Here is a 144,179-nt window from a genome sequence, read left to right as displayed (position 1 = left end):
GTCACTGCCACCACCAAGTCAACTAACACTGTCACTGCCACCACCAAGTCAGCTAACACTGTCACTGCCACCACCAAGTCAACTAACACTGTCACTGCCACCACCAAGTCAGCTAACACTGTCACTGCCACCACCAAGTCCTAGCTAACACTGTCACTGCCAACACTGTCAACTAACACTGTCCTGCCACCAAGTCAACTAACACTGTCACTGCCACCACCAAGTCAACTAACACTGTCACTGCCACCACCAAGTCAACTAACACTGTCACTGCCACCACCAAGTCCACTAACACTGTCACTGCCACCACCAAGTCCACTAACACTGTCACTGCCACCACCAAGTCAACTAACACTGTCACTGCCACCACCAAGTCAACTAACACTGTCACTGCCACCACCAAGTCAACTAACACTGTCACTGCCACCACCAAGTCAACTAACACTGTCACTGCCACCACCAAGTCAACTAACACTGTCACTGCCACCACCAAGTCAACTAACACTGTCACTGCCACCACCAAGTCAACTAACACTGTCACTGCCACCACCAAGTCAACTAACACTGTCACTGCCACCACCAAGTCAACTAACACTGTCACTGCTGCCACCACCAAGTCAACTAACACTGTCACTGCCACCACCAAGTCAACTAACACTGTCACTGCCACCACCAAGTCAACTAACACTGTCACTGCCACCACCAAGTCAACTAACACTGTCACTGCCACCACCAAGTCCACTAACACTGTCAGTCAACTAACACTGTCACTGCCACCACCAAGTCAACTAACACTGTCACTGCCACCACCAAGTCAACTAACACTGTCACTGCCACCACCAAGTCCACCACCAAGTCAACTAACACTGTCACTGCCACCACCAAGTCAACTAACACTGTCACTGCCACCACCAAGTCAACTAACACTGTCACTGCCACCACCAAGTCAACTAACACTGTCACTGCCACCACCAAGTCAACTAACACTGTCACTGCCACCACCAAGTCAACTAACACTGTCACTGCCACCACCAAGTCAACTAACACTGTCACTGCCACCACTAAGTCAACTAACACTGTCACTGCCACCCACCAAGTCAACTAACACTGCTCGCACTCAATTAACACCACCACCAAGTCAACTAACACTGTCACTGCCACCACCAAGTCAACTAACACTGTCACTGCCACCACCAAGTCAACTAACACTGTCACTGCCACCACCAAGTCAACTAACACTGTCACTGCCACCACCAAGTCAACTAACACTGTCACTGCCACCACCAAGTCAACTAACACTGTCACTGCCACCACCAAGTCAACTAACACTGTCACTGCCCGCCACCTAAGTCAACTACCTTACCACCACCACCAGTCCACTAACACTAACACTGTCACTGCCACCACCAAGTCAACTAACACTGTCACTGCCACCACCAAGTCAACTAACACTGTCACTGCCACCACCAAGTCAACTAACACTGTCACTGCCACCACCAAGTCAACTAACACTGTCACTGCCACCACCAAGTCAACTAACACTGTCGCTGCTGCCACCACCAAGTCAACTAACACTGTCACTGCCACCACCAAGTCAACTAACACTGTCACTGCCACCACCAAGTCAACTAACCACCAAGTCAACTAACACTGTCACTGCCAACCACCCAAGTCAACTAACACTGTCCCGCCACCACTAAAGTCAACTAACACTGTCACTGCCACCACCAAGTCAACTAACACTGTCACTGCCACCACCAAGCCACCACTGCCAAGTCAACTAACACTGTCACTGCTGTCCGCTAACACTCCACCACTAAGTCAACTAACACTGTCCACTAAGTCAACTAACACACCACCAAGTCAACTAACACTGTCGCTGCCACCACCAAGTCAACTAACACTGTCACTGCCACCACCAAGTCAACTAACACTGTCACTGCCACCACCAAGTCAACTAACAATGTCACTGTCACCACCAAGTCAACTAACACTGTCACTGCCACCACCAAGTCAGCTAACACCGCCACTATCTAACTGTCACATACATTGTACCCCCACATCACCTTTGACACTGTCACTGTCAGTAGAATGCAATCCACTATTCTCTAACAAGCATTAATTTAAACTGATAAAAATATGCTGATGTAGCAACGACAAAAAACATTACTTTGTGATGCCTACAGTCACGCAGTCTCGTCAATGCGTCAACAAAGAAACCCATAGTGATTGGTTTCAATACATATTTCTTTATTACTCTCCAATCCAAGAAGAAGTGTCTCAATCAGCAAATTGTGTAAGATGGATCACCATTGTGTAGGCAGTATAATGAAACGTCTCGGTCCGTGTGTAGTTATCGCCATGCAACAAGAACGCGAATTAAATACCCAGACGCATCGCCCAGAAAACACGGACGTCTCCATCCGATAGATAACGATCGAGATCTAATGATCTCAGCTGTCGAGGCAACGAAGCTCTCTTTATACTTGGCACTACATCTTAAAGTCATAAAGATTCGAAATACGACGAATATTCATGTGAAGAATTTACTTTGTCATGTTTTAGAATTTTCATTTTATTTTACAAATACACTAGTTACGTCTATTGGATTACGGTGGGAGGAGAGGAGAATATGTAACACATGCAGCTGAGTCAGCGATTATATATGTTATCGAGTAAGAGGTATTGACTCTATGTACGTACGATTAACAGATAGTGATTTGAGGAATCGGAAAAATGGTCGATAGCATGAACATCGGGAATGAAGAATGGAGATGGGGATGGGCGTTTGGGATTAGGATGAGGCCGGGGATGGGATAAGGATGAGAGTGGGTCTGGGGTATGTGTAGGGTTGAGGGTGGTGATGGGGATGAGATAAGGATGAAGGTTGTAATCGGGAGGGGATGAGTCTGAGGATGAGAATGGGATCATCCTGGGAATGGGATGATCCTTTCACATTCCATCCCCACCCTCATCCTTATCCAACCCCCACTCGCATCCTTATCCCATATCCATCCCCAACCTCATTATTATGCCATCCTCACCCCACTATCATTCTTATCCCATCCCCACCCTCATCCTTATCCAACCCCCACTCGCATCCTTATCCCATATCCATCCCCATCCTCATTATTATGCCATCCTCACCCCACTATCATTCTTATCCCATCCTCACCCTCATCCTTATCCAATCCCAACCCCACTATCATCCTTATCCCAATCCCGTGTCCACCCTCATCCTAATCCCATCCCCGTGCTCACCCTCATCCTTATCCCATCCCCGTGCCCATCTCATCCTTATCCCATCTCCGTGCCCACCCTCATCCTTATCCCACCCCCGTGTCCACCCTCATCCTTATCCCATCCCCGTGCCCCCACCCTCATCCTTATCCAATCCTCGTGCCCACTCTCATCCTAATCCCACCCCTGTGCCAACCCTCATCCTTATCCCATCCCCGTGCCCACCCTCATCCTTATCCCATCCCCCGTACCCACCCCATCCTTATCCCATCCCCATCCTCGTCCTACCCTCATCAGAAACCCAAGACCGATCTTCCAACTTCGACCACCTTATCTCATGGTTCAACCGAATCATTGTCCACGATCGTTTCGGAACCAACGGTCTTGGGCTGGGACGATTCACCGATGCATCGATGCATCGCGATACATTTAAGGTTGATACAGCTATCGTATCGTGGACTGGTGTATCGATACAGAACGATACACAACTTCTTTTTAAAACAATATTATCTTAAACATGTTACAGTACTTATTTAAAGAAAAATACGCAAGCATGATAGAGTTACTTGTTTGTTTATTACAATAGTGTTATTGTTAAACACAAATACCTTGAAATAAATCATTTTAAATCTTGATACCGTGTCATTCTTTAAAGATGTATGTATCGTGATACATATCGTATCGCAGGTAAAATATCGTGATATGTATCGTACCGTGACATAGTGTATCGTCCCAGCCCTACAACGGTCCAGATCCATGCTATGAAGAACTTTTCAACTCTATTACAGAAACATGTCTGAAGACTGTCCAAGATATATCACGATAATACGTTCCAGTCTGGCATCGTTTGATCACATTTCTGATAAGCTGTCTTTCAGTCGTCGCCTCAATATGAAGTGGAATCATTCCTTTACATGTACGGTCCATAACGTCATTGAATTTTACACCAAATAAGGACTGCTGATGTCGGGAGGGGGGTGTTCGCGGGGGGTGGTATGGTGTGGTGTGGTGTGGTGTGGTGTGGTGTGGTGTGGTGTGGTGTGGTGGTTGTGAAATGTGTATTCAGGAAATAACAGAATCGTATGTCTACTTTAGACACATTCAGTCTGACCGTTCCGTGTTAGAATTGGTCTTCAATAGCCCATGCTTCCTGAAACAGGACCCGTGAAGATCCGGGTTAGAACTGATCAGTTATCCATGCTTGTCGTAAGAGGTAACTAAAGGGATCGGGTGGTCAGGCTCGCTGACTGGGTTGACACATGCTCATATACGTATACAATCGTACAATTTACTCAATGTTCTTTTGGTCCGGTGCTCGTGAAGGTCCATGTTAGAATATTGATCTTCAGTAACCCATGCTTGTCGTAAGAGGCAACTAACGGGATCGGGTGGTCAGGCTCGCTGACTTGGCTGGCACATTTCATCGGTTCCCAATTGCGCAGATCGATGCTCATGCTGTTGATCACTGGATTGTCTGGTCTAGACTCGATATTTACAGACCGCCTCCATATAGCTGGAATATTGCTGAGTGCGGCGTAAAACTTAACTCACTCACCCATGTAAGAGACGACAATTGGGATATTGTAATCGGGCTTGCCGACACAGTTGATACACGGCATCGTATCCCAATAGATGCTCATGATGTCAGTCACTTGTTTGTCTTGTGTAGACGCCATTACATGCAGACTGCCGTGGTTTAGCTGGTTTAGTTTTCTTACTGAGTGCGGCCTTAAACGACACACAAAAATGCCTCTTTAAGGCAATGTTCTCATCGTCAATCTTCGCAGACACAAGGAAACGGTGAATATGGTCGTGGGTCAGTTTAAGTATGAAAGTATTTACGGTCGTGAATAAACCTAAATAGTAATGATTCTTGCGTCCATCGAAATTCGCTCACTTTTTGAATCGTCAACTTGTCATTTATAGTGAGTTCTCCCTAATCTTTGTCCATTACGTTGCAATTTCATTATGAACTAAGCATAAAGGCATAAAATGAATAAATATCGTTTGCACAATTGCGGACCTCCAAATATTAGCAAATTGTTGTAAGATTTAAAAGGTACATATTCTTACAGAAGCTATTACCAAATTCCTTCGAATTAGTAATTTCAATGGTCAGTGAGCTTGCTTCAAAATGGTGATTACAAGCTGTCTCCTCTCCCATTACCTGGATATGATTGCTATCACTTACCTGTTATTTCCAGTTTCTTATAGTCTATTTTCCTTGAAACGCCAATCACCAATATCTGGTTTACTCTGATTACTCAAACAAAAATATCTCGTAACTCTCAAGCAAATAAACGTCGCTATTGAATAACAGTATTATTGCAGCAAACTAGATCAACGTAGATGAAATTAAACTGCAACTCTGTTTACATTGTATAGAGAGGAAATTCTATTATAGAAACTCGACACCTTTCACTGAACAACTGGTTCGCAGAGTAATCGAATTATTATTCTGATTCCGGGTTACCCTGTGTCTCCTTCCTGGCCCTAGATGAGGATAAGTATAATTAGAAAGTCGTTGTCCTCAATATAACCCCGTTTCTTCCTATAATTCCACAAATGATTTCTTATTAAGAGTAATTTGATCTGATATTCGTGGTCGCCTGACAGGGAGGTTGTCTATAACAAAAACGCTGGTTGTAATCCAATAAACTCACAGTCCTAAATCTAATAACACCGAGGCTTGGTTTGTAAGCCATTTTGTTTGATTGGCGTATATTCACCCTTGAAGATGATTGATGATATAATTTTGCATTGACCCCCTTCATCGCAACGGTGCTAGACGGGGTAAGAAATAAAAAAGAATGATTACAGAAAATATGTAATTCAATTTAGCGCTATATACACAGTTACTAGTAGCATGTAATTAAAGCGCGTTCGTCACAAAAGTCAATGCGGTTTTATAGCAGCAAAATGGAATTTCACAACTTCAATTTTATTTTGACTTCTTTGATTGGCATTCTAGAAGTTGGGTAGATGAAGAGGGGCTGCTCCGTCGCCTATACATGTATATCCATAAAAATAGTCCTCATTTTTCAATTATATTCCTATCATTTAGGAATTTATTGAATATTTATAACCGTTTTCATATTGACCGTGCGAAATTGTTGCACCTTTGCATTCGATGGTATGAACGTTTTCTCGGCATGTCGAAGGATCGGATTTGAATCCCTCTAGATGTCAGAGGGTGCAGTCAATGTTTAGTTTCCCAGAGTTAGATTGCTGGACCAATTGGAAAAGTGTGTCTGATGCAGGAAGAAACAGAATGGTAAATATAGTTGGATATTTTATTCCGTTCTTTCTAATATTCATAAACGCACACAGGCAGAAATAACTGATTGTAGCGGCGATTTGAAAGTGCTCAATTTACACTGTTCGTGATCAAACAAGGAAGAGAGTTCAGGTTCGACCTTTCCCTGCTCTGGGAACTTGGATCTGGAGCTGGTCGGCTGATCGAAAGCTTCAGTGTGTCACGTAGATAATATTCCGCTGCTGAAGACAGATTGGCGACATCTGACATACAGCTAAATATTAATGGTTATTAACACATGCATGAATTACGCTCTCCAAGAAACTCTATGTTTGCGATCTTGTTGAGAAAGAATGCCGTGTGATTCCATTTGTTGATTCCATTGTTTCCCGGGTTTAATGTTTCAGTGTAGTTACTGACTGTGAATATTTCACTCTAACTCCCAGCTGCGTGTATATGCCAAGCGTATATCTGACAAAGAGCTGACTTCGTCATTCGCGACCTCCTTGTGTCTAGGATTAAAGATGCAGTCTTGTGTAGAACTGATCTTCAGCAACCCATGCTTGTCGTAAGAGGCGACTAACGGGATCGGGTGGTCAGGCTCGCTGACTTGATTGACACAAGTCATTGTATCCCAGTAGCGTAGATAGATGCTGGTGGTATCAATAACTGAATTGGCTGCTCCAGACTCGATTATTTACAGGTCTTCATTACGGAATATTGCTGAGTGCGGCGTTAAACAACATAACAGAAACTTGCGTTTTGATTGACTGAATAGAAGAAATGCCTCTACAGAGTTGAAATTTGCCCAGAGGTGAAGTGACATGGGGTTTAACGTCGTACTTAAGATGATCTCGCTCATATGACGACGTGCATACGTGTGTATCTGTCGCTGCTTGTAATAGTAAGTAGTACAAGCTGGTTTTATAGTGCTGACTCATGAATACCCAACTCACACACATTATACTGACTCTGAGCCGACCAGTCATTGTTGTGCCCATTAATGAAATTGTTGCACCTTTGCATTTAGTGATATCAACGTTTTCCCAGCATGTCGAAGAACCGGGTTTGAATCCCTCTATGTTTCAGAGGGTGCAGCCATTTATGCCGAGCGCCAGGCAGGAACCTATACCGTTGTCAAGTGTAGAATCTACACCGAAACGTCATAATAATAATAATAATAATAATAAGTCATCTTCTATAGCGCACAGTCTCCAAACACCAAGTGATTGCTCGCGGCGCTTAATCAGAATCTGATTCTTATTACCCCGGATAACCCAAGCTGCCTGTTAGGCGCTAGAAGGTCATAGTCACATGACTTTATCCCACCGGGTACCCATTTTCTGCTAGGTGAACAGAGGCAATTTGAACTAACTCACTTGCCTAAGGTGAGACCACATGTATCACATGGTCATCAAAATATAATTAAGGCGCTGCTATCCATACAGTATCAGAACTTTCGAAACATAATGACAGCAATATTCCAGCAATATTGCAGCAATATCAGGATCATCACGCCGTGTGAATAATCAATCTGAGATCACGATGTTACATTTGCCCTGAAAACCAAATCGGCGGATTAAAAGTTAATGTAATTCAGTCTCAATGACATTGTGTTTATTTCCTCAATTCCCTGCAGCGAGGCATCATATTTATCTGAATTAGCATCCTTGAGTAGAAAAGAATTACCTGAGCCTTGTCTTTCAGTGGCATTTAGAAGTTGTACATTGATGTCCAAGATATTTTTATGGATTAAACTTCTTTTTAATTTCTCTCACGACGTTTCGAGACCATTCCAGGTCCCTTCATTAGGCGAACTGGCAGTTAGGACTATGACGTCTGAGCCTTGTTTAAAAATAAATAGCATAAACATGATATATTTTCCATGCCCAGTAGCAGTTTTTCTTGTCGCACATTAATGAAAGACATCTACATCATATATCACACAGCACTAATATTTTTACTGTTTTAATATTCGTTCGCGTTTCATGTCATAAAAAAGACATATTACAAAATGTGCTGAGGTTGCAAATTTGCATTAAAGCTATGTAGCATACAAAATATGAACATGTAACCTAGGTATTTGTACACATGCACCTGGAGCTATTGGGTCCGATCGCTTGAACATCGTGTTCACTGGAACAGATGGAGTGAGCGAGTTTAGTTTTACGCCGCACTCAGCAATATTCCAGCTATATGGCGGCAGTCTGTAACTAATCGAGTTTGGACCAGACAATCCAGTGATCAACAGCATGAGCATCGATCTGCACAATTGGTAACCGATGACATGTGTCAACCAAGCCAGGGAGCCTGACCACCCGATCCCGTTAGTCGCCTCTTACGACAAGCATGGGTTACTGAAGATCAATATTCTAACCCGGATCTTCACGGGTAGGAACACGAAGATACACGAATTAAAGTGTGGTGTGTCGTTACCGGTTTAATCACATTTTCAGACCGCTCATATCATTCTCATTCATCATCATGCTTAAATATGACATAATGAAATACAGATGCACACCGAACCTTCTTGAAAGATATGATCGATGACATATAGTCGCCCTTAGCAACCTGTTACTTTTATACATCAGTGTGTCAGTCAGACAGTATATCTAAGCACCAGTATATCAAGGCAGATGAGTGAGTGAGCTTAGTTTTACGCCGCACTCACCAATATTCCAGCTATATGGCGGCGGTTTGTAAAAAATCGAGTCTGGACCAGACAATCCAGTGATCAACAGCATGAGCCTCGATCTTCACAATTGGGATACGATGACATGTGTCAACCAAGCCATCGATCCTGACCATCCCGACAAGCATGGGTTACTGAAGATCAATTCTAACGTGATCTTCACGGATGTGCCGCTTAATGAACTAAGAACATCGACGCACTACATTCACATTCCAGTCTGTTGGGAATCTGCTTTAGTGATAACTCAAAATACCTTTCTTCATTTAAGCACATAAGCTAAAAACGAACTTATCTTCGGTTTTAATAGTTAAAACTAAATGGTTTCTTTAATATAGCACATAAGCCAAACACTGACTTTATCTTCGGTGTTCATACGGTAATATGTAATTGTTTGCATACATTTATTTCCCGGTAGATGTTTCAAAAGTCTTATTTGATGAAAAGTCAAAATGAGTTTCTTTAATGAGACACATTAGCTAAAACGAAATTCTCGTTGGATATAATACATTTAAACTAAAAGTTTAAGTGTTTAATTTCTAATACATGTTTCGGAAGTCTGCTATGGTAAACAAGTCAAAATAAGTTTGTCTTCCTTAAAAACATAAGTTAAAACCGAAATATCTTCGAAAGTAATACACAATTGTATGACTAGTGTTTCATTTCCAGTAGATGGATTTGCACACAACTGAAACAGTGTGCTAACGTCTTTCAACAGTAACCAATCTGACTGGCTGCACTGAGGTTGTAGATGTCCACATGATAAGTCTTATAAATATTGAAGGCATCGAGTATGGTGTCCAAGAGCGTATATCACATTAACGACTGTAACTGAGGCCGCGAGAACTGTCGCATTGTCTTTCAGTGTCCCACTTTATCGCTATATTGCGGCTGGTTCTTCACGAGAAGATTAAAGTGACGCCCGCCTTCATACCATTGTTATGCCTGAAACTCGGTCCTTTGGCTTGAATAATTTAGACCGGTTGTTTTATGATGTGTCGAACAGACGGATCTCTGATCCAATCATCATTTTTCTGTGAATATTGATAAATAATGGTAAGTACATTTATATTTCTTCACATACAGGCGGTGCTACTGCAGAATATTACACTGACCTTCAGATCAAATATCAACTTCAAGGGGAGTATACGCCCAAGCAACTAACTCCAACCACCAACATTAACGATATCTGTATGAGACAAAACCTCCCCCAACCATCAAAATCAAATATATCTGTATGAGACCAGGCTTCCCTTAACCATCAACTATATCTGTTTCAAAAGGAAAACTCTGTATCAAGCCAACAACGTGAACTATCCATACATCTTGCTGATTAATGTAGATTAATTTTCAGCAAGCACTATGAACTATATCTGTTTAATAGTGAAGACTAACTCCAACCATCAACATTAACTATATTTGTATGAGACTAGACTTCGCACATCATCAGCATCAGCAATATCTGTTTAATAATGTAAAATACACCCAACCAATAACCTCAAGAGGTCGGTACAACAGTGTAGACTACCACCATCCAGCAACACCACCGTGACCTTCTACCAACTGAAATGATACACTAATGTTTAATGGAGCCTAAAACAAGGAAGACATTGTTGTGTGCTGTCTATGTATTCAACACCGGCATCGTCGTTCTGTTTGGTCCTTGAATTTAAGTCGACTGTTTCCAGCATAGTGATTCCAACTTTCTCATAACGTTTGTGATGTTTGGGCCAAGTCTAATTTTGTAGTGTTTACTGCTAACGATGTCCACCCTTTCTCCAACCATCAACATCAACTGTATCTGTATATCTCATGCCGTATTCAGTTACGCATCATTACCATAAACCATGTCGTTGTTAATAAGTCCTGCCCAGCTACTAGAAACCATCATCTTTCAATTACCCAAATCATCAGAGGCAGTAATGGGTCAGATGCTCTCACAGCAACCAATGGCTTCTAATCATCCCCGAATTGAAAGATAGCGTCCTTTAAGTACATTGATTTACTTGGGTTCTTGTTCTGTTTCCACAGAAATGCTTAGCAGGGCAAGTGAAGGAATTTCCATTGATCGTTTAATCCTTTGGTGCAATTCTGTACCGTGTCTACCGTCAAAGAAGGAGATCTTCATAGTCTTATTTCGAACAAAGACCACCTGTCTAACGCCACTGAAACATGATTGTGACAGTAATTTATTACTTATATTTTAATGTAGAATTCATGTCAGTTAGATGTTTCCTCGTGAAGACTGGGTCTTCATCAACAAATACTTTTCGTCAGAGGCGACTAACGGGATCAGATGGTCAGGCTCACTGACATGGTTGTCATCGTATCCAGACTGCATAGATCAGTTTATTGTCTGGTGCAGACTAGCTTATTGTTTTTCAAACTACCTTCATACATGTTAAACAACAAACAAACAGTAAGATGTTACGTGTACAGTTTATTTTTGCTTCGAGTCTTACTGACGTTCGTTTGACGTCCATTTTAACGTAACATATACCTCCGCATTTCATTCTTCCTCTCTTCCGTTCTTCCTCTCCCTTGACACACTTTACTTCTAATAATGATGTGTACTTCTTAATCCCATACATCAAGAGCATACTCAAAGCCCATACAAATAAAAATAGAGTTCCACGGTTTATTATTACCACAGATAACTCTTATCCACCGGGTACCCATTTTCTACTGGTGAACAGAGGCGCACTTTTGAACAAACCTAAGATGACACCACATGGATCACATGTGCTTCATTGTGGGGCAGGACTGTAATCCCAGAAACTCGCAGTCAAGCCGCCAAACACGGTCACCCATCCAAGGACTCTCCCCACCCAACGTTGCATATACTTCCGCATTTCATTTCGTAGTCTAGCTTCGAGTATAAGCTACCACTCGTTCACTACACATGCTTTTCCCTTTGTTTAAACGCCCAACCTCGTATTAATATTTCCTTCTAAGGAAACGTACATTTTCTCCTATTTATATAAACGTCTAATGTCAAATTAATACTACCATTTCAAGTATTTGACCATTTTATATCAATGGCTCACGTCTGATTAATACTAGTATTTGACGCAACGTAAATTTTCTCCATGTTACATAAACGTCTAACGTCTATTTAATACTACCACTTAAAGTAACGTACATTTGACCATTTTATATAAATGGCTTAGCGTCTGATCAAAACTATTATTTGACGTAACGTAAATATTCTCCATTTTATATAAACGTCTAACGTCTAATTAATACTACCACTTAAAGTAACGTACATTTGACCATTTTATATAAATGGCTTAGCGTCCTATTGATACTACTATTTGACGTACCGTAAATTTGATCATTTTATGTAAATGGCTCAGCGTCTGATCAAAACTATTATTTGACGTAACGTAAATTGTCTCCATTTTATATAAACGTCTAACGTCTAATTAATACTACCACTTTTAGTAACGTACAGTTGACCATTTTATATAAATTGCTTAACGTCCTATTAATACTACTATTTGACGTAACGTAAATTTGATCATTTTATGTAAATGGCTCAGCGTCTGATCAAAACTATTATTTGACGTAACGTAAGTTTTCTCCATTTTATATAAACGTCTAATGTCTACTAATTAATACTACTAGTTGACGTAACGTGTATTTGCCCATTTCATTTAAATGTCTAACATCTGGTTAATAACGTACACTCGTCTTTTATATATAAACGTCTGATTCATGCTACTATTTGGCGTAACAGGAAGATCGTCTTTTTCGTATGAAGGTCACTTGTCCATAGCAAACGTTGATAATGACACTACAGCCATGATGTCAATTGTACTTTTCATACCGTACAACCCGTGAAGATCCGGGATAGAACTGATCTTCAGTTGACACATGCCATCGTATCCCAATTGCGTAGGTCGATGCTCATGCTGTTGATCACTGGATTGTCTGGTCAAGAAGATAAAGTCAGTGTTTGGCTTATGTGCTATATTAAAGAAACCATTTAGTTTTAACTATTAAAACCGAAGATAAGTTCGTTTTTAGCTTATGTGCTTAAATGAAGAAAAGTATTTTGAGTTATCACTAAAGCAGATTCCCAACAGACTGGAATGTGAATGTAGTGCGTCGATGTTCTTAGTTCATTAAGCGGCACATCCGTGAAGATCACGTTAGAATTGATCTTCAGTAACCCATGCTTGTCGGGATGGTCAGGATCGATGGCTTGGTTGACACATGTCATCGTATCCCAATTGTGAAGATCGATGCTCATGCTGTTGATCACTGGATTGTCTGGTCCAAACTCGATTATTTACAGACCGCCGCCATATAGCTGGAATATTGGTGAGTGCGGCGTTAAACTAAACTCACTCGTGCCGTTCAACCAGATGTACGCACAGACCCTCACTATTCAATACCAGATCAAAATGGTTCCCATTTGTTTTAACAGCATAGACAGATTTTTATTTGTAGGACAGATTTTTATTTGTATAAGTGGCCCATAGGACATGTGTAAAATTGTAACAGTGAATTTATGCGCGACCTCGAATTATAGGGACATCAATAAAAATAAATACCCATTAAAACAATTTCATTTTTTTTCTAAACCTAAGTGTGTGGTACAACACAAGGGCTGCCTTAAACAATAATTCAACATTTTCTTTGCCAAGTTGCATTCGGAATGTATGTCATACGGTTGGTCGGAGAAAAAATTAAGCAAGGATTTAGCACCGACATACATGTGCTCTTTCATTTAACCACAGTTAAAAACGTTCGGGGATGTACGATGAACCGGTATATCACAAAAACTGGTGAAGTGGTATTATGGCCTTGTGGTTGAAGTGTTCGCTCTTCACGCCGAAGATCCAGGTTCGATTCTAAACTTGATGCCTGAAGCTCTTTTCTGATGCCCCTACTTGATATTGGTAAAAGCGGCGTAAAACCATCACCCATCAAACTGGCAAACTTGCTCTATTCAAATTAATGTAAACCGCAAAGTTGAGCTCTGATCAATTACTTAAACCTCATGCGGGTATCCGAGACACGTTTCTTACATTAGAAGAGTCAAACAGACGGGCTTTTCGAAATTATCGCACTAACTCAAACACGGCCGGAAATTAAGTAAAATTCTCAAAACTCTGACTTCCGGTGGAAGTGTGCCTCCGTTACCATGCAAGGTCCTTACCGTGACAGATACTCCACATACAGCTAGACAGACACTTCTAAATTTCCGGAACCTAGTTACCGAGTTACCGAGTTTCCGGGATACAGTTGCAAGCCAAGTGTAAGATATCACGTCTCCCAGTCTGACGCTCCCAGTCTCATGGGATATCTTTCTTGCGTAATGAAATATCGGGAAGAAACGTCATTCCGACATTGCTTCTTTACGTGAAACATAATCTCACGACTTTATTGTCGACATTAATTCAGGGATGGAACAGATACTTGTTTCTATTGTATTAAATGATTGTCTTGAATAGGAAATACGAATGATCTAACATAAATTCGTGTGTAAGGAGATACATTTGTGTGTAAGAGTCAATCGAGCTAAACAATACTTTTTTATCACTCATTATCTTCATCTTGTTTTCTCTCTTGATCATTAAAGGGCGGTGGGGTAGCCTAGTGGTTAAAGCGTTCGCTCGTCATGTCCAACACAAGGGTTCAATTCCCAGCATGGGTACAACGTGTAAGGCCCATTTCTGATATCCCCGCCTTGACATTGCTGGGATTTTGCTAAAAGCGGCGTAAACCTAAAACCACTCACTCCTGTTCATTTGTCTCTTTTCCCTCTCCCCCTTTTCCCTGTTACGTCCTCTCTCAGTAGTAGTCTTCATGCGACTTTGAACAGTATTTAATATTAACTGCCGAGCAGTAGAAAGAATACACACTTGATAGAAGCAAATATGAAATGTTTATTCGATGGTGTTTCATTCGATACGTACGTCATAATAAATAAATCAAATATAATTAAAGTGCAATAATCTTCAACGAGACGCGAATCAGACGCGAACGAGACGCGAACGAGACGCAAACCATATTTCATCACTGCTATCAGCCACTATTTTGAAGTTCTTGAGCTACTACAGCGACGGTTCTACGTATATATTTTTGTTCAGTGACATCATCAAGATGTAGCGGTGTTAATAAACATAATAAAATATAACATTAACACAGTCACTGTTTTGGGGGTCCCAAAGTGACGCTTAATAGTCTGGTTAAGGCAACACAATAGGTTCTTTGATTGATATTCTAGAACTTGGGTAGATGAAGAATGCGGACTATGTTTATGGATAGATAAATAAGTAGCATATCCATAAAAATAGTCCTCATTCAACGCAATAGTTTTCAGCTACATGTTTCTATTTCTACTCTAAGACATCATCCCGATGAAACTGCGGACAGATTAAACAATAGCAAAAAATATTTTTGTAATTCCTGAAGTGTGATAACGGGCACTTATTGCATTAATTTAGCAAATGAGCTAAAGATGTTATTTTGCACGCAGTCAAACATTGCTGAAACATTGCTGTAGTTGTCTTTGATGCTGTACCAGAAACTCCTAACACGTAACCTGGATGCTGATGAGGTTAGGCTTCGTTGCGGAAAGGTGTTCATCTAGCGAACGAAATGACAAAGTGTACGTGACACCAGTTCATAATATCCTCTGTTTATGTTAATAGCACGAGATTGTGATTTTTTAGATTTATGCTGTCGCGGGCTGTAACGGCAACAATATGCAAACGAATCGACATAGATTGGTGCCGGGAGCACGTTTTGCCCATCACAGATGCAGTTCGATGTTCGTTTTACGTTCACGGAGCACGCCAGAAACATATACTGGACAAAAATAGTTAGGGATATTATGTAAATTTTGAAATTATGAATAAAGATGTATTTATTCATTGACACATTGATAAAATATCAATCATAAAAATACCAATATCCCTAACTTATTTTGTCCAGTATATGATGGTATCTTTGATTGTCTGGTCCATTATTTACAGACCGTCGCCATGTAGCTTGAAGACTGCTGAGTGCGGCGTTAAACAGCAAAAGCAAAAATACACTAAGGTGCAACTTATGTGTGATGTAGAAACTCAGGGGACAACGTATTAATGTTATCCGTATCTATTGACGGATAGAATGCTTGGGATTGTCGCAAATAACCTACATTGACTGGAGTTTCATTTCGTGTCACAAGTCTCAAGTAATGCGGCAGGCGACTGTTATCGACAAGGCCATTGCTGACCCGTGGCTAATGAACTTTTTGATCTGTATTGGAGTTTCATGTTGGTCATCATTATCTTCTGGGAAGACCAATGGCGGACGTTGCTAATCTAATTAGTGCTGTTGTCGGCAAGGTGGAACATAATTTACGCATGTGAACACGGATTATGTTTCGTGGCATTGGGAACTGTGGTGTGGTGATGTGTGTTGTGTTATGTTGTGTTTTACTGTTGTGTGGTGATGTGTGGTGATGTGATGTGATATGTGATGTGGCTATGCGTAGTGTAGTGTGGTGTTCTGATATGATGTGATGTGATGTGGTATGATGTGTTGTGATGTGGTGGTGTGTGGTGTTCTGATGTGTTGGATGTGTGGTGTGGTGTGGTGTGGTGTGGTGTGGTGTGGTGTGGTGTGGTGTAGTGTTCTGATATGATGTGACGTGATGCGATGCGCGGTGTGGTGTGTCCTGATGTCATGGAGGTAACGCATGGTGTTCTGATGTGTTGGATGTGATATGTAGTGTGGTGTGACGTAATGCGTTGTCTGGTTTGGTGTGTGAGTGAATATATGTGCTGGTGGCGTGTGTATCTGTGAGCCTGTGACATCATGATGTGTGTTACCGTGTAATAACAGCAAAAACATAGAAACATCTGTCACAAGCTGGCAAACTAACCACACTCCTTGCATTTCTCACATCCAGAACAGTGCTAATACATACGCTATAGTCTTTCCCTTCCTAACACCTTCATCACACACGGAAACTGAGTGTGATGCCCATCCCTACAAGGCAATACAGTAACACATTTTTATAACAAAAAAGCCGATAAATTCATTGTTCTGTAAACGATCAGTCAGGGGAAGAACAAAGGAGAAAAATCGTTTTCAGGAATAAAAGCATTCTGAAAGCACTTTCGCTCTCTATAACAGACAAACTGTCACTCAAGCCTGAATAAAGCAAAGAAAAAGCCTTGATCAAATAAACATCCTTGTCGTCTCCCATTTCAAATCTGACAAGAAAACGGAACAAGTGGCATTAACGCAATGCAATGCTTGGAACATAACAGACAGTAGAACGGACTCTAAGTGGAATCTAATACTTTCTTCTGAAACAAAGCAGATATGAACACAAGCCTTGCGCGGTCGATCTTTACGACAATATGCTGTAAAATACAAACAATACTCGGAAAAGGATGATGTTTGCTCTGCAATTACAGATTTGTGGGGAAATCTTCCACTTACAATAGTTCCATGTTGCATAAGAGTTGGCTCCCGTTTTCCCAGTATGAAATTGTGATAGGTCTGTATCAATACTACGAGCTGTGCCTTTCAGCGTTAACATAGTCTGTGTGGATCTATTTATGCTTGCAGTATGGATTCATTTTCGCTCCGAATCAACGGTTCTAACGACTTCAAACGGGCGACTAACTTTGTTCCTCATAACCGTAGTTTGATTTTCTCGTTTAGATTAACATATGCAGCAAGACTTCGAGACAACAATCAAATCGTTATAAGCGTGTTCGTCTTAAACGTAGTTTACTGTGCCAAAGAAGCAAGGAACATACAGCTTCTGGTTATAATTTGCAAAAGATTGGATTGTCTGGAGCAGTGGATCTCCGGGAGAAATATTCAATGTTTGGCAGGTGTAGTCCTTCTTATTGCTTGAAGGCGGTATCAGTCAAGACGCTGTATGTTGAATGAAACCAGCTTTGTGCGAGATGTTGTTGGGTACATCAACAGTAATATACATGTACAGTCAAAAGCTGTTATGGCGAACGTTGATGTGTCGAACGTGGAAGTCCCGAAGTAAAAGCTTGATCATTGCGTTATACATATTTAGTCATCATTATGCGGTTGTGTCGAACGTGGAAGTCCCGAAGTAAAAGCTTGATCATTGCGTTATACATATTTAGTCATTATTTTGCGGTTGTGTCGACCCTCAGATAACTCGAACTATTTACGTAGCCACCACCGTGGACACAACGCTGTTAGACTGTAAGTTTGCATATTATGCACTGTTCATTCTCATCATAATCTCATTACATTAATTCCTCAGCGAATAGCTGCTAAATTGATGAAGCGGCGTCAACCCAAACTTACTCACTCACTTATATTAATTCACCTGACTTGTGCTGGGTATGCTGATAGTATTGATCCAAGTCAAAGAGAGATTTTATCTTTCGTTTATAACACCAAGCGGATTGGATTGTCGTGCTCTTGTAATCTTTACATCACGATCTTCATCAGGCTTCTTGCAGTTATGGTAATTAGGTTATTAATAACAGCATTCCGGAAAGGTATATGGTTAAGATATCAACTGGTAGATGTATACAAGAGTCGCCTTACTATGTTTCTGGTAGGTAAAGGAAATATACCGGAACATTTTACAAATGAGTGTGGCTGGGTTTGTAGCTGCATTGACCAGTATTCGTGTGATATCAACTTAAAATATTTGGATTTTAATGAATTTGTAGCTAAATTTCAGTGCATTGACAACTTTTTATCTTATCAAAGCCTGATCAGCTGTGTGAAACAACTAAAAAAATGTAATTTTGCTACCCTAATCTCAGATCACTTATCATTAGAATTGCCTATAGTGCCTTATTACATTAATAAACTGTTAGGTTCAGATATGGGTAGCAGGTTCTTTTATATCACTCTTCTCCCGTCAATATTTAAGAAATCAAACTCAAATTTAAAAAGGGGAAACCATACTTGAATCGAACATTAATAATCAGATTGGAGAACGTATAAAATTATACCATTTAGATGTACACAGAGTACGGAATTAAGATGGGTCCAAATGGAAATTATTAACAATATTTTGGGCACAAATTATTATTTACATAAAATAAAAGTCAGTGACTCATCACTGTGCAGCTATTGTAATACTTCTAATGAAACCATTTTTCACCTTTTTTAGGATTGTAATTTGATAACAGATTTTGGAAGAAAATTGAAGAGTGGCTCATGTCTGATGCTGGAATAAGGATTAAACTCATTCCACAAATCATACTATTTGGATTAAAGGAAAATCGAAATGATCCTTTGAATATAATTTTGCTTCTTATTAAACAGACAATCTTTCACAGCTCAAAGTATGGAATAGTACCAGATCAAAAGAACATTTTTAGAATCTGCTGCCAATACTATCATGCCTAAAAATATATTGCTTTTACAACCTGTTCATGTGATAGATTCACAACATTTTGGTCATCGCTACACGCTTTATTTGCCTCGTAGTATATTACTTGCATGGAATGTTAACAAAGACTGTAGACCAATATACATTTATTTACATAGCTGTATAGACTCTGATATTAGCATCTTTATATATCTACATATTCCCTTGAAAGTGTTAAAAGCATGCAGTTGTCCATCTATCCTGTTGGTTACATGTGACATGTGACCTGTAAATTGAAAAAAATGTGCAAATAAAACAAACAAAACAACCCCAAAAACCCTTAAAATATAGAAGTGATGCAAAACTTAGATGTTTATTCCGTAAAATTAACGAGCATGCGCATTAGGACTATAACGATGTATCGAACTATCGATGGATTGCAATTGTTGAGTCTCCGATAACAATTAATCGATGGCAGAAACGAAAAACTATCGATGCATCGATAGTATGCGTGACTATCGATAGTTTAGTAACTGACTTCCGTTGATAAATGCGCAGCGCAAAATACAGGAAGCACCAGATTCGTTGACGTTGGTTTAGAGTTATCCGCCCCTGCAGACTTGCAGCTTCATTGAGTTTATGCTTTAGCCGTTTACTTGATCCGGGTTTCAAGTTTCTTGCCAGTTATTACAAGAGACTGAAGCTACTTCATAAAATTAAACATTCATTTGGGAAATGTCTTCAATTGAGACAATTCAAGAAGAAAAACCTATTGCAATAGTGTATAGTATATAGTTGGTGGCAATAGACTATCACTATCGCAATGGTATGTTGCAATAAACTATCGCTATTATCGCAATGGTATGTTGCAATAAACTATCGCTATTATCGTAATGGTATGTTGCAATAAACTATCGCTATTATCACAATGGTATGTTGCAATAAACTATCGCTATTATCACAATGGTATGTTGCAATAAACTATCGCTATTATCGTAATGGTATGTTGCAATAAACTATCGCTATTATCGCAATGGTATGTTGCAATAAACTATCGCTATTATCGCAATGGTATGTTGCAATAAACTATCGCTATTATCGTAATGGTATGTTGCATTCTAAGATGCCTAGCGGTTAGAACAATCGAAAAAAAACCAACATTATCAGACAATAAAGGTATAGTTTTTTGATGACGTAACAATTGAATGACGTTATCCCATCACTGCGCCATTCTAGTGTGCCCCCTCGTAATCGAACCATTTTACATTACGTCACAATGTAAGCGACGTCACGATGCATGTCAGTTGTCATCGCCTCGTACGGCCTCCTACAGTAAACTACGCCGTTGCATCCCGTTTCTTGGTTTGCAGTTGCTTCACGCAGCTAACATCACTGGTGGAAACATTACGTTTATGTTTTACGACGGTTAAAATGTGTCATTTCGACTCACAAGTTTTCAGCGACACGGTAACGTTCGTAATGTTTACATTCCCACAATGCAATTGTGGAATGTCGCTTGACTACTCAACTTCCTCTGGATGTACTGATCTAAACTTACGCTGGTAGTAGAAATGCAACGTTCATATTGCCCCATATGGTTAACGTTAATGACAGATGTAATTAAAATAATTCAGAGAAGATATTTAATCCGAACGTAAACCGTCATCAAACTGTTATCATTTGTTTTTTTCTGGTAACGTTCGTCTTAACGTAGGGGAAGACACATCAATAGAACAGCGCGCCAGTTAGCCCTGTGCGAGGATTCTTAATTTAGATCACCGACACCGTCGTTTGTTTTCTGCCTTAAATTAATCGTAATTATCTTTAGAAAGTATTAAATTTGGCATCTTAGAAAAGAAATACACTTCGCCCTACCACCATGTATAGTGTAATAAAACACACTTTCGCCCTGAACTATTATAACGTTAAAGCACTCGGACGCAAGCGTCCTCGTGCTTTAACTATAATAGTTCAGGGCGAAAGTGTGTGCTATTACACTATACATGGTAGTAGAGCGAAGTGTATTTCTTAAATAAACTATCGCTATTATCGTAATGGTATGTTGCAGTAAACTATCGCTAACTCGGACAAACGTTGATTTGAACCCACAATCTCAGGTCGCGGGGTGTTGAACGGATATAATTCTGAAGCTGAAATATGTTGAGGATTTAACAGAATGTGTCGAGTGTATCATTCCAGTAAGACAGCATTTACCTATGAATCGCCATCATCTGTTGTAGTAACCAACAGAGTAAATGTTGTAAGATGCCGTAATAATCAGTGCTTGAGCTACGTCACGTACTAGACAAACTAGCCTCATGTATGTGGTGAGTTTATGAGGTAGTTGCCGTAGGGCAACCACTGCAAACCACAAGGCCCCGATTTCTCGAAACGCTTAAGTCTGAGTTTGGACTTCAGTTCGAATTTTTACTTAAATTTGAGAAAACGCATTTCCCAGAATGAACTGAAATCGATATTAAACTCAAACATAGTAGACAATTTGAGTTTGGTGAATAGAATACTTAAGTTGTTTGGGCTTTCTTTTCTTTTTTGAATGCAGCTGAGTTTCAAAATTCAGCTGTTTCAAATTGTCAAACTCAGTTTGAATTTTGAGTAAAAGCTTGAGTTTGTTTTGAGAAATCGGGGCCTTATGTATCTGGCGAGTTTTTGAGATACTTGCCGTCACCAGTAATGATCATGAAACACTACATGCCAATCTGTTTTGTTTCGTTGTTGTTGTTGTTGTTGTTATTATTATTAAGGTTGGCTATCGATATATATCATAGAGATTGATAATCGTTCACTAAATATCGATCAATTACCTTTAAACATCCGGGCGTGGTGGGCGAACTAGCTAAAGCGCCAGGCTAGTGATCCAGCGAGCTTTAGGGGAGGGCTTCGAGCCCACCTGTGACCAGGTGTAAAAACCTTGGAGTCAACTTTGTGTGCCGACTCTTTCAGTATTGTCACAACCCCTAGTGTACAGTACACAACCCTGTGCACTTAAAATAACCCACAAATCCGTTGTTGTATGACCAGATGGGGGGCATATGAATACGCGCAAACACCTAGTTGCGGGTACAGCAACCTGCTGTAAACTTGGACAAAATACTGTGACTATGTGTCCCAGTCCACCAAGCTGTGAATGGGCACCTCGTAAGGATGGGAATGCCACAATAACTCGGTGCGCCTAGTGGATGCAACAGTTGTATGATCCCCAGGGAGTTGAGATTGAGTTCTTTAATGTGTTATTAACAAAACAACATCCTGAATATAATTTAAAAGCAGACCATGAATAAAGTCCAAAATTTGTATATTGGGCGAGAAATTTAAAACTTGTTCCTATCAGAAAAGTGTATGTCCGATATTATCGATAATACAACTAGCATAGCGATAATCATTAATACTGTTTCCTATCGACGATTACCGATCATTTTATCCAGCCTTAGATATGATGCATATTTCAAATCGACCACTTGCAAGTGGCTTCATCTGTTCTCCAGTAGTTTGGGTGGTCCTGTGCAAAATGCCCAGGTCACAAATCAGTTGGAGCTAAGTATCGTTCAATCTGACGTTGAGCCATTTATATCGAATGGTCAAATTTACGTTACTTCAAGTGGTGGTATTAATCAGACGTTAGACGTTTATATAAAACGGAGAAGATTACCGTTTCCTTAGAAGGAAATATTAATACGAGGTTGGGCGTTTAAACAAAGGGACAAGCATGTGTAGTGAACGAGTGGTAGCCTACACTCGAAGCTAGACTACGAAATGAAATGCGGAACTATATGCAACGTTGGGTGAGGAGAGTCCTTGGATGGGTGACCGTGTTTGGCGGCTTGACTGCGAGTTTCTGGGACTTCAGTCCTGCCCCACAATGAAGCACATGTGATACATGTGGTCTCATCTTAGGCAAGTGAGTTTGTTCAAAAGTGCCTCTGTTCACCAGTAGAAAATGGGTACCCGGTGGGATATGTCATCTTTATTTGTATGGGCTTTGAGTATGCTCTTGGTGTATGGAATTAAGCGCTACAGAAGTATACATCATTATTAGATGTGGAGTCTGTCAAGGGAGAGGAAGAACGGAAGAGAGGAAGAACTGAGGGCCCATCCCCGTCCACTTCATCCATACAACACAAAAATGTTTCTACTTAAAAAATGTTTCTACTTATTACCCTGCCTGGCAACGGCAGTAGGGAGTGAGTGAGTTGAGTTTTACGCCGCACTCACCAATATTCCAGCTATATGGTCTGTAAATAATCGAGTCTGGGCCAGACAATCCTGTGATCAACAGCATGAGCATCGACCTGCGCAATTGGGGAACCGTTGACATGTGTCAACCAAGTCAAGCGAGCCTGACCACCCGATCCCGTTAGTCGCCTCTTACGACAAGCATGGGTTACTGAAGATCAATTCTAACCCGGATCTTCACGGGTCACTGAGTCTCAGAGTATCTATGGACACTATGTACGAATTTTGTCCGAACATCCTTACATCGCAGTTTGTCTTTGGGTCAGAGTGACATCAATATGTTTAAGAATACGTACAAGGGTGCAGGTAACAAGAGCTGGCGGCATTAACACGAACCCACCTGTGTCCAACTGTTGGCGTGAGTGAAAGGAGAAATGCTACGGTATCGATTTTCATTTTTACACAGAGTCTGTTTCATTTTGAGTGACAGAATACATGTGCGGCCGTTTCCAATAAAAGAAAAGACATTTCACGGATATTAATTAAAGACAAAAACACTATAATTACGTTATGGCGCTGAGTGCTACCGGACGGGCAGAACATGCTTACTCAATTCGCGAACACCTGGCGTCATGGTCGTATCCCATATTCTGTCACTGATTCATGTTATGCTCATTGGAATAGGTTTCGGTATATAATTAGGAGATAAACATACTGTTTGGGAAAATCAGAGGTACATAACGAAATTATGAAAGCTCTAAATTTGATTCAAAACCGAGCGCGTAGAATCCGTTCTACCATACCCGCATTATTGATATTTGTTAAGAAATGCATCTGTGTTTGAAAATCAGAAGTATGTAGCGTGATTATATACCTCTGAATGACTTTAATTAACCAATCACAATCCAGTATTTACTGAAGTCATGGAAAAATTCAGGTTATATCCTGGCTGCTGTGCTCTCACACGTGGCAGTACGATCACGCAAATGTAGTACCCGGATGTACCGATCTTGGGCTGCAGTAGTGACTCGAGGTTTGCCTGTACGGGGACGGTCATTTGTTATACTTGTTTGGTTGTAACGAGCTGCAAGCAGTGATATCGTGCTCAGACTAACATTCAGACGCCTGGCCACAGAAAATTGGCAATCTCCAGCGCGCATACTTTCAATGGCGATGTTCCCTGTCGCAGCGTCAAGACTTGTCGTAGTGATTTGACCTTGAAACTCCTTCAAAACGAATGCCGATTTCCGAAAGTAATCTGGATTTTTATAGCCAGACAATGCATGCTCTTTGATGCACAATTTCAACTGGAAGGTGATTTCTGTTGCGTTGTGGCGATACCTTTTTAATTCTTGTAAGAAATCTCATCAAAATCAAAATTTTCAGGTAAAGTCGACTTTTCACTTGTGCAATTGTGTAAATTCATATTATCAACACTTTTGTCATATATTTTGACGATTGTTTGAACACAAAAGGTAATTTATAGATTTAAAAAATACAAAACACCTATGCATTTCTTTTTTCGGAAAGTATACATACATACATACATACATACATGCATACATACATACATACATACATACATACATACATACATACATACATACATACATACATACATACATACATACATACATACACACGTGTATGCACGTTGCCAAACAGTCAACAATCGTTTGACGTGGCCCAACATTCATTAGCTTGCACACAAAGACACTCACAGACGCATTCTCACGCACGCACGCACGAACACACACAAATACACAGACGTGCATGCATGTTGCCACGTGAGTGCAACAATGTTGACGTCAAACCAGCCCAACTCATCAAACATTCATATGCTTTTCCTGACACTCTGTGAAAAAAAGAAGTGCAATCATAAGTTTGAATAGAACCTTATTAAGGTGCATAATGCATTGCTTTATTCTCATATGGCGTCATCAGTTAATGCCTTATGGATTTTTGGCATTAGTTACACATGTCAAGCCATATTAACCCTATAATTCCTAATTTCACTTAGATACCAATGCGGATGCCTGGATCGGGCCAAGTGTTACAGTTAATAAATTCAGGCAAACATAGCCGTTGCCAAAGTCACAACATATCAAATGTGCACATAATTATAGCGACGTAATCTCAAACTAGAATGAATTTCAAGGCCCCCTTTGATTTATTAATTGATATTCCTCATGCGCCTAACAAACGCATCAATCACAGTGTGGCAAAATAAAATTTAAAAAATCTAGAGAGAAAATTAATAATCCAACGTCCATAGCACTCGTTTGAATCTTTCAGATGCTGATAATCATGTCGGATCCTATCTTTCATAGGATACGACCAATCCGTGGCAGCGGACGGAGCTCAGGAGCAATTCCATCTTAGTAGAACTTCAGAGCTTAACAACAAGCATTTGGTTTCATCTGCATCCTGGAAGTAAAGAGACGCGTAAGCAGATGGTTACTTGGTCTGCAGAAGGTCTAGACTCTTGAACAACATGAAACAATGGTTTTCTATTTCTTTGTGTTATCTGAGGTGCACTTCAGCATGTAAATAACGTGCCAAAAATCAACGAGACATCTTGGGGCTTTTTTGCCAGTTATCTGCTATGCTATAGCTATCAAACGAAATTTTCTTGTCAGATCGAATTTTACGAGTTTCAGCTCTTGACAACCGAGTTGGTTTGCAAGTCTTTGGAACGATCGTGCGTTGTCCTCTGAAGTCTACTGAGGATTCAGTCATTTAAGATTAAGGAAGTTATAGGTAAATAACGAACGTACTTTAAAATTCCTGGAAAGGTATATTAGAAACTGGACGTGATAACGTTACATACGCAACATAACATATACAGTCAGTCAATAGAAAGTATACAAATGGAAATTGATTGCCAGCGTTATCAAAAGTTTAACCGCTGCAACTTAGGGTATATTTGAGATGACACAATTTTATTATCAATTAATTCACTGTGGAGAGTTGCCTCCCCTAGTTGTTCCAGGAACCTCTGATCATGGCAACACAAATGCAACTGATTTATCATCATTGTTCTGTCAGATAAACGTCAAGGATCAACGGTCAACGTCTTGTAAAAACGCGTTCAATTCATTCATTCACTATCTAAGAGCAACGTTTTGTGTGCTTAATGGGGACTTTAAACATGCTGAAACATGCAGTGAAGCAACTGATGCAATATTCGTTGAGTTTGAGGGAAATGAAACATTGTCAAAAACTGTGAAAAACAAGGGTCTGAAACACACCAGAACCATGTTTGATTCAAACGCCCAAACACAACAGCCCCTTGCTTATGGAAGACAGACTTTCCATGCAACTTGTGGCAACGGTTGCAGCTTGTGGCAACGTTTTAATCAAACGTGGTGCTGTTGTTATTCAGTAACCTTGTTTTTCACTGTCTTGACAGTGTTTCATTTCACTGACTAAGGCGCCAGGCTAGTGATCCAGCGGGCATGAGGTGCCGGGATCGAGCCCACCTGTGACCGGGTGTTAAAACCTTGGAGTCAAATTTGTGTGCCGACTCTTTCAGTATTGTCACAACCCCTAGTGTTCAGTACACAAGCCCTGTGCATTTGAAAGAACCCACGAATCCGTTGGTATATGACCAGATGGTGGCCACATGAATACGTGCAAACACCTAGTTGCGGGTACAGCAACGTGCAGTGAACTTGGACAAAGTACTGTGACTATGTGACCCAGTCCACCCAGCTGTGAATGGGCACCTCGTTAGGATGAGAAAGCCACAATAACTCGGTGCGTCTAGTGGCTGCAAGAGTTGTATACTCCCCAGGAAGTTGAGATTGATAATACGATGTGCCGTTGAGATTGACATCCAATGATCGAGGGAAAAAATACCAGCGCCTTGAGCATGCACTAGTTGCCTGGATATGTGCACTATATAAATATCATATATCATATAATAATAGTTTAATGGTTAAAGCGACCACTTTTCACGCGTTTCTTCACATTGACACAACGAGTGAAGCCCATTTCTGGTGTCCCTAGGTCCCGATGCCTCGTCGTGATATTGCTGGAATATTGATAAAAGCCGCGTAAAACCAAATACACTCACTCGTACTCGTCCAATGAACTCTGCTTTAACCAGAAATACATGATGAAAATAGATTTCGTTGAGTATTAAAATTTCTAATTGATGGAGAGAAGTGTCATTTTCATTTTTAATGACAATTGTAGACACAGCAGGACATGATTAACGCTCAGAGGAGTTTTACAATGCTGCTAAATGATCCCTTCAGCATACTATGTCACCACAGCCCAGGGTATGGAACATCATGAAATTGTATTGAAACAGTTATTGCTCGTGCGAAGAGGACACCTGTTGAGATAAACACAATCCATTCCCATTTGGATCTCCAGAAGAATGATTTCAGGCATGCATTATGTGTATTAGCTTCGGACTGATCACTAGTAGTGCATGTCAGAAACCTATTACCGTCGTCGGAATACCTGTTAGTGATCATCCTTGTTTCCAGGTTTGTCAGAACCTGATCTACCTCCTCTACACCGTCATCATCACCACGATCATTATCACCACCATCATCATCACCACCATTATTATCACCACCATCATCATCACCACCATCATTATCACCACCATCATCATCACCACCACGACGTTAAACCCAATTTCACCTCACCTCACCTCACCTCACCACCATCATTATCACCCGGAAAGATCCTGGTTATATTATTGATCTTCAGTAACCCATGCTTGTCGTAAGAGACGACTAACGGGATCGGGTGACTTGGTTGACACATGTCATTGTATCCCAATTGTGTAGATCAATGCTCATGCTGCTGATCACTGGATTTTCATGCTGTTGATCAGACTAGATTATTTACAGACCACCGCCATATAGCTGGAATATTGCTCAGTGCGGCGTAAAACTCACTTACTCACTCCGAATTCCTTTTCGTCACCATCTTTGTTTCCACGTTTGTCAGCACCTGACTTCCTCCTCTATATCATCATCATCATCATCATTATCATCATTATCATCATCACCATCATCATCATCATCATTATGAGTTTATATTGCTCCTAACTACCTATCAGTCGGTGCTCAGCAGCGTTGTACATATACAATAATCAATGAATGTCAGAGTAGGAATACATCGTGGAATATATCGGTTTCAGCAATGTCTTACACGACAGTTTACTTGTTGAGTCGTTGGATGGTCGTTAGAAGTGATACACATAAAAGCCAGAATTACTTCTTTATTTTGATGAACACAACATTTCAGAGTATATTCTTACTCCTTTATCAGGTTAATGAAAGACTAGGAAACAGACAGCTATATATGTACATGTGAAACAACAACAGTGATGAGATAGCAAGGGAAGCAAGTGGCAGGGCTTGTGCAGAGCTCCTCAGAAATTGTTGATTTACTAAGGAAATAGTGAACCTGCAGTGAAATTGTTTGGCATGAACAACTGTGATGGCATTCTGAGTGCTTTTTGAGTGAAAATATGGAATGGTTCTATTTTGGGGTATTTGTGTTCTAACTTTGAAATATTCATTGACATTCAGTCAGTGTGAACTATTGCTCACCACCTGCACCCAAGCTACCCTCCATTGTGTTGATGTGAGTATTTCAAGCTCAGCTTCAAACAGAGACAGTAGGCTGTCTTACTCAAGAGAAGAACTGATTGCATTATGCAAGCAGATTGATTGCACTCATCACAGTCACAGCCCTCCTGGCCTTGATGTCCCCTCTCTCCAATTGGTCACTGACATCTGTCAATCATCGATCAGACCAAAACAGTTGGCCACTCAGAGGTGGTGTAGATCTGGGAGAAGGAAGCAGAGACGGATCAGAATACTGACAGGTCAACGCTAACAAAAACACAGATGTCGGCAACAAGTAAATTATGACAACCTCATTCAGATTTCATTAAGGCATATTGCACCTTCACTCTCAGTTGCTGCATGGAATGTTCAATCAACCAGAAACAAGTGTGATGATATACTAGAAACTGTTCTTGACCATGACCTTGATATACTGCTCCTCATTGAAACATGGCTTTGTCAGACTGGGGACGAAGCCAAGATATCAAGCATGACACCAGCTGGATATTCGTTGGAGCACCGTCCTCGACCCTCTCGTGGTGGTGGGGTCGCTGTCATCTACAAGGATTTCTTGAGGGTGAAACTAGTGTCAAGCAAGTTGTCAGTATGTAATTCGTTTGAACATCTAGAACTGTTAGTCTCACACTCAAAACCTACAACTCGGATTATCCTTCTGTACAGACCTCCTCCATCAAAGAAAAACAGTCTTACCCATGCAATGTTTCAAGAAGATTTTGCCAAACGTCTGGATTATGCATCCATCTGCAAAGGAAGACTTATCATAGTCGGCGACCTTAACATTCATTACGACAAACAATCAAACCCTGACACAAGGATGATGAAACAACTTTGTGTTCATAACCTCCTCCAACATGTTCAGACTCCTACTCACAAGAACGGACATATCCTTGATTGGGTTATCAGTCGGGAATGTGAAACTTGTGACGAAAACGTAAGAGTCACTGATATGCAACTATCTGACCATTTTTGGATCACTCTGACGCTGGATACAACTAAGCCCTTGCCACCAAAGAAAACAATCAAGTGTCGTAACATAAAACAATTGGATACAGAAGCCTTTAATTGTGACCTTCTTTCCTCGAACCTCTATGGAGTAACACACAAATTATCATTTGAGCATGTACATACATATATTAAGCTCGCTTGTAAATTCCGTCCACAAATCCCTGTTGTCAATGTTTTTTATATGGTAAATATGACATATGTAACTTCTGGGAAAGGGCGTTCCTACGTTGGATAACTTGTGCCCAATCCATTTCATTTTCGAATAAAATATGTTTAAAGTAGTAACACACGAGTGTTGTGAAAGTTATGTCGACACCTACAATACAGTGCTTCAGGAAACCCTCGACAAACATGCACCGGAAGTGGAGAAGACTATCCCACACAGGACTACACTCCATGGGTCTACACCGAGGAAGTGCGTGATGCTAAGAGGGAAAGGAGACAAGCTGAACGCAAATGGAGAAAGACAAGGCTGGAAATTCATCGCCAGTTGTATGCATCAACCAGAAATCTTGTGACAGCAGCTGTCAGAACTGCTAAACAAAACTATTTCAATTCTAAGATAACTGATAACCGATCAGATTTCAAGAAATTATACCAGCTCCTATTCTCTCTGATGGGAATGCAGAAGAAAAACACGCTTCCAGATATTGGGGATCTGAAGTCAGTTGCTGAAGAGTTTGCAAAGTACTTTCAAGATAAAATTACATCAATTCGAGATCAGCTAGAAGATGCACCATTCCCAGAAAGTGGCGGTATCTTCGATGGGGAGCCCTTGCGACAGTTCAAGCCTCTCTCTCACGATGAGATTTGTACCATCATAAAGACTGCCAAACCAAAAACTTGTATGCTTGACCCTATTCCAACCAAGGTACTTCTTGGACATGCCAACGTCCTGGTTCCTGCCATAACCAGCATTGTAAATCTCAGCCTGATTTCTGGAGTTATGTCTTACTCACTCAAGACTGCAGTACTAAAACCACTGCTGAAGAAATCCTCTCTTGCCCCAGATATGCTCAAAAACTATAGACCAGTGTCAAACTTATCATTCCTCTCAAAGATAATAGAACGTGCAGTGTGTCTTCACGTTGCCTGAACACATTGACAAATACGATCTACGAGAGCCCTTTCAATGAGCTTATCGTCCACGACACAGCACGGAAACAGCCCTGCTCCATGTACTTAGTGAAATCCGAACGGTGTCGATAAAGGAAATGTTGCTCTGTTAGTTCTTTTGGATTTCAGTGCAGCATTTGACACTATTGACCACAGTAACCTCCTTAAGTGTCTTGAGAGTCAGATCGGGATCAAAGATTCTGCTTTGCAGTGGTTTGATTCCTACCTCAGTGATAGAAGCCAGGTAGTGTCCATCGATGGATACACCTCAACATCAAGCAAGTTAGTGTGTGGAGTTCCACAAGGCTCAGTGTTGGGCCCTGTCCTGTTCACACTTTATACTAAGACCCTTGGCAACATCATTGACAACCACGGACTCCATCGGCACTTTTATACAGACGATTCTCAGCTTTTAGATATGTTCAAGTCACAACATCTTCAGGAATTGCTGCAAGCTCCAGGATGGCACTCTGCTATGAGGATATGAAGAAATGGACGACAGCCAATATGGTCAAACTCAACGACGAGAAAACTGAGGCACTTCTGATTGGCCCCCCGTCCAGACGGGAACAGACCGGACTGAAAACACTTACATTTGGTTCCTCATCTATCGCAGTTTCTCCTTCTGCAAACAACCTGGGCGTAGTATTGGACTCTGTGTTGACGATCGAAAACCATGCTAACCAGCTCTCAAGACAGTGCTATCTTCACATCAGAAATATCAGCTTTATCCCGAAATATATCACTACTCAGTCTGCCGCAACATTAGCAGTGTCACTAATACTTTCCGGACTCGATTACTGAAACAGCCTCATGACTGGAGCACCAAAAACTGTCACATCTTAACTTCAGGGAATCCAAAACACAATAGCTCGACTTGTCTCACTCACACGCAGATACGATCACATAACTCCCGTCTTGAAGAATCTACATTGGTTACCAGTGGAATTCAGACTTAAGTTCAAACTCCTCTGTCTGACTTATCAATGCGTCTCTGGCACAGCTCCAGGGTACCTACGTGATTCAGGTTTACCATCCCTCCAGGACACTCAGATCCTCAAACCAAAGCCTCCTCACAGTTCCTAAGGCCAAGACTGCTCGCTATGGACAGATAATCTTTTCCTACAGCGCAGCTGTAGAGTGGAACAACCTCCCAGTACATGTGAAAGACTCACCATCTCTTCAGTCATTCCGTAGAACCTTTCTGTAAGACCTTTCTGTTTCAACAAGCTTTCTGTGCCTGAACTCTGAACTATGTACATCCAGACTTTGTATTTAAATGTATTCCTGTGCGCTTAGAGCATGCTGATGCATGGAATACAGCGCCATATAAATACACTTATTATTATTATTAATTAGCACTGAACTGGTAAGGTGGATTAGATGGACACGTGGAATTTGTTGGTTGCGGCTAATTGCTTCAGGGATTTGTGTTGCCTTTGACAAGGCCCAATCCCCTATTGCATTCCTTGTTGTTTTTCTAGTTGTTTTGGGAACGGTGGGTAGCCTAGTGGCTAAAGGGTTCGCTCGTCACGCCGAAGACCCGGGTTCGATTCCCCACATGGGTACAATCTGGTGTCCCCCGCCGTGATATTGCTGGAATAATACCAAATTCGGCGTAAAACTCACTGAATCACTCCTACTTGTTTTCTGTGCTGATCAACAGAACGGAGACAACGACCGGTTCTATACTGGCATGCATATTTCAGGCTACGGCAGTAATGCACAAGAACCAGAATATAAAACTGATTCTGCTACTATTTAGCAACCATGCAGTGTTTATGTAGTTACGAATTTTGAATATTATCCCTGTCCAATAGAAAATGACTTCGTTTGCTCCCCTGAGCAGGTTTTGAATGGCTGTAGACAATGTGAACTGACGACATGCCATGAAATATAATAAATATGTCGGGAGGCTTTACATAATCGACATCCTGGCCACCCAGTGATTGAACTAGAAGTGACAAGACCAATATCAGAATTAAAAACAGAGTCATTGTACGACTCCGACTATATCCGGACTACAGGTTATATAAATCGCTTTGAAATGATACTATGTGTTAAAGAAAGGTTAGTTTATCCTGTCTTTCAACGTCACAAAGAAATGCCTTTTTAACCTGAAGAAAAACACAATATGTTTCAGAAAATTTACCCAGGCCCTAAATGACGTATCCCTGATCAAACGGCGTTTCTGCAAGAGTCCTATGACTCTCTTTGAAATCGTCTTTGAAAGGGCACGCCTAGTGGTAAAGGCGTTTGCTCGTCACGCCGAAGACCTGGGTTCGATTCTCCACATGGGTACAATGTGTGAAGCCCATTTCCGGTGTCCCCCGCCGTGATATTGCTGGAATATTGCTAAAAGCGGCGTAAAATCATACTCAGTCACTCACTCACTACATAGTGACGACTCAATTGTGATCATCGTCAACCAATGATCCTCACTTGATGCTGAATTGACCAAGGGCCTCAACGGTTAAGTTTTTTTCAGATATACCAAGGTTATCAAGCTCGACAAATAATTCTATATCTACTATAATGTTCAGCTCGTATTTTCAGTAAAGTTTGAAACTTCATTAACTTGATACATCAATTGATAAATTAGTAATGCCTTTTTCCAGTGAGAAACCGTTATGGATTAGATAACCGAGCAAGATTAAGTCACGATATATGAAACAGCCTTTGAGAGCCATAAGGTTTCACTATTCCCGTAACATACACTAAACGGCAAAGAAACGTTATCCTCCACGTTTTACTTGTTTTCACTAATGCAAATCAGCAGAAAATGTTTTAAAAGACTAAAATCATAGGAATGATTATTTAACAATTTTACACACTCTACAATAGTTGATTCTTGTTTTAATAGTTAAAAAATGGTGACTTTAAATGGTTTATCATTTTCCCAAAGCAATATTATATTTCAACCTTTCTTTTGAACATCAAAATCACTATTATTGGGTTTTTTGGCATGGACGAATATAGGACAATTTAACTCTTCGGAAAAGATGCATTTCACCTAAATATGAATGCATTTAAGAATTCTTTTTCGTGATTTGTATACAGCTGTGTTGTTAAGCTTTCTTGTAAACTAATACCTTCCAACAAATCTTTGATAGTAATTCATAACGGTAGGAGGCTAACGTTTCTTTTGGCGTTTAGTGTACATGAAAATTGTTAAAGTAACTAAGTCTGTTGTCATTTTGTCGGTCAGTTTTACGACCAAAACCTATCCTTGAATTTAAGTATTCCCAGACAAAAATACTTTCTTTCCAAGATTTGATTATATCCTAATACAGACAACACACACATCGTTTTAGACTACAGAGTGATTGGCAATGTTCGTTGAATGGACACCATTCCATTTGTCGGTTGATTGAAACGTTATCTCATTCCCTGTCCATTTAAAGTATGGAAAAATAGAATAGTTACCTAAAAGACGAGGTCAGATGGTCAGCCGGTCATGATCATTTCGACCACGTTCGTCTATTGTCAGATCCTCATGTAATACGAGGATGACTATTTCACAAATGGCCAGATTAAATCAGGATATTTTCAGTTTGATGAGGGAACACACTTAGCTGTCTGTCGGGTCTTATCTCAGTAATATATTAGTTGGGCAGGGATGACGGTTGGACTTTGCGCAATTAGCTTTGCCATGACTGTTTGCGATGTCTGGGCAAAGAATTATAGCTCTTCTCCGAATCTGTTATCACATCTAAGCGATACCGGCACATATAGAGGAAACGAATTTTCAGGATTATTCTTTTCGCCTGCTTGTATATATATCTGCTGAAAAAAAACAATATGAGAAATACGAATCGTAAACTGAACAGCTACATTAAACATGTTCGTATCCCTTCAAATATATCGTAGTGTGGTGATTTAACATATTCTTCAGAATTTTCGATTTTTTGTAAAATTTAAGAAAATCCTCACACAGCCTTGAGAAATTCAGATGTTTTGGGTATTTAGGTCTTTAATGGTGACCTTTGAACTACAATTAATAACATGAATTTGTTAAAATTAATGTATGCAATGCACAATAACAGTAGTGCAATTCGGGTAGGATGCGTTCACCTTTCCACAAACACCTAGTGTATCAGCATTGTCACTAGAAATTCAGAAATACATGTACCTAATTTATTCGTATTGGAACAATCGACTCTATTTTTTCTCTGCAGTTTAGAGGCGGTGGGGCTCACTCACTCACTCACGCACTCACTCACTCACTACAGACATTCATAGTGACCACGTATCCTCTGTTCATGAAAATAGAGAAACCGACCCTCTTTGTTCATGTATTATTTCAGTTCCAAAAAGTATTTAAGAAGGGGCAGTAGTTGCCTGCTAGTTAGCGCTAGTTGCTCGGCATGCCGGAGACCCGGGCTCGATCTCTCTCATGGGTACAATGTATCCATTTTTGGTATCCTCCTCTCTGATGTTCCTGAAAAATTGCTATAAGCGGTTTATTAAAAGCGGAATTATTTTTATCTTTCCGCACAAAAACACACTCACTCACTCTGCAAATGATGGATGTGGAAAGGTTTTACACCGTTTTTTAGTTTTGTTGTTCGTTTTTTTTTCGTATATAATTACAGGCAATACAATACACACAATTTGAATTATAATTTTACACGATCCATTGTGCCGTAAAAAAGGTCACTTGTTTGCTGTTTGGAAAACATTTGTTAGATATCAGGTGAGAAACAAGATCTAGAGACGATAGCACTACGTTTGTTTGTTGGTAAGAAGGAGAAGTACCTTCACAAAACATGGACGTTTTTTTACTCGTTTCCAATGATATTATTTCCTTTGAGGAACATAAAACCTTCGTTACTAGTATTTACTTTATTCCCATGTCAATGATATATTTAAAACAGAGACACTGACCTGGGTAAGAAGAGTAAGTAACAATCCACTCCGGAATCGTTATGTTGTAAACGATCACTTTGAAAACAAACAGATACTGATTACCCTACAAATACAGCAGCCAGGTCACAAGCAAGATTAAGTGAAGCTGGTCGTGGCGAGTAGCTGCAGCTTTACTCCTGAGGGTTACTCAGGTATCTAGCCTGACCTACACTCAAGCCTGTACATGAACCACCCTTGTCTCCATAGGCAATTGTGTTCGCAATATGCATCTAAGCACTCAGCAAGATGAGATAGTATGTGGTAGCTAACTGCCCACCAGCTCATAGGCGGCTTGGATTGAATACTTCCCATGGGCTTCAGAGTGCAGAGAGGCAAGAGCGAAATTCGAGTCGACAAAGATCATTGGATGAAACTTCGCAAAGAACAACAGACCATCCACTTAAGTCGTGCCAAGTGTTTTTCGGTTTTAGGTTATGTTGACGTTTGTCTCAAGATTAGTTGGTTGGTTGTTTTGTTGTTTTACGCCGCACTGGGCAACATTCCAGCTATATGGCGGCGGTCTGTTAATAATCAAGCCTGGACCAGACAATCCAGTGATGAGCATCATGAACATCGGTCTACGCAATTGGGATACGATGGCACGTGTCAGGCAAGTCAGCGAGCTTGACCACCCTATCCCGTTAGTCGCCCCTTACGACAAGCATGGGTTGCTGAAGACCAATTCTGAACGTGATCTTCAATGGTCATCAAGGTTAAAGTTTCTGTAATGCTTTCTGGAACGAAATGACTAAAACACACGAGCAGAATACGTTTCTTGACATAAAACAGGAAAAACTCGTTCGTGTAGTATGCGTTTAGGCCTTGCTTAAAAAATGGCTTTGACCTGTCATGAATATACACATTATAATGTTTACATTATACCATACATGTACTTTTCCTTTTTCTGGAATCTATACCCTTTTTAACACAAATCATACAAAATCAATTAACCCCAGGATCTGAAATTCAAAAGTAATAGAAAATAACGGACACAAGATGGTGAAAAGTACCAGGTGAATATTTTTAGTTTTGGACTGGCATGATCCTATAAACAGATATAGGCATGATCGAGCCTTTACATCACACATTAGACAGATGATTAGAATCGTAATATTCAATATGACATAGGTAGTATAGTTACCAAGAGAAGCATCAGTCGTGTCTGTCATTATAACAACTTTCTAAACTGTCGTTCGATCCACGTGATTATGGCTCCAGCAGCTCACCATACCTTTCCAGACTACTGTTCCAGCCTGGGGTTATACTTGAGATAACTGACGATAATTGACATGTGATTGGGGACATTCAGTCCTACGGAAACGCTTACGGGCAATGTTGTCTGGGAACGTGCACGGTCGAAGATAATGACTGTTTTGAAAGGATAAAGCGTCTCTTTTATATAACCTGACATACGAGAATAATGCCCGAAAATGATATACATTAAATGGGCGTGTTGAAGGGACGAGCCATTAGCCTGCATTCTGAGGATCCCTTTGTGCCCCAGAGTACCTTGTTAACTAGCCAACAGCCATATTCGATCAGAACAAGCGTTGTATGGTGCTGAAACGTTGCCCTATTTATTTATTGAATATAAACACAGCAGATACGCCTTGTGTTACCTTCTTGTGTTGTAACAAAACATAGCCATTATAAAATTCGTTGTTTCAAACGAAAATGTGTTTTCAAAAACATGCTGGATGTACATATAACAAAAGGTGCATTTTTTAAAGAAAACGTCTCGGGCTGTGGTGTAGCCTAGTGGTTAAAGCGTTCGCTCCTCACGCCGAAGACTCAGGTTCGATTCCCCACATAGGTACAATGTGTGAAGCCCATTTCAGGTGTCCCCCGCCGTGATCTGGATGGAATATTACTAAAAGCGGCGTAAAACCCAACTCACTTTCTCACCCTTTTGGTGTACACGCTGGTTATACGTGACTAGGGTCTTTTTGACCACTGGTATTGTCATGCGTTCTCAATGTTACATCTCGTGGTTATTCAGAAGAGAGTAGTATGTGAGCGCGTCCATGTTTCTTGTTCGTATTTTTTAATTAGAACAGAATTTAATAAACTGCCGACCAAAAGTGAGTGAGTATAGTTTTAGCTATATGGCGGCAGTCTGTAAATAATCGAGTCTGGACCAGACAATCCAGTGATCAACAGCATGAGCATCGATCTGCGCAATTGGGAACCGATGGCATGTGTCAACCAAGTCAGCGAGCCTGACCACCCGATCCCGTTAGTCGCTTCTTACGACAAGCATGGGTTAGTGAAGATCAATATTCTAACTCGTACCTTCGCGAGTAACGGACAAAAATAACAATTGTACATTGTATATCATGAGCATGTATTTGTTTGGTTGTATGGTTAAAGTCACAGTCAGCAGTATGACGGCGGTCTGCAAATATTCGATGCTGGTACAGACGAGCCAGTGATTCGCGTCATGAGATATAACGACAGATGTCATCCCCGGGTCTATAAAACTGTTTGAAAGCTTTACTGAGGCCTTGAATGCTGTACCCTTGATCTAACAACGTCTAAACAAGTCATATGACGCTCTCTGCATCACCAGAGGCTGGAGCTGTTAGATTATTGATCGAAATGAAGACACAGTTGACTATTGGGAAATTGAAATCTTGTGTAGAGATATTTGTCACTCTGTATCTTTATTTATAGATCTAAATATGAAACACATGAGGCAATCTCACTCGTTGAGATGGGTAAAACATGGATGGTTATGAACAATATTAGATCTTAATATATTATAATCAAACTTCTTGGACAAATCACCTTGTTTTGATCTTACCAACCTGGGCCCCGTTTCTCAAAGCGATCGTAGCGCTAAGATGATCGTAGCTCCCATACTTTAACATAGACTTACGACTGTCGTAGCGCTGAGGTGATCGTAACTCCCATACTTTAACATAGACTTACGACAGTCGTAGTGCTAAGATGATCGTAACTCCCATACTTTAACATAGACTTACGACAGTCGTAGTGCTAAGATGATCGTAACTCCCATACTTTAACATAGACTTACGACAGTCGTAGCGCTAAGATGATCGTAGCTCCCATAATTTAACATAGACTTACGACAGTCGTAGCGCTAAGATGATCGTAACTCCCATACTTTAACATAGACTTACGACAGTCGTAGCGCTAAGGTGATCGTAACTCCCATACTTTAACATAGACTTACGACAGTCGTAGCGCTACGATAGCTTGGAGGAACGGGACCCAGAGTAGACATTCTGTAAACCAGGACTGGGTGGTCAGGTTGATTTGGTTGATCCATGTCATCGTATCCCAGTTGCATAGATCGATGTTCATGGTATTGATCACTGGATCACTCCAATATTTACATACAGCTGGAATGGTTTGAGTGCGGCTTGAAACAACCAACCAACCAACCATCCAGCCCTAGCAGTCATTCTGCTTCATATGCATTACGAAACAGATCCGCAAGGAGGGCAGCAGATTCCTTCAGGTGTAAAAGGATAAATAGGTGTTAAAAGGCGCCATGCGCCCTTTGGTATCAGAAAGTATGTTGGACACAGACTTGCATGTACACAGTCAGGTCCTTAGGACTACAGTTGTGGATTCCCTGCCCTTGTTTTCTTGGGGGGCGGTGGAATAACTTAGTGGTTAAAGCGTTCACTCGTCACGCCGAGGACTCGGGTTCGATTCCCCATATGGGTACTATGTGTGAAGCTGATTTCCGGGGTCCCCCGCCGCGATATTGCTCTAATATTGCTAAAATCGCTTTAAAACTAAACGCACACACTCACTCACATTTGTTTTCAGTCTATTAACTTTTGTGTCTTTTTGGTCAAATCCAGTCGTCGGTAGTATACTTTCTTTTGCTATACTGTATATTTCACCGCTGAGCACAAAGAGTATGCCGTAGATATACGTCGGTATGCAAAGGTAATGATGCCCATGTGTCTTCTTTCAGACACTAACAAAGACGGCGTCATCGAGAAATCAGATTTTGAAGAGGCCATAAACGTGAGTATTGTCTCTCAATAAAGACCGCCTGCATGGTGTAGTGGCTGGAACGTCCGCCTGGAGTGCGGCAGGTCGCGGGTTCGAACCCCGATTGCGTCATACAAAATACGTTAAAATATGGTACTTGTTGGTCCCTGCCTGGCGCTCGGCATTAATTGGTACAACAAGGCATGGTCGGCTCAGAATCAGTATAATGTGTCTGAGTGGGGTATTCATGCTTCACTGTGGCATGGTATCTCAGTCAGCAAGCACTATAAAACCAGCTTCAGTCTGGGCTGGTACAAGAAGCCACACATACACACGCATGCACGTCGTCATATGAGCGAAATATTCTTAAGAATGACATTAAACCCCATTTCACCTGACCTCATAGAATATCATTTACTTACACAATTATTTTCTTTTTTCTATCTATATTTAGATCTTCCACAACGTAACACACTTTGTCTCGCAATCCCTGAACCATATTATTCCCTTTTCCGCTAAGACATATCATGTAATACAAAGCCCAAAGCAAGATTAGCATGAGATTCTGAATCACTAGAGCTAAATTCCAATATAAATACATATTTGCTTCTACGACGATTCTATATTTTCAGAGATTAAATCAAATAATTCCTTATTCCACCAACCTGCTTCCCACGTGAGATATTAAATCAAACATTTAAACAAATCACAGTTGAAAAGGTTTACTGAATTAGAAACATACAAAGCATCAAAGACAGATAATAACCAATCTCTATTACACTCTTCAAAAAAACAATCGTTGGACGTGAAAAGCAGATTAGTAAAGAGGGTAAACAAAGTTTGAGTAATCAAATCAGCACTCATTTAATAAGGCCACTTAATAACCTGTCTGACAATCCTCTATAACTCACGTCAAATCATCAATTACAAATAGTCCCAACCCTGTGTGTTGAAGTGAATTCACAAGAATAGAAACATGAAAAGGCACTCATACAAGGTTCATAACAGTAATTCTGAGTAAATATTGTTTTATGTCGCACACACATTCTTAAAGATATAAATGTGTGGAATAATACCTCATTGCATTATATACATGATTTTTCATCACCACTGTCATCATCATCATCATCAGCAGCAGCAGCAGCAGCAGCAGCATTTACAATCGTCGGCGTCGTTAAATCTATATATATGTTTAGCAGTACCAAAGCCACACCGCAAGCACGAAATGCCTCTTCCTCTTCATCAGCGTTGTCACCGTGGTCATTATTAGGGGCTGTAAAAAGCCTTGACATAAACACTAAGTGCCTCTATATATCCCCCCGGGGCGGTGGGGTAGCCTAGTGGTTAAAGCGTTGGCTCGTCACGCCGAAGATCCGGGTTCGATTTCCCACATGGGCACAATGTGTTAAGCCCATTTCTGGTGTCCCCCTCCGTGATATTGCTGGAATATTGCTAAAATCGGCGTAAAGCTAAACTCAGTCAGTCAGTCTATATATCCCCGATGCGATATGAACCTAAATTCGGCCTACGGTCTCGGGTTGGACAGGCTGCAAGTGATGTGAATACCACTCGTCATGACTTCCTGTCAGTATGTCGTTATTACCTGAACCCCAGACAACTGAATCATATTACCCAAGACAACTGAATCATATTACCCCAGAGCCATAGCAACAGGACTGACAATGTGATGAAGCGATGAAGTCCACTCCTCAAACTGCCCATCGCAAACCAAATGGGAAACGGAACAGGAATGTTTGCAGGGCCAGAACGACTTTATTCCTCACAAAAGATGCCACAGGAAACCAATTATCATGTCCTGTTGTTCAGAGCCCTCAACCAAACACTCTTCATGTCTATGACAATTTATTAGTAATTCAGTCTCGAGCGAATATTAAACTAAGTAGAAGATGGAAGCGTGAATTTGCTAATTCTAGTTCCTGACGTTGCTTGGAGCACAGCTTAGCAGTTCGTTGGTCCTGTGAAGGGAAATGGGGTTCGTTTTAATAAATGTACTTACCATAACTTTCCGTCGACCGGTATTTGCTGAAGCTAGTCATCAGACACGGGCAAGGGCAAAGTCCGAGAGCTGCTGGCCACATTACAGACGAACACTCTAGACCTGTTTCTCAAATCGTGTGTGGTTGCACTATGGGGAAGTACTATATAGTAAAACCTAGATGTTCTTTCATTCAGGGGATGCGTTTCTGGCCATATTACAGATGGAAATTAATATAATACTCTAGACCTGTTGTGCTGATATCCTCATACATGGTGATCATTATTTACATTAAATAATATTAATTAATTTTGATATTGAAAGGGACAACCTTCAAGTAGCACGTGCTAGTTGCAGCAAACCTCACAGCGACAAACAAGCCAAAACACAAAAGAGAAAAGGATTTTGTTCTGAAATTGAAAACAAAACATGACAAAACGTGAAAAGAAATACCCATTTTAGCAATTCAGCAAGTACAATAACATGTGACTGCAGATAGAATGCATAAATTTGAGCAAACGTGTTTTTCATAATTCTTTCCTATATTTGAGTGAGTTTAGTTTTAGTTTTAACTATTTATCATACCATATTTTCGGCATCCGTTGTCGTCATATACGGATATCGATGCAAAATTAGAGAGGTCATCTGCAAATTTTAGGGATTACCTTCACAGCGTAAACCAACATGGCGTCACGCCCATCTATCAGCGATCGTATCCGGTTTGACAGTCGAGGTTACGGTACTATCAGTGCTTTGATCAAAGAGAATTCATGTCTGGGTATGATAGATGCATGGAGTGGATTATGAAGACAGAAATTCATAGACTTACGCAGATACCAACACCAGTTCCCTGACCGTCAGTGTTAGCGAGCAAACGGCACAGGAAGCCAGGTGCATAATGCCGTCACGCGAACATTAAAGTGCATTTGTTGTTCAAAAGGTTAATAGAAGGTATCTGATGTTCCACACAAGTGCGTTGTTATTTTTCAAACGTAAGGTTTGTTGACAACAATACGTGCTTTAACATATATAGTCTTTATTCGTGTAAATGTAGGCCATCGGCCCATGGTACAACCTTATACATTGGCAGCCATCAAGCTGTAGCGACGACGATTGTTAGCATAAAAGATAAACATGGCAAGATTTCTGAAGAGGAGTAGCATTACTCATCTGTCGATTAAATTTACACAAGGTTGGATGGGTGAAAACATTGACAGGGATAAAACGTTTACGTAGATCATCATAGACAGTACAAATCAGTAAAAAGTGGTACTCATTTTCTACATAATTACAGGAACACATTTCACACAATCTTGAGTTTTTTGGTTTCTTTATATATCTACCAGTTTCTATATTCAGTTGATGTGAACTACACCTGAACCTCGCTTAGGCAATACGAAATTTCTTGATAGTTATGCAATGGAGATATGGCTCAACACCAAAAATAAATTTAAATTGAGAATATAGGTAAGTTTTTGAGCCACTAGACAACGAGGAATGCCATTCCTGTAAATATGTGTTTTGGGCTCTGGATATGAATTCAGAAATAAAAAGATTTATATTAGGAATAAATTGATTTTCCCATACGTATCCAAAACCCATTGTATACAATAGATTTTTTAACTTTGATGTCCAGTTAATTTTACCATTTGAAGCATCTAACAGTAATAAATTGTAACATTTCTTAGGGAAACGTATAGAAGGCATATTTAACAGTTTGTACCAATACATAATACAGCGTTTGTACGCAAAAATATACATAGGGTATCTCCCGAATTCGCCACGTACAACGTGGTTAGGGGTACATAGTTTAACACAGAGTAAGTATTTACAAGCTAGGGTATGCACTGTTTCAATGGATGAATTACAATCACAGTCTAGACCCCATACTTCGCTACCATAAAGCAAAATAGGCATTACTTTAGTGTCAAAAATTCTGAAGAAGACATCACATTTCATGTGCTCGAATTTTGATAAACTTTTCAAAATACCGAACAAAGCCTTTTTAGATTGCAAAATAGAGCTCTCAAAAGGTTTATGCCATGACAATGTTTGTGAAAATACTATTCCCAAATATCTATATGAAGAAACGCACTCAATTAATTTACCTCCTAGATACCATTTTTCGTGCTTAGTAAGGATGCTACCATTTCTAAACACAACAATTTTAGATTTATCTAAGTTGACATATAGCTTGTATTCCTTGCAATGCTGTTCAAGGACATTAATACGTTTTTGTAGCCCATAGATGGTGTCAGAGAATAGAGTGACATCATCAGCAAATAGAAGGAAAAAACAACTGAGTTAATTCTGGATGTAACTGTATGCCCGGATAACACAACGATTCAATACTATCAGCTAAATCGTTTATAAAAATGGAGAACAAGAAGGGACTCAAGACACATCCTTGACGAACTCCAATATTACAGTCGAACAACTGTGAAAAAGAATAATTGACTTTAACGCAAGATTTAACACAACTATAGATGGATTTGATGCAACCTAACATAAACACGTACTGGGAACTAGATGATCTAACGCAGTCATTTGAGTGATCAGTAGGGAATTTTGTAACGTGACCTAACGTATTACTACGCACATATTTGTGACGTCATAGATATCTGGGCAAATTCGACAAAGTTTAGTTTCATGGTTTGTGGCAGTTCAAATGGCATATTGTTTAAATCAAAAAGTAAGAAAGACATTGTATGGTACATAGGTTATCACACTCGTGTGCTTTGGGATGGTGAATATCCTGCTTAAGGAATAAACGCTATGTATTTAGCTCGCCAAGGCGTGATAACCAATATTTTCCAGCAATATCACGGCTGGGTACACCAGTAGTGGGCTTCACACAATGTACCCATATTGGGGAATCTTATCAGGGTGTTATTCCACTAGGTTACCCCACCACCCCTCCAATATTTGAAGGGGCAGTGGTGTAGCCTAGTGGTTAAAGTGTTCGCTCGTCATGCCGAAGACCCGGGTTCAATTCCCCACATAGGTACAATTGGTGAGGCACAGTTTTGGTGTCCCCGCCGTGATATTAATGGAATCTTGCTCGAAGCGGCGTAAAACCAAACTTACTCACACTCACTCCTATATTTGAACACATATGATTCACAAAATAAACACCATGCTCGATGACGTGTATTTGCTAGCATCAGGATCGTTCATGTGTAGTTACCTGCCTCAGACTCGTCCACTTGGACTATACAAGCATCATGCTAAATGGTGTGCATTCACAGCATCAGGCTCGTCCACTTGGATTATAGAAGCATCATGCTCAATGGTGTGCATTCACAGCATGAGGCTCGTCCAACTGTGTTTGCAAGCATAATGCTCGCTGGTGCAAGTTTACCAGGATTCTGCTCGTCAACGATTGCTAAATAGTGCAAGTAAGAGTCGACTATCCTTTCGATAGGTCATTGATTTTGATTCAATGCTGTTGTGGTTCTGAGACCACTTGCAAAACACACACTCGGTACCACAATTATTGTAAATGCTAACGACCGCGATCTTAGGCTACAATCGCCATCTACTTGCACAAACTGACTGTAGGCTACGATCACTGTTAGCTATAATCGAAACTTACAAGTGGTACAATTGGCAAATGGGCACTTGTTCAACAACGACATAAAGACTACCAATTGCAGATCATACATTTACGTATTGTGAAATATTCTTCTTTGTTTATTTACAATATTTTTATTTTCAAAATATTTATGTCAATATTTATGATCAATTTATACACATATCTACTTATATATGAAACACAAATAGGGATTTATCTTGAGAAATCCAATTTGCAGTTCCAAAATCATGACAGCACAAGTGCAGAAAAAATGTATGGTACAAACCATCCCTTCCGAAGATTTGGACCTGTTTTAGATCCGAGCAAGGTGCGATGAAGGGAATTACTGGCTGTGTATCGTAAACGTTTCCACTATTTGTATGCGCAGCAAGCTACAATATGTACGTTTGCAGAGAACGGAAGTTAGGAGTCTAGTTTATGTCGTATCTCAACCATTGAGGAGTTCCACCAATTGCATATATTTCATTGGTGTAACCAGGAACATTCATTCATTCATTCATCCTTTATTCCTTTATTCATTCATTCATTCATTCATTTATTCATTCATATTGAATCAGTGTACTCGGGGTCACAATCATAATGTTCCAGGGGCACATCAGCCACTCACTTACTAACACGTTACTTCTTGCCTTCCAGAAAATCTGTCACATCCACGGCTGGCCCAAAGGAGGCGAGAAGTACCAAGAGGCTCAACAAACGCTCAGCCTGATATGGGAGGGACTGAAAGGAATCGCTGACGAAAACAAGGTGAGACGTTTCCTCAATGATTACACAATGCCATTCAGAAAGTGGTCAAATGAAACATATGTTATATTTGGGATTACTCATTCTTAGTAAAGTACAGATTCTTGTACTTTTGTTGGGTTGAGTCCTATCCGGGATTCGAACCCACACCCTCAGAGTCAGGCACCTAATCGCCAGCACACAAAGTCAGCCGCGACTTCCACTTCCAAATGTTTTCTCAAGGGTCCCATATATAGGCTTTTGCAAATTTAGACGGGGCTACAAAAGCTCTCGACATGCACCATGTATGAAGATGAAGATGTATCGAAAACTTCAAACTTTAGTTCAAATTAGTAGTACTCTGCATATCAAATATAGAAAGCTTACATCAGAATACAGATAAAAATATTTTTCTGGTATACGGTAAAGTACGTTTATGATGAACACACTTATAACGAACTGGCGGATATATCAATGTCTTTGGGTCCAGGCTCGTTGTACACTGTAGTCGAAAAACTACGGTTATATCGAACTAAAATGAGTGGCCCATTGCGTTCATTATAGTTTACTCTCTGTCAAAAGTCCAGTGTTTCTCAGATCAAGGCTTAAATGACTGACTGACTGACTAAGTTTGGTTTTACGCCGCTTTTAGCAATATTCCAGCAATATCACGGCGGGGGACACCAGAAATGGGCTTCACTCATTGTACCCATGTTGGGATTCGCTCATTGTACCCATGTTGGGATTCGAATCCGGGTCTTCGGCGTGACGAGCCAACGCTTTAACCACTAGGCGCCCCACCGCCCCCGGCTTAAATGATGTCTGTGTTGGTGTTATTGTTATAGCAGAGTGTCACACAGATCTGGGTATGGAAATAGTAATACGTGACAACTTCCTTTATTCTTTGTTGGCCTCTCTTGCTCCTTCAGTAGGTGAAATCTGGAGAACCGTATTTGATGAAGGAACCAAAAGTAGCTCTGGAACGCCATGGCAAAAAGCATATAGTCGTTATCCAAAAGGGCCAAGTATTCATGTTATACCACCTTCTAAATGCCTCCCAGAGACTTTTTAAAAATACAGTTGAAATGGTTATATTTTTTATCTACCCTTTGATACCATCCAGAATATTTTCATTTTGTTGAACCCAGAGACTCTTGCCGAAAGGTTCAATTTTTTTATTTTTTTTTTTATTTTATTTATTTTTTATTCCATTTCAAGTCTCACATAAAATACATATGGCAAAGAGGACAACATCCAAATATATATGTATATAGCTTCAGTGATGTTTTGCAAGGTTCTATATGACATAAAAGACAGTATTGCAAACATATACACACACGCGCACACATACATATATACATATACATACATATGCACATACATACACGCATGTATACATATATATAAATATAACATCATGAGATTACAACAATTATATCGATACATAAGATGTCATTAAAGTTTCTGTGGAGGGAATATGAAATTGGAGGGGTAAGGTTGAATAGTATGGTTGTAGTGAGTAGGGTCTGGAGGTCTCAGCTGATATTATAAGTAGAACTTAATGTTTAGCACATAGTAAGGTATATAAATGTTTCCATTTCCTGATAAAGGGATCTAAGCTATTGTTTTTCCTAGCTATAGGAAAGGTTCAAATTAGTTGTGAGGCATCCGTCCATGCCATCAGCAATGGAGGTAGCGTCATCACCCATGCACAAAGCAATCATTAAAGATGGTAGCAGTATTTCTACACAGGAAATAAATGTGAACGAAGACAGGGTATCTCCTTGGCAATGTCCTCCATACATTTACAAAATAATATATACCACTTCCATGTAATATTTAGTACGGAAAACGGTGGTCCACCTTTCAAATGAATTGCCAAAGGCAACATTTCTAAACTGGCTAAAACGGACCAACAGACAGTTTTGAAGTCAAGGTCGACAAGCAATAATTGTACTTGAATTGATGGATGTCAGTGGAGTCTACTACGCCGTATATTTTTCTTGTGATTTCTCGAATCTATCCCCCAGACATCACTTATAATAGCAAATTGAGCACTGTTTAGCTCCATGCGAGTTTGCATAGATCCATTTTATATAACTCGGGAAGGAGTGATGTAGAGGTATGGTTTTAAGGAGCCTCTTTGGTCTCTTACTCTTAGGGATGCAAGTACTTAAACCTTGACGTGTCCTTGGGGCAAATTCTAACGACTAATAAAGTCCTTTAAACATCTTTCCAAAAGGAATTCAATAACTTCAGCTTTACATAGATTCCATGTGAAACTGGACTATCATTCTTCAGCTCTGAAACCGTTGTCTCGATTTGCAACGCCTGCAAAGTTTCAGACTGAGGTGTTGAAATGTAACACCTGACACTTGAAAACATATCTAAGTTAATGTACGAGTTTCGTGTTTAACACAATGTTATAGTAACTTCGAATTACTACTTGCTTGTCATCCTGTTTAATAATCACGCTTGCCAAAGAATCTTCTATATTCCTTTTTGATATATAAAATCAATTTCTAGATTTTAGTCCTTGAAAGTATTTATGCGATTTCTGTCGTTTAGATTTATTTTTGAATTTGGAGCATGATAGTATATTTTGAGTGTATATGAAGTCAAAGACCTCCAACTTTTCATTTTTACTATCAATTTCAAGTTCTTACTGGTTCCTGTTTGGTCTGTTTTATTTCATTTGGGGGAAAACTTGTTAAAGGTGATTGAGTACATCTTTGTATAACGTCCTTGCTTTTTGGGGCATGAATATTGAATGCTTCTCCATAACGACTAAATGATATTTACTGGCTGATAGTAAAATCATTAACGCAATCTTAATTACTGTTCCGATTTTGATGAGGTGGTTTAATATCACATTATAGTAGATTAACAACATAAGAGTCTTTTTAACGCAAATTGTTTAGTTTACAGAAACCGTTTCCACACTCTAGTAATCTAAAAGTTATTGATATTAGGGAAAATTCCATTTGAAGCTGGGTTCGAATTCTGCTCCAACAATACATGAAATCACGTTGAGAGAAACTGGAAATGTTCAACACGTGCATTTGTAGTCGGGGTTTAGTTTTGTCGCCAGTGTGCCGTTCTCCAAATGGACCTTTCATTGAGTTAATACTTGACGCCGCATCAGTTTAATCTTAGCCATATAGTGACGAGACCAAGTTCACAAATACAGCCCCTCCCATATCAGGCTTAGCGTTTGCTGAGCCTCTTGGTATTTCTCGCCTCCTTTGGGCCAGCCGTGGATGTGACAGATATTGTGGAAGGCAAGAAGTAACGTGTTGTAGTCCGTTGTAAACGACACATTGGGAATCATTGTTTTATACTTTAACATACACATCTTAGCATTACAATATTATTTACCATTGCAAACAAGAACCAGCAAATCCCCTCCTCTCCTCCCCTCGTAATAAATAGCGAAAAGTGACAACAAAATAATGATCGTTTGTTAAACAACTTTTTTATTCGGGTGTCCAAAATTATGAGACAAATCATCAGAGTTGGCCTGTCGATTTCATGTGACTGTGCAAAGTTTGATTTTGTTGCATTTATTAGATTTTGTGTTAGTGAGCAATTCATCGGTCTCAAATGAAGTCAAACGGACTGTAGGACAAAATGTCAAACGGGGAAGCGTTTCAGATTAGAACATATGATTTGACATCGATTTCTCCGAATAAGAACAAAGAACAGATCATCGTACTGCTATTGCAATTTGCTGAATAATTCAGAGGTTTGTCAAATGAAAGGTGACGAACTGATACCAATGCACTCTGACATTAGGTCCCCGTGGAGCTTCCTGGCAGTGTTAAGCACCAGGCCCGATTTGTAAATCGTTGGTTTATTGATAACGCATGAATGTCAAAGGAACTTATCTTACCAGCGTGCCTAATGTTCTCCAGAGAAGGTAATGGTCTAGGATGATGGCTCTGAAGGTACTCATTATGGGGTCATTAATCTGTATCATTTACGAGTCGCTACTAGCCATGAACAACAAGTGGATCATATTGGTTCAGACAAGAGTTAGTATGGACGTTTCAGAAAGTTCACTTGATGAAGTAGATTTCAACCCTCTTTAACCTTCGCCGATTTAGGTCAGCGTTGTCAAAAGTGAAAACCACAGTAGACATTCATGACAGATAATGGCAAGGTTGTAGAAACCGATATTAGTGCTAAATAGATTCGTAATTCCTGTTACAGACTAAGCGCTAAAGGTCATTTCGTACAAAAGCATAATTGCATTTTTCTTTACAAGGAAAAATGTCAGTGCAAAAAAAGTTAAGGATCTTTTTAGCAATATTAATTTTCATTGAATTATTGAATTTGCAAAAGAAATTGAACAAACTGATAAATTTTGATTGATATGTTTTGTATATAAATATATATTTTATTATTGGTAGTCACATTAGCAACTACGATTGTTAGTGGCGGTATCCTCAACGGAGGTTGAAGTACCGTAACATTATTGTACTCCTAGGAGGATACGTAAGCCCCCAAACATTCGAAGTGAAATTTAATCTTCCACATTTTTACTCGTAGTATTGTTGTCATTTTAGTTTGTGGCTAAATTTGCTCACCAGCAGCTGAAGTGATGGTGTAAATCCAGCTGGGGTCCATGCAGTTTGCAAAGGCGCACAAAGTCCCCACGGTCCCTAGTATAGTGATCTACCTTCAGTGGCTGGCGATCTATAGGCTGTTTTTATATTATGTACTGTCCAAATACTAGTAGTGATATTAGTTTTAACTTCACATGCTAGTTTTAATTCGAACTGTGATTGTCTAGTTGTTTTATTGTCCTTTTGACGACAGGCTTTTATAATTTATACATATTCTTTAAAAACGTCAAAACTATTCTCGTCACGATATGGGTGAAACATTGCCTATGTGACGTTAAATATTAACTCACTCACTCACTCGTACAAAAGCATCCGTGTCTGTCCCAAACTGCTAAACTTTACATGTATGCCTTACGTTAACGTTCAAACTCAAATTGCATCTTAAGTAAATGTGCACATTAGAGATATGACAAGGTGAGGTGAGGTGACATAAAATGGAGTTTAACGTCGTTCTTGAGAATATTTGGCTCATGATAACGACGTGCATGCGTGTGTATATGCGGCTGCTTGCACTAGCCCAGACCTACCTAAGCTGGTTTTATACTGCAAGCTCACTGAGATACCATGCCGCAGTTAAGCATGAATACACCACTCAGACACAGTATACTGACTCCGAGCCGACCAGTCCTTGTTGTACCCATTAATGCCGAGCGCCAAGCAGGGACCAACAAGTACCATATTTTAAAGTCTTTTGGTATGACGCGGTCGGGAATCGAACCCGCGACCTTCCGCTCTCCCGGCGGACGCTCTAACCACTACACCACGGAGGCGGTAGACATGATAAAGATATATATTGGTACCAATATATTCCGATGCTGTACCGATGTTTGGAATGGAATCCGGGGAGTTCCAACGCGTAACTTATTTGGCCATACAGCTGGAATGTTGTTGAGAGCAGCGCTTAACAACAAAGATTTAACCATCAGGTTTCCCCGAAGTCAGGACGTGATACGTGTAACGTAATTTCGAGTTCAATGTCACCAGACAAATGAAACATTATTTTCACCAGAGGTATGAAAACTATCTTTTTTTTTAAACAAAACAAATGAAAATAATATTTTGTCATACATGTTGTAGGACGACATGGTGACGAAGGACGAGTGGGTTCAGATGTGGTCGTCGTGCGTTCGAGACGTCAGCTCGGGGGAAGGTTTTCCGCACTGGCAGAAGAAATACATGGATTTCATGTTCAGAGTTAATGACACGTCAGGTGAGCTACATTTCAGGTGCGCTATAGTTCAGGGGCTCCTTTCACGAAGCAACCTTTACTGAGGTTAACCGTAACTCCCATTCTTTAATATTGCACTAAGGTTACCTTAGTGACTTACGATCACAGGCCCTCGTGTCTTTGCGAGGATTAAAGATTAAAAAAATAATAAAAAATACATAAACCCCCGACTCGAAATGCTTCACAGTACAATAAATCATGATGTATTGCACTGTGAAATGTTTCGAGTCTTGGGTCATCTCAAAAAACAATATTGTTTTAACCTTTAATCCTCGCAAAGACACGAGGGCCTGTGCTTACGATCACCTTAGTGCTTTGTGAAAGGAGGCCCAGGTGAGCTATAGTTCACGTTACTGTGCAAGGTCATCCTTATTTCTCCCTGTGAAATGTACCTGTTGCCAAGAGGCTCACATCGATGATGTTATGATGCTAACACCACAATGGGTACCGTACAATGAAAAGTTCACCACGAGTTGTCTGGTGCATGATGTCATTGTATCCCATGGTTGGCGCGTCGAATCGATATGCCGAATTCGACCGAGTCGTATCATCTGAGTGATTAATCGAATTCAACAAAAGCCCGCTCGAACCCGCGTCGATCGTGTCGCGTGTGTGTAGAGCCTAGTTATTCGTCAAGTTGGATCTGGCGCGGCCAATCAAATTGCATTTTGTGGTCACGTGGTAAATGTTTACATACAAGCGCGAAACATGGCTTCGTCTGCTTCATGGCTTCGTCTGCTTCATGGAAACCACGCCTTTCAAGTTCTTTTATGAGATGGTTGAATGCTCCGTGGATGTCGCGACGGAGAATCTAATCTTTTCTCTTTTTCTTCGCTTTGGCATTGCCGTCTTCTTCACATAGTATCGCGCAGCAGATAACTGCTGCTAAGTCTTCTTCGGACATTTGATACCATGGAGACAAAATACCGCGAGATACTATGATATCGACACAAATATCCGTAGATCGAATCGTGTGAGAGGTAGCAAATCGATCAGACGATATTCGTTACAACCACCGAACATGTTGTACAAAGTATGAAAATCTGCAGGTCGTTAGACGTGCCGTCCTGTGTGAGTCACGCTTCAGAATTGGTCTTCAGCAACATAATTGACTGATTGACTGACTGACTGACTCGCTGACTGACCCGACTTGGTCAGTCAGTGAAGAATTGGTCTTCAGCAACATGACCGACTGACTGACTGACTGACATGCTGACTCGCTGACTTGGTTAAAATTGGGGAGACGATTAGCCCGTTACTACCGCTACAGGCGTAAGACAAGCCCTATCCCAAGTCACGGTTTGCCGTAGTGGCCCGGAACCAAATCTGTGATTTTGACATGAAGACGGCTCCTGTTGACGATCAAACAAGTTTCGTCGTATCCGTTGTCGTCATATCCCAATTGCGTAGATCGATGCTCATGCTGTTGATCACTATATTGTCTGGTCAAGACTCTATTATTTACTGATCCCCGCCTTATAGGTGGAATATTGCTGATTGCTGCGTTAAACAACAACCAAACCAAACCCATGGAGACGTAAATTTGAAATAATGCATTGTTGCAATAATGACAAATTTTATTGATAACAACCTGTTTTTTAAGTGTGACGTTTGCCTACAGGATCTGGTACTGCTGTCAAGTGGGAATTCCTACAAGATTCTGAACCTAAACACCGCACTCACGAAATAGAAATACATGTTATCCATAAAATGTGTCATTATTGCACTAACCAATTTTTAAAATGCCACTCATAGAAGAAATGCCCGTTGGCCATTCATTATATACTAGGGAACATTTTGTGAGGTGTGAGGGGACCGTGACACTTTATTGAGAGGTGAGGTGAGGTGAGGTGAGGTGAGGTGAAAATGGGTTTAACGTCGTGCTGGAGAATATTTCGCTCATATGACGACGTGCATGCGTGTGTATGTGCGGCTGCTTGTACTAGCCCAGACTGAAGCTGGTTTGACAGTGCTAGCCCACTGAGATACCATGCCACAGTGAAGCATGAATACCCTACTCAGACACATTATACTGACTCCGAGCTGACCAGTCCTTGTTGTATCTATTAATGCCGAGCGCCAGGCAGGGACCAACAAGTACCATATTTTAACGTCTTTTATGACGCGGTCGGGGATCGAACCCGCGACCTTCCGCTCTCCGAGCGGACGCTCTAACCACTACACCACAGAGGCGGTCTTTATTGAGTGACGTAAAGACAAGTGTACTGTACTGATTTTCTCATCACATCTGATCAATAGATCCCCGATGAATGTTTCAGAATTTCGTAGGGGCGGTGGGGTAGCCCAGTGGTTAAAGCGTTCGCTCGTCACGCCGAAGACCCGGGTTCGATTCCCCAAGTGGGTACAATATGTGAAACCCATTTCTGGTGTGCCCCGCACTGATATTGCTGCAACATTGCTAAGAGCGGCGTAAAAATATACTCACTCATTCACTTTTCGTCCATAAAAATGAAACATAACAAATAACATAAACCTCCATTTAAAGTCGTATATGTTTAAAAGAAAATGAACTGATTGGTATATTTATGTATATAAGTTTTTTGTTAGAAATTAAGTTATATTGTTTCTGGTGTACACTCAACGTGGGTTAAGTTGTGTGTTTGGTCTTAACCCGCTGAGAAGCTTAAGGTTTCGTAATACAATGTCATTCGCGGCGTTATACTCCCACTATTGTTGTAAATGAGACGTTAATTGATAGCTCAAATGTTTAACAGTCGTCAGTATCTCTGCAGGTAGAACGTCCATGCGTTTCCTGGCACGGCGGGACCCGTGAAGGTCCAGGAGTAGAATAGGTCTTCAGCAACCCATGCTTGCCACAAAAGGCGACTTTGCTTGTCGTAAGAGGCGACTAACGGGATCAGGTGGTCAGGCTCGCTGACTTGGTTGACACATGTCATCGGTTCCCGATTGCGCAGATTAATGTTCATGCTGTTGATCACTGGGGTGTCTGGTCCAGACTCGATTATGTACAGACCGCCGCCATATAGCTGGAATATTGCTGAGCACGGCGTAAAACTAAACTCACTCACTCACTGGTACGGCGGCCTCGTTGTGATTGCTGGCGACCTTTGGCCCGTTTTATTAAATTTATTTTAAAATAAAGTTTCTTTTTCATATTCTCCCAGACTAGTTCCAATGAAATGAAACCTGTGATAATATGGTTTAATTTACTTTTCTTCAACGACAAGTTTTGAATAGTTTAAATGTGTAAATCTTCTTGTCACGATATGGCCGAACGAACTGTGACGTTGAATTTAACTTAAGAAATGATCCTAATATATTTAAAGCGGCCTTATCAGTTTCAAAATTTTGCTGACATAATCATTATAATATCATGATACGAATACAATACATGAGATCACCAACAAATCAATGACGTTAAGAATCTCTAACTTTTTTAATGTTAATAAAACTCATTTCCACGACGACCAAGATGATGACAAAATTAGAGAAAAAAAGGCAAATTAAAAGTATGTCGCAAAAGGGTGAAATACGGAATGCTTCCAATTTATTCTGAACCGCTGTCTGATGACCTCATTTTTTCATTACTGCTTGTGACAGGCTGGGACGGCAGCGAGAGCTATAAGAGGCTTTTTTCGACATTAACTTTGTATCTATCGATCAAACCCTTTTATCAAATGCTTTAGGTTCTAAAACAACCCTGACATTCCAAGCTAATGACGTCAACATTAATTTCCACAGACAACGTTGTAAATGGTATGATGGCGGAGAGGTCAGTCAGAAACGGGGAGACAGAACGTTGTCCTGTCAGGCACGGTATTAAAACATAACTGCAGGAACGTGACCCACGCTATGAAATTACCAGATTTTTCTTGGAAAGTGCGGGGCGGTGGAGTGGCCTAGTGGTTAAAGCGCTCGCCGTCACCCCGAAGAACCGGGTTCGATTCCTCACTTGGGTACAATGTGCGAAGCCCATTTCTGGTGTTCCCCGCCGTGATATTGCTGGAATATTGCTAAAAGCGGCGAAAAACTAAAGCCTTACTGTTGGAAAGTTGGAAAATTGCATACACGCGTGATTTTGTTTCAAAACTTATCCCCAAATATCTGTTTTAATTCAATGTTGTGATTGGTTGGTTGGTTGTTAAACGCCACGCTCAGCAAAATTCCAGCGATATGAGATCGATGCTCATGCTGTCGATCACTGGATTGTCTGGTCCAGACTCGATTATTTACAGACCGCCGCTACGAAGCTGAAATATTGCTGAGTGCGGCGTAAAACTAAACTCATTCACTCATACAATTAACTGTTTCATCTGCCGGTGACTCCTGTCCATAAACCAACGGCACTGCAAAAACCGCCTCTCAGGTCGACAGGATGCTTACCCTGGCATCGGAAGTTGTTCCACGATTACGGACAAGTCTATTTGACAGATAGCTTCATTACGCTCTGACAGTGAACCCAAACTACAGTTCGACTTAATGTCTCTTTTGCCACCTCTTTGGGATGTTGGGAGTATAATGGCGTATTCTCTGAAGCGAAGAGGTGAAAAAACTTTCACGTACCTGTTTCGCGTGTAGGGGAGTAATTCTATTTACAGATGCGCCGTCAGATGATTCCTCTGTGCTGTCAACAAAGCGTCCCCTGTGACAAGTCGGTCGATAATAGATCGGCCTATACACGCCTAAAAGAAAGCATTTACAACAAACATGTTCCAAAGCGATGGATGCCGAGGGTTTTTTCAGGCGCACATTTTGATACGGTTTGAAAAGTGAAAGTTGTGCGAGAATTGCGGTCGCGTGGTCCTGGATCTACGTACGGCTATACAATTACACAGAAATGTAGAATATTATATTTCCTATCCCTTAGTGCAGAGTCTTCCTCGGTTTGAGAAATAGACCTTGCTGAATGTTGTCCAAAGTTTGTTATACGTTAAAAAACAGTAAATTTATCCGCTTTTTATCGCGCACCGATAAAAGCACTATGCTACGAATGTTGATATATTCAGGATCCGGTTGTATCATTGCTACATTAACTAATGTCAACATTAAACCCTAATGATACATTAAATCCTTAATGCATCATTAGTTAATGGCAACATTAAACACGGTTGTATCAAACACTTATTAGCGTATCATTATCTAATGACGTCCTAATGTAAATATTTTCATTAAATCCGGGGATTCCCCTAATCTTTTCCCACAATTCCGTGCTGTAAACATGTAAGTGTTACTCTCAGTCGTCTGTCAAAATGGCATCTTTAGGGCTAAACCCCTCGGAACAAAAAACAAACATTTCGACTGCTGTGAAGAAACACGTCTAAATAATTCTGAAGAGTCGCCGATAAACCTAGAATCAGTTGGGATGTTTTGGAAAATACACGAACACGATCGCCGAAGTGAGCTTGACGCCATATTGGATAGTGTTTACAAAATCAAGTTTCGCTAAGGCCAGTCATAGGACGCCTATTACATCATGTATATTTCATATTCAGTTGTGACAAATGCATCGCTGACTTCCTCATACATTTTAGAATCAAATTCCAAATGGTCTTTGTCACTAAAACCAAGTGTCTAAGAAAAAGCGAAACATATTGGGTGTGAAAACGGGACGTTGTGCTCATTACACACCGCTTGCTAGAAATATAAACAAAGCAAAAATCAGATTTTATACTGTGCAGCATTTTCTCATTTTTTTAGACATCAGTTTGTCTACTCGTAGCATGCATGAGCTCAGTATTTTTAGAAAATGCACGCAAAGAGTATCGTAGCAAGAACTAGAAAACTTAAAACAGATACAATACTGAAATTTGATATATTCATACGAAAGTTCTGTGCAGCGTGACGCCATGTGAGACGCAAAATCATGGAGAACGACATAGGCAATTATCGGCATTTCTGACATTTTCAATGAAAACAATAAAAACAAACAACCATACGCAGATAGTCAGAATGTTTCCGATTACTTACATCTTACATTTATGGACAAAGGTTCCCTCGCAAAATCGTGGGCACTCATATCCACGAAGCCGCCATTTCATGAGAAATCTGTCATCGGTAGTGATGTCATACATCAACATTGTTGGACATATGTGGCAATTTCTTTGAGATGAAGGTCGGTTGAATAAGAGTAAACACAATCACACTGTCCTGCGGATTACACTTGCATTCTTAATGTATACTTTGCGTATCGTTCACATATGGTTTCATGAAACTAATTTCATTATCAACATTTAGTATTTTAAACTAAGTAAACTGACTTAATAAATTAAAATGATTTATTTATTTCATGAAATGTATATATGCACACGTTTTTAAAGGATATGTCTTGTTCATTTAATTTGTTTATGTTGTGTTATAGACAAAACAATGGCGTATAATCATTGGCTAGGTGCGCGTTTGTCACAAATGTTTTGAGTATCATTGTTTTCGATAAATTCTGTGAACAAAACATCACGAAGATATTGTGTCCTTATTCACAGCAAATTCTCGCTAAGTGATCTGAGTTACAATGACTTAGTATTAAGCATACCGGAGTGAGGCCCCCTTATCTTTAAAAGCGTGTGACCTTTATGTAGCCATTTGACGTCATAGGGAAAATCCATTTTCAACACATATTGCGAGTCACTTTTAAGATTGAGTGTATAACGTTATACATAAGCACACAAACTAATTAAATACATACCTATGTCATTCAGGTATCAGGCAGAATCTTGTTCGCTCACACTTTCCGTAAAGATCCCAAATTGAAAATATAGTAGCACAGTACTTTTATCAGTGCACGATAAAAAGCAGAGAAATTTATTGTTTTTAACGCAAAACAAAATTAGGCGTAACATTTAGCAATGTCTACTTTTCAAACTGAGTTTATACCATGAGATACGACATTTAATACTCTACATTTCTGTGTAATTTTATAGCTGTAGGTAGATTCAGTGCGGCGCAAACGAAATTCTGGCGCAATGTTCACTTTTCCAGGAAGTTTAATGACGCTCTAATGATACCCCAGGACCTTCATTAAGTTAATGACGCACTAATGACAACAGAGCATCATTAAAACGTTAGTACAACAGAATTTAATGATACATTAGTTAATGAACGTTTAATGGCACGTTAATGCTTCATTAAAGTTTGATACAACCGGGTCCAGGTGAGATATACTAATCAGCATACCAATGTCGTCTTTTTCCGACGTCACAAAATGCATAAAACAAGCAATGACGTCAACTAAAATGTTGTATTATTTTCAGCAATTTCATTACATTTGAAGATATGGCTAGTACTCTGGTAATAACGATGCAAAATTAGTCAAAATTCATCTACGCAAACAGGAGAATATGGGAATCTACGAACTAACTTATATATCAGATAGGGCCATCCAAATCGCTATTACGTGATTTCACTTGTAGTATGTTGTCATCTTTTCTTATAAATTGTGAAACTACCAAAGCGTATCCGCTCACATTGGGGAACTTTGAATTGGAATAGTTTGGTTCACCGTGACCAAAAGATACAAAAAATATAGCGTCAGTATCCACAACAAATTCTCTCCAACTGATATGAGTAACATTGACCTAGTTCTACGCATAACCGAGTTATGACATCGTTTGACGTCATACAAGAAAATTCATTTTTGACATTTATTGCGAGTCATTTTTAATGTTGATCGTATAACGTTATGCATAAGCACATATACCCAATTCATATACACTTATGTCGTTCAGATATCAGCCTGTATTTTCTTCGCTCACACTTTCAGTAAAGATGACAAATTTAAAAAATCGTAGCACAGTGCTTTTATCGGTTCGCGATAAAAAGCGGATAAATTTACTGTTATTTAACGCATAACAAAAATTTGGACAACATTTAGCAGGTCTATTTCTCAAACCGCCGAGGTAGTTGCACTTATATTTATACCAACGGATAGGAAATTTAACGTTCTACATTTCTGTGTAATTTTATAGCCGTACGTAGATCCATGACCACGCGAGCTTCAATTCTCGCACAACGCTCACTTTTCAAACCTTATGAAAATGCGCGCCTGAAGAAAAACTCGGCTTCCAGGGGGTTAAGTTCTGAAAAGTGACGTTAAGTTCTGAAACTTGACGTTAAGTTCTGGAACGTGACGTTAAGTCTTCCATTGCAAAAGGTCGCCTCAAACGATAAGATTTTAAAGATGGTACTTGTAATCCTGCCTGGCTCTGACCATTCAGGGAATAAAACAATAATCGGCTTTGTTGGGCCGGCCTGCTTATTAGGGTGTCAGGTTGAAACACTATCCATACTGATGTTAAATTCAGCCAAATAGCCCATCATTTCAGGTAAAAAGAAATATATGTCTAATTTCAGTGTAATGGCTTGTAATTCGGGTACTTACATTCCTAATCAAAATGTGTAAATATCTTGTTTACAAAACTTGTTTCCTCAGTAAACATGTTCAACTAAAAAATCAATATATTTCAAAACGTACTTATATATAATTGTATATTTCATATATGTTTACATGAATGGTTTTATGGATGTCGATGTATATTCGGGAAAACATACATGTAACAAACACTAATGCATTTCCAACAGGACCTGAGCCAGTTATTTCAAAAGGTCATTTTTTTCAGAATGAAATGAATTATTGTTGCAGGACCACGAGGATCAACACCTCAATTATCCAAATATTTTTTTGGTTCTGTTGGATTACACTTCTGACTTTTTGATCATTGGTCTTTCCTCTCCACAGGCGACAACTACATCGACAAGAAGGAGTACACCACAATCTATACGTCCTTCGGCATCGACAAAGAAGAGTGCGAGTCTGCGTTTGATCATCTAGCCGACGTGAGAGACATACTAGTTACGATAGCATCGCTTAATGCCCCAACCCTTCCGTGGGGTGATTATAGGACTGTAAAGGATTACGAAATGTTTGATTGTCTCTCTTTATTTCCTATTCATGTTTTTTCGCGATCAAAGAGTTGAAGAAGATGACAAAACGTTTTTTCTTTGTTTACGAAAAATCAACCAAATTTGTTCAATTATTGCTAGGCTTTTATTCTTTATAGTTATTTTTTTGCTGTTGGAATATTGATTACTGCTTGGTAAGATGGGGAATGAATATTGTTACAGAACATTAAGTACGGTTCAGGGTGAGTGAGTGAGTTTAGTTTTACGCCGCAATGAGCAATATTATTTTCAGCTATATGGCGGCGGTGGTCGTGTTGGGCAACGTTTCTACTGTTCCACAGTAGTGCATGTGGGTGTCTGGGGCCGTGGGGTAGCCTGGTGGTTAAAGCGTTGGTTTATTACCCCGAAGACCCGGGTTGCACAAGACAGATGGGTGTCATGGGGGCAACGTGTCTACTCTCCCCTCATACTGCAAGTGGTGTCTAGGGCGGTGGGGAACCTAGTGGTTAAAGCGTTCGCTCGTCACGCCGAAGACACGGGTTCGATTCCCACATGGGTGCAATGTGTCAAGCCCATTCCTGGTGTCCCCTGTCGTGATATTGCTGGAATATTGCTAAACGCGCTGTAAAACCACACTCACCCTCTCACTCACTCACTCACTATCACGTGGTGTCTGTTTACACAAGAAACCTTGATGAACAAATGCATATGTTCACCCCGAAGTAAATGGTTAAATTGTGTGGTAATTATGAGGCTGTTAAATTTCTAACGCCTCAAAGTCTCTTCTCGTGCAGCTGAGAACAAATATCGACGGCATTTTGATCTACTAATTAGAATGATAATAGTTGATATCACCTTTAGCCATATAATAACTCATGTGACAGTTATATATTCAGGGGGAAACAGTGAATATATTTCCAGAGAACACTAATCCATCAAAATGGAAATAATAATCGCAATTTCCACATATTTTACAGATGGATTTGCGCATTGTAACTTAACAATCAATCTTCTTCAGCTATCGCATTGTTGTCGTACAACCATAACAACAAAGAAATTCATACCTGGAGTTTAGAAAAATACATGACACGTTTTCATAGATAACAACTTCCTTCTATGCTTTACACGACGTTTCAGGGCGATGAAGGAACAAGGATTGGCTCTGAAACGTCGTGGAAAGATCACAAAGAAATTCTTATCAAGTAAAAAGCGCCATGTATTCATGTTTGTCCAACTTACAAATGCCAACTATCTGAAAACCTTAAAATTCATCTTTCTTCCAGAAAAAAAAAATTCTAAAAGAAAAAAACGGCATGGGAAATGTTGAGAAAAATTGGTTTTCTTTCATCCCATAACTCAAACTTCGACCATGTTCAGCCATCCTATAGAAGCTTGTTATATGTATCAACTTATTTTACCATGGGAATGAATAGAAAACAAAACCAACAAAACAAAACGCAAAAATTTCTAAATGTCTTTCAAGTCCTTCGGAGTTTAGATGATTTCCATATTTTGGTCTTTGAACAACCAAAATGCTTGACCATAATGCACATAATTAATGGAAGATATTTAAATGCATATAAAGAAGTATTATTACAATAAAACACTTTACAAAGGGTAATGAGGGCATTGGGAAACACAGTAAACATTGTCGACTGCGACAGTTCAATTTGATTGTTTGTCGACTCCTACGACAAGCATGTGTTACTAAGATCAATATTAACCCGGGTCTTCATGGGCTGTGATAGTTGAAAAAATGGGTTTGTAAACAAAACAACAGGGAAATAATAGCTCATTGTGTGTCTCCTGGTGGCCCTGACAACCGCAAATGTTGCTTAGCAGTCAGGAACATTCCAGCAATATCACGGCGTCCCGTAATTAATTCAAAATAGTGGTTGCTCCTATGACCATCACCTTAAGCCGTCGGGACACGCTGACATGTAATTAACACAGTCCATCGGATCCATTTTTGTCGACTCTTATTACTACCTAAATACCGCAAAGATCCAGGGTAGGGTTGGTCTTCAGCAACCCATGCTTGTCGTAAAAATCGACTAACGGGATCGGGTGATCAGTCTCGCTGACTTGGTTGACACATGTGATCACATCCCAGTTGCGTAGACCGATGCTCATGCTGTTGATCACTGCATTGTCACATGCAGACTCGATTATTTACAGACCTTCGCCATAGAGATAGAATATGGCTGAGTGTGGAGTTAAACAAACTAACAAACAAACCAAAAACATTACATCTTGTTTGGAATGTATACACGAATGCGTATTTGCTCAGCCAAAGCAAATAAGATCAATTCAAGTTTCGTTTTGCAGGGGACGGATGGAAGAATTTCCAGGGAGGATTTCGAGAACTTATGGAGAGAGTACTTCGTATCTGACGACATTAGTGCCAGAGGAAATTACCTGTTCGGTCGTCCACCATTTTGAATGTAGTTCCGGAAGCGGATGTTATGTTTTCGTGCATGCGCATGAGCAGGAAGACGGACACATTCGATAACGGGGATACTGTTTGGCCCTGTTTGGTATTAGGTTGAGGCCAACGGTGGAGCACAGCTGGGATCAATACAGATTATGTAAGGTCGATTGAAAAGCGACAAACCCCGCATAACTGCACAAGAGTTAAGCGCATTCTATTGGCCTGGCTCTAACTCCTACTTTGTAACTTTTATATGTTATATTCTTAAGACGACTATAGCACGTGTAGCACACGTTTTATACAATCCTTTTGTTACTTCTTGTTGTAGGAAATATTTTGCTGGCATAACTCAAGATAGAAGGTAGTGACAATAGTATCGCACATTAGATGCTTTCGTATTAGGAAGGTGCAAAACTACTAGAAACGTAAGGCAAAGAATTATTATTTACACTACACTGCAATGATATATTAAAAACGACGTTATAGACGTCATTGACGACCCCTCAACTGCGCCCCAAAATTAATTAAAAAATTATGCAGTGTAGTCAAAGTGGATAATATTATGAAACAGCTGAAACAACCAAATTCCCTAAATTCAGTTAAGATTCGAAAAATATTATCAGGGAAATCTGCAAATGGTTTAACGTTTATGCACATTTAGATCGTTGGCCTTCACCTTGGACTAAGTAATAAGAGTTTAAACTTTTCATGACATAAGTAGGAGTTTGAAAAGAATGCTTAATTTCAAATTACTTTCTTGGTTTGCAAAGCTATACAATTTCACAAACCCATCTTAATTAGTGTATATGTGGTACTTCTTAAATCGGAACCTTTGTAATCCGGACTGAACATTTTCACATTGTCACCTTTAACATTGTTACCGGTTAACGATTCATGTTTATAAAAATTCATTTAAAGCATATATATTTGAAACAAACGTCCAATGAGGCTGTCCAGACAAAACAGGTTCCGGATTCCGGGGGTTTCACTTTTTATTTCCATACATCCGTTGCGTTGTACCATTTATTTATAAATAAACCGAATCCTAGCTTAATGCATTTTTTTCAAATACTTTAAACAAATATTACAATGCAAGATGACGATATTTTCCTCTGATTTGTCTGTTATAATGTATCCTAGCGTTACGTAAATCGTCCCATAAGCTTGAGGCGAATCTGAGTATTCTTGTGCCTTGAACCAATGCCACTATTATATATAATCTTCAGGATTATGGTCCCTTTCGTCGTCTTCAGTTGCTGTTTCGATTAAAGAATACATCTAATTGAATAATTACAAATATACTCATGCCAATAATGGTTGTCACCCCCTTCAATTTTTTCAATTGGAGAGGGGGTGTGTGGTGGGAGTGTAAGGTGTGTGTGGGGTTGGGGTGCGGAGGGGGGTGACAACCATTATTGGCATGAGTATATAATCTTCAGGATTATGGTCCCTTTCGTCGTCTTCAGTTGCTGTTTCGATTAAAGAATACATCTGATTGAATAATTACAAATATTATTGTAGAAAGCTAAGATGGAATCATTTCCCCCAAGGCAACCGTTTGTCCTCGGCTGAAATCTCTTTCGAAAACTTGTATGTATGCTATTTTATTCATGGATATTTGGTCAGACTATACCTGATTTCTCAAATCTTTATAATAATTTGTACGTCCGTGTTGTTATTAAGATGTTTTGCTTTTTTGTTAGGACAGGGCGGTTTGAACATAGGCTCCGAGGATTGTTAAAGGAGGGCTACTATCATATTAAATTAGCAGTCCATACCACCGTTTCACAAAGTGAGGTGAGTTGAGGTGAAATTGGGTTTTACGTCGTGCTTGAGAATATTTCGCTCATATGACGACGTGTTTCACACAGTGCAGTGCTATACCTTAACATAGATTTGCGTTAGTCGTAGCGCTACCATCACTTTGTGAGACGGAGCCCAGTTTGACTTCAGCCCTTTCATCACAAATATGTTTGTCTGATAACTCAGTCAACGTAGATAAATCTAATAGCAATCGATCACATACTCTCTCACGTTCACAAGAGGCAATAACGTCAATGTCTAGACTAATATTGGATATGAGTACCAGATTGAAACAAACAGTATTAAAGTATTAAACTAAGACTGGGATACCGACATGTAATTGAATATAACATTAAACGACTCTATCGTGTGCTGAAAGAGATTTCGATGGACGTGAGAGGGAAACGGTGTCCTTGTGTCAACTGTTTCGTGGAGATTTAACTAAATACGTACTTCGCAGCACAAACAAATGAAAATAAACTCTAACTCACAAGAAGGTTCATGTCGGTTCAGATGACTGAGGCAATAAAACGGACAAAAAGCTGGAAAAGAAACATTATTGGTCTTAAAGATGACCTGTCTGATGAACTCATGAACTAAAAATAAAAACAGTGTTTTATCAGGTGAAAAATCGAGTCAAAATGCTACAATACAATTGAGAATGTTATTGAGTGATCGTTGCAATGAATTTATATTGAAGACAAAGGTAACATTGATACTGAAGACACAGGTAACATAGATACTGAAGACAAAGGTAACATTGATATTGAAGACAAAGGTAACATTGATATTAAAGACAAAGGTAACATTGATATTGAAGACAAAGGTAACATTGATATTAAAGACAAAGGTAACATTGATATTGAAGACAAAGGTAACATTGATATTGAAGACAGAGGTAACATGATATTTAAGGAAGAGGTAACATTGATATTGAAGACAAAGGTAACATTGATATTGAAGACAAAGGTTACATTGATATTGAAGACAAAGGTAACATTGATATTGAAGACAAAGGTAACATTGATAAAGGTAACATTCATATTGAAGACAAATGTAACATTGATATTGAAGACAAAGGTAACATTGATATTGAAGACAGAGGTAACATTGATATTTCAGGAAGAGGTAACATTGATATTAAATATATAGGCAACATTGATGCTAAGGACAGAGGTAACATTAATTTTGGATACAAACAACATTTAAGCTGATAATCGAGGTAACATTAATATTGAAGATTGAGATAAAATTGATATATAATTTATTGAAATATAATTGTTATTGTAGATAGAGATAACATTGTTATTAAAGATATTGAGATGTTGCAGGGAGATTTGAAAAGTCGGAGGTGTGTGTTGATATTAACGCTTGTTGCTTGTTTGTAGTTTGCACCTCGTTGTTGTTGTTTGGCAGTCTTGTTGTTATCTGGTTATTGTTTACTTTAATAAACTGTTTTCAACCCGATCTGTATTGGTATTGTATTGACAAAGCGAGTGATGCGATCACCTGGCACCTGGAATACGTAGCATCATTTACTAAAACATACTGTAAGCCATTAAAAACGCAATTGGTATTTGTTGTCCTGAAACTTACAAAAGTTCTATTGCAGATTTTTTCCTGCGATACATAGGATGTAGGGATAACATGGCTGTTATTCTGGCCCATTTCGAGTTCGAGTCCCGGAGCATTCCTCTCACATGAAAGACGAAAGGAATCAGGTTATCGGTATGGTCAGCCAAGGTGCTTCAGATGTGATGATTGCCAGGCACTTTAATGTGCATCCATCCACTGTAAGTCGACTCAGACAACGTTTTCGGGCTACCGGAAGTGTTGCTGATCGTCCGCGACCTGGTGCACCACCTGTGATAACAGCTCGACAAAACCGCAATATCCGAGTATCACACTTGCGAAATCGGTTCCAAAACGGCTGATGATTAGGCAAGGAGGACAATTGGGACAAGGCAACGTTATTTCAGCGCCCAAAAGGTGCAAGGACGCCTTGCTGCCTTCAACATCCGGTGTCGTCACCCGTACCGTGGTCCAACCTTATTGCATCGCCACAGACTTGCCAGACAGCGATGGGCAGCAAATGGGGCCAATCTTGACAACAGGACATGGCCAGATGTCATTTTTTCAGACGAATCCAGGTTTAACTTATCCTTTGCAGATGGACGTAAACAGATTTATCGACGTAAAGGAGAAAGACTTGCGCCAAACTGTGTCCTTGAACATGATCGTTTTGGAGGGGGTGGTGTCATGATCAGACCACAGACCATCAGAGGCTGCAGACCATCCAACAGCTGTTCCTGAGAAATGTGTGTCTTTCAATGCCCCAAAGACAGCGAGCATGTCTTGCAGTGCACGGTGGACACACACGATATTGACTGCAAGTGACAACTCCTTTGTTTGAAGTCGTTGTTGCGTCACTGATGTTGTTGTTGACTGGACATTTTCAGATGAAATTATTCACAGATGTTCACTTAAAACATATCTGCCAGTTAGGTTTATATATGTTGAAATTAGTGTGAGTAAAGAAAGTATGAATGTCAAATTGCATTTTTAATGGCTTTCAGTATATATAGTCTGTACAGTGTACTAGCTCGGTAAATATCACAGCTGCAAAATGACATATACAATGCAGTTAGAAGTAAAAAGATTTCAGACAAGCCATGAATGGCAACAACATACACTCACATGATACAAGGGGCGGTGGGGTAGCCTTGTGGTTAAAGCGTTGGCTCGTCACGTCGTAGACCCGGGTTCGATTTCCCACATGGATGCAATGTGTGGAGCCCACTTTTAGTGTCCCCGCCGAGATATTGGTGGAATATTTCTAAATGCGTAAAACTAAACTCACTTCCTCTCTCCCTCCTTCACTCCCTCCCTCCCTCACTCACTCCCTCGAAAAAACTGGAAATTGGTACTGGGCCGATACTGACATGTTACATGTGCAGTTACGGATGCAGTGTGTGTGTGTGTGTGTGTGTGAGAGAGAGAGAGAGAGAGAGAGAGAGAGAGAGAGAGAGAGAGAGAGAGAGAGAGAGAGAGAGAGAGAGGAGAGAGAGAGAGAGAGAGAGAGAGAGAGAGAGAGAGAGAGAGAGAGAGAGTAAAGTGTAAAGAGCGGTGTAAAGTCATATTCACTCACTCGGTCATGTCCTCACTTGGCACTGCACTGTTTACTGTCGACTAAGATTTTATGAGCGCATCAGACACCAGCAGATTCATCTGTTGCTTGCAAATACCATTCCGTGATATTAACAATCATTTCATGTCTCCGTTGCCAGTAGACAGTAATTACAAAATCCGTTTACTCAACGATAGTTTCTGCAATAACCTACCTGGCATATACCAATAAGAACCCCTGTGAAGATCAGAGTCAGAATTAAGCTTCAGCAACCCATGAGTGTAATTGTACCAAGATCAAGATAGGTCAAGATAATGTATTGTACATTAAGCCTGAGGCCAGTATACATAGACGGATGTTCATGCTGCGTTTCACAAACAAACAATCAAAACCAACAAGCACAGCTTGGATAACGGGTGCGAACTGCGTTTAACAAACAAACAATCAAAATAATCAAACAATCAAAACCAATAATCGCATCTTGCCATCGCCTAACGGGTAACGGGTTTAACGAACTGCATCTTGCCATCGCCTTAACAAAAACAAACAATCAAAACCAATAATCGCATCTTGCCATCGCCTGGATAACGGGTGCGCCATCGCCTGGATATCGCTTGCGAACTGCGTTTACGGGTGCGCTGATCCCATCGAACTGCGTTTAACAAACAAACAAGGCATCTTGCCATCGCCTGGAATCAAAACCAATAATCGCATCTTGCCATCGCCTGGATAACGGGTGCGAACTGCGTTTAACAAACAAACAATCAAAACCAATAATCGCATCTTGCCATCGCCTGGATAACGGGTGCGAACTGCGTTTAACAAACAAACAATCAAAACCAATAATCGCATCTTGCCATCGCTTGGATAATGGGTGCGAACTGATCCGCTGAAGTGCTTAGCTGGAGATTCTAGTACAGCGAAACCTAAATCGGCATTTTATTTCGGACCCGTGGGGTGCCGGTTTAGACAAGGTACCGGATTAGACAGTGACAATAATTTTCTAACATGGCTGCCATTTACACTCGTCAATTTCTTTATCTCTATAATGCCATTGGTCTTTTGTAATTGTGCAACGATTCATTGGATTAAGGGACCTTCATTGGACTGCTCATACCCATGTACTATTGTTGGGTTGAGTTCCATCCCGGATTCAAACTCACAACCTCAGAGTCAGGCACTTAATCGCCAATACACAAGGTCAGCCGCCTAACTCACTCGGCCAACGAGGACAGCTGGTAGTCTAGACTACGGACATTGTGTACCCCTCTGATTGTGTAAAAGCTATGAGTGAGTGAGTTTAGTTTTACGCCGGTTTTAGCAATATTCCAGCAATATCACGGCGGGGGACGCCAGAAATGGGTTTCACACATTGTACCTATGTAGGGAATCGAACCCGGATCTTCGGCGTGACGAGCGCACGCTTTAACCACTAGGCTACCCACCGCCCCCTAAGAGCTATCAAAACACAATGCCTTTGAGACAGAATCAAAGGGAGGTTGGAGCTTATGCGCGGGTCTCTCCTTTTCAGAACGAACCGTGAAGTTCTTGGTTAGAATTGGTCTCCAGGGCCTAGATTTTCGAAGCTCTCTTAGCGCTAAGATAGTCGTAAGTGCCATACATTAACATTAACTTACGACTATCTTAGCGCTAAGAGATCTTCGAAAATCTAGGCCCAGTAACCCATGCTTGTCGCAAGAGGCGACTAACAGGATTGGGCGGTCAGGCTCGCGACGTAGTTGACACATGTCATCATATCCCAATTGCGTAGATCGATGCTCGTGTCGTTGATCACTGGATTGTCTTACCCAGACTCGATTATTTACAGACGGCCTCCATAGATAGCCTTGTTTGTAAGTAAGTTATTTTTGGTCAGTTCAGTTGTTCTGACGGTCTGGTACTGTATGACTTCAGGAACATTCCATGATCCCCTTGCCCACCTGTGTCTCAAACATATACCAAAGGGCACGGGCATATTTTCTTTCGACAAACCTGAGAATACTCTACAACCATCCCGGGCAAAACAACCCATATATCTTAACCAAAAGCCCCAAACAGCGCTACTTTTGCTTTGCCTTCTCTGAAAAGTTACAACTTTCTCAAGTAATTACTTGTAACAGCTGCGTTGAATCTAAAAGACTTCCTAATCGTCACTCATTAAGTTGCTTATTTTACTTGAGTGAGTGAGTGAGTGAGTTTTAGTTTTACACCGCTTTTAGCAATATTCAAGCAATATCACGGGGGGGGGACACCAGAAATGGGCTTCACACATTGTACCCATGTGGGGAATCAAACCCGGGTCTTCAGTGTGATGAGCGAACCCTTTAACCACTAGGCTAGCCCACCGCCCCTATTTTACTTGATCTGTAGGTAGTTGAAGTATGGACATACTGTTAACTTTACTGAACATTTTCAGAGGAGATTAATTTTGTCTTCTTTTTTGTGAAAGCCAAGAAAGAAAAGGCCAACTGGGAGAGATGACCATACAAGAAAAAGGCGAATGTTCTATTTGTTATGTATTGTTCGTGCGTGAAGACCTAAAGGGCAAACACCTTTTAAGGGGATGTTGTTTAACGTGAGTGATATATAATTACTTTTTATTTGGAGACAAATAATTGTACAAAATGTCAAGCCATAATTCCTTTACAGCTTATTCCCAATGTTAGATACTTGATGTCATGTTGTTTCAAGGAGACCGTTTATGGACAGCACACCTTTACAAGCAGAAGAAATAAGTTCTTTTTGATTTGTTTTGTAAGGGTGCACTCAGTACCACTCCGGCTGCATGTACATATCCACGTCTGAACCAGATAATCCTGTGACTGATATTATGAGCAACGATTCACACGATTACTGTGACAATATGCGTCCTTTGTCATTTTTAGAACAGTTTATCACCTCCTGATATTAGCATATTTAGCAGAAATCAGGCTCTTGAAAAAAACTCTTGTCACATTTTTACTCTTGAATATGAGATTTGACTAAGATATATTTCAAATGTCACTTTTAGAGTGTTAAATGTGCTGTATGCGTATAACTGCAAAATTGCTGAATCGGCGTTAAGAAATGTTCACTCACGCACTGAGTCTGATGTACTCGCACCTTCCGACCTCTCAGATATAGCGGGGCGGTGGGGTAGCCTAGTGGTTAAAGCGTTGGCTCGTCACGCCGAAGACCCGGGTTCGAATCCCCACATGGGTACAATGTGTGAAGCCCATTTCTGGTGTTTCCCGCCGTGATGTTGCTGGAATATTGCTAAAAGCGGCGTAAAACCAAACTCAGTCAGTCAGTCAGTCTCAGATAGAGCGGGGACATTGCTTTTCATGGCACTTCAGACTTCAGAAGCGCTCAGCTGCAATTTCAAGCGTGAATTCGAACAGAGGTTCTGAAGCGTGTGTAAAATCTCGACTGCGTCTTCATACTCTTCCGATGTTCTGTCGGTTTTTATTGTTTGTTTTTCGTTGTTCACTTTTTTCCATCACCCATGTGACCAATATGTTGTAAGACGGCAGTCTGTGAGTGAGTGTAGTTTTATGCCGTTTTTAGGAATATTCCAGCAATAATACGGCGGGGGACACCAGGAATAGGTTTCACACATTGCACCAATGTGGGGAATCGAACCGGGGTTTTCGGGGTGACGAGCGAACGCTTTAACCACAAGGCTGCCGCAATGCCCCGACGGCGGTCTGTAAACAACGGGGTCTGGACCAATCATCGATCGACGCAATTGTAATACGATGACATGAACTGGGAATAGTCTGGTCTTAGGAAGTTCTAACCTACTCTGTTTGTTCCAAATGGCGTAATATTTCTTTCCGAGCCAGCCAGCAGTGCAGAGACAACCAGGACATCCATGTCATTGTGCACTTCCTACGAGGATGCTCACACCCACACAGTTTGCACCTGATGAACCTCGAGTCAACATGTTTGCATGTTTGTTGTTTAACGCCGCATTCAATATTATTCTAGGTATATTATTATTACTATTATTATTATTATTATTATTATTATTATTATTATTATTATGATTATTATTATTGTATATTTATATAACGCACATATTCACGCACTAGTGCATGCTCAAGGCGCTGGTATTTTCCCCCTCGATCATTGGATGTCAATCTCAACGGCACATCGCATTATCAATGTCAACTCCCTGGGGAGTATATGTCGGCGGTTATTACAAATAATCGAGTCTGGATCACCCAATGATCAACAGCATGAACATCATCGGCTACACGTGAACTCGTGGTATGTAAGTGCTGCGGACATCATGTGAGACGCACGCTGATAATCAGTTAGTGAGTAAGTATGGTTTTACGCCGCTTTCAGCAATATTCCAGCAATATCACAGCGGGGAACACCAGTAATTGGCTTCACACATTGTACCCATGTGGCGTGTAAAACTTAAATCAGTCACTCATTTTAAAAAATAGAGCTATTTTCCCGAACGTCATTGGCTCAGCTACAAATAAATATTCGAGTTTGGTTCAGACGATGGAGTGAATAACACCATTAGCATAAATGAGTGAGTGAATTTGGTTTGGTGAGTTTTATACAATATTCCAGCAATTTCACGGCGGTGGGCACCAGGAAGGGGCTTCGCACATTGTACCCTTGTGGGGAATCGAACCCGGGTCTTCAGCGTGACGAGACAACGCTTGAATCACTAGGCTACCTCACCGCCCCACGCTGATAATAAGAAAACACGAGTGAAATGCCACGGCTGACTGACTGACTGACTGAGTTTGGTTTTACGCCGCTTTTAGCAATATTCCAGCAACATCACGGCGGGGGACACCAGAAATGGGCTTCACACATTGTACCCATGTGGGGATTCGAACCCGGGTCTTCGGCGTGACGAGCCAACGCTTTAACCACTAGGCTACCCCACCGCCCCGCCACGGCTGACACCTGAACAACGCGAGCGGTACCCGACAGGCGCGTAGCAAGCCAATCTTTTCGGGTTGGCGGGGGACACCATAAATGGGCTTCACACATTGTACCCATGTGGGGAATCAAACCCGGGTCATAAGAGAGACGGACGAACGCTTTAACCACTAGGCTACCCCACCGCCCCCACAACATTGTCTCTGGAAATTGAAATATGCCGGGTCTGGACGTCGTTGTCAGCGACGTGACCGGTCATGATGGTCGTTGTCACTATTGAAAGAAGGATCAAAACAATAGCTGCTACGCGATGTCGTTACCAGCAGGACACAAATCCCACACAGACCTAATTACTCCGCACGTCCTTGCAGCCGACGACGTCACCGTTTTGACATGGCTTGCACACTCCCCAGGTATGATGGTGAAACATAACAAAGCGTAAAACATAGAATGCATGTTTTATTTGTCAAGCGTCAAAACTTCATAAAGATAAATGAATAAGTATTATAAAAATATGTGAATAAACATCATAAAAATAATTGAATAGGAATTGTAAAAATAAGTGAATAAGTACTATAAAATAAGCGAATGAGCATCATAAAAATAAGCATTTTAATCACAAATAAGCAATCTGCAGTTTATAGGAATATAACGGAAAGCACATGTCACGAGGTTTCTGAAACCCGAGATATTATTTTTTGCTTTAGGTTAATTAATGATACATACATATATGTATGGATATATAGTATACGCTTGAAGAAGTTTCAAAATCTGATCAAATGTAAAGTTCAGACATAACTGCGGGGCGGATATATAAACCGGAGACATGCTTCAAAATGAATAGGGCGGTGGGGTAGCCTAATGTTCCACCCGCCAAAGAACCAAGTTCGATTCCCCACATGGGTACAATGTGTGGAGCCCATTTCTGGTGTCACCCGCTAGAATATTGCTATAAGCAGTGTGAAGTCATACACACTAACTTCCTCAAAGTTCACACCGTATATTGTTCAGGGGTTGTCGACATCTGGCATGTATCATTAAATCAGCAGAGTGGTTCGTCTAAATAAATATGTTGACCTCTTTAGTACATTGGCCATGGCAGGTACAGCTTGTTCAGCTTGACCTGATCAAGTGAATACTCATGCATTGCGTGACCGTGTCACAACTGGTTGGGTCCATTATTGTGAAGGGGTGCACCTTTGTCAGTTCATTGTCAACAGCCGAGACAAGGTCGCCCTTTGACATCTCAGTGTCGAGAAATTGTCAGCAATGTCCTAAATTTCTTTAAAAAGGAAGCTAGAGATGGTTTAGGCTTTTAGGCATTAATAACCTTCTCTGCTCCCCTTTTTAATGAAGTTAACTTGACCTGCCGTTTGTGCCTTTTGACCTCCCGGGTCATGCATATGTAGAGTAGCTCAGGTCAAGCTGAACAAGCTGTGAATATAGACAATGGCTCGAATGTAGATAAAGCAAATATGTAAAACAAATGATATTTCTTAATTTACATCAGATAACAACTTTACATTATCTAGTGAACTAGAACAAATGCAGTTGGTAAAATCTAAAAATGTTTCCAGTGAAAAATGTCTCCATGTTAGTACTGGTGTAACGATTCATCGATTGTATCGATGTTTCCATCGTCAACTATGCGATACGAGTGCATCTATACAGAACACATTTAGGCAATATATCGGGATATTTATGTCGCGAGGGTCCATGATACATCGATGTATCGCCACAAGAGACGATATATCCCGATGCTACTTACGTAATTTACTAAGAAAACTAAAAAAAATAAGAATGCTTAACAGATCGAATGTAAGCAACTGAGCGCATTATGGTGTAAGGAAGGTAAGTCTAAATGGTTTGTCAATCATGATTTTTCGACTCGGTCCGGTTATTGACTGGGAAACATGCCCACAAACCTTATAATCCAGCATGACGATGGCAGAGGACACGATAATAGTCGATCCGCCGGCTATATTCAAAGCTCGAGTTTGGTCAAAGTTTGGTTTTGCGGGTAAAACATCTGGAGATGGAAGGATTACTGCCAAGAAAGAGCATGTTGTATGCAGATCTGGAAGTCTCACCTGAAATACAGCGAAAATACAACAAATCTTCACCCTCACCTTTTTACACATTATCCCGAATTTTGAGGAAGCAGACTTAAAAGGGTTTTTTCAGTGATTTTGAATTCTGATAAAAGTTCTATTGAATTGTTTGTGAAAGCATTGATGTAGAAACACAACTTCCCTAGGGAAACTTCAATTTCAAATTTATTTATTTTAGATCCAGTTACACTGAACATGTTTGACTGTACATTCTTAAGCATTAAATGCTGAAATCTTAATAGACCAACAGCTTTTTAAGTGTGTGTGAATGTAACACAAGTTGTGCTGTCATTTTATCTATCTTATCTGTTCTGTTTTTCGAAATTGTAAAGTATCGGGATACGTATCGTATCGCCACCATTGTATCGTGATGATAACCGTTTCGCAGGTTCCTGGCCAATACTTTCTTGATATATCGTCTCGCCTCATTAAAACTGGTATAGGGATATATCGTCTCGCCACTTCGGCCACGATACACAGCTCTACATGTTAGACACAGTATTTGAAGCTAAAACCTTCCAAAACAACATTGTTGAGTACATTTAGCGAATTGTGTGTAGGACTCGTAACAGAATATGTACTGTTTGTATTAGGGCTGTAACGATGCATCGAACTATCGATGCATTTCAATTTTTGAGTCCCCGATGGCAATTAATCGATGGTAGAAACGAAACGATGCATCGATAGTATGTGTGACTATCGATAGTTTAGTAATTTACTTCCGTTGATAAATGCGAAGCGCAAACTACAGCAAATACTAGATTCGTTCAATTTGATTTAAAGTTACCTCTTAAACAAACTTGATCTGGGTTTCAAGTTTATTGTCAGTTATTAAAAGAGACTGAATCTACTTCAACTTGTTTTTATTTCATATAAACTATACATTCATTTGGAAAATGACTTCAAATGAGACAATTCAAGGAGAAAAAAAGACTATTGCAATAGTATTGCAATAGTTGGTTGCAATAGACTATTGCCATGGCCATAGTATGTTGCAATAAAATATTGCCATCGCAATAGTTGTTTCTTTGTCAATAGTCAACCCTACTTTGTATGCAAATTTTAAAATTTGGAAATCAAAAGTTATGGGAAAGACATTGATAATAAATGGTATGCCGCATGGTCATGTGCGTGCGAGTTGTCACATGTTTGTGTTTGACACACCGAAGTGATACTGCTATATGAAGCAGGATATATGTAAAATCTGGAACGATAAGATCCTAGACACATTCGCCAATTGGTTTAACATTGTATCATACGATGCTAACAATAGTCGTCTAATGACATGACACCAATGAGCATGGCTGCTGTCAACATGCTGAGCATTCCTGACCCACTATGGTATTTCGGGACAAGCCGAATCGATTGGGCGAATGGTGACGAATGTACGGGGACGAGTCTTCTCGGAGTTTATGGAAGGGGCGAGTGGTGACGAATGGACGGGGACGAGTCTTCTTGGAGTTTATGGAAAGGGGCGAGTGGTGACGAATGGACGGGGGACGAGTCTTCTTGGAGTTTATGGAAAGGGGCGAGTGGTGACGAATGGACGGGGGACGAGTCTTCTTGGAGTTTATGGAAAGGGGCGATTGGTGACGAATGGACGGGGGACGAGTCTTCTTGGAGTTTATGGAAAGGGGCGAGTGGTGACGAATGGACGGGGGACGAGTCTTCTTGGAGTTTATGGAAGGGGCGAGTGGTGATGAATGGACGGGGGTCGAGTTTTCTTTGAGTTTATGGAAAGGGGCAAGTGGTGACGAATGGACGGGGGACGAGTCTTCTTGGAGTTTATGGAAAGGGGCGAGTGGTGTCAAATGGACGGGGGAAGAGTCTTCTTGGAGTTTATGGAAGGGGCGAGTGGTGATGAATGGACGGGGGTCGAGTTTTCTTTGAGTTTATGGAAAGGGACGAGTGGTGACGAATGGACGGGGGACGAGTCTTCTTGGAGTTTATGGAAAGGGGCGAGTGGTGACGAATGGACGGGGACGAGTCTTCTCGGAGTTTATGGAAAGGGGTGAGTGGTGACGAATGGACGGGGACTAGTCTTCTCGGAGTTTATGGAAAGGGGCGATTGGTGACGAATGAACGGGGACTAGTCTTCTCGGAGTTTATGGAAGGGGCGAGTGGTGACGAATGAACGGGGACGAGTCTTCTTGGAGTTTATGGAAGGGGCGAGTGGTGACGAATGAATGGGGACGAGTCTTCTTGGAGTTTATGGAAAGGGGCGATTGGTGACGAATGGGTTGCTGAGGAGAGATTCGGTTACGTCACTTCCTGGTCTATGATAGCAGTTGATTCCAGGTTATTGATCACAACAGAATGGAAATAGATCATGGAATGGATAGAATGGATTATAAAAGATGTGCTAGTGGAACAGGCGATTACGTGGCAACGTTGAGGGTTTCTTTCTCTTCACATCTGTCGTCTAGTGAGATATCCGTCGGTACATCTTGCGGAATAAATGCATTCACCAGTTTCTGTAAAGATAGTTTGAACAATACAATGTAATTTGTTTCTTTTTTTGTATAGTTCAGTTAAATGGTTTACATGTATGCACGTTTTACAGTACACAAACGTATTATAATTACTTGTGTTCATTATTTGCCGAAACAGATTTAACAGGGTATAATCCCACCCCCTCACCTACACACACAAACACTCACACTCAAGTATACACACATAGATCAAAAGAATCACTTACTCACTCCATCACTCACTCACTCACTCACTCACTCATTCACTCACTCACCCAAACAACCATTCTGTTACTAACTCACTCACTCACCCAAACACCCATGCTGTCACTCACTCACTCACTCACCCAAACACCCATGCCGTCACTCACTCACTCACTCACTCAGCTGGACAATTAACTTAAGTTACCTCTTTGAATGTGTCCCCTCTGGACTTCCATACACAGTAAACCATCAGCACGGGGTGGGCACAATCATGAAGGCCGATATAAGCCAGCCAATCGCAGTTGCCCACTCAGGGTAGAAGTAAGTGCCGTATTTTGGAGGCCGGTACTCGTAGAAGGCGTACCCAAATATAATCTGGAAGTTTGAAGATAACAAAACGTGCTTATGTATTAGAAATCTGTTATAAAGGATAAAACTACTGTTTTCGATTACCAGATAATGATGAACGACTAAACGTAATTGAGAAATGGGAAGAAGAGATGTTGATCAATACAAACTGTCTTAGTACAATTACTAAACCATTCAAAACCACAGAAGACCCCAACCTAAGATGGATGTAATTCAGACTGCTTCACAGAATTCTTCCTGTAAATACCCGTTTGATCAAAATGCACATTGTTGAAAATAATCTATGTACTTTGTGTGGGGCGGAACCTGAATCAATAGTTCATCTGTTCTGGAACTGTAGAGCAAGTTTGAAGTTTTAGCAACGATTCTCACATTGGCTGGGCTTGAATCAGAAAGCGAGTGATTTGTCTTTTCTTATATTGTTAAAAAACCCTTAACCACACCACTATGTATGCTGTATACATGTAAGCTCTTAACAGGAGTAATATAAAACAATAATAATCCTGGAAGTTACGAAAAGAATACACAATTTTGACATATCAAACCCAAGTATCGCACAAACTCAGACACTCGAGATGAACATGCAGTCAAAAAAGATTGTGTCAAACTATGAGGTGTAAAAGTAAGGGTTACCTCGAGGTAAAAGCTTCGTCCCTACGTTATCTTATAGTCACAGTTGTACGGTTGTCACGAACTTCGGATAACTCGAAGTATATACGTTGGTCCATTCAACTTCTACACAACTGTGTTTAACTGTATTAAGTCTTGACTTGTTTCATAGAAACATATTGTTAGTTTAAGTGCGCTTCGGCAAATGTGAGTTTATATATACATGTAGTTTGCTGGATTTCCTAAAGCAGGAAATCCATCCCTGTGAACATTTTCATCGAGTAACCAGGCCAAGTGGGAGATAATAACTCGAAGTAATGTACTAGGTCCCTTCGACACAGCAGTGTTTGTTAGTAGTTGAATGCCTCACCACGAGAAGTCCCGGTGTAATGTACTTCATGAGGAAAGCCAGCCATTTTGGAATTCTCTGTCCGTACATCTCCTCCGTGCACTTATCCAGTCTGTGTACCCCTGTAACATAGATGTCTCGTTACGTACAGGTGTATTACAGGTGTATTCACGTGACAACAGGGGTCTTGGGGTAGCCCAGTTGTTAAAGCTCTCGCTTGTCACACCGAAGACCCGGGTTCGATTCCCCACATGGGGAAGACCATTTCTGGTAACCCCCGCCGTGTTATTGCTTGAATATTGCTAAGAGCGGCGTAAAACCCAACTCACTCACTCACAGGACAACAATGAGTTGGGTGTGTTTGTTTTGTTTCTTTCAAAGTCCTTTTTTCGGGTAGGTATAGGTCCACACGAAAGTGACATGATCACTAAATGAAATTTTCCTGGGGTCGGACTGTCATTGATCGTGCAACATTGTACCAAAACGGCGTTTGACTTTGTTTATGATAACAATCATCACTCATATTAAACCATACAATTAATCATATATTTACCAAACACCCAGGCCAGCACGATACACTCCACCACCCCAAACAGCATCACAGGGGGCACCGACGCATACCAGTCTACGAGGGTCAGTACGTAGACACCGGCCTGGAGGTAGAACATGGGAACATCAGACTTGATGCGTAACTAAAGGAAATATTTGGCATAAAAGATGGGAGTCATCATGAGCTGTAGCTGACCGTGGACATGAATGTGACGTCAAAGTCCGGTGTTCAAACCTATACAAGCTTTGTCAAAACTGCCTTTCGATGAAGTCCATTGCATGAAATATCACAACATTGACGAACCGGTTCATGATGAACTTAAGCCATAGTATAAAGTGGTATTTTATGAAAACACTCTGCCAAAGGTAACATGCAGTCAGTCTCCAAAACATACATTTCGAAAATATATTTCTCTTTTTGAAATCCAGATTTGAATGTCAGGTGGTCAGAGGAGGTGCGTTTCCATAGCAACAAGTCTGCTCGTGGAAGAACCGTTCATATTTCACATTTTCCCAGGCCGGCAGTGAAAATGATCCCCCTCCCCACTCCCCGACTTCCTGCTATGCAGGGTTAGGGTTGTACACTTATATGATGCGGACATCAACATGCTGAACATTTTGTTCTCCCTAGAGGAGTTGATATTTGTTCAGTGTTTTTGCTATCACAATCAACACTTTGACCAGTAACATTCAGTTCTTCAAAATATATATGAAGTGACAGCGTTGTTGGACAATTAAGGCACATGTTTATAATAGTAGTAAGTTGTCACTGTCACTCATGCACAGAAAAAATCAACCCTGCTGAGGAGTAGCCAATGGGGGACTAGTTGGGAACTGATGGGAATTTTTTAAAGTTTGCACTCAAACCTTACAACCAAATTCAACGTAACCCAACCTTTATTTTCAAAACATCATTGAAATAAACAACAATAAGTAAGAAATACACCAAACACTTAAAACAGACACCAACTGGACAAAGCAACACAGTCCCTCAATGACGTCATGACAGCCTCATTTCTTCCTACCTGGGTGGTATAAGGAAGAGCGAGGAGGAAGCAAGGAAGAAACACGATCGGGAGAAGAAGCCACCGACGCTTGGCCAGTGACGGAAATTGGTCAGCTATCGTCTCCTGGGTGATCTCTAAACTCGGAACCTGCAAAAAAAGATTTGGGATTTTTAAAAATATTTGAGAGAGTGTGTATTATTCTACGCCGGTTATAGCAATATTTCCGCATTTTCACGGAGGGGGACACACGATATTTGCTTCATATCTTGTACCCACATGGGTAATCTAACCAGAAGACCTTCGGCGTGACGAGCGACTGCGATAAATTCCAGTAACTATTCTAGCGGGGGACACCGGAAATGGGCTTCACACATTGTACCCCTGTGGGGAACCAAACCCGGATCTCCAGCGTGACGAGCGAACGCTTTAACCACTAGGTTACCCACCGCCCAAATGCAAGTTTGGTTGCAAGGAAGCGTATAAAGTATTGAACATTCAAACTGTTAAGGGTGCACAATTCATGCTTCGTAGTTAGGCTAAGAATTTATTCTGTCGCTCTCTTACGATTAATATCGGATTTTTGACCACACATTCCTGCACGATGACAAAGCATGATATGTCATCGTAGCTTTTACAAAATTTGAAAACATTCCATCATCAAATATACTCCTCGAAGTTTCCTATGGATCATGTTTTTGTGATGTAAACTCCATCACATCACTCAACAATCTAGTTAAAATATATCGGTACACCTTGATCTGGTTACGAGGTGCTTGAACACCTGTGTTTCGGCGTGTTTAGATGTTATTTGACGAAATCCATGAAATCTATCCCGGGGTGCACTGATGATTGCGACAGCTGTATGCACTAACGCCCTCTGGGGATCAAAAGGTTGTTCACGACACAACATGCATGCTTGAAACTGGATCAACACAACCACTCGCTAGTGACGTCTTTTGTATCAGAAAAACTGTGACAAGCAGAGCATGGACACAGACCTTTGGATCATCCACCAGCTACTCACATGGAAAACTGTTTTCTCAATTTTGCTACAAGACGTCATCCGACTATCGTCAGTACGTATCACTGATGAGTCAAGACACTGTCTCGTCTCTACGGGTCGTTGAGCCCGACAGTAGCGTACACAAGGAGAACTATTTTAAGATTGCAATGTTACCACTATTGGGGGACAGGCAGGTGGTATGAGTCACAATATGGGGGTATATGTGTGCGTTTGTTGTTTAACGCCGCACTCAGCATTATTCCAGTTTTATGACGGAATATGTGACGGTCTGTAAATAATCGTGTCTGGACCAGACAATCTAGTGATCAATGTAGTGAGCACCTATCTACGTCATTACTTGAATGGGATCGGTAGAGATGGTGGAACCTAATCATTGTGACCTACAGCTGGACACTATGGCTATGGCGCTACGTGGATGTGGTTGTGATTTGATTTCATCCTCATACATGACGATGCACGATGTCATATAAGTTTTTCCAAATTTCCAAATTCCCCGGTCAACAGGCTTCGAGCATATGTGGCACAAGCCTCAGATCCCCCCTCTCACTACGCCCTATCGTTCCGGCAATTACGGGAACTCGGCAACGCTCTTATTGAAGAGTAGAACAGTCTCCCCTTTGTAACTAACTATCCAGACATCCCTCCTTTTTGGGAGTATTGCACCAGCAGGCTGTTATCACATCATGTAGATCACATATTCGTTTTCAGGGTACAATAAATGTGTTTCCGTGATTCATTCACTTATCTGTTTTGTTCTGATACTATTATTGTGACGGATTGTCTAAAATACAATAGGTAACATGTTACTTGGCAGTGTGTTACCCAAGACACTTGACTCTTGTTAATTAAACTGCCATGCAATATTACATTGACGTACTGCTATCATAAGTTGTGATCCTCAGCACATTTTGAGCTGTATAAAATAATTAATTTCGGCGCTGTGAACCTCTCTAAAAAGCGGTTAAAAGTGGTATAACCATTACAGGTGAATCGCCATATTAAGCAACGATCCGCACTGGACGGGAACGCTGACAATAATCAAAGGAACAGCTGATCCGTTTGGTCGCCTCGTACGACAAGCACAGGTTGCTAGGTTTCACTTCCAGCTATGAATCCAGATAGTCTGATAATGATTTGCAAAGAACAGCTAAATATACCGTCGTATCAAGGCCCAATGTCATCATGGTCATGAAAACCAGCACGGACCATAACTGGGACAGGGGGAGATAAGTCACGGCTTCCGGTAACACAGAGAACGCCAGATTAAGACCTGAAGTCGAAAATGAAATTGGTTCATCAGCATATATATGTCTCACACTGAAGCTATACTTAATGCATAGATAGCATTTATCTTCACAAGCTGGCCACGATAGAGTACGTGATCGCGACACTGTCTGTTCGATTTTTAGAAATTTACACACAGTGATGGAAGTTGACTTGAATCTCACCCACGGGTCTTTTGACTTAAAAGTTCGACACATTACAAGTCTCGGAGTTTGAAACATTTATTAACATGTGTCGGCATACTAGTTAGTATTTAAAACTACATGGCAGTGGTCTGTAAATAATCGAGTCTGGAGCAGACAGTCCAGTGTACAACATCATAAACATCGATCTACACAATTGGGACACGATGATATGTGTCAACCAAGTCAGTGAGCCTGATCACCCGACCCGATATCCTGTTCTTGTTACAACAAGCATGGTTGCTGAAGATCAATTCTAACCCTGATCTTCACAGGTCGACATAGAGACACTCGGGTGGATTCTTTGTAAGTAGAAGTGGTACAAGATACAGAAACACAAACTTTAGTTCAGATAAAATAGAATCGTGGCGATTATCTCCTCTTAATAATGACGTTCCTGCCTCGTGTGTGTTCGCGCACCTGTGTGACTACTTGTCCAGACTTATGCCGAACTCTTAGTCATTGTCCACTGAGGTACCATGTGACAGTTTACTGTTGAAATTATTGTTCAATTTCCTGCTACCTGAAGACTGGAAATTGTCCATTTTGGACCCGGTCACGTGCGCCATGTGCCCCAACACCGTGAAGATGGACAGTCCACAGAAGATGGTGATCAGGGGGTCCACGATACACAGAACCATCGCCACTCTAGGAATTGGGAAAACAATATTCAAAGAAGGCCTACAGAAACGTTATGATTCAACACAGCACCACCACACAGCACCACCACAACCATACACCTCCACATACCACCAAACACACAACTACCACTCACACCACCACAACCATACATCACCACATGCCACCACTCACCATCACACACTACCATCACCACCACACAACACCATTTACCACAACCACCACCACCACCACCACCACACATACAAACACTAAGACCACCACACACTAACACAACCACCACCACACACAACCACCAACACCATACACATCCAACAGCACACCCACACTACCACCACCACCACATACTCCAACAACCACAACAAACTACTACCACCACCGCCAAAACCACACTACCACCACCACCACCACCACCATACACTACCACCAAAAACCACACACTACCACCATAACCACAACCACCACCACACACTACCACCACCACACTCACCACACACTACCACCACCACCACCACCACACCACTACCACCACCACTCACCACCACTCACCACCACCACCACCACCACACCACCACCACTACAACCACCACCACCACACCACCACCACACCACCACCACCACACTACCACCACCACACACCGACACCACACACTACCACTACCACACACGACCACCTACACACTACCATGACCACCACCACACACCACCATACTACCACCACCACCACTCACCACCACCACACACTACCACTATAACCACCACAACACACCACCACCACAACCACACACTACCACCACCACCACCACCACACCACACTACACACCACCACTACAACACCACCACACCACCACACACTACCACTACCACCACCTCACCACCACACACACACTACCACCACTACCACCACCACCACCACACACTACCACCACCACCACTACCACCACCTCACACTACCACCACACACCAACCACCACACCACCACACACTACCACTATACCACACCACCACACACCACACTACTACTACACCACTACATACATACACACATTACTCCACCACACACCACACCACCACTGCTCACTACCACCACCACACACTTTCACCACCACACACTACCACCACACACTACCACCACCTTCACCACACCACACACTACCACCACAACCACTACCACCACACACACTAACACCACACACTACTACCACTACCACCACACCAACACACACTACCACCACACACACACTACCACCACCACTACCACAATTACTTACTCACACACTACACACCACTTAACCACATACACACTACACACTACTACCACTACACACACCACACACACTACACTACACCACTACTCACATACACCACTCCACCACTACACACCACTACACTACTCACCACCACCAACATACACTACCACCACCACTACTACTCACAATTTCACCACCACCACACTCAATTATACTAACACTACCACCACCACCACACACACACTACCACCACTACACACTACTACACACCACCACCACATCTCACCACCACCACACCACCACCACACCACTAACACACACTACCACTAACACACTACTACTACCACCACACACACTACTCACTCACACACCACTACCACACACTACCACACACCACCACCACCACACACACACTACCACCACACTACCACACTACTACACACTACTACTCACACACTTACTACACACTACCACCACTACAACACATACTACCACCACCACCACACTACACTACACACACTAACACCACAATACTACTTACACCACATACACACTACACCACTACACACTACCACCACCACCACACACTACCACCACAACACACTACTACCACTAACACACTACACACTACTACACACTACCACCACCACTACCACCAACACTACTACCACCACCACACACTACACCACACACTACCACTACTCAACACACTACCACCACTACCACTACACAACATACTACCACACACTACCACTACCACTACCACACACATACCACTACCACTACCACACACTCACTACTACCACTACCACCTAACACCACTACTACTACCACACTACCACTACCACTTTCTACCACTACTCACACCTATAACTACATACCACTACTACTACTACACTACACACCACCCACACACTACACACTACACACACTACTACAATACACTACACACTTAACCACAATACTACAACACCAACTACTAACACCACTACCACTTACATACTACTTACCACATACTACAACCAATCACCACACACTACTACCACACAACCACACACACAATTACCACCTCACCACTACTCACCACACACTACCACCACCACCTACACCACCACCACACACTACTACTACATAACCACCACTACCACCACACACACTACCACACACACACACACACTACTACTACACACTACTACTAACACACTACTACACACCACCACCACACACTACCACAACATACTACCACCACCACACACTACACTACCACCACCTTACCACACACTACCACACACTACTACACCACTACCACCACACACTACTACTACTACCACACATACTACCACACAACCATACAACTACCACACTACTACTACACACTACCACCACAACACACACACACACTACCACCACACTACACTACTACCACACACCACCATACCACAACCACCACACACTACCACCATAACCACCACTACCACACTCACACCACACACTCCACTACCACACTACCACCACACACTACCACCACACATAACTACCTACACCACTACTACTACCACCACACACATACCACCACACACTTCACCACCACTTCTACCACCACACACTTCTACCACCACTACCACACACACTACCACCAACCACCACACACACACCACATACACTTTTACCACTACTCACACCACACACCACAACTCACCACCACACTTTCTACTACTACACACCACCACCACACACACCACTACTCACCACCACACCACATACCTACTACTACACTAACCAACAACTACACACTACCACTACACACTACCTCACCTATAACTACCTACAACAACTACACACTCACACTACTACTACCACCACACACACCACTGCCACTCACTACACTACTACCACCACCACACTACCACCACTACCACACACCACACTTTCTACTACACCTATAACTACCACACCAAACACCACACACTTCTACCACAACACAACACTACACACTACACACTACTACCACCACTACCACTACACACTACTACCACTACCACTACCACCACCTTACTACACTACCACCACCACAACCACACACTACACTACTCATACACACACCACCACACACTACACACCACCACTCACTACCACTACTACTACTACACCACCACCACCACTACTACTACCACCACCTACCACTACTCACTATATGACTACCATATATGACTAATCCACTACTACACACTACTACCACTACACTACTACTACTACACACCACTACTCACTACCACCACTCACAACACCACCACACACTACCACCATAACTACATTTCACCACTACACACTACTACCACTACCACTCTACACACTTCTACACACACTACCAAACACCACTCACTCACACACTACACTACTACCACACACACTACCACCACCACTACTACTACCATAACCACAACCAACTACATTACTTCACCACCACAACACTTCTACCACCACACTACTACTCACATATGACCCACACACACTACTACCACCACTACACCACTACTACCACCACTACACCTCACCACACACTACCACACTACTACCACCATAACACACTCACCACCACCACAAACACTACCACAACACTACACACACTACCACCACCACAACTACCACACTACACTACCACCACTACAACAACACACACACCACCACCACCACTACCACCACCACTACACACCACCACATACCACCACCACCACACTACCTACAACCACACATAACCACTACCACCACTACCACACTTACTACTCACTACTACCACTCACCACACTACAACCCCACACTACTACCATAACCACTACCACAACCACACACACTACCACCACCACCACCACTACTACCACCACTACCCACCACAACCACACACTTCTACCACTATAACCACTCACTAACACACACTTCTACCACCATACTACCACTACTCACAACCACACACTTCTACCACTAGAAACACCACACACTACCACTCACTACCACTACCACCACACCACACTACCACCACATACAACAACCACACAACTTCTACCACCATAACCACCACTCACCACCACACCACTTCTACCACCACCACACTCACACACCACACACTTCTACCACTACATAACCACCACAACCACACACCACTTCTACCACACACTACCACCACACACCACCACCACCACCACCACACACTACCACAACCACACTACCACAACCACACACATGACCACCACCACTACCACAACCACTACACCACCACCATCACTATGACTACCACCACTCACCACCACTCACCCACACACTCCCACACCACCACAACCACCACCACTACACTACCACACCACCACCAACACACTACCACACACTACCCACAAATAACACAAGCACCACACACTACCACAAACACACTACACTACTACAACACACTACTAACCACCACTACCACCACCACCACCACTACCACACACCACCACCACTACCATACCACCTACCACCACAACTACCCACTACACACTACCACCACCACACACACACTACCACCACAACTACACACCACTACACACACTACCACCACCACCACCACACACTACCACCACCACCACACACACACTTACCACCACCACAACCACCACCACTCACACCACATTGACTACCACCACCACCACTACACACCACCACCACACACACACTCACCACTACCACCACAACCACACAACCACACACACCACCACCACTACCACAACCACCACCACACACCACACACCACACCACTGACACCCACCACCACCACCACCACACACACTACCACCATAACCACCACCACCACACACTTACTACACACCACACACTACCACCACCACAACACACACACTACCACCACCACCACAACACACCACACCTACCACCACACACTACCACCACACCACTACACACACACACTACCACACCACAACCACCACCACCTCCACCACATCACTACCACCACCACCACCACACCATGACCACCACACATGACCACCACCACTACACCCTACCACCACCACCACCCACACTACCCACCACCACAACCACACCACCACCACACCACAACTACACCACCACCACACACTACCACCACCACAACACACACCCACCACCACCACCACATCACACACTACCACCACACTAACCACCACAACCACACCCACCACCAACACACACACCACCACCACCACATACCACCCACACCACCACCACACACCACAACACCACCACCACCACCACCACACTCACCACCACACACACCACACACATATACCACCCACACCACCACACACCACTACCACCACACCACCACACCACCACACCACTACCACACACCACCACACTACCACCACCACCACCACCACACACCACCACAACACACCACCACCACCACACTACCACCACAACACACTACCACCACCACACTCACCACACCACACCACACACCACCACCACCACTACCACCACCACACACCACCACAACACACTACCACCACCACACCACCACTACCACCACACATACCTATCACCACAACACTACCACCACACACACTACCACCACAACACACTTTTCACAAATATTGCATAAATTGTTTAAATCGTCACGATATGGCTGAGATATTGCCGATGTGACGTTAAATTTTAACTCACTCACTCACATTTTTGATGATTTGTTTCGGTAAGTCCATACCGAAAGGTATCAGAATCTGCTAAGTTGTGTTTTACGTTGCATGTGACCTTTAAGAGACACGATGGCATGGCTCGTTGCTTTTACTACTGTCTTCGCCATGCCTGTGGCTTTGACTCCGAGGTCCATCAATGGTACGACCCTGAACATGTCTAGGGCGTCATGGAAAATGATGCTTTCAAACTTCTCTGGAATAGGCCCATATACAGCCTCAGAAGAATTCTTGTCCTTTTGATAAAGCATCAAAACTGTGTTCCAAGGAGATATCGCTTGTGTGATCAAACGATATCTCCTAGTCCAGTAGATTTTGTACAATGCCCTGACAATGCTATGACGTCATGTACCGTCACAATGATGATCGCTGCACTGCAAGTCTTACCATGTTCAGAGATGTACATTTTCATTGAAAATTAATGAAGAGTGATTTTGATGATAATAGAATTCTTTCGTTCTGATATCAATATATCTCGTTGATAAAGTAAAAATATCCTCGGCAAGCCATATTTGTAACTTTATCAACTCGTGTTGATATAATTGATATCAGAAGACACTTGGGTGAGATTCTCTATATATCATTGGTCCCTTTGACAAATGTGATTGCATGGATATAAATATGCGGACCTCCCCTTTGAAATGTCTCGCTTGCATCCCAAGTACACTGTCGTCAGGCTCCCCATTGTTCTCGGTGCCCTTGGTTAGGTATCTCCTGATCTCTTGGCGCAGATCAGGAGAGTGTCCGGGTTCTCCACCGGGAGCACAGCCCTTCTGACACTCTGGGTAATGCAGAAGGCTGCAGTGTTGGGGAGCCTTCATATTCTCCGGAAAGTTCTTGGTGGGTTCGACTAGGCAGCGTTTCCTGGGAGAAGTCCCATTCGCTGTCTGGGCTGCGTGTAGAGGGGACAAGGGCCCTGAGCTGATGATGAGCCTTACCAGCCTGACTGTGCCAGGATCACCCGAACCCTCTCTACTGCATACTATCTTTAATCTGTAAAACATAAAAATAATAATAAAAACACCACCCCTTTCAGTCTGTCAAAACAAGCGTGTTCAAGCTTGTACACAAATTCACTGAAGTCACCCTACACAAACTGTTCTTTATCGATTTACGCTTGGCAACTCACAGCTATTGAAATGCCCTGAATTAATATGTTTTATCAGACGTTACTGCTAACAATAATGTTTAGCTAACAATACATAGACCTTATTTATTGCGCAGGCACATGTCGGGCTGTTCCGCTGTGTTGAAATGGATAATCATGCTTAAAAACACTTCATTGTAATGGTGTTGATATATCCATCAATGATTATGATATGAATGTTATTGCTTTTGCATTCGCGCAGGCAGGACTCATTATACAACGGGACGACTTGGGTTTTTGATCATGGCGTCGGCCACGCTATATAGTGTATCTATGTGAGGTGAGGTGACGTGAAATTGGGTTTATCGTCGTGCTTGAGAATATTTCGCTCATATGACGACGTGCAAGCGTGTGTATGTGTATGTGCGGCTGCTTGTACTAGCCCAGACTGAAGCTGGTTTTATAGTGCTAGCCCACCGAGATACCATGCCGCAGTGAAGCATGAATACCCCACTCAGACACATTATACTGACTCCGAGCCGACCAGTCCTTGTTGTACCCATCAATGCCGAGCGCCAGACAGGGACCAACAAGTACCATATTTTAACGTCTTTTGGTATGACGCGGTCGGGGATTGATCCCGCGACCTTCCGCTCTCCTGGCGGACGCTCTAACCACTACACCACGGAGGCGGGTTGTATCTATGTACGTATGTATCTATGTTTGTATCTGTATGTGGTTTAAACATATTTTTATTCATAAAAATGAATTGGGATTGGTGAACAAGCTTTAGAGCTTATATCAACACCGGTCCCATACACCATACAACAAAAACTTTAAGTGAAGCATGTGTCGCCATCGATAGTGACTATCATATAAATAATACAGGTGTGGATATTACATCAAATACAAGTACCACTATCATCCAAGTAGACATAAATAGAGAGTTACGGTTTGGTGTGTCTAACAAGCCATTTGTAGAAATATAGTCCAATTATGAGAAGTTATTGTTAAGTTAAGTTAATTATTTTTCTGTGAAAATTTAAAGCGTTGTGTCTTGATGATGAAATCGTGGACGGATTCAACTATTTTCTGGTTTTCACAGTGAGTAAGTTCTTTAATTTTTTTCCGTTCATAATGGTGTCCAGGTTATAACCGGTAGTATAAAAATACATATTAGTTGTTATCTGAACATGAGTGGTAAATCGGACTTTTCCGTGGAGGAGTTAGTGAGTGAGTTTAGTTTTACGCTGCTCTCAGCTATACGGCGGCGGTCAGTAAATATTCGAGTCTGGACCAGTCGATCCAGTGCTCAAAAGCATGAGCATCGATCTACGCAATTGGGAACCGATGACACGTTTCAACCAAGTCAGCAAGCCTGACCACCTGTTCCCTTTAGTCGCCTCTTACAAGTATGGGTCACTGAAGATGAATTCTAACCCGGATCTTCACGGGTTTCCGTGGAGGAAAAACACCAACGTTTTCAAACACATTTGAAGGACACACTGTCAAAACAACATTTACATTTCTATGTGTTAAACCATCCATGAGCTTGGGGTCCCCATTCTCTTCCCACAGAGGTTACTCCTGTCATATTTTCCTACGTAACCTCTGTTCTAATACGGCCCTTTCATGGTGTGAGCGTTCAAGACTCGTGATTGGAGACAATCAGATTTAGTTGTGCAATCAGCGACGTTGTTTCAAAAGTGATCATTCGCAAGGCCTCGGTAATTTCCGTATGCTTCGAGAAAACTAAACTTCTTCCCCTGCGCGATGCGCAAACGTTTCTTCTAGACAGAACTCAGTTATGTTATGGCGGATCAGTGGCGTCTCCATCGCCCTCGTTGACAACGGACAAACTAGCTATTAAACGTCTTGTGTGTAACATCAACACAAGTCCCCGGCAGATGGGGATATTTGTGGCCCCACATTTGCTTGTGTTAGTCAAATTGAATCTAAGTCGATGTAACAGGTGTTCTGATTGGATAGAAAGAAGGGAGATAATTCGTGTTGCGATCTTTTGCCGCTAGGGATTTTACGAGAACCGGGAAATATGGCCGGATTAGAACAGAGAGAATGGGGTTACGTAGGAAAATATGATCAGGAGTAACCTCTTACAAATGTGGGAAGAGAATGGGGGTCCCCAGAAGTGGAAGATAAACATGATGTGATCTGAATGTGAAACTTTCGGCAAATATTATTCTCTTACAAAATGTATGGGAGTTGTCAAAACAACATTTACATTTCTATGTGTTAAACCATCCATGAGCTTGGGGACCCCAGAAGTGGAAGATAAACATGATGTGATCTGAATGTGAAAATATTATTCTCTTACAAAATGTATGGGAGTTCCATTTTTAATTTACGATTGAAAACAAATTGGGAGATATATGTTGACATGATAATAATGAATGTTTTGAGAGTGCATCACCACTTGCACTTCCTTATGGCCATAGTTGGTTGTACAGGAATTGCTCTTGAAAGATGATTGGTGTATGACGTGAAATTTGCATGCGTACGATTTTCATTTTCAAACAAAAATTAAACCCGGCTGGAAATAGAAACAAACACTAACAACTGTTTGATGCAAAATGATTGTCAAAATTAATAAAAAATTCGACCTTCTTAAAACCGTCAAAATCAAGAATGACACCTCATGCACGTGCATGCTATGCGTTTTGTTTATGGGTGGTGACAAAGAGATATAGTTGAGCGTTCAAAAGATGTCCGTCTTTGACAATTTTGAAAGTTCATGTTCCCCTATTTGCTTTGGAAGAGTATATATTTCTACCCGGGTGTTACATAACCGTTCCCATATACCTGCAGCAGTTACTGCTCCGCTGATTGTGACTGGAAATGGTGTTGGCGATCCCAGTGCTGGTGCCCATTGAGTGAAGGGCGTAGCCACACGCTTCGATCCATATCTACATGAAGATAACAGTTTTGTTAATTTCATTGTTGTTTAACGCTGCACCCACGAGTATTCTAGTCGCATGAGACCCGTAAAGGTCCGGGTTAGAATGAATCTTCAGTAACCCATGCTTGTCGTAAGAAGCGACAAACGCGATCGGGTGGTCAGGCTCGCTGACTTGGTTGACACATGTCATCGCTTCCCAGCTGCGCAGATCGATGCTCATGCTGTTGATCACTGGATTATCTGGTCCAGATTCAATTACTTACAGACCGCCGCCATATAGCTGGAATATTGCTGAGTGCGGCGTAAAACTAAACTCACTCACTAGTTGTGTGACATGAGAGAGTGGGTGAGTACGGTTTTAAGCCGCTTTTAGCAATAATCAAGCAATGTCACGACGGGGGGACACTGGAAAAGGATTTGGCAGATTGTACCAATGTGGGTAATGGAACCCGGGCCCTCGGCATCACGAGCGAACGCTTTAACTATTAGGCCACCCCACCGTCCCCTGTAAGACATGACTCAACCAAATACGAAAGGCCACCTAATCCCCCAATTGCCAGTACGCCAAGTATAGATGCTGAATGCAAATTTTACTCATGATGAAGAAGTGTTTCTTTGTTTATTTAAGTCTCACTCACCAATACTCTAACCATTTGACGAGTAAATAATAGAGTCCAGTGACGGATATCACGAGCATCGATCTACGCAACTAGGATACAATAAGAAGACTCTGTTAGGTTCATCCAATGACTGACATCATGAGCATCGATCTACGCAACTAGGATACAATAAGAAGACTCTGTTAGGTTCATCCAATGACTGACATCATGAGCATCGATCTACGCAACTAGGATACAATAAGAAGACTCTGTTAGGGTTCATCTGGATACAATAAGAAGACTTGTTCAGGTTCTAGGAGCATCGATCTACGCATCCAGGATACAATAAGAAGACTCTGTTAGGTTCATCCAATGACTGACATCATGAGCATCGATCTACGCAACTAGGATACAATAAGAAGACTCTGTTAGGTTCTTCCAATGACTGACATCATGAGCATCGATCTACGCAAATACATCCAATGACTGACATAGATCTACGCAACTAGGATACAATAAGAAGACTCTGTTAGGTTCATCCAATGACTGACATCATCATCGATCTACGCATGATACAATAAGAAGACTCTGTTAGTTCATCCAATGACTGACATCATGAGGCATCGATCTGACATCATGAGCATCGATCTACGCAACTAGGATACAATAAGAAGACTCTGTTAGGTTCATCCAATGACTGACATCATGAGCATCGATCTACGCAACTAGGATACAATAAGAAGACTCTGTTAGGTTCATCCAATGACTGACATCATGAGCATCGATCTACGCAACTTACAATATCTGTTAGGTTCATCCAATGACTGACATCATGAGCATCGATCTACGCAACTAGGATACAATAAGAAGACTCTGTTAGGTTCTTCCAATGACTGACATCATGAGCATCGATCAACAAAATCCAGATACAGGGATATGCATCAAGCAAGTCATCCTGACCATCCGTCCAACAGCAGATTTGTAGATATTGACAAGGGTACCCAAAGTCTGGTCGTATCAGATAAAACAGTCCATCCGTCGCCCCTGGCAACAAGGAGCCCCGAATGAGGAAGACTGTACACATCAGCACTTGGCACATGAAGGTGACGTACACGATCTGGAAATAATGTTATATTGCAATTTATAGTCTGTAAAAAAAGTTCAATCTGGACCAGAGAATCAAGTGATCTACAGCATGAGCATCGCTCTACATAAATGGGTTTGTTGGTTTGTTATTTAACGTCGCACTCACCAATATTCCAGTTAGGTAGCGGCGGTCTGTAAATAATCGAGTTTGGACCAAACAATCCAGTGATCGACAGCATGTGCATCGATCTACGCGATTGGCATACGATCAAATGTATCAACCAAGTCAGCGAGTCTGACCACCCGATCCCGTTAATCGTCTCTTATGACAAGGCTGGGCTGCTGAAGACCAATTCTAACCCGGATCTGATGGGTCTAGGTAGGATTACCTGTCCTCCTTCAAACAACGTACCCACATGTTTATGCATATTGATGAGTGAATAGTGTATAGTAAGATAAGTAAGATAGTAAGTAGTGTATTTACTCTTTCAGCAAACACTATATATCGTGACTGATTTCCGAGCCCCGCTAAATCACAGCATTTTTGCAGTGGAATCGTCGAACAATTAAATTTTGTTATTCACCAGCCGTGACGTTTAAAATTTACTGACGTTCGCCATTACCTTGCCCGTGACCCGGATGCCTTTAAACAGCATGACGTACATGGTGACATAGGTGAAGGTCAGACACCCAAACAACGGCCACCGAATGGATCCAGTATCATCCAGGCCATTCGAGATGTCCAGTGCATTATATCTGAAACAGTTGTCTTGTGAGCAAATTCTTGGTCAGATCAAAGATGGCACTCTCCCCATGGAGTTCAGTACTTGTGTGCGCAAATTTCGGCAACTCCTGATCGCTATGTCTGCGTTTCAAGTATCATCGAGACCGAGATTGAAGATTGCACTCTCCCGATGTCAGTTGCTAACATATTTCGGAATTCACTACCTGTCTCATCCTTGATAATCTCCAGGGTATACGTTCCGAAAAATCTCCACTATGCCCTGGATGAATCTACGGCTCGAGCCGATGATTTTATCACCTCCCTTTGCTGGCTCCACATGCTCACAGTAGCCAAGCAGATAAGCTGCCGTTACAACCGAGCTTGCCAGTGTCAACAAAGAAAGCGATCGCAGTCGCGAAAGTTTGTTCGCAGTGCGACTCAGATTTGGGGGGAAAACATACAGACAAATAGACAGGTCTGAAATCTTTAAAAAATACATGCAAGAACTCCTTCTTCCTCTTTCAGAGTGCCTTTGCAACAATATATTATTGTGTTGCCAATTTAATCGGTTAGATAATTTAAAAAGCGAAAGTGAGTTGTGATTGGTACGCTCAATATCCCAGCGTAGACACCTGATTGGATAAAAAGCCACCCAAGGGAGGTAGTAAAATCATCGGGCCGAGACGTAGATGCATCCAGGGTATCGAGGATGTACCTGTCTGCGATCCAGCTCATCACCACCTCATGACTATGACTGTGTATTGTGAAGACATATACATGCATTCAAGTACTAAAGCTGAAATGTCTGACTGCAGTTGACTCAACATATTATGTTTTCCACAAACAAACAATATCTTTCTGATCAGGACCATTTGACGCCATTTGGTATTCATGGATACAGAGGAGGTAAGATTGCGAAAAAATAATCAGTTCGTTGTTCAGATTTGCCAATATCGAAAGGAAACGTCTCTGAATGGGTAGATTTGGACTTTTTTTGGCATGTTTATGTGTTTGTCCTTGTATTGCTTTTTGGTTGTTCTTTGCTTTGTTTTGTTTTATTTTGTTTGTTTGTTTATTTTTTTGTTGGTACCCTATATGCTGAAATACAGAAACATTACATTAAGTCGATTTAGGAAGAGTGCTGCAATATACCGGATGACTAAGTTGTTATAGATAAAACGTGCCACGTGTTCATGTTCTGTCAACTTCTAAAAGCCTATCAAAGGCGTTAGTGTCAATCCAATGATATGTTTAGGTTTGTTGAGTTCACTAACATTGTGGGAGCCAAAATCGTAATCATATCAGCCACATAACTATAAATAATCTCAGGTGACAACAGATGCTCAGTGAAGCATTAAAATTGACTTATAAACGTCTCAACATCGGTATCAATTACTATGTCAGAGGTTATGAAGACCATGACTATAATACTTACCTCCAGAATTCTTCTGAAGCACTAGCAAATCTCCCAGAAGACACATTCGGGTGAACCCAGTGTGTAGTGTTGACGTCTTGCAGTGGAACAGTGCCATTGACTGTGGTGTTCATCCCAGCATGTCCATATAGCGTCGACTCCACACAGCTAGGCGTGTTCCAGGAGTTCCCACACGTGGACCATTGGAGAGGGTTGAAGAAGGAGTTGATGAAGTAGTAGAGGTACCAGGAGAAGTACATGGATGTGTACATGGCGTATATCCGCGACACCAGCGCTGTGCCCAAGCCAAGGCCTGTTCAGAAAATACAAATGTACAGGTAGGGCATGCTTTGAAGGATACATGGGTAACAGAAGTTATACACTACAGCACTGCTTCCATCAACCAACATCCGGTTTAGAATTTGCCTTCAGAAACCTATGCTTGTTGTAAGGCGACAAACGGGATTGGGTGGTCAGGCTCGGTGACTTGCTTGACACATGCCATCGTATCTGAATTGCGTAAGTCGATGCTCAAGCTGTTGATCACTGGATTGCCTGGTCCAGACTCGATTATTTACAGATCGCCACCATTTAGCTGGAATATTGCTGAGAGCGGCGTTAAACAACAACCAAACCAAACCCTCAAACATAACACAGCTAATTGTACTTATATAATTTCCATCACCGAATAGCCCAGAGACGTTCGTTTCAATGTAACTGTATTTCCATTTGGACATTTGTTCGGAAGATGCCTTCACAAACATAATTTATACCATAGTCTGCAGCAAATGTCAATAAACTTTCCAAAAGCATTCTATTACCAAACCAACTTCTCGATATCACTTACTTGTAGTACACTCATTAAATTTGAGCAATAAAGAGGAACGGACATAAATATTTGTTTTGAATTGAAAGGAATACTTAAATAAATGGTTATTTGCATTTGTAAATCTTTGGATAAAATTCAGAAATTTCTTAAAACATTTTACGTTCTTTTTTCCGAGACGGCTTCTTTGTAGATGTTACTTGCGCTGATAACAAGGACAAATAACAATATGAATCAATAAATATTTAATGAAACATGAAATCTAAAAATATATAATTTATTATTGAAACTATTTTTGCACAATTTGTTAGATAGGACTGGTGTCTTAGGTTTTTAATACTTGATAAAGACTTGCTATATAGTTATATTGTATACATCACCTTTCATGGCAGGACAAAACTTCCAAACTTCGACAGGGCCCTTTCGATAGTACTGGCCAATGACCACTTCCAAGAAGTACAGCGGTACAGCACAGAGGCCCACAAACACCAGGTAGGGGATGAGGAATGCTCCTGAAAACAGAACACAAAGGCATCTCCAAAACAAGCATTTCTGAGACCAATAGCTTTCGCCACTGTATTGTTTTGTGACAAGAAGATGCTTGATGCCATTCTCCAGTCTGTGTTTTTCTATCGCGAATTTACTATCAGAACAAACAGGTTTTCAGGAAATATTATCTTACAAATTAGGTATTTTTCCATATATTTTTTTTCAGTTTTGTGACTGTGATATGTTTTGTTTATTTGGTTGATACGTGTCATTAGTATGAAAATGGTTCCCCTTGTCTAGCGAACGTTGTGGGAAAGATGTTGTGTGAAACCCCGATCTGCAACATTTCAGTCGCTCTTTCTCGCTCGAATGCAAATAATATTTGTATTTTCATGCATACGTTTAAGTAGTATGGCACTAATAATTTCGATGAATTGAGTTTCATTGTGTTGGTGCATATTATGCACGCGCTATTCAAGATAATTTATGCAAGTCAAAACACTTTTCAGAATATTTACGTTGATTTACAGTTTAACACCCACCCCCAACCCCCCATATAAACAAACAAAAACAAAACAAATAATAACATAACGGAATACATAATTAGGTACAATTGTAATGAATAAATGTATATGGAAATTGAAAAGAACAAAAAAAAAGAAAGAAGCATGACTTGTGTTTATTTATTTTGTACGTCAGTGAATAAGTTACCTTATGAGCTGTTTCTCTAAGATGAAGGTATATTGGGGATATCAATTTATTGGGGGAAATAAACCTCGTTGTAGTACATCATCTGCGTACCCGTGAAGGTCCGGGTTAGCATGAACCTTCAGTAACCCTTGCTTGTCGTAACAGGCGACTAACGGGATCGGGTGATAATGCTCGCTGACTTGGTTGACACATGTCATCGGTTCCCAGTTGCGCAGATCGATGCTAATGCTGTTGATCACTGGATTGTCTGGTCCAGATTCGATTATTTACAGACCGCCGCCATATAGCTGGAATATTTCTGAGTGCGGCGTAAAACTAAACTCACTCACTCACTCACATCATCTGCGTACATACATCCGCCGTTCCTTGCACACAGGTAAGGAAACTTCAGCAAAGTTCCTTCCCCCACACTGTAGCCCAGCAAGGTGATGATGCCATCCACTCGATGACCCCATGTTTCTCTTGTTTCTTCAGGCGTTTCTGGAAATAATGAAACAGCCAACTCTGTCGACAGACAATATTGGTAAACACTAAACAGCAAAGCCAGTTGCAGGTGATGCGTTCCGAGGTAAAGTGAAATGATGTTATACTGTTTCTGAAGCTGATATGGGCTTTGGACGGATTCACTGCACATAAAAGCCAATCTCTTGACGTGTTATTCATGTAAATGTATTCGTTTCCAAGTCTTTAAGTTCATTTGTTTACATTTGCATCTACGTATAGTGTGAGAATGTATGGAAATGTTGTAGAAATGCATACATTTCAATCATTTCCCAAACCCGGCATATATCTTTGTATAATATAAATGTTGATATATTCCTGGCGGTAGTGAAAAAAATCCGAATTATAGTCCGTTTGCTGCAAAATCGTACCGATGAAATGGCAAATATATATACACTCGAAAACAACAAATTGTCCTAAACGGCATGACCCGTGAACATCCGGGTTAGAATTGCAGGAGGCGACTAACGGGATCGGGTGGTCAGGCTCGCTGACTTGGTTGACACATGTCATCGGTTCCCTATTGCGCAGATTGATGCTAAAGCTGTTGATCACTGGATTGTCTGGTCCAGACTCGATTATTTACAGACCGCCGCCATAAAACTGGAATATTACTGAGTGCGACGCAAAACTAAACTCACTCAACTCACGTAAATGGTATGAGGATTTTGCAGCAAACGGACTATAATGGCATCTACATGTGTGCACATTACTTTTAGAATGATTTAGACAGTTCATTATTTCAAACCTAATTTTAAACGTCAGAGTTAAGACATTTCCATTAGATTTTCAGTATCAAGAAATGTTGTACAATTATCCACAGACTGTTTATTGCCTGACGTCTCTATGCAAAGGATTGTCCAGCATTAAGCCAACCCAATATATAATGGTCGATAAAATGGCTGATTTGTGAGTCCCGGCATACAAATTTTGCTTATAAATTTTGACGCTTTTCCTGATAGCAAGGTCTGCTTGCTTGCATTAACAGACATGTGCGATGGCTAAGGTGATCACGTGACTCGCTTCACGCGATTGTTGTGTTTCATGCTTTATAATCTTATTTTACATCGCTTCGCCAATACTTTGTTAAAACAGCTCACATGTCTATGCCGTGCGTATACCACAGGAAACTGTAAAGAAGTACCTCGTACCATGTAGGCGCCAATATTCTAATTTTGATGAGTATGTAAAACGAACAGTAAGAGTTCGTCCGGTACCCGTGTTTAGCAATGTTCCCCGAGTGTTTTAAACATGAGCATAAATTAAACAAATTAAGAGTCAAATACATCATTATGAAAAAACAACATCTTCGTGAGTACAATTGACATTATGTCTCGTGACTACACTGAAAATGAAACACTCATATTTGAATTTTATTCCACTGGTCTAAACAAAATATATAAAAACACACACCTCGGTTGTAGAAACCGCCCTTTCAGCATTTCAAATGCTCAACAATGCGTTCTGTTTTGAAAAATCTTTGAACCCTGTCGTCGTTTGAACGTAATATACTTTTCACGTGAGCGCATTTTCCTGAATAGTACTATATACCTTGTGGAGAAATACCGAACAAGCTCTATACACCCAGATCTCAAAAAGGGTCATACAGACCTTGCGCAGAAAACGTTTACTCAATGTTGCAGTAATCACATCCTCGATATCTCCAGGGTATACGTTACGATCACTCTGCACTATACCCTGGATGCATCCACGCCTTGGCCCGATAATTATATTGCCTCCCTTTGCTGGCTCCGCATTCTCACAGTAGCCAATCAGCTAAGCCGCCGTTACACCCGAGCTTGCCAGTGTGAACAGCCTGACAGCGGTCGCAGTCACGAAAGTTTGATCGCAGTACCACTCAGATTTGAGAAATAATACAAACAAATTGACAGATCTGAAACTTTAAAAATTATGTAAAAGAACTCCTTCGACATCTTCAGAGTAACCTCTGCATCAATTGTGTTGCCAAGTTTAAACGGTTAGATAATTTAAGAAGTGAAAGTGACTTGTGACTGGTTCGCTCAACTTCCCAGCGTAGACACCTGATAGGATAAAAAGCCAGCCAAGGGAGGTAATAAAATCAACATAAAAAGCCGTAGATGCATCCAGGATATAGTGCAGAGTGATCGTAACGTATACCCTGGAGATATCGAGGATGCAGTAATCAAGATCAAAGGGAAACGTTCAAACAGCTCTATGGTTGGCAGCGTCAGTGACAACAAAGCACCTTGATTTCCCCTATTTTGACTTGTACCATACGTTCATAAAGACATGTGCATGATTTAGTCGGAATTTGACAAACGAAGACACAGATTTGTTTTACATAGGGAAATGATGTTGTTGTTTTGGCAAACCGTGGAGGTATCTACATCCCAGCGAAACGTTTTGATAAGTTTAGCTTCACGCCGCACTCAGCAATATTTCAGCTGTATGGCGGCGGTCTATAAATAATCGGGTCTGGACAAGGCTATCCAGTCATCAACTACACGAACATCCATCTACGCAAATGAGATACGATAACATGTGTCCGATTTACACAAGGTTAACGGGATGTTGAAATTAACAAACACACAACTCTGCATTTACATGTATTTCACAGATGTGTAAAGCTGGCCATTGTTTTCATGTGTTTTCTGCATGTGAAAAAATGCAAATGTAAAAGTCTGACACATGTCTTTCAATGGTTCGATATACAAATGTTACTGAAGATGTTGGTCCCGCCAACCATGAGGGTTAAATATGTTTACTTAGTATTGAGTTTTCCTGCAGATGATAACAGATGCTGAACCTGTGAAAATCTAGACATGCTTCATTTAGGGCTTGGCGGAAGGGAAAATAACATCGTTCTGAGACTGCCATACAGGACACGGTCTGGAAAGCATGACATTTGGACAACAGACCAGTATTAGTTCCCTTAACAATAAAGATAATTCAATTAGCTCAAATTGATTCGATCATATCATTCGAAAACACATTTGGTTGAAACTGGACAATATACATTTACTCTGAGATAAAAAGGAAGTTTTACCTGAACAAAAGTACAGCCACAGATTTCTCATGAAAACATTTTGTTTTATGTAGGAGGCTTGAAACTTGTTTTAACAAAGGCCCATATATTCGACCACAATACTGCGCCAATCATTTTACAGCTTTTAGACAACGACTGACTGACTGACTGAGTTTAGTTTTAGCAATATTCCAGCAATATCACGGCGGGGGACACCAGAAATGGGCTTAACACATTGTGCCCATGTGGGGAATCGAACCCGGGTCTTCGGCGTGACGAGCCAACGCTTTAACCACTAGGCTACCCCACCGCCCTTTAGACAACGAATGGTAAGCCAAATGATCGTTACCATGACAATCCTATAATGTTTCACCTTTGTGTAAGAGAAAAAGAAAGTAATAGATATATGGTGCTAGGTATGGCAGTACTACTACAGATGATACTGCCTGCCTTACATATTACGTTGCTTTAACGCTATCAATAATCACTGGGAACATAAACAACAATCACATGTGTGATAAAGGAGAACTTTTCTCAATGATCTGAATACTAGTATATTACAGATACAGATACAGTACAACCAGAAATTATTGAGAATTTAAGATTGTAATTTTTTATATTTTTTTCACTCATTACTCACGCATTAAATGTGAATATTAGCAGAACATAACTCCAGATTCAAAGACAGGTGAGCAGTTAGTATTTTGTCAAGTCACCATGGGCAGCAATGCAGGCTTCAATGCGGCGGGGCATACTACTGATCAAAGAAGTTAGAAAGTCGTGGTCCATGCTGTCCCAATATCGGACCACCTCTTCTTTCATTTCAGCAATATTTGTCAGATTTTTCTTATTAATTACTTTCCTTCATAAGACCCCAAACATGTTCTATTGGATTTAGGTCAGGGCTATAGCTTGGCCAATCGAATAATGTCATATTTGGGTCCGAAACCAGGCCTGTGAATGCTTTGAACGATGTTTTGGGTCGTTGTCCTGTTGGAAAATCCAAACATTTCCATAGAACACGTGAGCAGATGGAAGTAAATGTCCCTCGAGAATATCTGTGTACCGCTCACTGTTCATATTCCCTTAAAATACACAGAGGGGCGTTACCCCTAACACAGATATGCCACCCCACACGTTAAATTTCGGACTGTACTTTGGGCGCTGATACAAAGGTTTTTCGGTTTGCTTGGTCCAGAATTTCAGTGTATTAGGAAACAGCCACACAGAACTTTCATCTGAGAAAATCACATTGTCCCAGTTAAAATGTCTATGCTGTAAGCACCAGTTCAACCTTCGCTCTTTTTGTTCAGGTTTCATGATCGGTGATGGAATTCCTCGACTTTTCTGCCAACCCATTGCATGCAGCTCAGTTCTAATTGTCTCCTTACAGACAGCCACAGTTCATCTATCAATCATATCCAGCTTTAAGTTTTCTAAACTCCTCCGTTTGTCTTTAGAAACAAGAATACCAAGCCGCCTCCTGTCACCGACAGTCAATTTTCTGAGCCTACCTGCGCCTCCCTGGTGCTGAATGCCATATCCATTTGCAATATTTTTCAAAACACGATAAACAGTGGACAAAGGGATGCCTGTTCTACTTGAAATCACTTTGGCTGATCTGATGTCCTTGTTATAATACTCTAAAATCAACTTCCTCTTCTCTAAATCATCCACACTGAGGATCACTGAAAATGTCGTCTGCTAGCAAGTAAACAAAGGGGGATAACTCTTCACAAACTAATGAAAAAGGATTAACGGAGTTGTCTCTCTTGAATGAAACCAAGCACTTGATAGCTGGTCAAGGTTGTTTATACTAGAAATCCAATTAAAAATATTCCTAAAATTCTCAATAATTTCTGGTCATACTATACCTATTGAAGAAAGTGTTTGGGCTACCTACAACAATTATGTCGAGTTTAATGACATAACGGGATAAATGATATATATGTAGTTTTATCTGGGCCCATTTATGATTATATATATTGAGATCTACCACAATAATCTCTCAGATGATCTTCCCTGGTCTTTAGACTGAGGGTAATTTTCTCCATATACTTCCGCCATATTCGACGCGTAGTACCCCTTTCTTTTTTCAGCTTTTCGAATGGTTGTCGAATGTTCGGAGAAGCCTGGTTGAAATAAATCGACTTGTGCGACATTTGCCATGGCGATCTGGATTCGTAGATCGTCGATGTTAATGCTATGAGAACTGAACTGAACTGAACTTTATTTACACTCCGCTCTTCGGCATTAGATGATCTTCGGCATTAGAGGTACATGTTCATATAATTCTTATGTACAATTTATATATGATACATACATGTATAAAACACAAAATGGTAGTGTATACATATCGGCTGGTTGCAAGAATAAGCTATGTGTGTACATGCATTTAACCAATTACATGAAAATGTTACACTAATACGTAATTTTTATATTATTTTGGCGATGCTTAAAATGAGGCATTGTTATTTTGTAAAATATTGTTAATTTCCGATTTATTCTTTGTTTATTGCAGTGAAAAGTTTGGTTCCTTATGTGCATATTCGTGTTTCAACAGTAATAGATGCTGATATACGTTTTTCCTTTCTTATGAAAAGTACGTTAAGCCAATAACCATAAAGTGAAATTCGCCTCCAATATCGTTTGAATTTCAAAGCGAGCATAATCCTCAATTTGGGTGTTTTAACTGGAAAGTAATGGTTTGAGGTTCTTAAATTGAGTAACGCCATCCGATTATTATAATGTAATGCATTCAGATAGGTTTTATATTTCAATTCAGAATTTTACAAAATGATATTAATAGCTCCTCTTGAAGAATTTTCTGTGATATCCAAATCTGTAGATTAGATAAAATTCTTTCAGTCTGTTTTCAACAAGTTCTTTAAGGGTATTTTGAATAATCAAATAATCGTAATTTACAATCACAAGACAATTAAAGTAAGATACATCCCATTCTGCCTTCAGTCCAAATTTGCCTACACCCCAGTTTGCCTACAAAAATTACTGTAGGCAGAATGGGAAATGCTTTTTGACCTATAAAATAATGGAACAACCCATTTACCAGTCACTGAAGGGTAAGTTGTTGGGTTTGGAGAAGGGGTAATTAATGCTGTTTTAAACCACATCATGATATTGGTGATAATGAATGGCAAGTTAAAGTTTCAAAGTTGTGGTTGGTCCTTATAATCCAATATACATACATAAAGGCATAAACAATGCGTCTGGTCAGTTAATCAAACTCCTGATAAATTAGAAAGGGAACCAACAGCACCCATCACACAATGGCAAATGTTCAGGGTGTTGAATTCATCACTTCGCAAGCTGAAGGACAGCTAGTATTCTTTGCTGGATACCGTTATCGCCTTAACGTCAGATGGCAAACTACAGGACATTCTACCATGACATCGGTAAATACTGGATTGTAATTGGTTAATTAAAGTCATTCAGAGGTATATAATCACGTTATGTACCTCTGATTTTCAAGCCAGTATGTTTTTTTGTTTAAATCTAAATAACGCGGTTATGGTAAAATGGACATGAACGTACTGTGTTGGAAAATCAGAGGTATATTTCATGTCTAACAGAATAAATAATTCGACATGACATTGTTATCGAATACCTTTGCATTAGTTATTGAATGTTAATATATGAAGGTCATACGATTTATGAAGTCACATGAACGTTCGGCTACGCGTTCGGCTTCAAATGAAATTTAGAGACTATCAATTCGGTCTAACATACATCTAATTTCCAAACACAGTACGTTTATCTCATAAATTGACTCGAGACAAAGTTTTTACACCCGGTCAAAGATGGGCTCAAGCATGTTCCATAGGGGCTAAATCTGCTGAATATGCCGGGCATTCTATGTGCTGAACAATGTTCTGTCTACGGAAGTCCGTCACAACACGGCACGGTGTGGTCGGGTATTGCCACCTTCGAATATGGATCCGACGCCGGTACGTTGTAAACATTGCAAAACAAGGGGTCTGATAATCTCCCGTAGATAGCGATTTCCGGTCAGGGTACCATTAATGACATAGACAGGTGACCTTTGATGAAAGGAAAACGCACCCCAAACCATGACACCCCGCCTCCAAATGGCAAACGTTGGTTGACGTTAACGTCAGCAATCCTCCCTCCTGGACGCCGATACACACGAGTTCTACCATCATTGAACTGCAGAGTAAACCTAGACTCGTCGGAGAAAAGAACTGATGCCCACTGAGCACGTTGCCAACGAATATTGCGTGTACACCAGTCATGTCTTGCCGTCGTGTGTCGCTGAAGGAGCGGTGGTCGTACTGCTGGTCGCCGTGCCCGAAGATTGTTCCTCGTCAGTCGGTTCCTGACAGTCTGATCAGATACCAGGGTACTTGTGGCAGTTCTCAGTTGGTCACGGAATTGTCTGGCAGCTACTCTGCGTTGTTGGAGAGCCATATTTGTCAGGCATCGGTCTTCTCTAGGAGTTGTTGATGAGGCCTGCCAGAACGTGGTCGATTAGTCAGCGTTCCAGTGACACGAAACCGGTGCCGTAACCTTCCAATGACACTCTGACTCACATTTAGTCTCTGAGCCACACTGCGTTGAGGTTCGCCATCTTGAAGCCACGCAAGAGCTCTTCCTCTGTCTGTCATGCTCAGTTGACGTCTGGCATTGTTGAATTTCAAGTGAATCTGGTTGCAGCACAGTATTCCTTACTCACATGAGTCTCGATACGTCTGGGTTCCAAGTGGTCTTGTGTATTAACACTGCAAGCTGGTGAATTTTCTGGAATCTGCGTAGTCACGTTGAGATCTTTCTGTACACATTGACTATATGATACCTCTCTTATTTGGGCTGGTATCTTTGCTTGAGAAGTACAATTTTTGTCTTCGTTTAGGCTATGTGTCAGTTTGCTGGTAGTTGAAGTTAGTTGGTCGTGACTTCGTACTGTACACTGTGGAGCTAAGTTTCCCAGGGAGTTATATTTCTGTGTAAGAGTGTTGGTTGGCATATTCGTGGCAGTGTTGTCACATGGGCTATCTTGACGATCGTCAGCAGATACATTCTGTACCGCTACCATGGGTTTAATTGTTAGTGCTCTCATTTGTGTTGGTTTCAATTGTTTTTCAACATTTGCAAGTTTCTTCTTAAGGTCTTCCGTTACTCTGGATGAGATCCTGTACGATTTATTTATTTCCGTGATGTCAGCATCCAATGATTTGTCGTTTGATTTTAAGTTGGTAATTCCTAAGCTCCTTTCGTCTGATATTCGCATTAATTCCATTTTTCTTTCTTCTGTTTCTGTTTTCAGCGTGCTTATGTCTTTTCTCACATCATTGATACGTTTGTCTCTCTTGTTGTTTGCGTTTTCAGATTTGTTTGCGTGTTTCTCGAGTGTCTTTGGATCAATGAGTACTTGCGTTTGCGCATTTGAAACATTCTTCAAGTCTGTTCTCAAACTGTCTAGGTCACGCCGCAGGTTGTCCATGGTAGGTTTACACGCTATCAGTTCAGAAATGTATTTGCTTCATTTTGTGATACGGCTTTGGTTTTGTAGAAACTTCTTTTGGTGAATTGTTTATTACATTTTTCTCAGGTGGTTTTGAGTTAGTATTATAATTTAATCCTATATTTAATGAGAAAATGATGGGAGAGTGAACATCTGAATATAAAGGTGAAAAATCAATAACATCAAAATCAACAAAACATATGGAAGACATTGTGGCGAGGATAAAACATAGTCAATTAAACTTGAATCATTACATGTCACTTTACCTTTATCCTTATCTTTGTCTAGTCTCCCATTGCATATAAACATATTAGTGGTTTTACAAAGCTCTATGAGCTAAAGTCGTGAAGCATAAACTTTTCCTAAATCTTGGTTAGCTCTTGTTATAGGGAGAGATGAGGCATAAAGAATATTTTCAGGTTCATAAATATCTGTCATAGTTTCAATATAAATATCAAGTTCGTCAATTATATGCTTCTCAACTGTGCAGTACTCTTTCATTAGTCTAGTCTTAGCATTGAAATCACCCATAAGTAAAATGTAATCACTCTTAGCAAGTATTTGTAAAATGAATTGTTCTACAAGGTGAAACATAATATAATCTTTTGCAAATCTAGAACTATCTGGTGGTAAATGCACAATTCCTAGATAAAGATCATTATCAATATTGAGCAGTTCTTTAGATATAATATATCAGATAATATATTCACATTCATGGTTATATAATGAGATATTGTCAGAAAAGGTATTTTTTACTGCTTACCCAATACCACCAGTTTTGGTGAAGATATAATTTGAAACCTTCAATTTCTAGTTCATCAAGCGAGTCTGTTTTTGTTTCTTGTAAGACAATTATATCAGCTTTATTTAATAGAGCTGTAAATTGAATACTGCTTTTTCAGCCGACAAACATTTTAGATTGATAAAGTTTAGTTTGCAACTCATTATTAGTTGCTGGTTCATTCTACTCTGCTTGTTTGATGCAGGTTGTGTCTGTGGGATGTTGTCTTCTCAATTATATGAACTGACTTAAGGAAAGGTGTATTTGTGGAGTTCATCAGTGTGCAAGTTGAATTATTATCACAAGCATATATCATGCAGTTTTTGATCTATCATAACAGTGTTGTGATCATAACATAGCATAACTAGCATCTACATTGTTATGTCTATTATCAATGTTACTAGCACCATTCATAGGGGTTGGGGATTCATATACACACATGTTTATATCTGAGAGACATGGATTATTACTATGATTTTAATATATATTTTGCTAACAGTGCTAGCATAAACATGATTAGGTGTTGTATGTTCAACACTTGTATCATTCACGTAAGAAGTTGATCTATAAATATTCTTATGTGGAGGGATAGCATGAGTACCATCACTTATTATGGTATTGTGAAGGGTACTTGAATGGACTGACTGACTGAGTTTAGTTTTACGCCGCTTTTAGCAATATTCCAGCAACATCACGGCGGGGGACACCAGAAATGGGCTTAACACATAGTGCCCACTTGGGGAATCGAACCCGGGCCTTCGGCGTGACGAGCGAACGCTTTAACCACTAGGCTACCCCACCGCCCCGTACTTGAATGGAGATCATTATACATACAGTGTATGTTACTATGTGTATCAACATAAGACGTACTTTTGCCCTGACCAGTGTTCACATGCGGAGAAAAAACTCAATTAGTGACATTCATAGCAGTAACACAGTGAATAGTGCATGTATTTACATCGAGGTGCATATCATTTACATAGCTGGAAGCATTCACGAGAGAAGATGCTTCATGTACACTAGTGTTCACATGTAAGTGGGTAGCACTATATGAGTGTTCCAGACACATGGGACTTAAGTTCTCAAGACCACCAACGCAACCCTATGGTCTAGGGTGGCGCCTGGCACTGTACCTGGAACAGGTACTGGGTGCTCTGTTTGGGTGTGGCACAGGCGCAGCTTGCAGTCTGTTCTCAATATAGAGTTTGTCAACAGTGATATTGCTTTCTTATTGTCTCTCCTAGCGTCTCTAAGTAGGGGCATGGGAACATCCTTCCTATATGTGCTCACCACCTCAGGGAACTGTTCAAATATGCGAAACTGTTGTCCCTTAAACTCCCTCCCAGCCCTCTTGACAGCATCTCTCTCAACAGTGTAGATAAACTTCGCTATCATAGGGCGGGGTCGCGGGGTAGCTCCCTGGGGTCTCCTATACTGGCCAAGACGGTGTACACGTTTAAACTTGATGTCTTCACAATTTGTAACTTGTCTTTTATGAAACTCCTCAGGCCCTTCACACACTCTCCATAGCTGGAATCAGGCTCAGACTCGGGAATGTTAGTAAAGATGAGATTGTCTCTCATCCTTCTACATCTAGAATCAATCAGTCATTTCTAATATCCCCTTCAATTCTATTTGTGTCTGTTTCCCAAGTGTCGAAATTATCACTGACAAATGAGACACTCTCCTCTAACTTGTCCACCCTCCCACTCACCTCCTTAAACTCCCTCACACGTATCTCTAACGAAGCTACGTCAGCTTTGATGGATAAAATATTGGCTACGATATTGTCCAGTTTACTCAGTTTCTTATCCATACCTTCAACTTTGGCCATAATGGGTGTCATGTCGGGTCCCGGGGTGGGAGCGGCATAAGTGTAATGGGGGCCAGTGTGAGCGGTGGGGCCTGGGTGGTTGTAGTGTCCTTAGGGAGCAGGGTATACATGGGGCTGTAATATATGTTCCTGAGAGTACAATGTGTCCATAGATTGTTGTACCAGGTTCCCTGTGCTACTCTCCTTTGAAGCGGGTGGGCTCGGGGTGTCACCCATATTCGTGTCTGTCTCACTCACTGATGATAGGGACCTTTTCTCGCTTGTTGGCCTTTCGAGAATCGCTATTTTTGCCTTTAGACATGTTAGTGGGTACACAGTTCAAATACTAAGTACATAGTGTAAGTAGATGTCTCTTGTAGCGCTAAAACTTGTATTTTAAAACAGAGTGAGACTCATAGCGATGTTACCCGCCATGTTGCCACGTCATCCTCGAGTTTTACCTCGACCCAGAGGTCTAACTTACAGACTACCCCGTAGACATCACCTGCTTCATTACGCTTTTAGCAGCTAAGCCAAAACACCGCTTACGTTATAATAAAGAAGTTGTATATCCATATAGCTTTCGCCGTTGTTCAAATTATCATGGTCTCAACAGATATTACATTGCCATACGAATTAATGAGAGATTTTCAAGTTATTGTGTTGTCATCTACATGTTGATTTAGTTGGTTTCTTCCTCATTTCCAAGTTCATCCTTCTGAGTTTCACTTTAGTTGAGTATTTCATTGTAGCTCGCAAAGACGAGGCCACGCAGCGGAACGATGACGTTTTGTGCATCTCCGCGTTCAGTTACGTAAAGCGCCTGCGACAATTTGCGCTGAAAAAGTCAATCCATTGATCACACTGGGCCATTAAAGAACAAATAAACTTCTTTTTTGTACTCTTTTAACTATTACATATGAAAGATTTGTGGTTAGTCTTATGAGGAACACCAAATTCATTCTTAAAAAACTTGTGGTTAATTAATACCGAGCGATTAAAAGTCAAAAAGTCGCCTGTTTCACTCTCGCCCGCCAACGAAACCACAGACAGGTTACGTAACTCTGTCGCCAGAGCACTGCAGTGACGTCATAGGAAGGATTTTCAGTTAGTTGTATATAAAGTGTGTAGCACGCTCGTCATTTTGATGATTTCTCGACATCAACGAAGACATGCTGAATCGTTGCGTTGTCGTCAATTGCTCCTAGGGCTCGGGCGATGGTGTCACCATGCACAGATTTCCACAGACAGGTTCCCGCAGTTCGTGCTAAATGGGTTATGTTTTTGAGTGCGAAGCGAGCGTTGTGGAAGCCTGAAACGATATCTTACTTGTGTTCAGATTGCTTCCCGGAAGTTTAAGAATCAACACCACTTACTAGTTGTAGTAAAATATGTATATGATTGATGACCATAAAGATTTTCCATGACACAACTTGTAACATAACAATTTCTTCCTCGGAAGCGAGGTTGTGGTCGAAGTAGCAATAATACTGTAAGTAGTATTATATTGACACCCACCTCGCTTCCAAGAGAGAAATTATTATTTTATAAGCTATGTCATGCAAACTCCTATTGGCCATCAATCAAATACACATTTTACTACAAGTGGAAAGTAGTTTTGATTTTGTAACTCGGTGAAAACAAACCTAAATAGCATTTATACTCACACTGGCGGATGTTCATGACAGGGCGCCGCCATTTTGGAAATTCGCAAAGTCACGGGCTAAAGTCTGTTAGAATTAGTTAAATATGTATTCGAATCATGACCAAGAGGATTTTGCATGACACAACTTGTAACATAACATAATCCTAATTAGTTTATTATCATGCTTGTATGCATTTTGAAACTAAAGAAAAAGCAAACGATCTGCTGATACTTCTAGTGAATTTATAACATGCCTGTAATATCTAGACATTTTATAGTTTGCCAATGTGAATCATTATTAGCACACACGTCCTGTCTCATTACACTTCATGGCGAAAACAACGATTCTGTTGAATGCTACGACAAATGAATAAAAACAAAATGCAAATATTAAAATTAAAACAGATTAAAGTTATAGGAACAATGTCAGGCTATTACCTTGTTCGAGAAATGTATCCTTCAATATCCACAAAAACGAGTGATATGCCATTCATCTGCAGCTGTTCCAAGTGATGTGTCTTTTAACAGTCAAATATACGAAAAGGTGACATATCGTTTCAGGTGTTTCACATTGGTGTATAGTCTCATTGGTCATCCAAGATAGCACACCTGGCAACTAATTGCATAATGTCCGCCTTTCTTTAAAAAAAAGTAATTTAGTTAGCCAGTAATGAACAATCAATCAATGTATTGGCGGTTAATCCTTTGAAAGAAGGACGTTGTTTTTTCGCAGACACAGACACGACAGAATGCAGTCAGTATAGATTAGTAAATCTACATACATAAACACTACCTATTGACAAATCCGCTGTGCAAGATAAAAGTAATTAATCAATCAGCGTGTTATCCGTTAATCCTGTGATCAATGTTTATGATGTTGAGCATTTACACCAGACACAAGAAATGCCAAATGGGAACCTTTGTCGGGTAATCTAAGTGTGTTACCACTAATTATACCTGTTATAAATTCATTAACTGACCACCAAGTGAATGATGACAAATAACATGTGTTTAGGTTTATTCAACCTAACACGGGTTACAACAAGGGAGTATTACTTGCTGTATTGCATGCAATTTTAATTGCATGTGAAAACTTATGGGCCGACATTGTTTTGAGAATTCAAACAGAACTTCATTGTTGCATAAGAAATACATGTAAGCATTTTCTGTATGCTAAAACTGTATGTACCTATTTACCTAAGTAAATTTTGAGATTCTGCTAGCAATGGCAAAGTAGGGTTGTTTAGTTTACGGATTCAAATAAATCAGATGTCAGTTTTTAATATCATACGTAATAGAAGTCATATTTTCACATTACATGATTAAATGTCGAGGAAAAAAACACAGAAATGGGATCAATTTTGATCAGTCATTATACCATCCAGGCATTAGAAAACCGGAAAAAGCCCACACTAGTTTGATACTTTATTACAATCAGACAAGAACTACCGGGGATATTTTCAAATAACTTCATCTGATGGGCATCCACCATTCTTAATGTCGCACTGTTTAGGTTGAAGAAATTAACCGTAACCGTGATGAGCGAGGCTGATCATCGTTTTCACTATCACTAGCGTCTGGCTCGAACAAATAAGGCCTAGCGACACCAAACAATTTTGACAGAATCGTCTATGAAAACAAGTTGTAACTCGGAAACTAGGCAAAGCAGGAGACAAAATCATATGACAGTAGATTGTGAGAACATATAGCTTTAATTTTCACAACATTTGTCACGATTTCAGGTTTATACAAACCTGTAAACAAGATAATTTACCCCCCTCATATATATTCCTCGTATGACGTCACAGAGACGCGCCGCTCTGATTGATTGAAATTTCGTTCGCGGGTGAGAATTGTGCACTGTTGTATGAAAAGGTCGATGTAAGTTAATTAAAGACCGAAATGAGTAGTTTTAATGACGGGGTTTCATTTATAACGATGCCAATTAGTGATATATATATTTGCCCCCTAGAGTATATGTGATCTTTAAGTGACAGTAGGTGTGAGATGTACAGGTGCTTGTGAGGGTATTTTGACGAAAAAGACTGACTGCACATAACACACAACCAAATATCGCACATTCTAAGGAAATCTCGAATTGATTGCTCAATAAGGTGTCGAGCTGACCAATTGGAAATCTGTTTGGGGTTACTCACTTTATCAGGACCAAGATTTTTGTTATGTGTATAAACTTCCTTTGACATGTGAAATTAGGGTGTAAATATATTGTTGTTTACATTGGTGATGCATTGCTAAACCTTATATACCAAGGTATGCACATGAATAATCTTGAATTTCAACCTTTTGTAAAATTCTCATGTGTGCATTAACTTATTTGTCATGCAAAATTGGTGTGTATATAATTATGTGTGATTGAACCACGGTTTGGGCATTCCCATCATGCACAACATGTCTCTCGTGGAAGCCAGCAAACAGCTAGTGAAAGATTGGGGTTACAAGTCGTATCATTACGTCAAGACGAACGAGTGGAACGACGATTACATGGCTTAGGACGACAGCAAGGATTACTGCATTTGGAGGTTTTAACAGGGACTCGCGGACGATTGGAAAATGTTCATGCTGGACACTTCAAAAGGGTTTACTTGTGCCGGTATCATCAGATTGAACGATTCGATTCGAACGTACATGTGAGCCGTGCTAGGCGCTCAGGCGCCAACATCACGGGTCATGAAGGGACGGCTTACAACGCGCAGAAACAGTTCGTGGCTAACGTCGAGGATGCCGCGATGTACACCATACCCGCCACGGCGATGACTAAAGCCCACAGGTTTTGACCGAGCCGTGTGACGGTTTTCGACAAAAGCCTAACACCCAGGAAACGATGCTGCCCAAGATGCCAGGCAGCGCTTCGGCAGCTTTGCCGGACAGTTTAGCCAGGGCTTCGCCGAGAGATTTCAAATGTTTTTTTTATCCAGTCTCTGATGTGGTTGCCTGATGGGCTTGGTGGTGTTGGGCTTGGTGTACCACCACTGCCCGTCAGCAACACGACCAGGATCGATATGATGAAGCCCAATGCCGTGAGAATGCTGGCGATGGTAATTTCTTCTTCCCGAAACAGAATTTGGATCCTGTCGGCCAACATGGTGTCCTCGTTCAAGACTCGGTTGATGGTTTCGCATTCACGTCTGATTTGTGATTGGAGGGCTTCCTGGTTAGAGGAAGCGGCTTCCAGTCCAGTGCGTTTCTTGTCTTCCAGGTCGCGCAATCTTTTCTCAATGATGTTTTTCATGGCTTCGTTGTCGTCGTCCATGATCCTGATGTGCTCGTCAAATTGGTTCAGTTTACCCATGTTGTTCATGAGTTCTCAACGCACGTTTTTCAAGGCTTAGTCTAGACCACGAAATTCTCTAAGAGGAAATTCGAAACCGGGCAAGGGTTCGTTCGAGTACGTGAGCAATAATTTTTCGATTTCATCTGACACTTCTTTTGCGTGGTGGGGCACTTCTGCAGTAATCTAGCAGGTTAAGTTTGTCGTGTATTAGTTGATTACTGCCACGGCGACTGGCTAGCGTCGACAGGGCAAGCGTTTCTCTCGTGTGTTTGTTCATGAGATCGACCTCCGGATGAGATTTCAATTGTAGTGTCCATTCGTTTTCGATTTTGAACTTCGGATAGTCGCGACCCAATGGTTCGACGTAATTTTCATCGCGCTTCAAAGCATCGTAATATTCGTCCACTGCCTTCTTTAAAAGCTTGTTGCCCATGGTGTCCCCCATGAACGAGGTGTCCATTGGGAATATCGTCCGCCTTTTTTTTATATTAAACTTATAATATACATAGTTTCAATATATAAACAATGTCGCTCCGTGTCAAAGCCGTTCGTCAGTCGGTGGCATCACCAACAATCCAAGCATGATCGATCAAAACCAGACGCTGCTGGTGCGAACGACGTCATCGTCCCCAGCATGACTCGACTGGCTTTTCACATCACATTGGAATCCACGAACGACAAACAAATGATCGTGAACATTCTGGATCAAGCCATCGTCAAGAAAACCACCATCAAAGTCAGCGGGAACGAGGTGCTGAGCATCGATGACAGCGACAGTGTTTAACTGTTATGCGGACCTCTGGAGAACCTCGAATGAACGCAATGACATGGTGTATCAGTATCAAGGAATTGGTCGTGATAACGACGTATCGAATAACCTACGTGTGGGAAAAGTTTACGCGCCAGACCAGCTCGGCCAAATAACAGCAGGAGAAAAAGCCACCGCCAAGGTTTACAGGAATCGGTTTAGCATACCGCTCGACATTGAGCTGCTCGAGGGGCACATGCTGTTTTACCAGGCCGCGCTGGGCAACAGGCTGGAATACGAACTCACGTTCAACTACTACGTCAAAGTCATCTACACACCGGACGACACCGAGGCCAGCTACATCGTCGACAACATCTCGCTGGAGTTCAACATGGTCACGAGCAAAGAACTGGCCCGGCAGATTCGCATCCAGTACCCGGGAAAGCTGTCCATCCTGTACGACCGCGTGTTGCGACACAAGACGATCGTCAAGGACAAGAGCGATACATTGTGGAACATCAACCTGAACGTGCCGGCACGATCGATGAAAGGCATCTTGATCATTCCCGTGGCGGAATACTAGCCATTTCGAAGAGACAACGAACTGACTTGGATTCCCGATATCACGGAAGTGGAAGTGACAATCGAGGGCGTTCCCAACCAGCTGTTCAGTCAAGGCACGCGAGCTTACCAGCAGTGGGATGAGTTAAAAAATTCTACCGGCCATCAAGCGACAATCGCCGGATGTCAACGACGTCTACGTGACACTCCATAAGTACCTGTGTAAGTATTACGCGCTGTGGCTGGACATGCGATCCAAGGACGACGACAGACTACACAGCAGCGGACGTCGCATTGGCAACGGCAGTGAGGGGATCACCATCCAAATCACAAAAAAAAGCTCAAAATCCGAGCAGCAAATTCAAATTATATTTGTACGTGATTATGGACGCGGAACTAAATATAGGCAATGGAAGATTCGTGCAAGTCATTTATTGATTTACCTCGCGATCCCCACTGCGCCATCATGTGCGGTCAGACGGGGTGCGGCAAGACGGCATTCGTGCTGCTCATGCTGGAAGAATACTATCGCGACATGTTCGACCATATCGTCATTTTCTGCCCAACTTTACGGGAGACAGGACGTACAAGGAGAGACCGTGGGTGATGACAGACCCGGACGTGCACAAAATCTATCCTGGAACTCGTCTGCAGCATTGGTTTCGCGCTTACCATGACAAACTGAAAGGAGTTCGTCCTGGACGACTGCAGCGCCAACAATGAGATGTTTAATAAATTCGGTGCTGAAAGATTTATGTGAACAGACGCGATTGGTCACAATGTTTCACTACAAGGACAGGGATTCGTTCGAGGACTGCTTGCGAGAAAAGAACGTGATCCCGACCAAACAAGAACAAGAACGAGTTAAGAAACAGCTCGCCGAAACGACTGTTGAAAACCGCCAAACCCATGGAGTATAAAGTCTGTTAGCTTTTTAAAGCAAAGTTCTAGCAAAATTCTAGCATAATTCTAGCATAACTTAAGCAAATTATTTTATTTTATTAGACTTAAAAATCGTTTGTTACATTATAAGATGGAGTGCGATGAACTTCTCAAACAAATGTTGGATGATGACAATAATAGAAACGACAAGCGAGAGAGACTGGTGGCGCTCACAGTTGGCGGCAAAGCCAAACAATACGTTTGTGGTGGGGGTGACAACACTCCAGAAAAGATTCACAAAATGCCAACTGAAGAAATCGACACGCTGTACGCAAGATACGAATCCAGTCTCGGAGCCGAAATGACAAAAACCATAGGGTCTGTCAGAACGCAAGTCTACGCCAGCTTAGCGTCGTACTTCCTTCCCATTATGCCGGAACGTCGACTTTACCTGTGGGAAGATCCCGAGAATTATCCATTTATTGACCACGCTTTGAGCGCTGTCAGCTGTGTGCTGGACCACAGATACGGCATGTTCTTAGCTCCAATGACTGCAGCGATCATCACGGCAAAGCATTGTTGATTTAAAGATGAAAAAATAATAATGATAATAATATACAACATGGATGCGCACCAGGAGGAAACGACAATGCCGACGGAGGAGGAAGCAACGACAACACCGATACGACTAGTCACCAAGAATCCTAAAAAAGTCGCCGACGGTAGAAATGGTGGTGTACCCAAGCACCACAAAAATATTAATAATACTCTGTGGATTGTTGCAGCAACGGGATTAAGCTTGTGATGCTATATAATAATAACAAACAACAACCACCACAACAGCAGACGACGCAATTAGAATAAAATCCTCATGTTATGTTATAAACAAAAAATATATATCTATATATATATCTATATATTATATATACACACACGATGTCGTCCGAAGGAAAAACATTTGTAAACTATGCATATCACGCCGCCGTGGTCGCCGGACTAACCATAGGTTACGCTCGTTCGCCTATGATTAAACTTGATTTCAACGTGCCAGAGATGGGCATGCTCATCATGGACTTAGGGATGGCGAAGGCCACCAAGGACATTCTCGTGAAACAAGGAATGATACCGGAAAATATTTTGAAGTAATATTATAATATTTAAAAAGAAATGTCTACGATCGCCATGATGGTCGGCCATGATTAGTCAACGCCCTCACATTTTCAGGCAGCAATTATCTCTTCTCCAAATTACGAACGTTGAACGCGGCCGAAGTGGAAGCAGAACGTAAACGTCAAGATTTGGCCTTGGAGAAACTGCACGCTGGGTGTAGCGGCGACCGTGTTGATCGCTAACAATTAGACTAAAATATATTTATGTGTATATACATAAAGATGGGAAGGCGTACACCGTGCATCGTATAACTGCAAGTACATGCTGCTAGGAGTTATACGAAACCTGCGGCAAGAAATGCACCACCGAATATTGTGGCATACACATGATGTCCATACAATAGGGTTTCATGAAATACACGTGTGAAATGAACTTGGCGAAAAGAGACTACCTGAACGAACGCAACTGATTGCTCAGAATAAAAATGTGACAGAGTTAACGAACAACCTATCAGAGATTTGACTTCACACCTGACTATAGCGAAAAACCTATTAGAGATTTGACTTCACATCTGAACATAAAAAACAACAAACAAAAAACTTTTTAGAGATTTGACTTCGCACCTTACTATAACGAAAAACCTATTAGAGATTTGACTTCGCATCTGAATATAATTATATTTCATGTTTTAAAAAGTGATATTGATATAGCAATGAACCAAAAAAAATCCTATTAGAGATTTGAATTCGCATCTGGATATAGCAACAATGCCAACTGTTTGAGAACTGAAAAGGATTGCCAAAGAACGCAGAGTGATCAGTTACTCCCGTTTGAAAAACCTCTGCTGCTGAAATTGCTCGGCATGAAAGACGAACCCACCATCGACACATCCATTGACACCTCGTTTGCAAAAATACGAGAATCCCTGGAACGCTTCACTCACATTGGCTCCGGCTGGGTCGTGGACACAATCGACACGGTCTACCTGGACATAGCAAATTACGTGCCGTTCAAAGGAGGGTCGTACCTGGACGTGCCACCGTACCACAAGAAAAAACAAGCCATGGTCAACGTCAAACACAAAGGCGACGACTGTTTACCGGTGGCGATCATAGCTGACTTGTATCCGGCTACCCATTTTACAGACAGACTTTCCAGCTATCCCTCCATCGAGGAATCCGGCCTCGACTACGGGGATAGACATGCCTACTCCCATCTCACAAATCACTCGAGTGGAAAAACAAAAGCATCTGGCTATTAACATCTTCGGACACGAAGGAACACAACTATTGTGAACAGGATAAGCCCCGTCCCAGATAACATCGTGTGAAGGATCAATACATTTCTGATCGAAAAAGAGGACAAGTATCGCTACGCAACGATTAAACGTTTCAGCAGACTGTTGTACGATAAATCTAAGCACGCCAGGAAAAAACACTTTTGTGAATGGTGCATCCACTGCTTCACGCAAACCGACCTGCTGGAATCGCACGGGAGGATTGCCGAGGCTTGGGGCAGACGGTCGTCTGAATCAACATGCCTGACGAAAACGACAACGTCTTGAAATTCGTCAACCACAAGCATCAAATGTCCCTGAGTTACATCATCTACGCCGACTTCTAAGCACTCATAAAAATCGTCGACACCGTCGCTCCATCATCCCAGACAAAAAAGTTTCACTCTCAAAATGGAAAGAGCACGAAGCTTGCGGGTTCGGTTATCAGGTCTTTCGATGCGACGGACAAACGAACACTCCCGTGGTCTACCAAGGTCCTGATGCGGACGAAGCATTTCTCACGTTCTTACAACACGAAGAGATAAAAATCAGGAAAGAGATGTCGAAGGATGAACTCACTCACAAGAAGGCTAAGAATTGCCACGTGGGCGAAAAAACCCTGAACGGGGATTCCGTTAGAGATCACTGCCACGTCACCGGCAAGTACAGAGGCGCCGCTCACAACACGTGCAACCTGAAGCTCAAAATCAATCCCAACACCATCAAAATCCCCGTTGTGTTTCACAACCTTCGCGGGTACGATTCCCACTTGATCATGAAGGCCATCATGAAGTCGATGGCAAAATAATGTGCATCCCCAACATTCTCCTCTGACAGTTTGAGATTAATCGATAGCGTTCAGTTCCTGCTGTCGTCTCTAGACAGTCTGGTGAACGCAAACGACCCGGACGACTTCTACATCACCAATCAATACACCGACGCCAAGACTCGACCCCTGCTGCTGAGGAAGGGTGTCTACCCCTACGAGTACATGGACGACTGGTCCAAGTTCGACGAGATGCGATTACCTCCCATCGACGGCTTTTACAGCAACTTGACTGATTCAAATATCTCTCAGGATGATTACGTGCATGGGATTAACGTGTGGGAGAAACTGGGCAGCAAGAATTTTGGCGATTACCACAACCTGTACTTGAAAACGGACGTGCTACTGCAGGCCGATGTGTTCGAGATATACAGAAAAACGTGCTCGAAACAGTATGGCCTGGACCCCGCGTGGTATTTCTCATGCCCCGCTCTCTCTTGGGATGCCTTGTTGAAAAAGAGTTAAATTGTATTTGTTAACGGATTACAACATGCACCTGTTCGTGGACAAAGGCTTGCGAGATGGGATTTCCAAACGATACCCCAAAGCCAACAACAAGTATGTTCCCGGTCAGGAACCCGTCAAACCGACCAAACACATACTCTATCTCGACGCCAACAACCTGTATGGCTGGGCCATGAGTCGGTATCTCCCCACCGGGGGATTCAAATGGGTCTCCTCGCCCGAGATGATCGATATGAATAGCATCGCGCCGGATTCGAACAAAGGCTACATGCTCAAAGTGGAATTGGACTATCCCACAGAACTACACGAATCGCACAGCAGGTATCAGCTAGCTCCTGAACGATTGACGGTGAACTGGGACTGGATGTCCGAACATCAACGAAACTTGCTGGGAACCAATAAGCCGGCTAACGTTGAAAAACTCGTGCCGAACTTGATGAACAAGTCAAAATACGTTGTTCACTATCGCAATCTGCAGCTGTACTTGTCGCTTGGAATGAAACTCACAAAAATACACAGGGTGCTCGAGTTCGATCAAAGTCCGTGGATGGAGCCTTACATCCGAATGAACACGAATGAAGCTGGCCACCAGCGATTTCAAGAAAAAATTGTTCAAACTTATGATCAACTCGGTGTTCGCCAAGACGATGGAGAATTTGAGAAAATGCGTTAACATGAAGCTGGTCAGATCCAGCGAGGAAGAAAAACTCAGGAAAGTCATAGCCAGCCTGTCGCTCAAACGGAGCAAGATATCCGACAATGACTTGGCAGCGCTGCACATGAACAAAAGCCGAAACAAATTCAACCGGCCCGTTTACGTGAGAATGTGCATCCTCGACGAATCCAAACGCTTGATGTACGATTTCTACTACAACGAGCTGAAAAAGCAGTACGGCGACAGGTGCGAAGTGATGTACACGGACACGGATTCCCTGCTCAAGGAAATTCACAGCACAATTCACATTGAGAAACAAATGCAACTGTATGACACCAGCGACTACCCCAAAGATCACCCTATGCACAGCCAAGTCAACAAAAAAGTGCTCGGCAAGATGAAGGCCGTTCCAAAACATGGGTATCCAGAATGTCAAGTCACAAGAATAAAAATGTGAAATTTCTCAGTTCAATATCGTGTATGGCCGCCCGTGCATTGACCACTGCCAAACACCGTCTCCTCATCGACTGCTTGATGCTTGTGAACACGTGGTTGGGGATTCTGCGACATTGCTCTTGCAAGGCAGCGCCAAGTTCCTGCAAATTTTGAGGTTGGTCCCTAAGACCACGAAGCCTTCTCCCAAGTGCATCCCAAACGTGCTCTGTTGGATTAAGGTCAGGGGACCTCGATGGCTAGTCCATGACGTTGATTCCAGCGTTTTGAAGGAAATTTCGTGTCAACATCGCGGTATGCGGCCGAGCATTATCATGCTGGAACTGTAGACCTGGGCCATGAGCCGCCATGAAAGGAACGAGTTCAGGGGTGAGCACCTGGTCGCGGTAAGCAGCAGCTGTGAGGTTTACACGGATGACCAGAAGTCGGGAACGGTTGTTCCCACAGAGCACCCCACACCATGCAACTTCCGCCCCCGAATCTGTCGACTTCCTGTACACAACATTGGGCATACAGTTCACGACGCCGTCTCCAGACTCTATGCCTGCCGTCCGCGAATCTGAGGGTTAACATGGATTCATCGCTAATGACAACTCGATTCCAGTCTCTCTGGGTCCATCGGAGGTGACGTTGGGCCCACAGCAGATGTTGACGTTGATGAAACGCCGTCAATATTGGCGCACGATATGGACATCGAGAATGGAGATTGGCAGCCCGAAACCGATTTCGAATGGTGTGTGAGGACAGTCCACCTCTGAACATCTCAGCCCTGGTTCATGTAGCCGGCAGAAATCTGTCACGTAGGTGACGTAGGACGATTTGACGGTCTTCTGCTCGTGACGTCACACGTGGACGGCCCGACCTTGGGCGATCAGAAGTGGTGCCAGTTTGTTGTAGATGACCTCGCAAGTCATACACAGTACGATGGCTGCATCCCATTGCTCTTGCGACGTCAATAACTGATCTTCCCGCTTGCAACATGCCAATGGCACGTTCACGTTGCACATTTGACAATCGTGCCATTTCAAGTACCGTTCGAACTGTGGTTTAAAAGTGTTTTTTTCAATTCTTGAGGCCAATGCAAACACGTGCATATGAAGAAAACTTCGATGCAGAGATCAAAACCTGATTTGGCACTAACGTCATTTGCACGACGAATGGATGGGTTTGAGTGGGTTTTGCTAACGTTTTTCTAGAGTCGAAGGATAGAGATCTCGGATACATAGATGTATCATCAGAGAAAAATTATTCATTATTTTTCAAATTACATTTTGTGAAGTTTCCTTTTTGACTCAGTATATATTACTTTATTACTTTATGTATTAATTTATTACAGCCTGCGCATGTACTGGAAAGGTGCGGATGCCATCGCCAAAGAAGCTCGAGTTTCAGAACAGAAAGCCAAAGCCTGGCTAAAGAAATAGCCATCTGGCAAGGCTACCAACCGGCGCCTCGGTACATCCCGAGAAGAAAATATGACATTTCAACGCTGAATCGCGTGCACCAAGCCGACCTCCTGTTTCTCCCTCACGACAGGGTGAGAGGTAAAACCTACAATACGCTTTGACAGTCGTCGACGTCACCAGTCGCTACAAGGAAGCCAAACTGTTGACGACTAAAGATTTGAACGAAGTCGCCAAAGCCTTAGAACGCATCTACAAACACAGTCGCTTAACATGGCCTACCGTATTGCAAGTCGATCCCGGACGCAAGTTCATCGGAGCCTTGTCGCAGCTGCTGGCCAAACACAAAAGTCCAAGTTAGACCCAACACTGCCGCTGTTACAGGTCATTGGCAAGCAGCCTGCGGTCTGCTGTTTATTTTGTTGACAGTTACATAGACAGATTCTTTAATACAAATGTATAACATCTGTGGTTTACAATGTGATTAGGTTGTCTGACAAAACATCCACTTGCACAGTTTGAGATCGATTGGGTCATTGGATGAAGAGATATTTACAAAAAAGGGTCCAGGTGCATTTCATGCCAAACTATAAGTCAAAATGAGTTGAAATTTGTGTCATGATACTTACAAACATACACTCATTTACAAACTCCAAAACATGGAAAAGCATGTATTTTGAGTAAAAGTAAATATTATCTTTTACAACATAGGCACTGTTCTTGTTTGTGTGTCCCACTGGTAGGGCGGGGTGACTTCGACTCTCCCCGAGCATCCGTGTTATCACTGTTTGTAATTTATTCCTGTGCTTTTGAAAGCGCGCAGTGAGGCAGATGATATCTATTAGGATTATGGAAATGATTTTGTCGGTTTTGTTAACTGCTAAACATTAGAGATAAATAGGACTGCATTTCGAACCGGGACTGTTGTTCCGATCTTATTCATTACGGTTCAACCACACGAGCAACAAGAAAAGCGACATAAATATTACCCAAACTGTATGTCTCTAATGTCGGATCCCCACGAGTATCCCAAACTCGCTTTCATATTAAGTTTAATTATAGGATACTTATATAGCGCACATATCCAGGCAACTAGTGCATGCTCAAGGCGCTGGTATTTTTCCCCTCGATCACTGGATGCCAATCTCAACGGCACATATTATCAATCTCAACTTCATGGGGAGTATACAAATCTTGCAGCGACTAGGTGCACCGAGTTATTGTGGCTTTCTCATCCTAACGAGGTACCCATTCACAGCTGGGTGGACTGGGACACATAGTCACAGTACTTTGTCCAAGTTCACTGCACGTTGCTGTACCCGCAACTAGGTGTTTGCACGTATTCCTGTGGCCACCATCTGGTCATATACCAACGGATTCATGGGTTCTTTTAAGTGCACAGGGTTGTGAACTGTACACTAGGGGTTGTGACAACGCTGAAAGTGTCTGCACACGAAGTTGACTCCAAAGTTTTTACACCCAGTCACAGGTGGGTTCGATCCCGACACCTCATTTTTATTTTCCATATTTCATGTACAGGCAAACATGTATAGATAACTTTCTTAATAATACAATGGTATATGTATACATGTATGAAAATGTACAGTTGGCTGAAAAGTATAATTGGCTGGATTATCTTCCAAGTAATAGATGTAATGTTGACCAATATTGAAAAAACAATTGTTCAGTTCCCGCAGATAAGTAAACATATCTTGACATATCATAGTGACGGACAATTTCATTTTTTAAATATTCTAACTTTGGTTTGAAACCATTTATGCTGCATCTGTAGATATAATGTTTGACAACTGAAATGATTTCATTAATCGGATTATTGTTTTTTCCTTTCATTCCCAATATAACGATTTTATTTGTAAGTTCCAGTTGTAACTGTACCGAGTTCAACCATGATTCTATTTCTTTCCATAATTTAAAAACAAATTCACATTCCCATAACATATGGTTGATAGTTTCTCTTTCTTGTTCACAAAATGGACATATTGGTGAGGATGTGTATCCCATTTTATAAAGTAGTTGTTTTGTTGGGAGGATATTGTGGATAATTCTATATTGCAACCATTTCAAGTCTATGCTTCGCGCACATTTATTCGCAATAATGTTAAAAAAATTCCAGTCGTTTTCAGTAAAATCACTCTTTAGAACTCTTTCCCATTTTGAAAAACTTGGCAACCAAACAAATTTTGAGTTCAAGAGGGAGGCGTATAGTTTTTACTCCCAATTATGGTGTCAATTTTGAGATATTAAAAGGATAGATTGGTTCGCTTAATTTCCTTTTAAATTGCTTTATATTCAGTGTTCGAGCATATGTTATAATTGCTTTTTTCACCGATTCATACGTTAAGAAATTGGTTTTTATTGAAAACGTTTCGGAAAATTCTTTATATGTGAGCAGTCTGCCTTCTTCATGTATTAAATCGTTCACAAAAACGACACCTTTTTTGTACCACTCACGATACAGAAAGGGGTGGCTATCAATTCTGATATTGTCGTTATTCCATAAGGATTGGCATTGTATTTCTTCTTCATTTACAATTTCTCTTTTACACATGGATATAAAGTTCGACCATTCTAGAAGTATGTCTCTCCAAAAGGAGTTAGTTGAAGAGGGAATTATTTCATTTTGTATATGGTAGCTATCCGTCAGTAAAAATTGTGTCCTGATTTTAAATTGACTGGTGAAGAGAAGCGTCCATTTGAGGTCATGACCGCTGATTCTCTTTATCCATTTTAGTTTTTGTGATGATATAATTTTTCTAATATTTGGAGTTTTTATCCCCCCATGCTCTGGGTTTAACATCATTACATCTCTTTTAATCTTGTCAGGTTTGTTTCTCCATATGAAATTAAAACACTTTTTTTGAAGTCTTTCAATGACACATTTTGGGGATTTGGTAGAGCTGAGAATAAGTGGTTAAGCTTAGGTAGTAGAAGTGATTTAAGAACAGTATTTCTTCCGTACGGGGTTAAGGTACGAGCTGACCATGTGTTCATTTGCCTTTCAATCTGAGCTAGTTTTTCGTTGTAGTTTATTTCAACCATATTATCAAGATCAATATCGAAATGTATTCCCAAGAGCGTGAAGTCTGTTTGTGACCAGTCAAAATTCCATTCTTTACACATCTTATATCGGGATCTCTTTTTGGAGCCTATCCATATTAGTTTAGTTTTATCTACGTTGACTTTCAAACCTGAAAAACGGGCAAATAGTTCTAATGTACTCAAAACTGCATAGAGGCATTTCTCTGATCCGTCTAATGAAAGTGTTGTATCATCTGCAAACTGTGATAGAAGATATGTTATACTTCCAAGTTTAATCCCCTTTATATTTTTGTTGTTTCGTATCATGATACCCAGGATTTCTACACACAACAGAAAGATGTACGGCGCTAGCGGGTCCCCCTGGCGGCATCCCCGACCTATTTTAAAAGGAGTTGACGCAAATCCATTTACCAAGACTCTCGATTCAATATCATTATAGAATGTTTCTATCCAATGTGAGATACTGGGTCCAAAATTAAAAAACTTTAATACGTTACTGAGATAGTGTCTATCTACTGAATCGAAGGCTTTTTCGAAATCAATAAGAAGAAGTAGGCCAGGTATCTGGCAAGTTTCAGTGTATTCCATTAGGTCATAAATAAATCTGGTTACCTCGCCAATATATCTTCCCTTGACAAAACCCTTTTGTCTTCATTAATAATACTAGGTAGTACCTTTTTAATTCTGTTTGCAATTGCTGCAGCTCCAGCTTTGTATGAGGTATTTAGTAGGGAGATAGGGCGCCAATTTTTCAGAAATTTCTTTGGTTTATTAGCTTTAGGTATACATGTTAACAATCCCTGTTTTTGCGAGATCGATAACTTTCCATTTTTATAACCACAGTTTAGTGAATTAAGAAGGAATTCTCCTAAATCTTTCCAAAAGAATTTAAGAAATTCTGTAGTAAAACCATCAGGCCCTGGGCTTTTTTCATTTTTCATGTTTTTAAGAGCGTATGAAAGCTCGTTCATTTTTAATTCACCTTCCAGGTTACATTTATCATGGTCATTTATAACAGGTACGTTTTCGCTTTCAAATAGTTTGACCAGATTAACATCGGACTGGCCCTGTGCAGTGTATAATTTTTCATAAAAGAGTTTTGTTTCTTGAAGTAATTGTTTACTTTCTGTTATAGTTGTTCCATCATTCCTTTCCAAAACAGTTATAGACTTATTTAGGAAATTTCTTGATTCTAACTTTAAAAAGTATTTTGTTGGTTTTTCACCTTTTTCGACCCAAGTTGCTTTAGATCTTATAAGCATTCCGTTTATTTTATGGTTGAACAATTTCATCTAGCTCATGTTTTAAAACATTTATTTCATTTAGTAGAGTTTGCTTAGTGTCACCATCCTCATTAAGATCTAGTTTTTTTTCTAGTTCATCTAGCCTAGTTTCTAAGTTCTTTTCTTTTTCATTTTCAATTTTCTTTTTAGTGGAAGAGTAGTAAATTGTTTTACCCCTGATCCCAGAAACCCTTTCCCCTAGCTAAGGTAGAAAAGGTCATAGACAGAGAGATTAGTGAGTGGTCAGAATTTATACTTGGTAGAATATCGCTGTTGTTAACCGTAGATAGTAGTCCGTGTGAAATCAGGAAGAAATCTAGTCTCGCTTGTTTGAGGGGGGTGGGTTGCCGCCAGGTGAAGCGTCTAATATCGTAGTTATGTTCACGCCAGGGATCTTTCAGATCAAATTTATCAATCATTTCAAAAACTTTATCCCTTGCCTTGGGATTATTGATGTGTTTATAGTTGAAAGTGTCTAGTTGTTTGTTCATAACCAGATTCCAATCTCCACATATACATATTTCATCACTATCATACTTCATAATTATGTCCATGATATTCTGGAAGAAATCTGGATTATCCTCGTTAGGTCCGTATATGCTGGCTACGGTATAGGTTACTTCGTTACCTAAAATCTTAAGGGCAACGTAGTTTCCAAACTCATCTAAATTGCTCTCTAGTACTTTGAACTCGAAGTTGTTATTAAATAGTATAGTAGTTCCCCTAGCATTACTTCTGAAACAACTTATATAACACTCATTATATCCCCATTGTTCTTTTATCTTCTGAATTTGATCAGGTGTAAAGTGTACATCTTGCAAACAATATATATTTCCTTTTTTCTTTCTTAGGAAATTGAATACCTTTTTACGCTTTAACTTATTGTTTAAGCCCCTGCAGTTTTGAGATAATATCTTAAGAGTTTCCGCCATTTTTAACTATTTGTGTAATTCCAGCCAATCTGGGGTCAAAACTACTCTTAAGAGTGGGTACAGAAGCTATTTCAATACATTTTGCCTGCTTTATTGGTATGGAATACTCCCGGTATAGAAACAAAGTAACTGAAAGCGGTATCCCGCTTAAACATTTAAAAACACAAAATATACTAAAACAAAGCATATCGTGATGAGAGGTAAATCTACCCCACAAATAACCCTCATACATAAAGTAAGTACAAAAGATGACTTCAAAGTCTTACAGTATTGAATAGTGGCTACACGCATACGCTTGTACACGCATACGCTACACGCATACGCTTTGTACTTGTTGTGACTGCTATTTTGATACACTAAACAAACAATCTTTTCTTTTTCCTCTTTCAAACATGTGTGCGACGAAACATGTGCTTACACGAACACGAGAGCATGAAGTAAAACAGTGAAACTGAAAGACAGCTGTGGTCGTTTCTTGGTTTTCAGCCACAAAACATGCGTGAAACCGACTTATGGTTAAAAACACTGACACCTTGGTAAATGACACCCCAACGAAACAATACCGTGATAATGAAAAACAAATCTCATGCCAGTATACCAGTGAGTCTTTCAAATGGTTGCCCCTTTAAGGTTACAGCATGTTCAACTTGACCTGATCAAGTGAATACTAATGAATTGCATGACCGTGTCACAGCTGGCTGGGTCTATTATCTTGAAGGGGTCCACCTTTGTCAGTTGATTGTCAACATGTCTGAACAGCCGAGACACGGTCGCCGTTTCACATCTCAGTGTCGAGAAATCGTCAGCAATATCCTAACTTTCTTTAAAAATGAAGCTACAAACATATTACAGTTGAACATGAAATAGAAAAAGTGATAATTGAACTGGGTGTAGAGAGTGATAGCGCGAGTGGAACAGATTGTGAAAGTAACTGACGTCTGTAAGGTGCAAAGTTAGTTAAACCAAACTAGATAAGCATATGACTATAAACAATTTAATTAAAACATGAAATGATTGTGTTTTTTCAGAAGTGTTGTTGGTCATGCATATGTAGAGTAGCTCAGGCCAAGCTGAACGAGCTGTAGATATCGACATTTCCCATTCAGCCTCCCGTCCGTGGTCAGCGTTTCATGTTACCCCAGCCAGTGGTTGCGCCGTTAAGGGAAACCAAATGAATATTGGTCGTTTACAAGCAGCCGTCTTAAGTCACATGATCTTCAGAAACAGAATAGTATAAAGAGAGCTCCGTGACAATACTTTCATTACTTAACATAGGAACTCTAACCTTTAAAAAGAGATCAACAATGAGTGAGTCAGTTGATTTTTAAGCATACATCAGTAATATCTCTTTCATATCGTGACGGGGACAATTTACACATTGTTAACCTCTCTTAAGTGTTATAGAAGCAAGGAGTTTGTAACTTAAGGCATCTATACTTGTTAAACTATTTAGCCTTGTAGCATTATAGGTATTGTTATGTCGTTATATTCCCGGGTCTGTGTGACAGACATGTGAGGTCGAGTCGGTCATCGGTACTGCTTCATGAATAAGCGCAATTTTTTAATGCATCTAATGCATCTGCCTATGACTAGAGTAAAGTATGGGCGTATTGAATAGCTTATCGTGATCACATGTAACTTGATGATAGGCAGTTGCGTTATTTACAGTCCCACTGTACGATACACAGCTTACACGGGGACCAGCTGTAAATGACGATATACATTGTGTTATTTGTCTATCGTGAAAATTAAGCACAGGGATTTACTTCTAATCAAACGCTGTCTTCGAAACCATTACACTGACGTTGACATATATTCATTAACCTGTATCCATCTCAAAGGTTACATACATGATGGCCGCGTGCATATGCGATTTGGAATTGCTCTTCAGCAACCCATGACTGTCGTAACAAGTGACTAACATTATCGGGTGGTCAGGCTCGTTGACACGGCTGATGCCATTAGTTGGTATTCATTCGTGAAAAGCAATGCGCTTGTGGGAAATCACTGGATTGCATGTATCAGAAGCGATTATTTACAGATCGCTGCCATGTACATAGAGATGGAATGTTGCCGATTGCAGCTTCAACTTATCTCAACTTTTGCCTCTTATAATTTAGGTTATCTTGTTTCGGTATCATCACGGCGTTGTTAATGGAAAGTGCATAGAACCTACCTCTGGTATTTGTGTCGGAGGGGCACATGGCGACAACGTGATGAGGCGATGGATTTCGCCAGTCAAAGAAATGACTGACACAATATACCACAGGCTTCAGATATACATGAGAGCATTCGTAAGGAGGACGTTGATTGGCTAAGAGTCAACCAATGTCGTAAGTTTGTGCATCGCGTCAACGTAGGATTGTTCAAACTGAATCAAAAAGGTCATTGAAGCAAACATACAACAAGAAGTCAAGACACAGAATGCATGCGTTGTCTCTACACTACATGATCGACAAGCCCATGAACACCAGGGTTAGAACCGGTCTTCAGCAACCCATGCTTGTCGTACGAGGCGACTATCAGGATCGGGTGGTCAGGCTCGCTGACTAGGTTGACACATGTCATCGTATCCAAAGATCAATACTCATGCCGTTTATCACATTGTCTGATACAGATTCGATTATTTACCACCTTGTCTGATCCAGATTCGATTATTTGCAGATCACATAGAGCTGGAATACTGCTGAGTGCGGTTTTAACAAGAAAAACATAATCATCCAAACTCCGTTCAACTCCTGCGAATGATAAAATAATCAGGAACTATCTCCGCCCAAAGTATATGTGTTATGATGGACCTCTGCTACCATTATGGTCGTAAGGGGAGAAAAACCGGATTGGTTACTTTTTTGGTGATTTTCATCACAGAATTCTGCTCATGATGTCGGTGACCAGTTCCTTTGTTTCAGAATCTGTGACAGAGTTACTGTATATTGGTTACTGAACGAGACTCAGTGTGTCAACAATTAAGAATCATGTCATATTTTTCCACTATAGCTATAGTTTATATATACACAAAGAACTTAGTTAGGCACAGCCTGAAATAAACTGACATACAAAAGAATGTACACACCTGGTGTTTTGGGGTTACTTTCCAAAAAGCGGCGTAAATGTTTTGGAAATAGTTTTTGCAGTGATATATGTCATTTTCCTAATATGTTGCTAAAACACCACATATATCGTTCCCAAGTGCGAAGTTGCCAGTCAAAATCACAACGCTTTTCAAATATTCCCCAAACACCAGGTGTGAAGTTTCTTTTGTACGTCAGTTCATGTCGCCAGGGGCATAGCTACCATTATAAACAAAAATCCGGGCTTACACATGATTGTTTCTAAAATGGTTGGGCAAGCCCTCAATCCTATGTAACTATAAAGCTTTGCAGCCTATCGACAAAATTGGCTTGCTACGCGCATGGTCACGATTGAATGAGCCCCTATCGTAACCCTTCGGAGCATATATGGGGACATGATTTGAACAAATGGATCCTCCTGTACAGAACCTGGAACAATTGGAAGCTGCTTTACACGAGGGATGGCGTAGACTGTCCCTTCAGAGGATCAGGAGGCTGACAGGGGGTATGAGGAGAAGGGTGCTGTCTGCCATACAGTCACATGGTGGTTGCACTCGTTATTGACCTTGAATCGTGTAAGACACGAAAAATGACATTTTGAATGTTCACATTCACCACTAAAGTCAACATTAAACATTCCACGGCCATACTTGTACAGACATGGTTTTCTATGTTTGCTTTTTTAAATGAGCAATTATCATCATAAAATCAACATGGATTTGTCATTTGTCGTTTTTGTATGAGTCAAAACCCATGTTTTTCCATCGTTGTCAGCACGAGAAGTTATATGTACGTGTTGAAAACCTACATACATGGGTGCTATGTTAAGTTCTTTGTGTATATTTTCTGAGGGTAGTTCAATGATAAGACAATGTTACAGAAATTATTTGTTTGTTGTTCAACGCTGCACTCACCAATATTCCAGCTGTATGGCGGCGGTCTGTAAATAATTGAGTCTGGACCAGACAATCTAGTGATCCACATCATGAGCATCGCCACGATGACATGTGTCGTCCAAGTCAGCGAATCTGACCATCCGATCCCAGTAGTCACCTCTTGCCACAAGACATGGACGTAGTTTGACTTCATCATAAAGACGTTTGTTCTTCATAGGATATAGGTAGCATGTAAGAGGTAGACCCAATGCTGTGAAAAGCCGAAACAGACAGCACTCTATGGAATACTAAAAGGGACATTGTTGAATGTCGGAATTGTGGAGCAACTATGTCGCAACTTGGTTATTTTTGTGTGTGTCCAATTATCAATCGAAATTTGAAACCGCAATGAAAACTTTCCATGTAAACTTTAGTAATTGGATATTGAGATCATGAGAAAAAGATAGATCATCATGTTTAATGTCTGTTACATAGACGTTAGAAAGGAAAAGAGGGGCATTGGGTAAGCAACAATGCCTTCCTTGAGCAGCGAGAATCGCGGTGCATGGCTGACCCACACCTGTCTAATTGCCCTGGGCCGCCAGTCTAAGTAATCTTAGGCTCAGCATACAATGCTATACTTAGTCTAACAAACCCTTGTAGAAAGTCGCGTCAGCTAACTTTTGAACTGACCAATCATAAAATAGCTGACCAAATCGCGGAAGTTAACATCCGCACATACCGCTTGAACCTTTACCTCGAATATGCATGTTCTCGAACCATTCTGAATGCATATTTGAATGTGAACTTCCTGCAGTATTCATGGTATTGTTTACTGAGCGACGAATTTGACTGATTGTTCACTCTTGACTTGCCAGGAAGATATCGGAACCTACTGTGCTCACCTTGGTCTTGCTATTGAAGTTCACACAAGGTTCCCTGATAACATTCAACACTGTAATAAAGTTGAACACTCTGGTATAGCCCTTTTTGCGTCAGAATATATAAGGCAATATCATGTCCAAATGTTTGTTGCAATAGAAGGTTTAAAATCTCGATTTTTAACTTCCAACAGGTGTGTATATATCAGTAAAGTAACTGTTAATAACAATCACCATCTCGATATGCTCAAATTAAAACCAGTAACTTTTCAGTTTATAATAAGTTATTACTGCTAAAAGTATGCTATAGAATAAGAGAGGCAAATTGTTTGGATGGCAATATTTTAATCTCCTTACTCATAAATCTGACATTTACATTCACTATATCTTGTACAAATCTGCAAACATGGATTGCAAGACTGTATGTTTTGATAAAAATGCTTATTTTTGAAACTCTGCTGAATCTTCTTAGTCTTTGTTAGTATATTAAAGATAATTATATCATTTGCATTACTTTTCCAACTCCTCTAAACATAAATGAAATTAACACAAAATTATGCATGTTGTGTTATCATAAATTACAGATGGGTATTCCATGTAAATGAAAATCCTTGCTGCAGTTAATAATTTACACCAAACATTATTTCAGCACACCGTGTCTAACAATCAGATTCACCACACAAATCTGTGTAATATAAATCGGTACTGTTGCGTGACTGATAGGGATAGTCGCCAGTGTGTCGGGTGTTCATCGGGAATGCATCGGCAAGCATCATGAGCAATCGTTGGTGAAGCGTGAACGAGTCTTACCATTATTAAGAGGCAGAAACGGTCACGTGTCATCCCCGTAATGCCACGCTTCACATCCGATTAACTCTCGACACATCCCCAACATGGAACCGACAAGCTAATTGCCTAACAAAGCAGAGCTGTCAAAGCCACGCATCTGTGACGATCCACTTAATTACGTCAGGTTCACGTGTTACACGCTTTACATGAGACTGGCTGAAAAGGTATAAAAGCATCGGCGACCGAAGTCCAACTGAACATCACTCCAATTTCAACTGCTGTAACGGAAACATGGCAAGAACAAAGAGAACAGCCAATAGGAAGAGGGTGAGATCACCCACCCCACCACCAGAAGACATCCAGGATGCACACGGCAGCTTCAATCATAATCATAATCACATCTGGACCCTGTTGCGAAGTGTTGAGAAGAAATTGCCATCGATTAGAAAAACAAAGGCATACTCCACGACTCTCCTTGCTCTGGAGATCAGGTAGTAGTTCAGCTTCTGACAGACCTCTTCTTGAGTAGGGTTTCATTAGATATTGACGAAGGGCAAATGCATCATCTGCAAGTATGAAGAAAGGCATATCCAGATCATCATTTGGCAATGGTTCAGGTTCGGGTATGCATATGCTGCCATCTTATATACACTCCTTGAACTCTGAAGCATTGAAGATTTGTGCATCTGGCATATGACCCAGGCCTCCGACGTCCACCCATAGAAATCTGTAATTAGCATCAACAAGGGCCAATGAGACAACGGAGAAGAAACCCTTGTAGTTGTGGTAGAGGCTTCCACTACCAGGTAGCTTACGAATCGCGACGTGTTTTCCATCGAGGGCATAAACAGCATGAGGGAGATTCCATCTCTGCTCGAATTCTAGACTGACGGTCTTCCCATCCCCTTGAGTGACAGGACATGCAATTACTGTATACTTGTATAGGTCGACGATTGTTTGGCACACCTCTGGGAGAAAGATGGCTATGGTGTGTCTTGACACTATGAAGTGGTAGGAGAGGGAGGGGTACTTGTCTCCAGAGGTTAGGGGCCTTATGGTAACTGGTAACTTCAGACCTGGGTGCAGAGCTTTCCTGAAGTTGGTGTCTTTTTGGGTACGTCTGGGAGACAGGGAATTAAGCAGTTCATCAAACATATCGGGAGGCATTTGCAGATAGTTGAAGAAAGAAGACGTGTCTTCGAATCTGAGTTCAGATAAGAGATTGCCATAGTTTCCAAAGTGCAATCTTCTTTCCAACCTCAACCACGGACTTACCCAAAACCGTTTCTGTTTTCTACTTCTTTTTGGTGCCTGGTTCCTTTTGTATCGATAGATATCTATCTCCAATCCCATATGTTGTTGCAGCAAAAGAAGAAGTTGTGCAGCTGTGAGCATTTTGCTAGATAATAAGAATCCGCTGTCATCGTCAGCTTTTATAGCTCAGAATCGGGACAATTTTGTGGTTTGGAGGCCAATGTTATGTGTCTTACTCGGCAATTATACGTACTTTACTCGGCGTCGATCGGTTATCTTCGCTTGTAATCGGAAATTACAGCAATGAGTCTTCGATATCGTAAGCCATGCATCACTATGTCGGTGAGCATCATGAGGAATTGGGAGTGAATCGTAGATATATCGCCGCAGAAACGTGACATAAACGTAGGCAGTCGGCCAATACTGGGTGAAATCGTATCAACAACGGGTGCTCAATCGCAGTGTTCACGTATTTATACGTAAATCTACGGTCTCTTCATCGTCTATTACATAGGTTAGATACTGCGTAGAAAAGGAAAATATAAACTAAAACTGGCCGATTGAGAACCGTAACATCGTAGGTGACGAATTGGCACAAGTCGGGGTAGTCTTGTTTGGTCGTAGCCAAGTGAAATCGGGGCATAAGCTTTACATAATAGGTCGATCATAGGGCTACGACTATCGTATCTCATATGCTTTAACATTGACTTAGGGTAGTCGTATCGCTAAGGTCGATTTGTGAAACAAGGCCCTGAACTACAACTAAAGTGGTTCTCTGGTGAACTGATCGACATCCAATGATGGAAGGAAAATCAAAGCGCCTTTGAGCAGCTGACCTGGTTATTGGCGCTATACAAATGTTAAAATAATAATAATAATCCATGACCTTCCGTATAGGACGTATGGCGGGACGACCTTGATGGGGTGAGCGGGCTGTGTCATAACTGTGCGGGTACAGCGACGTCTTGGAATGGCAGTGGTCACTGCAGTCGGGACCCTTTGCTGGAGGTGGGTCACCGGTATCCATCTGTCCTATCCCCTGGACGTCCCCCATGTGCACCCGTGATAATCCAGGCCAGAACTGATCTTCAGTAACCCATGCTTGTTGTAAGAGGCGACTAACAGGATCGGATGGTCAGGCTCGCTGACTTGATTCACACATGTCAATCTCAATTGCGTAGATCGATGATCATGCTGTTGATCACTGGAGTGTCTGGTCCAGACTCGATTGTGTACAGACCGCCGCCATATAGCTGGAATATTGTTGGGTGCAGCGTAAAACTAGAGCCACTCAGTCTGGACATTCTCCATGTGGGTAATCGGTAATTTCATTATAGTTCTGATAACGACACAACATTGCAAGTGTTTCGATGGCAATAGACATGCACAGTCACCTGACGTTGAGACATTCACCCCAAGGGCCATCAAAATATAATCAAGACAAGACAAGACGAGACAAGATTTTATTAGGTCAAAAACCAAAATAATACATGTGATTGACAATATTGATCTTCAGCACATGGCAGGATTATACACACAGTATAAATTCTGTATGTAATGATTATGGCACTGTCCAAGAGCAAGTGTATATATAGTATACAATTATAAGTATTCATGTTTATTTCTTTCATTCATTACATAATAAATACAGTTGGTAACGTTAAACATAACTTCATCATTTTCACTTTTCAGCATTCTGACAAATTTAAACATATTTGCATTTTCAAGGAGAGTAAAGGATAAATATCGCTGACGTATTTCCTGATACTTAGGACAAATAAGTAATACATGATACTCGTCTTTAATGCCATGTGGACAAAAGGGGACATTTCCTATCAATAAATGGGATTGTTGGTACACTCCATCTACCTTTCTCAATCATAAACATGTGAGAACATAGACGGAAACGTGTCATGGCAATTCTGTACTTTTTAACGTCAATATTAGCGAAAAATTTCTAGAAGCAAAGAGTTTCCCTAATATAAAGGACAATCTGGTTTCACTTAGAGTTGACAACTGTTGTTTCCACATTTGGGAATATTTATCTCTAACCCTCTGGGCAAATCCTCTCACAAAAGCATCACTATTGGGAACAAACTGAGCAACGCACGCATAGCCAAAACCGAACCTAAAAAGGGTATCTCTCAACAAACTTGCCAAATTTTCAGTATTACGATTACATTCAAACTATCCAATAATGAATTATATATCAAAACAATATATCTATCTTCTCAAAATCTTTATCCAATATTTGGTAATACGTACAAGCCTTAAAACTTTCAAAGGATATGTACCCATTTCTCAATATAAAAATGATGACGGAGTTGACATTTTCACATGTAGAATATGTTTCATGAATTTTAAATGTACCATTTCAATGGCATCGGCTTCCATAAAACTCCAATCCTCACAGCCATAAGAAAGAATGGGGCAAACAACTGATTGAAATAACTGATATTGTACATCAGGAGTACCATATGCACTGATATTGAATATTTTATATAAAGAACCAACTGCCTTTTGACCTTGTTCCGACAAAGTTTTCTGAGCCAGGGAAAACTTCCACCTAAAGAAAATAAACCAAGATATTTAAAATTACGGACAACCTCGAGACTTGAACCAATATATGCCAAAGTTTCCGTCTTTGCTTGCCTACCTCCTTTGCGAAGAATAACAATCTTATTTTTTTTCAATATTAATAGTCAATCCCAATTTTGAACAATAAATATACATCATATCCAAACCATCTTGCAATCCTTTAATACTATTACTGAAGAGAACCATGTCGTCGGCAAATAACAAGAGGAGCAAACGCACATAAGAAATAACAACACCTAGGTTGCCAACAGTAGATAACCAAGACTCGTGGCATGATGCGCAGTTTAATGATAAAACATCATACAATTAAGCTTCGCAAATAGACAACATTTTTGTGAGTCATGTTGTGCACGTCGTTTATCGAGATGCACATGCACAAACGTGTTGCACGTGTCCACGCCGACAACTGGCGTCATGACAATTAGCGTTCAGTGCAGTTCAGTAATTACTGTGTTGACATCGGGTTTTTTTAAAAATATATTGGTATATATCTTTATGTCCTTTGTGCAGTTTCTTGCTTAATTGTATCTGAAGTCATTCGTGGAGTGGAAACAAAATTGTGCTCAAAGGAATCTATACACCGCAAATAAAAATAACATACTGAGATAATGAAACCATAATGAGCCATGTCCGACACGTACAGACACATCCCTTCCTCGAACAAACGACGATTGAGTGAGTTTAGTGTTACGCCGCACTTAGAAATATTTCAGCTATATGGCGGGGTTTGTAAACAATCGAGTCTGGACCAGACAATCCAGTGATCAACAACATGAGCATCGATCTGCGCAATTGGGAACCGATGACATGTGTCAACCAAGTCAGCGAACCTGACCACCCGATCCCGTTAGTCGCCTCTTACGACAAGCATAAACGCCTTTTGTGGCAAGCATGGGTTAACAAACGACGAAAGAAGTTATTCGCAAAAAAGGTACTAGAATCTGTACTTTACTAAGAAAGTTTAATCCCAAATATAACATATGTTTCGTTTGACCACTTTCTAAATGATATTGTGTAATCATAGCTTTCGGCCCTGGGAGCCGATAATTTACACTTATCAGAGGGGTACACAAAGTCGGCAGTCTTGACTACCAGTTGTCTGACTTAAATTTTTGTGGAAGTCGCGGTGGCTGAGCGGGTTAGACGGCTGACGTTGTGTGCTGGCGATTTAGGTGCCTGACTCAACGACTCAACCCAACAAAAATACTAGAATCTGTACTTTACGTCGCAAAGAAAACCAAAACGACTTTTCTGATGCACGAAATGCACGTGCATACTGACGGCACACAACATCCTACTCGACAAGTGAGCAACACAGCACAAAAAAGGACAAAAATATGCCACGTTTGAGGCAAATCGAAAGAGAGAGAACTATCAGAGTGGACCAAGAAGAGACTAACCACCACGTCATTACCAGAACTTTCGGATGCACCCGCGCAGCTGTCATCAGACTGATGCAACGACTAAGACAACGCCCGGTGATGATCGTCGCATCCGGACAATTCAACTGAGAAATCGTTTTGTAACGGCAACGCCAACGGCGGCGACGGCACTAGGACACCGTATCAGTTGACATACAGTGTACCTGTGACTAAGAGAACATGGTATTCGAGCACGTCGACCCTAACGCGTAGTGCATCTGACTCTTCAAAACCGACGTCGTCGATTGACATGGGCCACGCGAGTTCGACGTTGGCAGATGCGTGACTGGCGATGTGTGCTGTTCATCGACCAGAGAAGGTTTTTGGCTGTACAGTAATGATGGCCGGGATCGTGTTTACAGACGAACAGGTGAACATTTAGCGCCGAATTACGTTCCGCAAGTCCGAGCCTTTGGAACCGGTAGCGTGATGGTGTGGCGATCTTAAAACGAGACTTGTGATTATTCATCGCAACCTGAAGGCTTGAAGATAGAGGGATGAACTTGTGCATCAGGTTGTGGTGCCAATTATCCAGCAACAAGCACGTGACATTGTCTACCAACACGATTACGAAAGGCCCCATACAGCAAGTCTGACAACCGACTTTCTGCATGACGCTAAAATCGTCGTTTTCCGAGGCTACCATGTTCTCGCGACATGAATCCGATAGACCGCTTATGGGACTACCTGGATCGACAAATCAGGAGACTACCAGCGCCACCTGTCACCGCTCAAACAACTAGAAGAATGAACGTCATTCATCGTCATAAGTCATCGATGCAGAGCCAATGGTGCTCACACTAACTATTGATTCAACATTATTTGACATTTTTCAGAAAAATAGAAAAAGTTCAGACTATGATACAACCCACCTTTCGTTGTCAGTCAAAGGGTACTTTCGATTTTGTATGAAATGAAATTGTGTACACTTGCTGTAGAACTGAATACTCTAATGAAATTAAACAGATGTTCATCATCATATGCTGTTATTACCTTTTCAAGTATGGTCAAACACACCGTATACTTTCTTTTGAGCACTGGTTTATCAATGATTCATGTAAGAATAATATTCTGAGTCAAAAAAGAAACTTCACATTTTTCTTCAGGGCACTATAAAAGAACAAGAGATGGTAAGATGGTTAAATTGTTATTATTTCATTGCTGAGATCTGTGTGATGTACTCGATACACTGACAGTGCCATAATCAGTTCCTTTAGGCTACACCGCCGTTCATAAAAACATGGGTATACAGAATGTCAAGTCACAAGAATAAAAATGCGAAATTTCTAAGTTCAATATCGTGTATGGCCGCCCCACGCATTCACCACTGCCAAACACCGTCTCCTCATCGACTGCTTGATGCTTGTGAACACGTGGTTGGGGATTCTGCGCCATTGCTCTTGCAAGGCAGGGCCAAGTTCCTGCAAATTCTGAGGTTGGTTCCTAAGACTACGAAGCCTTCTCCCAAGTGCATCCCAAACGTGCTCTATTGGATTAAAGTCAGGGGACCTCGATGGCTAGTCCATGACGTTGATTCCAGCGTTTTGAAGGAAATTTCGTGTCAACATCGCGGTATGCGGCCGAGCATTATCATGCTGGAACTGTAGACCTGGGCCATGAGCCGCCATGAAAGGAACGAGTTCAGGGGTGAGCACCTGGTCGCGGTAAGCAGCAGCTGTGAGGTTTCCACGGATGACCAGAAGTCGGGAACGGTTGTTCCAACAGAAAGCACCCCACACCATGCAACTTCCGCCCCCGAATCTGTCGACTTCCTGTACACAACATTGGGCATACCGTTCACGACGTCGTCTCCAGACTCTATGCCTGCCGTCCGCGAATCTGAGGGTAAACCTGGATTCATCGCTAAAGACGACTCGATTCCAGTCTCTCTGGGTCCATCGGAGGTGACGTTGGGCCCACAGCAGACGTTGACGTTGATGAAACGGCGTCAATATTGGCCCATGATATGGACGTCGAGAATGGAGATTGGCAGCCCGAAACCGATTTCGAATGGTCTGTGAGGACAGTCGACCTCTAAACATCTCAGCCCTGGTTCGTGTAGCCGGCAGAAATCTGTCACGTAGGTGAGGTAGTACGATTTGACGGTCTTCTGCTCGTGGCGTCACACGTGGACGACCCGACCTTGGGCGATCAGAAGTGGTGCCAGTTTGTTGTAGATGACCTCGCAAGTCATACACAGTACGACGGCTGCATCCCATTGCTCTTGCGACGTCGATAACTGATTTTCCCGCTTGCAACATGCCAACGGCAAATTCTTGAGGCCAATGCAAACACGTGCATATGAAGAAAACTTCGATGCGAAGATCACGTGATCGACTGCACGTGCAAAACCTGATTTGGCACTAACATCATTTGCACGACGAATGGATGGGTTTGAGTGTGTTTTGCTAACGTTTTTCTAGAGTCGAAAGATAGGGATCCCATTTCGGATACATAGATGTATCATCAGAAGCCGCACGATTTTTCAGTTCCAAAAAATCGTACTGCAATCGGTGGGCACAATTGCTCCTGCAGATGGATAAATATCCTATGAAATGTAAGTATTGGCGTCATGGACTGGCAAGCGAGGTCACCTGACCTGAATCCCATCGAACACGTAATGTTAGTTTTTCTCTTTTCCCATCCTTTTAATGCAGGGTGGATGTATCATTATGCACGCACTCGCACTCACATATATGCATTATGTCGACTCCATGCATTTTGCCATTTTGTTACCTGTTGTCACCTTCCATGATATTTATCGAATCTTATTACCGGAGTCGATACAGTGAGTGAGTGAGCATTGCTTTGCGCCGCTTTTAGCAAGATTCCAGCAATATCACTGCAGGGGA

General features: G+C 41.2%; 2 protein-coding genes and 1 long non-coding RNA gene across 3 annotated transcripts in view; 2 read left to right on the top strand and 1 right to left on the bottom strand.

Moving 5' to 3' along the window:
• Positions 1-64,405, top strand: part of LOC124253152 (calexcitin-2-like) — an 87,017-nt gene extending 22,612 nt beyond the window's left edge. The window contains exons 2-6 of the mRNA XM_046686870.1: positions 40,309-40,361; positions 46,556-46,666; positions 52,348-52,480; positions 61,212-61,309; positions 63,704-64,405. Of these exons, the coding sequence (XP_046542826.1) occupies positions 40,309-40,361; positions 46,556-46,666; positions 52,348-52,480; positions 61,212-61,309; positions 63,704-63,817 (509 nt within the window). The 3' untranslated portion in view covers positions 63,818-64,405. The remainder of the gene's footprint in view (positions 1-40,308; positions 40,362-46,555; positions 46,667-52,347; positions 52,481-61,211; positions 61,310-63,703) is intronic.
• Positions 64,406-65,675: 1,270 nt separating this feature from the next.
• Positions 65,676-67,076, top strand: LOC124253153. The gene is made up of 2 exons (XR_006892107.1): positions 65,676-66,435; positions 66,531-67,076. It is a non-coding gene; the product is annotated as an uncharacterized LOC124253153 (long non-coding RNA).
• A 10,003-nt stretch (positions 67,077-77,079) lies between these two features.
• LOC124253157 (sodium- and chloride-dependent glycine transporter 2-like) lies at positions 77,080-132,713 on the bottom strand. Its single transcript, XM_046686874.1, has 13 exons — positions 132,615-132,713; positions 100,600-100,725; positions 99,426-99,557; positions 98,241-98,532; positions 96,705-96,837; positions 94,300-94,403; positions 84,309-84,433; positions 83,477-83,589; positions 81,314-81,442; positions 80,293-80,392; positions 79,761-79,861; positions 78,618-78,787; positions 77,080-78,211 (listed from the first exon to the last, which is right to left on the bottom strand). Exons 3-12 carry the CDS (start codon positions 99,430-99,432, stop codon positions 78,662-78,664), a joined length of 1,230 nt encoding a protein of 409 aa, XP_046542830.1. The 5' UTR covers positions 99,433-99,557; positions 100,600-100,725; positions 132,615-132,713; the 3' UTR covers positions 77,080-78,211; positions 78,618-78,661.
• Positions 132,714-144,179: the final 11,466 nt, after the last annotated feature.

This window comes from Haliotis rubra, unplaced genomic scaffold (genome assembly GCF_003918875.1).
Source record: "Haliotis rubra isolate DU_JTF1 unplaced genomic scaffold, ASM391887v1 Scf533, whole genome shotgun sequence".
NCBI lineage: Eukaryota > Metazoa > Mollusca > Gastropoda > Lepetellida > Haliotidae > Haliotis > Haliotis rubra.
This window is presented reverse-complemented; position numbering and strand designations above follow the sequence as displayed.

What these genes read in the sequence shown, in the direction of transcription:
- LOC124253157 (XM_046686874.1), bottom strand. An exon ending in GCTTCAGAAGAATTCTGGAG is followed by an intron (nt 96,838 to 98,240) that starts GTAAGTATTATA and finishes CAACTGTTTCAG; the next exon opens with ATATAATGCACTGGACATCT. An exon ending in GCATCCGGGTCACGGGCAAG is followed by an intron (nt 94,404 to 96,704) that starts GTAATGGCGAAC and finishes ATCTTCATGTAG; the next exon opens with ATATGGATCGAAGCGTGTGG.